This window comes from Punica granatum, chromosome 2 (assembly GCF_007655135.1).
Source record: "Punica granatum isolate Tunisia-2019 chromosome 2, ASM765513v2, whole genome shotgun sequence".
In the NCBI taxonomy this organism is placed as follows: domain Eukaryota; kingdom Viridiplantae; phylum Streptophyta; class Magnoliopsida; order Myrtales; family Lythraceae; genus Punica; species Punica granatum.
Window position 1 is genome coordinate 26566196 of NC_045128.1, and position 141488 is coordinate 26707683.

At 37.2% G+C, this 141488-nt stretch overlaps 14 protein-coding genes across 27 annotated transcripts in view; 9 read left to right on the forward strand and 5 right to left on the reverse strand.

The window, feature by feature from the left end:
• Positions 1–2781: 2781 nt before the first annotated feature.
• Positions 2782–11235, forward strand: LOC116198041 (6,7-dimethyl-8-ribityllumazine synthase, chloroplastic-like). Its single transcript, XM_031528353.1, has 8 exons — positions 2782–3047; positions 3196–3302; positions 3543–3638; positions 9737–9832; positions 9971–10049; positions 10271–10317; positions 10399–10458; positions 10834–11235. The coding sequence occupies exons 1-8, from the start codon at positions 2891–2893 to the stop codon at positions 10870–10872; spliced, it is 681 nt and encodes a 226-aa protein (XP_031384213.1). The 5' UTR covers positions 2782–2890; the 3' UTR covers positions 10873–11235.
• Positions 11236–14751: 3516 nt separating this feature from the next.
• On the forward strand, positions 14752–19912 carry LOC116198038 (RAP domain-containing protein, chloroplastic). 2 transcript variants are annotated; one of them, XM_031528348.1, is made up of 6 exons: positions 14752–15101; positions 16123–16359; positions 16749–16768; positions 16848–18882; positions 19124–19206; positions 19446–19912. In XM_031528348.1, the coding sequence occupies exons 4-6, from the start codon at positions 17028–17030 to the stop codon at positions 19515–19517; spliced, it is 2010 nt and encodes a 669-aa protein (XP_031384208.1). In that variant the 5' UTR covers positions 14752–15101; positions 16123–16359; positions 16749–16768; positions 16848–17027; the 3' UTR covers positions 19518–19912. The 2 variants fall into 2 exon arrangements, with proteins under 2 accessions (XP_031384208.1, XP_031384207.1); XM_031528347.1 differs by lacking the exon at positions 16749–16768 and having other exon boundaries at positions 14754–14907; positions 14987–15101.
• A 1870-nt stretch (positions 19913–21782) lies between these two features.
• LOC116198040 (6,7-dimethyl-8-ribityllumazine synthase, chloroplastic) lies at positions 21783–25576 on the forward strand. 2 transcript variants are annotated; one of them, XM_031528352.1, is made up of 9 exons: positions 21783–22075; positions 22241–22453; positions 22604–22710; positions 22960–23055; positions 23302–23397; positions 23513–23591; positions 24325–24371; positions 24461–24520; positions 25115–25576. In XM_031528352.1, exons 2-9 carry the CDS (start codon positions 22282–22284, stop codon positions 25151–25153), a joined length of 696 nt encoding a protein of 231 aa, XP_031384212.1. In that variant the 5' UTR covers positions 21783–22075; positions 22241–22281; the 3' UTR covers positions 25154–25576. The 2 variants fall into 2 exon arrangements, with proteins under 2 accessions (XP_031384212.1, XP_031384211.1); XM_031528351.1 differs by having other exon boundaries at positions 21784–21949.
• Positions 25577–25947: 371 nt separating this feature from the next.
• On the reverse strand, positions 25948–29224 carry LOC116198039 (50S ribosomal protein L22, chloroplastic-like). Of its 2 annotated transcripts, XM_031528349.1 has the most exons (6): positions 28896–29221; positions 28644–28762; positions 28215–28376; positions 27060–27170; positions 26613–26679; positions 25948–26512 (listed from the first exon to the last, which is right to left on the reverse strand). In XM_031528349.1, the coding sequence occupies exons 1-6, from the start codon at positions 29008–29010 to the stop codon at positions 26229–26231; spliced, it is 858 nt and encodes a 285-aa protein (XP_031384209.1). In that variant the 5' UTR covers positions 29011–29221; the 3' UTR covers positions 25948–26228. The 2 variants fall into 2 exon arrangements, with proteins under 2 accessions (XP_031384209.1, XP_031384210.1); XM_031528350.1 differs by lacking the exon at positions 27060–27170 and having other exon boundaries at positions 28896–29224.
• A 3980-nt stretch (positions 29225–33204) lies between these two features.
• Positions 33205–36247, forward strand: LOC116196555. Its single transcript, XM_031526338.1, has 3 exons — positions 33205–33360; positions 33831–34774; positions 35905–36247. Exons 2-3 carry the CDS (start codon positions 33833–33835, stop codon positions 35908–35910), a joined length of 948 nt encoding a protein of 315 aa, XP_031382198.1. The 5' UTR covers positions 33205–33360; positions 33831–33832; the 3' UTR covers positions 35911–36247.
• Positions 36248–44216: 7969 nt separating this feature from the next.
• LOC116196406 (pentatricopeptide repeat-containing protein At2g26790, mitochondrial-like) lies at positions 44217–50526 on the reverse strand. Of its 9 annotated transcripts, none has more exons than XM_031526106.1 (6): positions 47469–50526; positions 47238–47357; positions 45524–45594; positions 45289–45357; positions 45131–45201; positions 44217–44719 (listed from the first exon to the last, which is right to left on the reverse strand). In XM_031526106.1, the coding sequence occupies exon 1, from the start codon at positions 50253–50255 to the stop codon at positions 47514–47516; it is 2742 nt and encodes a 913-aa protein (XP_031381966.1). In that variant the 5' UTR covers positions 50256–50526; the 3' UTR covers positions 44217–44719; positions 45131–45201; positions 45289–45357; positions 45524–45594; positions 47238–47357; positions 47469–47513. The 9 variants fall into 9 exon arrangements, with proteins under 9 accessions (XP_031381966.1, XP_031381960.1, XP_031381962.1 ...); XM_031526100.1 differs by having other exon boundaries at positions 45524–45718; XM_031526102.1 differs by having other exon boundaries at positions 45524–45743.
• Positions 50527–50662: 136 nt separating this feature from the next.
• On the reverse strand, positions 50663–57173 carry LOC116196405 (chaperone protein ClpD, chloroplastic). Of its 2 annotated transcripts, none has more exons than XR_004154820.1 (12): positions 56019–57173; positions 55487–55623; positions 55151–55380; positions 54789–54897; positions 54567–54697; positions 54347–54448; positions 53972–54253; positions 53792–53880; positions 52851–53145; positions 51755–52038; positions 51305–51538; positions 50663–51119 (listed from the first exon to the last, which is right to left on the reverse strand). XR_004154820.1 is itself a non-coding variant. In XM_031526096.1 (12 exons), the coding sequence occupies exons 1-12, from the start codon at positions 56702–56704 to the stop codon at positions 50808–50810; spliced, it is 2841 nt and encodes a 946-aa protein (XP_031381956.1). In that variant the 5' UTR covers positions 56705–57166; the 3' UTR covers positions 50663–50807. The 2 variants fall into 2 exon arrangements, 1 of the variants encoding a protein (XP_031381956.1); XM_031526096.1 differs by having other exon boundaries at positions 51805–52038; positions 56019–57166.
• Positions 57174–61670: 4497 nt separating this feature from the next.
• Positions 61671–65371, reverse strand: LOC116196407 (MLO-like protein 1). Its single transcript, XM_031526107.1, has 14 exons — positions 65049–65371; positions 64801–64858; positions 64345–64571; positions 64130–64246; positions 63921–63981; positions 63678–63769; positions 63502–63576; positions 63317–63405; positions 63145–63194; positions 62957–62997; positions 62664–62873; positions 62497–62564; positions 62278–62338; positions 61671–62184 (listed from the first exon to the last, which is right to left on the reverse strand). The coding sequence occupies exons 1-14, from the start codon at positions 65166–65168 to the stop codon at positions 61969–61971; spliced, it is 1485 nt and encodes a 494-aa protein (XP_031381967.1). The 5' UTR covers positions 65169–65371; the 3' UTR covers positions 61671–61968.
• A 7091-nt stretch (positions 65372–72462) lies between these two features.
• LOC116194789 (putative F-box protein At1g50870) lies at positions 72463–75003 on the forward strand. The gene is made up of 2 exons (XM_031523678.1): positions 72463–73896; positions 74684–75003. Exons 1-2 carry the CDS (start codon positions 72511–72513, stop codon positions 74720–74722), a joined length of 1425 nt encoding a protein of 474 aa, XP_031379538.1. The 5' UTR covers positions 72463–72510; the 3' UTR covers positions 74723–75003.
• Positions 75004–78308: 3305 nt separating this feature from the next.
• LOC116196718 (cysteine protease ATG4) lies at positions 78309–83723 on the reverse strand. The gene is made up of 8 exons (XM_031526579.1): positions 82980–83723; positions 82783–82868; positions 82571–82621; positions 82049–82431; positions 80965–81103; positions 79205–79260; positions 78822–78892; positions 78309–78741 (listed from the first exon to the last, which is right to left on the reverse strand). The coding sequence occupies exons 1-8, from the start codon at positions 83386–83388 to the stop codon at positions 78530–78532; spliced, it is 1407 nt and encodes a 468-aa protein (XP_031382439.1). The 5' UTR covers positions 83389–83723; the 3' UTR covers positions 78309–78529.
• A 4330-nt stretch (positions 83724–88053) lies between these two features.
• LOC116197956 lies at positions 88054–90956 on the forward strand. The gene is made up of 8 exons (XM_031528241.1): positions 88054–88483; positions 88624–88683; positions 88766–89014; positions 89141–89217; positions 89526–89602; positions 89851–89983; positions 90104–90270; positions 90492–90956. The coding sequence occupies exons 1-7, from the start codon at positions 88054–88056 to the stop codon at positions 90257–90259; spliced, it is 1182 nt and encodes a 393-aa protein (XP_031384101.1). The 3' UTR covers positions 90260–90270; positions 90492–90956.
• A 16164-nt stretch (positions 90957–107120) lies between these two features.
• On the forward strand, positions 107121–111206 carry LOC116195939 (myosin-binding protein 3). 2 transcript variants are annotated; one of them, XM_031525377.1, is made up of 4 exons: positions 107121–108534; positions 108661–108861; positions 108944–110268; positions 110349–111206. In XM_031525377.1, the coding sequence occupies exons 1-3, from the start codon at positions 107313–107315 to the stop codon at positions 110266–110268; spliced, it is 2748 nt and encodes a 915-aa protein (XP_031381237.1). In that variant the 5' UTR covers positions 107121–107312; the 3' UTR covers positions 110349–111206. The 2 variants fall into 2 exon arrangements, with proteins under 2 accessions (XP_031381237.1, XP_031381236.1); XM_031525376.1 differs by having other exon boundaries at positions 107122–108534; positions 110373–111206.
• A 13236-nt stretch (positions 111207–124442) lies between these two features.
• On the forward strand, positions 124443–129208 carry LOC116196860 (putative receptor-like protein kinase At4g00960). Its single transcript, XM_031526773.1, has 6 exons — positions 124443–124876; positions 124990–125129; positions 126430–126640; positions 127535–127769; positions 128173–128323; positions 128517–129208. Exons 1-6 carry the CDS (start codon positions 124813–124815, stop codon positions 128943–128945), a joined length of 1230 nt encoding a protein of 409 aa, XP_031382633.1. The 5' UTR covers positions 124443–124812; the 3' UTR covers positions 128946–129208.
• Positions 129209–139414: 10206 nt separating this feature from the next.
• The window catches only part of LOC116196548 (phosphoglucomutase, cytoplasmic), a 7818-nt gene continuing 5744 nt past the window's right edge, over positions 139415–141488 (forward strand). Inside the window, exons 1-3 of the mRNA XM_031526326.1 lie at positions 139415–139680; positions 140548–140629; positions 141470–141488. The exon at positions 141470–141488 is cut by the window's right edge and continues 37 nt beyond it. Coding sequence (XP_031382186.1) covers positions 139600–139680; positions 140548–140629; positions 141470–141488 — 182 coding nt within the window. The 5' untranslated portion in view covers positions 139415–139599. The remainder of the gene's footprint in view (positions 139681–140547; positions 140630–141469) is intronic.

Consider the following 141488-nt stretch of genomic DNA (forward strand, 5'->3'; position numbering starts at 1 on the left):
TCTTGACCAAGTAATTTCTCAAAGTAAGACAAACTTGATGTAGAAGACAACTCAACTTTTTAACAGTAATCCATTATTACAATACAAATCTTTATCTTACAGTAATTTTTTTTTTGGTAAGTCTTATAGTAATTAATTCACACTGATGGTTTTGTCCCCACCTCTGCTTCAACTCATGTTTTTCAATTCTTGGTCAATTCTTGATCGTTGGAGGCAAAATATTATGATTATGATAGCCAACTAAGAGTGATCCGATTGAAATTGCAGAAGAAAGGGAAAGGGAAGTCCTCCTTTCCCCGTTGATTGACTGCATTAGAGGAATATCCATTGTCCACTAAGCCAGCTCGCCATTTTAAGATTTCCTTCGACCTTCGTATACTGGGGTCCGACGCATATAATGAGAGTAGCAGCCAATCAATATATAGAGTTGGGCATAGAAAATAAATTTTCAGACCGCGTTGATAGAAAATTAAGCGAGCGACCGGTTAAAATCAAGAAATGGATTAAGAGAGAAAGAAAAGGGTTGAGAATTTTCGTTAACTTGCTCATTTAAAACAAAATCCGTGGGCAACATGAACCTCACAAGTTCGTTCAAAGTAGTGCACCGGAGATCAATTGTCGTCACATAATTGTAGATTTTTTTTATTTTTTATTTTTCCTTGGAAGTAAATGTTAATTAAGGTCCCGCGAGTGAATTGACAAAAGAGCCCGTAAGAGATTGGGCTATATTGACTCGTTCAACCTCATGTGGGAGTCCAATAAAGGCCCAACGCGATTTGAATTAGAGGAGAGAACTTATTGTAAAATAAGTAAAAAAAAAAATGAGAGTGAATGAATGTCGGCTTTCAATTGGGTGTTTCACCTCTTTCCCAAGTGGATTCATCCTCAAAAATAGGAGAACGTAGGCAACTTATATATTTTTGTATTTTACTTAATCTCGGTTTTGATTTTTATGAAAATTTTATTATATTTAAGGGAATTATAATTTATTTTTATGGATATTTGATGGTTGTAACTAATTAAGTAAAAGTATGGAATTTTTTTTTAATAAAAAGAATGGGATCGAATCTAAAATCTTATTTTAATTAAGAAGATATTAATCATCTAAACCAAACCAACCCACGATTTTATCAAATTACACTCACTAATTTCACCTATTGATCAAATAGAAAATGTTTATGCTCTTTCCTCTCTCCCAGTCCGCATATTTGTTTCTCCACTTTACTCTCTCTCTCCCCATTTCACTCCCTTTGTCTCCCCCATTTCTTCCTCCGCTCAGCCTCGATTTTGTATTTTCATTTTTATTGTTCATTTCCACTCGCTAACTTTTCAAATATTTATTTGAGTGAACGGAATTTTCTAGTATTTTGCCGCTAAAGGTTCAGCCACACATGCCCATGCGAAATGCTTTCATACTAAAAAAAACGATGTTTCGTATTTGCACTAAAACAAGCTGATGAGACAATCGATTGTATGTACAATGCAGTCAACTGTATACAATGCAATGGACTATACGTACAATGCCACCAAATATATGTACAATGCAGTCGATTGTATGTACAATTTTTCGTACTTGTAAGAAATATTTTTGTATTCGAAAAATAATATTTCATACCTGTATACAATAAAATGACGAGACAATCGACTAATGTATAATACAATTCACTATATTATTTTTCAAGGGCGAAAACATTTCGTATAGTAATGACTAAATCTTTAGTCGCGGGAGGCTAGAAAATCCCAGAATGAACCCATTCATTAATGATTGAGCACTATAACTGAAATTGACTGGTGAGTTTATCCATGTATTGGCTATATTCATGCATTATTCATTAATATTCGCCCAAGTGCGGATAAAGAATCTAGTTCTAGTGTCGCTCCGCACCTAAAGAGTTGACTGACCATAAGGATTGCCTCGATATAAATATAAATATAAATATATTTATTTATTTATTTATTTATTTATTTATTATTATTATTATTATTATTTTCCTAAGAGCAATGCATGCAAAGTGCCTTCTCCGCGCTCCTTTCACCTACCATATGTTTAATTATTTTCTTCAGAGTATGAATTTTGTTCTTTAATCAAAACTAGATTCGGATTATACAGACTCACACACCTGTCCGCATACCTAGTGCCTCTAATTTATTATTTTTCCATATTTATTTTTTCTTTTCTGTAAAAAAAAAAAGGAGGTAGCATGATGTTGAACAAAATAATGTGATTTCATTCCGGATTCGCTTTGAAAAATTTTAGAAACCGGACTCCTTGATCAGCATTGAGTAGGTTGCTTATGTTTTCGCAAAAAACTTTGACGATTATTTCTTTTCTCAAGATTTTGGGATCAGCATTTGGTATCTTAACATCGTTCCAATTTTTTTTTTGTGCACCATGGTATTCGAAGGCTCAATAGGTTCCCAACTAATACAGTCGAACTGGATTGACTCATTAAGAGATAAAATTCTCACAACATGAATTTTCTCCATTCATAAGACTTGAACTCGAGACCTTATTTAAGGGGAATAAGTACCGAACTGCTTGAATCAATCCGGCATTGGTGTTCCAAATATTTTTTTTAATTAAAAAATTGGTTACTATCGTGGCAAAACATGCCCTTTTGGCTAAATAGTTTTGGAACATGCCTTACTAATTAAGATTGCTAAGATTGGTGAGTTCATTTCCTTATTTTAATAGCAAATCAAATTTTATATTCAGACAACAAATGAATTAATTCCATAATTGAAGACTGATGAGGGAAATAAATACACCAAACTCCTATTTGTTCTCAACTCACAGCTTGCCCACGGTTGTTGCCGATCCCAAGCCTTTCTTCGTCTTCTCTTCCTCCTCCTCCTCCAATTGTCGCCGCGCCACAGAACTGGTTTGAAAATGGCGTCTTCGGTTTCATCTGTCCATTCGTGTTCACTCTACCGCCGCCATGCTTCTTCCACCTTTACGCACACTATGCAACAGCGCCGACTTCCATTTTATCAAGTCGCGTCTGTCAGAGTCCAACCAGCCGCCCTCTCATCCTCCTCTGTGCAAGGTCGGGTTTTTTGTCTTCGGAAGTCACGTCGAGCTCTCTTAGTTGCATCATTGTTCTTTTTAGCTTTGCACAGCGCTGAATTACCAGTCAAGCAACTCGACACATCACTCACTTTGGTCCCGTGTGTGCTCTTCCTCAATCTGTTCAGGATTTGGCTCTCCTGTGGCAATCGAGAAGAAGGAGAGCTCGGATTTGTTTGCTGTCCGGCATTTGACGGGTCACGTCACCAAAGCCGAAGGCCTTCGCTTTGCTGTGGTTTGTACTCGTAACATCATAATTTTATCATTTCCGAAGAAACAGCCCTAAAAAATATATCCCGATTTTAACAATAACGAACTTGCAAAATTGCGATATTCCGAATTTAACAGAATTAGTATTCACTGGTGGAAATTTTCATAGCATCATATATATTTATAAGTTTTTCTTATCTTTTTCTGATCGATATTCGGTTTGATTTTCGTTCATTTTACCTTAATGTTTGTCTTTCTCGTAAAGGTTGTGGCGCGATTCAACGAGATCGTGACGAGGCCTCTGCTTGAAGGGGCCCTGGACACTTTCAAGAAATATTCGGTCAAAGAAGAAGACGTCGATGTGAGTAGAACTGAATGAAGTACCTTTCTGTTCTTACATTAGACTGTTCTGCGTTCTTCATTTGCAACTTTCGTTTTGATTTTCAATTCGTTTGCTACGTTTCACCAAAAATATGTAATACTTTATTCATTTGAAAAATTATAGTCAATCACCTTTAAACTTAAATAAAAATAATAACTGGTAAGAAAATAGATATTTTTTCTCGGTTGGAATAAAATAACATAATTGATTTATAAAAACTTAAAGAAAATAGTATAAGAAAAGCTTTTACATCAAGCTTTGATTGCTAATTAGAATATTATAATTTTTTATATTTCATATTTTTAATTTATATAAAAATATTATATGGTATAAAATTTAAGGAAATATTATTTCGACTTTATAAAATTATCATAATTTTATCTATTTATATTGTTACAAGAACGTGAACCGCACTAAGCACAGAATGAAAAAAATGTCATTTTAAAAATTTATAATATTTTTATCTTACCAAAAAAGTGTATTATTGTATGAATTATTCTTTGTTTATTATCCATTATCATATTTTTAAAATATTAATAACTTATATCAATATTGAACCATGTATAGTGAATTTTATATATTTGGATAGGTCATAGGCGTGGAGAGAAGATTTTGTTTTTATTTTTTTAGGTGGAATGGAGGCCGGCCCAGAAAAATTAAATTACACAAGAGTGGGACATAGAGACCCGAAAATATCACGTGTTATGGGAGAGAGAAGAGAGGGAGAAGAGAGGAAAGAGAGAAAGGGAAAGAGGGAGAGAAAATAGGGAGTCAGTGGTTAAAGAATAAATAAAATGACTATATTAGACCAATATATATTAATTTAAATGGTTCGACGCTTCTTCCCCTTAAATCAAGTCTTGAGTCGAGTCTTGGTAATAGAGAAAATCCATACTGTGAGAGTTTTACCCCTTAGTGAGCTGATTAAGCTCGATTTGAATTAGTCGGATCCCGATAAGCTTTCAGATACCATGATACATAAAAAAAAGACTATACTGTCAGCTTTCACATAATCTAATTGTTTCTAATTAATGGAATTATTCTGTTATGAATAAATTTGGAAAGAAAATATTACTCCAAACATTTGTCTAATTTTCCACTTCTATTTTTACTCATATAATTTATATTACAGTATATAACCACCACTAGATTAAGAATATGATTGTAAGTTCGACAGTATAATTATTCACTCCCCCACCTTTCCCTCCCTCCCTGATCTCTTTCTCTCTCTTCCCTCTATCAAATCAACGCGTCTTCTTTCTAATTTATCAAAAATTTAATCAATTTATTATTATTTTAATTACGAAGAATCCCATAAATACGTAATTGAGATTAGGAAATAAATGGGTAAAAATAAACCATAACGATGAGATAACACCGAATGTTAGCAAATGAATGAATTTTGTGTAAATTTATTTTTAAATTGTATGAGTGGTATGTGAGGATCACCCTCTAACCTAATCTATGAAAAGAAAAGCCGGTGGAGTTGGTGTAATAACTAACTTCTGGATGCATTATTGATAGGTCAATAAATTTTTTTGAAAATTTTATTTTCTTTATTTGTCGTAAATATTATATGAGAATAATAAGTGATCATTGGCTCTTTCGCTTGATATTGTAAGAGACCTAAGGATATAATCACGGAAAAAGGGGAAAAAAACATATATATATATATAAGGAAATAACAGATCTTCCTCATGCCTGACCAATCAACATGAACATATGCATAATCTATCATATATCATATGGTTCATCCAAATAAGACAATCATATACATAAACCATTAAGAAAATTTGGCGTATATAAAAGAAATAAAATTTTAAATGGTCCTACCTCTGATGAAGTGTGAGGAAGACTTTGTTAGATTGCTACCACTAAGAATAGTTGTGACAATAATCCAAGTGATTAATACTTATTATCTCATTTATTGCAATCTGATTGATATTTTTCTCATATCACGTGGCGAGATCACTAAAAAAGAAATTTCTAATAGTTTTCCTCTAAAACTCTTCCTATCGAGAAAATTAAATTATTTTTCAAAGCCTTTTATCTACAGTTAAATATAGAAAAGAATACGATTCTAGATATGATGGAACCAATGAACCTAAACGTATGAAGTGACCTAATAAAAAGGCATAAGAAATGGAAAAACAAACTTTTATATGAAGTGAATTGATAAAAAAGGGTAGCGAGAAATAAGAAAATTTTTTTAAAAAAACACGTCGCACAATAATTTTTTTGGTAAAATTGCACAATAATATTAAAAAGAAGAATAAAATGGGAAGTATATGGGTTTTTCTTGGTTAGTGTAAGGTCTATTTTACTGCGTACTTAGTATAGTTAAAATTTTAGAGTAATATCTAAATAGTACGGCGAACCTATTCTTAATCTTCTAATAAAATTAATTAAAATAAGTGGTAAGAGCCAACAAATTGAAACCAAAAAATGTCCTTCAACTTGTAAGTTTTGAAAATTTTATGATGGGATTCTTCAAAATGCGGTATGACTAGTGTTTTACCCGTGATGTTGCACGGGATTTTTACATAAGTTTATTACTAATCAAAATTAGCAAAATTAATTGTACTTTTAATATCTATGCTTGATTATATATCTCAGAATTCAAATTATACCTTTTCTAACATCATTTTCCTTATATATTAGCAATGAAGAGACGTACATGATTTGTTACAAACATTTTTCATATATATCATGTTTATATATTGGTAATAATTTTAATATAATGAAATGTGTCATCTAAATTATGTAATATAAGTGCATTGTTGCTTATTTTTGAAAATTAAGTGAATGTTTTGCACATAGTTTTAATAAGATTGGTATTCTCTTGAGTTTTTTTATAATTTTTTGGACATATTTTCCAATTTCAACTTTTTAACCTCCCAATTTATAAGTAACTTGACTTCATATATAACTATATAAATATAATAATATAGAGAAAAGCTTTTTTCTTAATTATTACAAAATTTTTATTTTTATTTTGGATTTACCTTAGTAATATTATTTATAAACATATAAAAAACTCTTTTATCGTGCTTCACTTGATATAAATATAACATAGCTATATATATTTATATATTGATACGTATTTTACCTCATTAAATTAATTAGCATATTAAATATTTTCAACGTCAAGTGCTTGAGTATTTCTTTTTTAATTTAGTTAGCAACAGTATTTTGCTTCTCCAATAAATTACTTTGTCAAAATTATACTATTAAGGCCATAAATTGCATTTTTTGTGATTTATTGATTTATTTGTTTAAATAGAACCCATTATAAATATTCCATGCATTTTTCAGTTAAGTGCTCTGAATTTTTCAAATTTTAATCATATAAGTGACTATATTAATTTTTCAAAATTAATTATTTTATAAATAATATATTTTTGTTTTTTTTTTGTTTTTCATGATTTATGTAGTGTAGATACTTAAAATAAATAACTAAATATGCATATTATACACATTTTATTTTTTTATTTAATTTAATTAAATAATAAAATAAGGGCTAATTGGCACATCAAATGTGCCAATTCTACTTTACAATATGCATATATATATATATATATATATATATATATGATTCCTTCATCAACTAACTAATAGTTGAATGACACATTCCCATCCTATCCTATCAGAACAATTATAAGTAATTTATTTATAACTCTTATAAATTATTGCAAATCTTCTACATGCTCAATTAATTAAATCTCTTATGAAAATAATTGATTCATTTTAGTTAATATTATTAAAATTCACGAAATTTAATATATGAGATTTGAGTGAGAATAGCATAACAAATAGTGAAATATTATTTTTTTAAAATAAAAAACTATCCTCAAAACCTTTTTTTATAACTCATCGGAAATCTCAATTAAGAGAATATTATAGAGTACAATAAAGAGATCAAGATCTCAAGAAGTTATCCAATACGACAAAAGTTATAATTACTAATTGTTTATCGGATTGAGAAAATGATAATTTTGAAAACGTTACACCAATATTTTTCTTCTACTTCTCCAATATATTTGTAATATATAAAAAGATCAAAATTCCTAAAGATATTTGGATATAATTAGTAGATATTACATACTATAGAAAAAAGGAATTTTTTTAAAATAAAATTTTGAAATTTAATCAAAAAATTAAGTTTGAATTATGTAAATAAAAATATATTTGTCGTAAAAATCTCGCGCACCGCATGGGCGAAAAGCCTATTTTTTTTGTAAACTAATCCAATCTTAGATACAATTACGAAATCAATATGGACCCAATTAAATGAAAACTACCATCGGCCCTTGGGGAGGATGAATTTGTACGATTTAATTACTTACATGTGAAAAATTCTCTTCATCAGCGCTATACCTCGTCGGATAATGGAACGTGAATTCTTTTTTTTTTTTGGGATAAATGTGAATTCTTTTTATATCACCAACGGTGCGAAAATTCGATGAGCTAAGGAAGCAAACTCCTCTTTTGTTCCACATGCAATCAATTGATTTCTAATTCAAATTGATAATAGATCATATCACATTTATCTTTTGTTTAGTTCTGGGAAGTATCATCAATCCACATTCTTAAATAAACAAAAAATTTACGGCGTGACTTTTAAGACTTATTATTTTCGTAAGATGTAAATAAGCACATGTGCTTCTTTAAATATGAAGAACATTTTCTACGAATTTGAAAATTAAGGTTAGACAAACATTTGTCTTCCTGTTCAATATTACATTACAAGAAAGCTGATATTTCCTGAGGATTGGGAGCTCTAATAAAATCAGCGAAACCTTAATGTTGTGTTTGGTTGAGTTGAGTTGAGTTGAGTTTTTGTTTTAATTAGTTTGTAATTATTATGTTGTTGAATTATTAGAAAAGGTGCGAAAAAGTATTGAATAGTCAAAATAAAATAATAATTATGTTTGTAAATTGTGAAAAAAGTAACGAATACTTGAAAGAAAGTAATGATTATGTTGTTGAATTGTTGAAAAAATAATAAATAGTTAAGAGAATTTAGTATTAAAAATTGAACTGAATGATTAAAAAAATTGAAGAAAAAAAGAAAAGTAATAATTGTATTGTTGAATTAAAGATATGTGAAATTAAATGAAGTAGAGTTAAAAAATAATTGTAAAATCAAATGGGGTATAAGCATATCCATCACATTATGACTATAAGTCTTACAAAATATTGTTGCTGCGTTTGATTTGTTAGTGTGATTTTAAAATCATGATTTTGATTTTAACTCAACACACTACACAACAAAAATACACGTTTCCCAAGTCAAATTTATAATACTATCTCATTTTTCTTTTTCCACAATCAAAATCAAAATCAAAATCATGATTTTAAAATCAAACTAACAAATCAAACGCGCCATGTATATCTCGATACACTTGAAATATTAGTACCACAAGTTACGTTCACCAACTATGAAAGAAATAGATGTCTACATTATTTTTAAATTATGATTCATAGGATAATAATAATTCGTTATTTTCACCAACTAAATAGTCCGTAACTTATTATCTATTACCAACGAAGCTGATCCAAGTATAAAATCAACTAAAAGAAAAGCAATAATGTTAACAGAAAAACAATTCAAAGCTACTCAAAGTAATTCAAACCATCATAAAGGCGATCCTCAAATTATTAACCTGATCTAGTTTCTAAAACTTCAGCCGCTTAACTAGCACATAGGGAGGCAATTCCTTGCCATTCATTGTGGATTTGATTGTTCAAAGCAAATTCAATTCCTTACAAATGCAACAAAGCCAAATCTCAGAAAAACTAATCCAAATTTAACAATGTAGCCAAACCATGAAGATCTTCGTTTTCTTACAGTGTTATGAGGGCACAAAAAAAATCATATATATACTTATGTATTGGCATTCTGAACAATTTTTTGTGAATTTAGGATAAGGTAAGCTGAGGAAAATTGCTCCCATTACCCGAATGGTAATGGTGGCCTCATTTGTATACGTTGTAGATTATTGTTGGAAAATGTTTGTGTTTTGAGGTATAATGACTAGTGCACTGACAAAATTGATTGCTTTCATGTTCCTCAGGTCGTTTGGGTTCCTGGATGCTTTGAAATTTCCGTTGTGGCTCAACAACTTGGGAAATCTGGAAAATATAATGCCATCTTATGTATTGGGGCGGTGGTATGTTCTCCAATATCTGTCAATGATTGCTGCCCCACAAATGCTTTTATTTTCTAGCTAGCGTAGTTTTCGTGGATACACGCAATTGTCTTTTGATCTTTTTATCTCTAACTAATGAGCCCTCCTTGTTATCAATAGATAAGGGGCGACACTACCCACTATGATGTTGTTGCAGACTCAGCGTCTTCTGGAGTGCTTTCTGCTGGTCTAAATTCAGGTAGATGAAGGATCTATTTCTAAATTGCTCTCTTTTTAATTTATAGCGTAACGGAAACCTATATCGTAATTTATTTACATCAATCAATACTAAGGAAAATCCTTTCCCAATGAAAAATATATATCTGAATATTAGATGTGGTGTTTATTACACAACTATTTTCTCATGGTTAGCTAGATCTTTCATTAATTGAAATTAATCATATATTGTTGTCTTTGTAGATGTTCCTTGCATCTTTGGTGTCTTAACATGTGATAACATGGAGCAGGTACATATTTCGTCGGGTTTTGTATGTATGCTAAAAGATTTCTTCATGTTAAATCTGATTTATTCTTCCTTCTTCTTGCAGGCATTAGATCGAGCTGGTGGAAAAGCTGGAAACAAGGGATCTGAAACTGCTTTAACCGCTGTGAGTTTGTGCTAATTAACTACTATTGATAACCTTCACCTCCACTTCAATACTATTTACTTATTGTTTCTTTTTGCTGATAATAATATTACTGGGTGTTCAAGTTTAATATTTGTGATCCGCTAGGATACCATTTATTTTAAAATTAGCAAAATGGATCACTTCCATCTTTCCTCATGTTCTTTATCGTGTTCTTTTCTTCCAAATGTGAAAATGTTATTTGGTTTTAACTTCATCACACTTTATCAGCGTCTTATTAATGAATTTGCATGTTGTTGCCTTATTCTCTGGCATGGTTGAATTACGGCTTCCCATTATGTTTTTATGCGGCTTTCCTCTAGAGCTCCATGTAATCAATTATCATATCTACTGCAGATTGAAATGGCATCTTTGGTTGAGCATCATCTGCAGTGATATTGTAATATCTCGAGAAAGAGAGACTCTTAGAAGCGATTTGCACTTGTGGTAGGGTTTGGAACCCATATGTGGGAATTTAATTCCATAGGTGGTTTGCAGGACCCGCGATCAAGAAAGTTGATTTCAAAAAATAATTGTTTATGTTGTAATCATTTGTCGTGTGTTTTGTTCTGTGATCAAGAGGATGAGCATAATTAATAACTTTTTATGCCTCAAGTGATGGCTTCGATCATTTGCGACTTGTTGCTTCCATTAATTTAGGCAATAATAAGTAGGAGGGCGTTGTGTTATTTCTTTTTTTTTTTTTGTTACAAGGAGATTTTGAGTCTAATATAATAAAATATAAATTCAACTAGTTAACATGTAGTCCCACTATAAGTATCGAAACTGAAACCTCTTGATTACGAGACGAAAGCGTGCGATACTACGTTGCACCATTTTTGATGGTGTTGTACTATTTCATTTACTTGACTGGGTGAAAGTTGAGAAGAAAACTTATCAATGTTATTGTATTGTGGTGACTGCTTAAACATCTCCATTTCTCATACTTGCAAGGTTGTGGTCCATTTCTTAATTAACATATTTTAAAAATGAATGGGTAAAGTTATATGCGTTAGTTCCAGTATATTACTCAAATTAAAGACAAATCACATGCTTAAATTTAACGGTTCTTATTACAATAAGAGACTTTTGTATATTTCTTACAAATTCTAAATTGTTTTACCTTTGAATATCCGCTACTCTTTGTAGCTCTTTGATAATAACATCATAACAGCACTCACTTGTGCGTATATACGCGAATTTATTCGAATTCATTGCCCATGCCCCAGCGGGGTAATAACCGAACTCAAGATCAGCTATCGTAATAGAATGTTCCTCATCATTTAGAAAGGCTCAAACATTGAGAATATTAGGATGACAAATGATGACCTTTTTATTCACTAGAAGCTCGTTGAAAATGTACATGGTGATAGCTCAAGAGTTATTACCATATCATTATTTAAATATTTGAAATATAAAAGAAAATAGCATGCATCTGGAATCTCCAAATAATATGTAATTGTTAAACCATGATGACTACTTACAGGATAACTAGCTTGGTAATTTCATGAGGTGAGGCGCACCGAATATTTACTCGTCTACATCACCTTTTAGAGGAGTTGCAGCCTGAATCATCTCAATCTTAACTGTGGCCAAATTACTATATTAACTTTCAAGTAAGGTTGAAACTTGTACATAGAATTGAACAAGCAATCCTGTAGAAGACGACTTTTCCTTTTTCTTTTGGTTATCCACAAGACAATAGTGCCTATAAAGTTGTAATGAAGATTGGTCATTCCCTCCTATAATCTCTATGTTCATAAAGAGGGACGGTTAATGCCAACTAATTCCCACGATTCACGACAACTCATTGCAAGCTCATTGTGCAAGTAAAAGATATAGTAGTTTCCTTCTTCTAATTTTCCTTGGGGGTGCAAGCGAGCTTACTGTGATCACTCGAACAAGTATAATTCGGCTTTCTCGAGATTGATCGTAGCTTTCCATAAGCGAGTCGACCTCTTATAGCTCGCGAGCTTAATTGAGTTATTAAGAGAAAACTATCAAAATGATCATTGAAAGATTTTAAAACTAACAAATTACTAGTTGAAAGATTTTTTGAAACAAAATGATCACTGAAATATCATAATTCATAACATTTTGGTACCACCGTCAAAATTTCTTTAATGCCGTTATGGGAAAATGACATGTATGCTTATGTGGCATCTAGTAGACAAATGGCCCCGATTAACGTTGCACATCATCTCGTACGACGTCGTTTATGGCCTCCCGTTAAAAAAAAAAAGATGAGATCTGGACGAAACGATGCCGTCGTCATCCTTCCTATTCCCTTCCTCCCCCATCTGCAATCAAAATTAGGGCAAGCTATCCTCTACCCAACGTGGCCCCCCCGGAGTCGTCCTTCCTATCCCATGCTTCCATCGAATCTGATGTAGCCCCCAATTAAAAGAGTCGCTGGTGCAGTCGCCCCGAAGGTCGTGGACACACAGACTCGTCGAGCTTGAGTTCGACACCACTAGCAACTCTGTATCCAGTCTCCATCTCTGGTGGTCTCAAGGAGGTGGATTTTATAGTATGAGCTATTAGAGCTAATTAGTAAGTCTCGAAAGTCTCTTTAGACTATAGATTATCCAATTGAAGTCCGGTTGGAGTCCGATTTGCTAGCCCTAAATCCGATTTATGGTTTCCTACAGCCCTAGCTAAAGTTCATTTGCGGCCTCCATTGCAATCCAGACAAGTTCATCTGCAGTCTCTTCAGCCCTCTCGAGGTTAGTCGATTTTCACTTGATTTGGTGATGAATGGTAGGTTTAACTGGTTAGTATTACTCGAAGTTGCGTTCCCTGTTGCATTGTTGTGTTTTGCTTTTACTGTTGATCTGCTCAAAGTTGATAACTTGCCGTAATTTTGATAATTTTGATTGCAGTAACATTTCGATGGGTGAGGGAGGGGTTGATGAGAAGATGGAATGAGCATATGAGTTCCGTGTGTCCACGACCTTCCGCACAACGGCGCCAACGACTCTTCTGATGGGAAGCGATGTCGATTTCGTCTGGTCTGAGTCCACTTGCCCCAATTTTGATCGTTTTCCGCTTGCCCAAACTCGTCTATTCAGTGCTCTGTTTTGTATAGAGGATAGCTTGACCTAATTTTGACTGCAGATGGGGGAGGGAAAGGATGCTGGTGACAACGAGTTTGGGTCTATTTTTATTTTTATTTTTATTTTTATAACTGGTATGACAGAAACGACGTCGTAATGGATGAAGTGTAACGTTAATCGAGGCCGTTTGTCTACTAGATGCCACATAAGCGTTCATGTCATTTTTCCGTAACGACACTAACGGAATTTTGACGGTGGTACCAAAATATTATGGATTCTGGTCTTTCAATAATCATTTTGTTTCAAAAAATCTTTCAAGTAGTAATTTGTTAGTTATAAAATATTTCAATGACCATTTTGATAGTTTTCTCAGTTATTAATCTAGAGTTACATACTATTATTACATATAGTCGAAGCCCGTATTATCAATTTGTGGGTTAGGTTTTCACGTTTCTTCCTTCATGCACAATAATGCTAGCAAAATAAAACGGTTAATAAAAAAAAATTCAAACTTTTCACATTTGGATGATTTTAACACAAACTTTTTTCTTTTATAAAAAAAATCACAAACTATCGAATTGATAACAATGTTAGCATGACATCAATATCTCCTTTAATTTTAATCGAAATTGCTAACGTGTACTTGAGGATGCTAATGACTCACGGTGATTGGCCGATGTGAGCCCCAAATATTTTTCAAATAAAAGCTATTTCAAAATTTTTTAAAAAATTGTAAAGAAAAAAATGGAAGGGAGGAGGTGGGCGGCGGTGGACACCTCACTGTTGGCCGCCGGCGACCCCAACTGGGGGGTTGGTGGCCACCGGCGAGGCCCCTACCGCTGGCTTCCTCCCCCTTCCTCCTTTCAATCTTTTTTTTCCATTTTTGTTTTTTTATATTTTAGATTAATTTTTATTTGAAAAAGTAGATCCACTCTGTCAATGATCGTATGCCATGTGGCGTCCTTAAGTACACTTCAACAATTATGATTAAAATTAACAGAGATACTGTCATCTTGTTAAAATTGTTATCAAATAGATAATTTGTGATATTTTATACAAAAAAAATCGTGTTGAAAACATTAAAATGTGAAAATTTAGGGATTTAGGGATCAATACCAAAATAAAATGTACATAATATCCATTATTAAAAATTGAAATTTGAAACAAAAATATGAAAACCGAAATGATATCCTAACCTTCATTGCTTGCTGGCGATAGTCTCTTCTCCGTTGTCTGGTCCCTTACCTCTGCTTCTGCTTATGGACTTTGCCGCCAATGACCGTCGTCCCCACCGAGCAGCCGCTTGACGTCAGCGGCTCCGTTACTGCTCGAAGCCAGCGGCTGCTGACAAGCTCGTGAACATTGCCTTTCATCGGTGAGTTTGTTCGTCAGTTTGTCGAGCTCAATTCTAGCTCAAGTTCGAGCTTATTCACGAACTCCTTTGAGCTCCATAGAAATTCGAGCCTACAGAGCTTCATCTCCAGCCAAGCAGGGAAGAGAGACTGAGGAGCCCATCCTCCTCACCCCCCAGAAATTCACCTCTAGAACCTTTGGAAACTTCACCGAGAGGTAGTAACTTCTCAATGGTTTTGTCATTTCTGTGAAATTCTTAACTTTGGAGCTTAATTTCGCAATTCTTTTGTTCTCATCGCTAGCTTCCATTGAAATTAACAAGGGTAATTTGCTGTTCTACTGGGATTGAGCTGTTGTGCTACAAAACGCGAATAGTAAGAGTCGGTTTGATATCGACCTGAATCGATGTTTCAGGTTCAAGGCCTTAAAGCAGGGAGGTTTAAGTCAAAAGTCGCCTTTGGAATCCTTAGATGAAGTGTTGTCCAGTTGGGTCTAATTTAAAGATAGCCATTGCACTTGAAAAGTGTCAAGCTTGGCATTTTCATTGAGTTGGTAGACCGGTTCATTAGAATTTGATCCATCAAGAGGAATTCTTAGCCAAAATAGAGATTTCTCGGGACGAAAAAAAATACTAAAAGAAAAGTCGGTTTCTTTTCCTAAATTGAATTTCGCATTAAAAAAATGTGAATCAGGAAAACACAGGCTCTTACAGGGCCATTATTTTCCATGTTCTTGTTGATCAAGAAGTGTCATATAGGTCTTTTCTCATAGCACCTACTAATACATTTGAAAAAGAATTTTCATTTTGCTGTAAATTGTGTTTTTTCATGTCTGTCGTGATCTTTAAGACATGGCTTGTAGAGTTTTACTTAATGAATTAAAATTTGATGGCTGTATCATTCTTAAAAAGTCATTGATCCAATTTGCTTGGGGAGGAATAGGTTTGAAGATTTTTGAGATAGTGAGCGGTTCTTTTTTCTTTCTTTTGGTTCTTTTGAATCTCTTTCTTGTATTGAGGCAAACATGTTATGGTGTTTGTGAGACCCGTATTTATTTTTCCAAATATGCATACATACATATATACATACATGTGTTTATATATATACACACACAAACTCATAAGTTGCTGGAAGGAAAAAAAAAAAAAAAAGAGAGAGGATGTAACTTGTTACCATAGACTTGCCCACACTCTATCATCCTACCCATTGTTTTCTTACCCTCTTTTATCATCTTCCAGGGATTTCTTCTTCTTCCCTTTCGTTCTTTGTTCTGGGGGTTTCGGGGAAAAGAAACAGAGGACGAAAGAGAGAGAAGGAGGGGCGACGGAAGAACAAGAAGGAAGGAAGGATAGGTTCGGGAAGCCTTCTAGTTGGGCTTGAGTTCGGTTTGGGCGAAAAAAAAAAAACAGAGCTGAGGAACGGAGCTGAGGAAGAATCGAAGCAGTGCTGGAGGCTAGGCTTGGAATTCCGGTTAAGTAAGTCGATTTTTCATACTCTAGGCATTCTTTTTGCTGAATATAGAGGTTGATTAGTTCGTATTCTATTCATTTCAGCTTAGGTTAGTGACTTGGGCAACCTTACGCACTGAATTTACATGTAAATTGGGAATTATCTCTGTTCATCTTGGCTCAGCTCAATCTACTTTCGGTTTGTTTTCGAGCTTACTTGATGAAGTGGGCTGTCTGTTAGTCTCTCTAGATTAATGTTACTTGAAAAAGAATTTCCATTTTGCTGTAAATTGTGTGTTTTCATGTCTGTCGTGATCTTTAAGACATGGCTTGTAGAGTTTTACTTAATTAATTAAAATTTGATGGCTGTATCATTCTTAAAATGTCATTGATCCAATTTGCTCGGGGAGGAACAGGTTTGAAGATCTTTGAGATGGTGAGCGGTTCTTTTTGCTTTCTTTTGGTTCTTTTGAATCTCTTTCTTGTATTGAGGCAAACATGTTATGGTGTTACAGGTGGCCATATATCAGGAATCATTCTGCTGGCATAACAGAAGTTTGTTGCTGGATTTGGGTCATTAAAAATCAGTTTTAGCCTCGTCATGAGGACATTCGTTCTTCTCTCAGTTGACTCGTCAAAATTCTTCTTAGTAACCAGCAGCACTCAGTGAGCAATTGTCACAGATACTAGCTAATATGGAAGGTTTATTCTATACATTCCCTCAACACTGGTGTTTGAGACCCTCTCTCTTTGTCCCCACAAAATCATGCCACATTCTTCGGTTTCCTGAACTGAAAAATCGATCTTCCAATCAGCAAAGAAAATTGAGTCTTCTGGGGGGAGCTTGTCTCAGCTCATCTAGAAGTGATGCTATCACCACCTCGAAAGTCATGCGTAACGATGCTGAGGAGGAAGGTGATTCTGACTGGGAGCTGGAATTTCTCGGGGAGCTTGATCCGTTGGCTTTTCAAGCCCCGAAGAAGAGGAAGAAACAACAAAGGTCAAAGTTGCTTGAAGACACTGATGGTATGGACTGGTGCCTTAGGGCTAGAAAAGTTGCCCTCAAAGGTATTGAGGCTCGGGGCCTTTCTCAAACCATGGAAGACTTAGTTTCTGTCAAGAAGAAGAAGAAGAACAGAAAGAAAAAGACCAAGATTAAAGATAAATCCACTAAAATGAATGACACGGATGAGGACAATGACGATGATGATGAATGGAATTTAGATTATGGACCAGATCAGGAAGGTATTGAATCAGAGGATTTGGGGGATGAGGACGCTCAAATTGGTGACATTATTACTGGCGATGGTATGACTGATCTGAGGAAAAAGGTGAGTTTGATGGCCGGTGGGATGTTTGAAGAGAAAAGGGAGAGTATTAGACAAAAATTTGTTCAGAAGCTGTCCCAGTTCTCAGGACCCTCTGATCGTCGCAAAGAAATCAACTTGAACCGGTCAATTGTGGATGCACAGACCGCTGAAGAAGTCCTCGAGGTTGCCTCCGAGACGATTCTTGCTGTTGGAAAAGGTCTGAGCCCATCTCCTCTCTCCCCGTTAAACATTGCCACTGCTCTGCACCGAATCGCTAAAAATATGGAGAAGGTTTCCATGACAAGCTCAAGGAGATTGGCCTTTGCTCGTCAGAGAGAGATGTCAATGCTCGTTGGCCTTGCTATGTTGGCCTTACCCGAGTTCTCGGCTCAAGGAATATCAAACGTCTCATGGGCTCTGTCAAAAATCGGTGGCGAACTCCTTTACATGTCAGAAATGGACCGGGTCGCTGAGGTGGCCTTGACTAAGGTCAGGGAGTTCAATTCTCAGAACGTTGCCAATGTAGCTGGTGCATTTGCCTCGATGAGGCATTCTGCATCTGATCTCTTCTCGGAGTTGTCCAAGAGGGCATCTGACATAGTCCACACGTTCCAGGAACAGGAGCTTGCTCAGCTGCTTTGGGCATTGGCTTCTCTAAATGAGCCCGCTGACACTGTGCTGGAATCCCTTGATAGTATCTTCAAACACTCCAGCCAGTTTCGGTCTCACCTGAGCAAAGGGGAGGTCTCAGCCTCAGACAAAAATGGAGCACTGCTAGACACTTCTCCTGTTCTAAATTTTGACAGGGACCAGCTTGGTAACCTTGCGTGGTCCTATGCAGTGCTAGGACAGTTGGACCGGTCATTCTTTTCACACATTTGGAAAACCCTACAGTGCAGCTTCGAAGAGCAAAGGATCTCTGAACAGTTTCGGGAAGATATAATGTTTGTTTCTCAGGTTCATCTTGTGAACCAGTGCTTGAAGCTCGAGTACCCCCATCTTCTTCACCTATGCCTTGGGAGCGATCTCGAGGAGAAGGTTGCCTGTGCTGGGAAGACCAAAAGGTTTAATCAGAAAGTAACTTCATCCTTGCAAAAAGAAGTTGCTCGATTACTTGTAAGCACGGGGCTTGATTGGGTAAGAGAGTATGTTGTTGATGGGTACACATTGGACGCAGTTTTGGTTGATAAGAAGGTTGCTTTGGAGATCGATGGCCCTACCCATTTCTCACGGAATACTTGTGAGTCGCCCTTACTCATATTGAACTTGTAGCTTTTTCTGAGATTTCATTCGGGAAATTGTGGCAGTAGGTGAGAATACAAAAGGCCAGTCAGATCTTTCTTAAAGGAAAAGGTATTCAGATATATCTTTGCCGTGAATACATTAGCCGGAGATGTTCCTGAAAAAAAACCAAGCATGGAAAGCATGATATATTTGATTCTTCTTGTCTATTGGTTCACTGTCTACCTGTGCCCATGCAGGGGTTCCTCTGGGGCACACCATGCTGAAGCGCCGGTATATTACGGCAGCGGGTTGGAAGGTTGTGCCAGTATCACACCAAGAGGTTGGCTTATTGTTTACTTTGTAGAATGCTATAATTAACTTTCCTTTAGTTGACATCAACACTCGGTATCAAGTAAACTAAGAAGAAACTGATTATATGATAGAACAATAATCTGGCCATGTTGGTATATGCATCAGTGGTCGGTTTTGAAGTAGCTGAAGGAGCTTATGGAGCAACGATATTTGCTCTACTGGTGAGCGTCATCGCTTGATCTGATTTGTTTCTTTTCTTCTTGACAGTGGGAGGAGATTCAAGGTGAGTTCGAACAGCAAGAATACCTGAGAGGAATTCTCCATGATCATCTGCAATAGGGGCTTTTCCCCTGCACGACATGAACAGCGGAGGCGGTTCTCTTACAGTTGCCTCAGCAAGTTCATTGTATAATGGTGATGTTAGGGAACAATATACATATGTTGTTACTACTTGTTAGGGAAATATAAAGGGGGATTAAGATCAACAATTTCACACAAAAGTCTCAGGATTGTTCCTGAAAACAGAGTGGAGCTCGTGCCATGGTTAGTTGCTACCAGCATTTGACGAATTAAAACAGCAAGAAGGTTCACCTACGTCGGGTTCTCTGACATTGACGCTAGCGCCTTTTTCGAGTGCTGCAGAAGAAGAGGAGATAAATCTTTATCTTTACTGTAAACTAAAACTCTTGTTCAAGTGCGACGCATTTCAAGCTACAAATTTTTACCTCTTTTTATTTTTTTAATTAATTAAACCACAAATATAAAAAAGGAAAGTGGCAGGAGATGCCCAGCCTCTCTCCATGGACCATGGGAAGGGGAGAGCCCCTACTACACATTGTGTCCCTCCTCTCCTTTTCATTTTTAACCATCTCTTTTCTGATTTTTAAAATTTACCCATAGACTTCGACTATCTTTTGTTTTTGTCCTTTCTTTTGATTTTTTCTTATATCCTCCAAAAAAGATCAAAATTAATATGCCTTAATTATCTATATAATTAATTAATATGTCATACTGTACAAAAGTCATCCAAAGTATCATTTTGATTCTTACATGCATTTTTTTCTCAAAATGATGCTACCTCTAATTTATGCTTTTATAAATTTTATGGAGAAATAATAATAAAATAAGTGCTAGTTGAGTGCTAAAATATTTCTCCTTTATGATACAAATAAAATATCTTTCATTTTTAACTACAACAAGACCCAACAAAGAAAATTAATTTCGACATTAGTTCATATATATAATTTTGCATATTTTGTGATCATTCTCATTTTTCCTTTACTTAATTTTATTTGTAAATTTCAACTGTTTTTAGAAAGATTAAAGTCCTTATATATTTATATTTCTTAAGTATTTAGAGCATAAATACTAAAACTCTACAAAAATTATAATATCAATAAATAAGAACATAATAAATATGACAAATATGAACACAAATATATTATTTCATAACAGATGATGTATGGTTATTTTCCCCATTATTGTAATTATGTAGAACTCTTATGGAAAAAGGAACAAGTAAATTCAATTGAATTAAGATGATAATTGAGATGATAAATGTATTACTTTAATTAAAATTTAATAAATAAGGTAGTGCTTAATTTCATTGGTGTCAATAATAAGTTTAATAAAATTACCATTAAATAATGTTCAAAACTTTAGTATATTGAAAAGTTATAAACTTCGATGATATTATGTAAAAAATTATATTAAATATAATAGCTTAAGATTTTTCTTAAAAAATGCCATGAAATTTTTAATTGTAATTATTTTCTTATTGCAATACTTTGATTTTTTATTGTTCTTCAAAAAGAAAAAAAAAAGGGAAGGAAAATTCAACACGCAACAAAGTGCGGGTCTCTCATCCTAGTTAGTTTAAAATTTGTTGCTTGCCAATCCTTAGTCTAGCGGTAAGGAGCGTAAGTATCCACCATGTTCCAAGTTCGAATCCCCTTGGGGTAGCCAACACCTCTAAGTTTATCTCGTACTTTGCATTTGCAGGCCTGTGTACGGGATTGTGAGGATTAGCCGGGTGAAACCTAAACCTCTCACGATATCAAAAAAAAAAAGGAAGTAATTAAATTTTTATTTTTATTTTTTTAAAAAAAGCACAACTACCATAGAGAAGGCCGAGAAGACAAGATATTGAGATAGTAAGGGTTGATAAAATGTTCCTCCTCTAATTTGTCTCTCTGGCATGAATTTGAAAAAGTATCAACGCTTTATATAATCTAAATTTGATATTTTTTTATATCACGTGACGAAATAAGATAATTGGAAAAACTTTCATCTCTTTACATTTGAGAGAAGGTGGGCCAATCTAGGCGAAATTAGGGTTCATTTCAGGCGAATTAGGGTCAAATTAGGCAAAATTGGGGTTAGTTAAATAAGAATTTTTCTAAAACTAATTTCAAGTATTTAGCTTTGCAATTGCTCCTAGCCTTGGGCAGTTCATTATTCGGGTCATATCCGAAAACCAAAAGGAACAAAAAGCATCAGTCGGTTCGGCTCGGTTAAATACTTCGGTTCGGTTTCGGTTTTGGGCCCAAACCTTATAGGCCCATCCAACAAAGCCCAAATACCCCCCCTCTCTCTCTCTCTCTCTCTCAAGGTCTTACCTGCCCCCCAACAGTCACTGTTCTTACGACTGCAGCTCTGCTCGAACGCATTGCGCCACTCGCCATCGTTGACCTCCGCAGCTTCGTTGTCGCCGTAGCAGACTCGCGCCGCTCCCCGTCTGTCACTCTCTCCGAGTCTGAACTCGCTCTCAGGTGCCTTAGCCTTCCTTCCTCCTTCCTCGTACTTAACAGATGCTGGAGGTTTTTAAGTGACGGAGTAGGAGGATGAGTGGGTAAGGGTTTGTGATCCTTGTGGGGGGTGCAGGAAGAGTGGTTTAGGTGAGGTTTGAATCTGAGCGAGTCAATGTGATCAGTGGAAGCTCCTCATTGGGTGGCGAATTCAGTCTGCTTTGATTGGAAATTTGCTATTCTGGCTTAAACTGATTCAGAGATTATGGATTTGTGTCCATCTTGTTTGAATTTTTGGTCTTGTGTTCTGCCTAGGTTTCTTAATTGTCGGGGGACCTCAAAACTTCAGTTCGAATATGGCATCTTCCATTTCGTTTATTGGTTCGTCTTTAGTTCACGGACGCTATGCTTCTACCTCTACTGCACACTCAATACCGCTGCAGCAGCTTCACTTTCATCACCATCTTCCAGTTAGTTCTCTTAGACCCCAACAAGCAGCACCTCTCTCCTTCTCCTCCTCTGTGCAAGGTGTGATTTCTTGTTATTGGAACTGATATTTTAGTTCCGACTTACTTCATTCTTCTTTTTGACTCTGTGGGACAGTGAATTACCACTGGCTAAGCAAGTCGATGGCGTTACTCACTTTGTTGTTATGGGTGTGGTTCTGCAATTTTTCAGGACTTAGTTCTCATGCTGTGATTGAGAAGAAGGGATGCCCGCCCTTGCTCGCTGTTCGGCATTTGACAGGTTCCCTCACCCGAAGTGAAGGCCTTCGCTTTGCTGTGGTTTGTAGCAATATAATTTTATAATTTCCCTAGAATTTACTTCTAATGGATCTGAAAAATTTTGTTAGTCTGGAATGAATTGGTGATTGTATGGAGATCGATGTAAGTACGGAATATGTTATAAACTACTCAAACTTTTTTTTGATTGCCACTTAGTAATTGTACATATCTACATTCCTTCAGTGACTTAACTAACTGCGCAGTGTAGTAATCTTCTCTTAGTCTTACCTGTTATTTTGCTTCGTGAAGGTTGTGGCTCGATTCAACGAGATCGTGACTAAGCTGCTGCTTGAAGGGGCCCTGGACACTTTCAAGAAGTATTCAGTTAAAGAAGAAGATATTGATGTGAGTAGAACTGACTTCTCTTACTTCAGTCTGTCAATTAATCAGTTGGAATTTTTGGTTTTATTTCTGTTTGGTAATTGTGCAATATACTCCAGTTATTTCACCTGTTTGTTCCTGCTTTGAGCCCTTTGGATCATTCTCATGGGACTTTCCACTTTGCAATTGTAGAAGATGGAAAGGTTGAGTGTGTAGAAATTAGTACTTGGCCTTTTGTATTGATGGAATTGAATACTTCATTTTTCTCAGGTTGTGTGGGTTCCTGGAAGTTTTGAAATTGGCGTTGTGGCTCAAAAGCTTGGGAAATCTGGAAAATATCACAGTGTCTTATGTATTGGGGCTGTGGTATGTTCTCTAATGTCTGATTTCTGCTATCAGAGAGTACTGTTTGTTTCTGCAAATACAATACTTGTGGTTGCTTTTTTCCTCCCAATTGACAACGTCACCGTACTGTCAGTAGATAAGGGGTGATACTTCCCATTATGACGCTGTTGCCAATTCAGTGGCTTCTGGAGTGCTTTCAGCTGGTCTAGGTTCAGGTAGATCAGAAATTTATGAAATTTCTTGACACTTTCATTTTTTCTAGCACAACAAACTTATCGCTATGCAAATAATATGCCATTGTTGGCACGTTATACAGGAGCCGTATCTGCGCTAGGTGCTGTATTACGTATACGTGCTTTGTGGCTTTTGAAGTATTTGAGAACGTGACAATCCAATTTCAAAAATAATCTTGTTTATTAATAAGGAAATGAACTAACTAGAGACATAGCCATGCTATGGACGGAAAATTTGCAATATAGTTAATATGTCATAATATATGCATTGAAAAAATAAAAAAAGTTCAAGATAGGTTCGATATTTTCTCTGAAGATATTTTTGATTCTATCAGTTTTTCTTATGAAAGTAGATTAGATATTGTGGTAAAAGAATATCAAATTTAAAACAAAGAAAGAGAAAAGAGATTGGCGTTCATATGAGGAGAGCGAGGGAGAAATGGGGATAGAGGAGGGATTGGGAGTGGTGGATAGAAGTTGGGGTAGTTTGTCATGCACAGTTACCATTATAGCCCTAATTTAATGGTGGTTCTTAATTATAAATATTTCATCAAAGGGTTTTTTGGGAAACTAAAGGTTATAGCAAAGAGGGCAGTCTCCCTCTACATTACTATAGATATAGATAAATAATATTTCATTATTGCAAAACCTTGTTCTGATGATCGGCTAGATTTTTATCTGAGGAAGTGAACTAATCTTCTTGTCTTCTTTGTAGGTGTTCCTTGCATATTTGGTGTCTTAACGTGTGATGACATGGAACAGGTGTACAGCAAGTTTTTTATTCTGTGTCATGATGCATACTTGAAGATTCCTTCTTATTAGATCTGATTCATTTTGCTCTGTTATAATAGGCATTAAATCGAGCTGGTGGAAAAGCTGGAAATAAGGGATCCGAGGCAGCTTTAACTGCTGTGAGTTCATTCTAAACTTGAGTTCTCTTTCCCTCCAACCCCCTCTCTGCGACTTCATTTTTGTTTTAGACTGCTAATGATCCTGTTGAGCAAGTCACCTCCATTGTCATTGATTCTCTAGAATATCACTTTTTATCAGTGTGAGCCCATTGGATTGCTTCCATATTACCCTTTGTGCTTAATTGTTTCCCTTTCTTCCCTATGTCTTTTGATCAACGTTTCATTAATGATGTTTAGTGGCTTTTTAACTAAACTTTGTCGTCATTTTAGGATCATTTGTGTGTAATTTTGCCAGTTCTCAAATGTGCACGAAGCTTAACTTTGGTATCTAATGAATCTTGTAATTCAGACCATTGATATATTGTTTGTTAATCCAGCTCTTTCTTGTTAAAATAAGTTTTTACTAGCTTTAGTGAATCACTTAGAGATTTTGGAACTGAATTAGGACATACCGAACTAACGTGTTCAAAGTTTAAAATTTAGATGTTTGTAAGGTTAAGTAACATTGCAAATAAGTAATAAGAAGATGCTAAAAGAGGCGTGTCTTTCATTATATCCTCATACATTATAAATAAATGATTGTGTGCTCTGCAGATTGAGATGGCGTCTTTGTTCGAGCATCATCTTCAATAAATTGCGACATTTCAAGACTTGGATGTGGATTGGCTACTCGTGCACTGATGCATTTTGCAGAAGCAGTTTGTTGTCGTGATAGTTTATATGATCCATGGGGCGGATTTTAGTTTCGGTAGGTGGGCTGCAGAACTGCAATCAATTACTGAAGAATCATCTGTAGAGAACTGATAATTTTGGACAATGATCTGTTTTGTGACCGTGAGGATGGGTGCAGCTAATAAGACCAAATGGTGGGCTCGACTTGTCTGTGATATTCTTCTCCTGCCATTTTAGATTATAATAAGTAGGGGGATGTTGTATTATGTTCTTTAGGTGAGGATGATGTATTACCTTCTATAACGATGCCGAGAAGTTTTGGACGAAAGACTGGGCAATGTTTGTTCTGTTATGGTAGTGGCTTGAGCATTTTAACATTTTAGATGAGGAAGCAGTCCATTTTCGTAAGTTCAAAAGAAATTTGGTGAATTGTTTGCTCTGCTATAAGCGCCACCTGCTGCGGACTTCAAAAGAAAAATGCTTTCACTCCACAAGGATGTTTCTATGGTACCTTGGATATGCATTCCACGCCAAATGTTTCGACTAAATGGATTAAATTGTGCATCTAAAACCAACTTTTGCTCTTTCTTTGGTAGTGTTATATATGCACTTGACTTGGTTAATCGTTGACTTCGCGATAAATGAGGGCCCAAGGTAAAACCCACTAGCCAGATCCAAGCTCTGCAAATCGCACCCTAGGGCAAGCCTCGCCGACGCTCAAAGCTGACTAGGCTACCACCAAATTCGGAATTTTCGTTTAGGAAAGCCGAATAACAAAATCAAGGAAAAATTCCAACATCTAGGAGTACAAGGATGCGTCTGCAAGAATGCTACAATTTTTTAGTACAGAAAGCTAAATCTGAAATTACAGCATTCAAGTGGGTTAACTCTTTGCCTTTTCTTCTTCTCCTCCAAACCATCAAAATCTTATTCTGTCCCTTGGCAAAAAGCAGAAAACAGGACATGATGAACACTACCTAGGCTCTTCCATGCCATCAGACACTCATGCAACTCTAGCAAAAATGGACAAGGGTTACTATGCTGGCACGGCATCTGATTCTCGAATACTGCTGTTTTTGCTTTTCCTGTTCCAGATTGGAGTGGTCTCAATAAGCTTATGAGGAACAAGCCGCCTCTCCCGCTTAGTGAGCTTCTTAAAATTGCTTACTCTCAGCTTCGCGATCTCAGCCTCCTCTTCCGGTGTTATCTCCCTCACAACCACTGTAAGCCTGGACACCGGTCTCATTTTGATTCCGCATCTTCCTTTGCTATGGGGGTTCATTCTCTTCTTGTAGAGCCCCTTCCCGACAAATGCCTCCGCTGCAGATCCCCAAAAAAAAGAAAGGAAATGAGCACAAACTGAGTGAAATGAAGTCTTGTGATACTCAGTTCTATAGCTGTAATCAGTCCAATGATTTACCAACTAGAAGACGGTCGGCATCCAACCCGTGATTGTGGGTTGCATTTGCCCGAGCCGAGTGTATGACCTGCAAGAAGTGGTTACTATTGAGTATCAGTTGCAAAAACTAAAAGTTAAGTCATTGTTAGTTTTTTTACATCCAATGGTTAGACATGCATTCTTCAATACTCAAATTCCAAGTTCAATTTCCTAACTGATTACATTATCAACAAGTGCAATTCCGTCCTCCGCAGAAGCAATTCGAATTTTTAAATGCACAGAGAAACCCAGAACATTCAAGCTCGCCTACAATTCTTCGCTGTACAGAAGGGGAAAAACTAAAAGGTCAGAAGGAAAAGTTTTCTCCTATGATAGCATCTTTTCCCTTCTCTTATTTGATTTTTATTCCCTTTGACTGCCTATTTTGTGAGAGAAGCTGAGGAATCCAAGGAACCAGAGGAGCATCACCTGATAAACAATTTTCGCAGCTCGCTTCACAGTTACTTGCAACTGTAATAATGCATCTTCGACACGCATTCCACGAACCAATGTAGCCACGAGGTTGAGTTTTTTGGGGCTCTAACACCAAGAAAAGAGCTAACTTAGGTGGTATTTGTAAGACGAAATATATCAATTACTAAAAATGTTATCTACAAGTTATCTTATGGAAAAGTAATAAAAGGATTTTTTTTTTCTTTTGGTTATAAAGAAGAATGAATGGAATTGACAGACATTCAAAGAGTGGTTTTGATCACCAATTACAAGAATCGCTTAATTTACTGTGTAGAATTGCCAAACCTAATGACCAAGTGATTTTTGTGACTGAACGGGTCCTATAACAGAACTTTGGACCATTCCTCTTCCATCCTTCCTCTCCTTTTATCTTCTTGATAATTGGTAATTAACCATTCATTAGCTAACTCATATGCACTTAATTGATTAAATTTATTAAACTTAGAAACAGCGGGCATGAGTACAAAATACTAAGAACCTCAAGAAAGAGATAAGTATCAAAAAGTCAACTATTCAGTCAAATTAAACGGAGTTCAAGAACAGAACCTAGAGAAGCCAGTCAAATATACTGATATCTGGTATCACATATATATCTGTGTGTGAGAGTGTGCGTCTATATATATATATATATATATATATATGCAGCATATGTGTGTACATTTTCTCAAATAGAATCAGAAAAACAAAACATTGGACAATAGCTATGAATTGTATCAGGCACCATCCTTTCAGCAATATAGAAATTGCACACTTGGAGATTAAGGGCCCTTTCAAAGTATGTCAAGTTGTTCATACTATAAAATCAGTGTATGTGGTTATTGAACCTGACATTCAAGGGGCCCTAAAACACAATTTTCAGACAAGATGTTCTTTCAGTGACCAATATATCTCAAAGACTAGTTTTAATATGCTTTATGTTATGCTATACTCGGCTGCTTTTGCAAAGGGCATCTGAAGAGGAATACCCTTGAAACTACTGCTTATGCTGCATTTTATGAACCAATGGAGCATCCATCTATCTAAGAAGCATGAGTTCTTGTTTATTGCAGCGAAAATAATTCAACCTCATGTGACCTTAGAAAAAGATTAGAACATGTAATTACAACTAACCTGCTTTATGCCCTTCAGAACCGCTTGAACTTTAGCTGGTTTAGAAACTGATTTCTGAGCCTCAGTTGCTCTGCCACTCGTTATCAGAGAAGGTGTTAGAGGGGATGAAACGGGGGCACCGTCGGATGAACTGGCCAGTAGCTTTCTCGAAGTGGATATCCACTACAAGAACGAATCAAAGATGCAGAACGCAATGAGAATTCGAAGGAAAACAGGAAAAGAATGATAAGGCTGGTGACCGAGAAGGATGTACAGTCCACAAACAGGTTGCCAAATGAATGACAGAGTCGGACATAACCAACTGTTCTAAATTACGCTTTGCCTCGTATTGAACTTACAAAAGTGAAGAAACAACCTTTGCATCACAAGCTTCACACAATCATTAATCTAAGAAAAACCAAGAAATGCCCGGAAGAGACCAAAGCATACATTGAGCTGTTGATGCTGATAGAATGATCTCGGAACCGCTACCGAAGAAGAGGGGCAATGTCTCCAGAGTCTTTGCAAACTTCCAAGCGGGTCACTCCTCACCTCCGCAGCTCCAAACACTACATCGAGGAAAGAAAGAAAGAAAGAAAGAAAGAAAGAAAGAAAGACACATTACCAACCCACTTCACGACGATAGCAGAGCTAAGAAGAATGACCGACCCACAGAGAGAGAGAGAGAGAGGACTGTTTTACAAGATGCAGAGGAACCGGTGAAGCTGCGAAACGCATCAAAGCTGGCAGCAGTTCCCACTCTCCTCCTTCCGACATAGCCGATCACGGACTGCAAATGTCGATGCCACCCCACCATCTCTGAAAATCAAGGACCGAGACTAAAGTGGGCAGCTAATCTATATTCTTCTTTTTTTTTTTTGGGGGGGGGGGGTGTAATTAGCTATCTATATTCTTCAAAAAACAATCCATGCCCAGCTAAATTTCTGAAGCTTTTTCTCCGCTCGCGAAGAGGGCGAAGTCGGGGGGGACACAGAACGAGGAGCAGTAGCAAAGGGTAGACGACGAGCAGAAAAGGGTTTAGGGAGACGGAGAGAAGAGCATATGGCATTGTGAGAGAAATGAGTCAGGCCCCGCCCGGCCCAGTATACAATTATGGGCTTTTCAATGAGTCCTCTTTAAGCCACGTTTGGTCCGTCTCGTGGGATATAGGACATACAATTATTAGGACTCGATTGGACTTAGTGTCCTCCTAATTACGTGTTTCGAGGATTTTATGATGGTAGTCTCTCTTGGTAAGAACATGTCATAAGAGTGAGCAATGTGTACACTTGATAATTTCACTTTACTATCTTGTATTTGAATCGTTTATTAAAGAATGATCTCTTAACTTAATTTTATCAATAAGTATCTGTAAATTAGAATTCTATTAATTTTTATTTGGCGTGAAGTTATTTTCATAATTTTATGTGGAATAGTTAATTTAGTGATAAATCAGTTATCAGTTTTAATCTATTTAGTTAATGCATTGTAATTTAAATACCACTAGGGGTGAGGGTGCGCTTCGTTGCGCCAGCCCTGATTGCAATGCAAGAGTATTATATATTTGTATTATTATTTCTAGAATTATTATATCACATTTTTTTTAGTACGATACTTGAATTTATTGAATAAAACTTCCAATCATTGCATAATGCATGAAATATTAAAGATTTACATATACATATATATATTAACGAAATTTGAGTACTAAAAATATTATAAATTTGTGTTTTTTAGTATTGGGGTAGAGGCCTTTTTAAACAAATTTGATTTCTTAATTATGCTTTACATATGGAGAGGTAGAACCATTTAAATAGAGAAAATAAGTTAGAAAAAGGGAAGAGAGAAGAAAAGGAACTATGTACCTATATGTGGTACAGTTAATACTACAATCTTATCATCTTTATTCTAGTCTCAAATATTTTGAACTAAGTATATTATTTATATTTTTATACCGTTATTTCTTGAATTACGATACTATATTGTAATGTTTTTGCAAAACATTGTAAAAAATAACAAATGTAACATAGAAACCATAATTTACTTCAACAATATTAGTCTAAAACATATAGATGCTTGAGTTAATCAATAAATTTAATAAAATTAAACGATCTTATGATATTATTCTTTTTTTTAATTGATTAGTTGAGATCTTACAAATCTATTACTCATGATGTTATTTAAAAAATATATATGTAGAGAGAAGGATTTAATGATAATAAATTTTGCTTAAGAAGAAAAAAAAAGTAGAAGAAAGAATTGCAAGATTAGTTAGAGCCCAAAACATCAAAATTGAAAAAAAAATATTATAAGATTCTAATAGCACCAAATTCATTGTTTCCTTTTGCACTAAGTAAAAATTACGCATAGTATCAATTTGAGGAAAATAAATATACACATGAATATCAAAATGATATTCTACTCTACTTTTGCAGGATGTAATATTTTTCGTTAAATCTATATGTAGCAAAAATATCTTAAATTTGAAATTTTTTTGGAGGATATAAGAAGAAATCAAAAGAAGGGATAAAGATGAAAAACATTTAAAGTTTATTGGAAAAATGTAAAAATGGGGAAAGAAAAGGGTAAAAATAGAAAAAAAAAAGTGATATGCTGCTAAAATATCTTAAATTTGAAATTTTTTTGGAGGGATGTGAGAAGAATTCAAAAAAAGGGACAACGATGTAAAATATTTAAAGTTTATTGGGAAAATGTTAAACACGGGGAAAGAAAAGGGTAAAAATGGGGGGGGGGGGGGGGGGGGGGGGGGGTGGGTGGGTGGGTTGGGAAGAGGAGGAAACTGGACAGGTGTCCTTATTTCCTTACAAATGAGATAAACAACAATTATAGAATATTTATAAGATACTTATTGTGTGTTTGGTTTTAGAGTTAAGTAGAGTTAAGTTTTGATTTTAATTGGGTTGTAATGATTGTATTGTTGAATTATGAGAAAAAATGTGAAAAAGTAATTAATAGTTGGAAAAATTTAGTATTAAAAATTGAATTAAATGGTTAAAAAAAATAAAAAAATAAAAATTGTATTATTGACTTTTGTTGTATAGTGAATAAAGTTAAAGTTAGAGTTAAAATTTTAAAAATCGATTTTAAAACCAAACGGATCGTTAGCAATTTATTTGGACTTGATTCCCATGACAATGACTGGGAATCTAATAATCAAATAATATTAGTCATGCTAATTAATTAATAGGAGAAAAAAGCCATCTTCTTGTATGTTTGAAATCAATCAATCAAACAATGCATATCGAGTATGTAAAAATAAACCAACTTACAAATCAATGGTGCCTTCGCTTTCCCCATATGTGATAGATATATATAAACAATTGGCTTAATGTAATGCATATTAATTAAGACAATTAATCTTAAATCATTATTGAACTTTTAACTTACTCTAATTAAATATTATTGAGATTATTATTTAAAATTTGAAATTAACAATTGAGAAATATTATCATTTTTATAAGAAAATTGGTGTTTCAAATTGTAAATAATTACGAATAAGAAATGATATCTAGAAATATAAAAACGAATTTGTAAGGCACAAGGAAAACAATCACAAGCTATTAGAACTTATAGTCAAATATGAAAAGAAAACAATATTTGAATAGATGGATATCCTATAACCATTTTTCTAGAAAAAAATTTTGAGTGAATATTCGCGGTAAATTTGCATTAACAATTACATTAATATATATTGCATATTAAATAAGAGAATTAGTTGCGAAACTACTATTGAACCATTTATAAATACCCCTGATTTTATTCAAGATTTTAATTGATCTTAATTTTGAATTTAATTATTTAGAAAATGTTATTATTGTTACTATTATCCTACTACTACTACTACTACTACTACTATTATGGTCTTGTAACTATAAGAAAATGATCATATGTATATATTACACTATGCCGGAACCTTGGGCGATGCCACAAGGTCTAGAATTTTTTAAATTATTTATTATTCACATTTATATCAATTCATGTAATACTGTAGGTAGCATATAGATAAAAAAATAAATGATACAAAAGAATTTCTATGAACAAGATTTGTTAATTTACTCTCAATTGTTCCTAATATGAAGGTTGTTAATTAATCGAATTATTTAGGGTCCTTCACAATTATATTTGAAATTGGTCGAACTTCGTTCTTCCCAATCCTAAATGCCGATCACATGAAAACATACCAACTTTTGATTTTGTATCATGTTTAGTACAAATATCAATTTCGCTTTTAACTTCAGTGATTTGCTAACGTGGCACTTAACTATCCCACATGGTTCACCGAAATTAACCTAAATGGGCTCTAACATAATCTTTTAAATAGGTTGTTCTTGGACCCTACAAAAACTGTGGTGGCCTTCGGCGCCCGACCGCCCAAATAAAATAAGAAATCGTGAAAGTAAAAGGAAAAGGGCGACCAAGAGTTTTTATTATATAAATTTCAAAATTATTATTCAAAATCTCTTATCTTAAGTAAGGTCTCAAGTTTTAATCATGTGAATAAACAAAGTCCAAAAGAATTTATTAAATAGGTGGTTAGTGACTTTACAAAAATAATGGTAGCCTTTAGCGCCCTATCGTCCAAATAAATAAAAAGTCGTGAAAGGAAGAGGAAAATGAAGCCAAGAATTTATTTTAATATAATTTTCAAAAATTAAATTTAATATCTTTTCTTTTTAAGTAAAATATTATATTTTAGTTATGCGAGGGGAGAATATTTATGATTAATAGAGAGTTTTCACGCACCCACTCTCCTCCATATTAGGACCTATTTTCATTATAGGTAAATAAATGGGACACTAATGATGGAGTCGCCAGGGATTTTCTACTCTGAATAGTGAATACAACAATTAAATATTGAACGGCTGGACCTAAAAAATTTTATCATAATTTTTTTCATTGATGTTGGCAGATTGGGCTCCCATCCCCACAACAGACGTGGCTCGGAGTGAATGGAGAGCTAGCTGGGCTCCCCTCCCCTCCCCTCCCCTCCCCTCCCCCACCCACTTTATTAACGTGTAATAGATAAAGACGCTCCCTAGCCTTGGCCTGACGCTCCCGCTATCATCTCTCTTCTGTATTCTTCTCCTTCTCCTTCGCCATCATCTTCTTCTTCTGCAGAGCTTCTTTCTCATCTAAGCACTCACAGGTGAGCTGAGCTCTGTGTTCACTTCGCTCCCATATTACTTCAGGGTCTACTCTCTCTCTCACATTAGATGATGTTCTACTGATCGTGGTGATCCGGGTCCCGATCCGGGTCTGATCGGGGGCTCGGCCGTCCTGCTTATGCCTTTACTCTGGCATTGGATTCGCTAAGACTCATTAGTTTACTGTAAAATGATTGCTCTGCAGTGGAAATGATGACTGATTTGTATGCGTGTGATCCATCACGAGTCTCTCCATTTATCCCTTTTAAGAGCTTGATCTTGTTACTGCATCTCTTATCTTCGTCCTGTTGATTTGGGTTCTCGATCCGAAACCCGCTGATCAGATTTGCGCCGGTTTGAGTGCTTGATAATGTGTTCTAACTTCTGGACCTGTTCTTTCTTTGGGATAGGACTGATTCTTGCATTCTGTGACTGTGTTATTGTTTTTTTGTTTTTGTTTTTTGGAACTAAGGCATGGCATCCTCTGACAAGCCGGAGATTGTCGATCGGGACGTGAAGGACAAGGACAAAGATGGGGAGAAAGAGGAAGGGCAGGGTGGGTTCATCGACAAGGTGAAGGACTTCATCCACGACATTGGCGAGAAGATCGAGGAGGCTATCGGGTTTGGGAAGCCCACTGCAGATGTCACCGGGATCCACCTTCCCTGCATCAATCTCGACAAGGCCGATATAGTCATTGATGTACTCATCAAGAACCCCAACCCTGTCCCCATCCCCCTGATTGATATCAACTACTTGATCGAGAGTGACGGGAGAAAGTTAGTTTCGGGACTGATTCCCGATGCTGGGACGATTCACGCGCGCGGAGAGGAGACGGTGAAAATACCGATGACCCTGATTTATGATGATATCAAGAACACTTATGATGATATCAAGCCTGGGAGTATCGTTCCTTACAGGATCAAGGTCGATCTAATCGTGGATGTTCCCGTGTTTGGGAGGCTAACTTTGCCGCTTGAGAAGACTGGAGAGATCCCGATCCCTTACAAGCCTGATATTGATCTTGAGAGGATCCGTTTCCAGAGGTTCTCGTTTGAGGAGACTGTTGCTATCCTTCACCTGAAGCTGGAGAACAAGAACGACTTCGACTTGGGCCTGAACACACTGGACTATGAGATCTGGTTGGCTGATGTCAGCATTGGCGGGGCAGAGCTCCAGAAATCTGAGAAAATTGAGAAGAACGGAATTGATTACATAGATATCCCAATCACTTTCCGGCCCAAGGATTTTGGGTCTGCTCTTTGGGATATGATTCGAGGGAAGGGGACGGGTTACACAATGAAGGGAAATATTAATGTGGACACGCCCTTTGGAGCGATGAAGTTGCCGATTAGCAAAGAGGGAGGAACTACTCGCCTAAAGAAGGAGGATGATGATGACGACGACGACGACGAGGTATGTTTGCTCCACATCTTCTTTTTGATATGTGAAGGGACTTGTTACTCCGATCTGAAGTCAAATATAATTTTATACAGCAAAAAGTATTTGTCTGCACAAGTTGAAAGGAAATTGTGACAATCATATGAATAGGGCTGGAAAAAAAATCAGTACTGCTCTCTTTATCGGTGAATGTTATACGCTCATCTTTAGGCATGACATTTGCTGCCCTTAAATGTCGTCTATTCATGTGATATCAAAAACTAAAAAAGGTTTCATGTCATAGTGGAAGACATGTTATTTCTACTGTCTCGGTTCCAATCTTTTGGATGTCTTCATTTGATAATGATTTATTAAAAAAGAGGTCATTCTGTGAATGAATGGACTTTGTCGATAAGAAGGCGTTTTTATTGCATATAGTTAAACTTCATTCCTGTACTAGTTTTGCAAACGATGTACTGTCTTCTCGCATGTCCTTCTACTTGTACCTTCTGATCTCAGATATGTGAAATTAAGATGTTATACAGTAGAGTCGTAGGATGAGCAAATCATAGAGGATTCCTGAGTGCAAGAAGAAACTCAGTGGACGGTTCCACTTTGAAATGAACTTGGAATTTCATAGTTGTTCATGATCTCGTATGTTAGAGTTCAGGATCTCGTATTACGCGACTTGAGATGATTTTGGACTAGTGAAAGAGACTGCAAGTTGCTTCTTACAAATTTGTGCCATCACATATTCCAATAAATACTGGTTTGCTGTGCTAGTGTATTTATCGACTGGTTAATTTCCAACTGTTTGGATCTCTCTACTATGTAGGAGCTGCTTGTTTTTTCATAAAGTTCTTTACTCTGTCAATGGTTGGTCAAGTTGGTTCGGGCTGATGTCTTTATGACATCTTGGGCGCAAATTGAGTGGAAACAGATCGGAATGAAAGCAATGTAAAAGAGCAGTCTCGACTCTCGTCTCCTATTATGCTTGTGTTCCATCTCTATTTCCATTCTTCCATACTAAACATGGCATTTTAAGTTCCAGAGGTGGTAAGGCCCTTGATTGGCAATAACTATTATGTTTGGCATCAAGCGTGTGCATGACCGTGCACTCCATCTTCCTGTCACTCATATTTTCTATTTTCTACGTCGCTTTGCAGGAGTAATCAGTGAGCATCGGCCGGAGTTGCTTCAAGACATTCAGTTCCATTTATCTATTTGTAGTCTTTAATGAATAAGAACATACTGGGCGGTTTTTGATCTCTGGCATGTGAACTTTGGAGAATTTGGTGTGTGTGCCAATTATATCTGTGTGATGATCTCCCCTTGTCATAGCGAGCTCGGGTATTCTGGCCATCAAGAGTTGGAATCGCGTATATTTGTCCTAGAACTCTGATGATCCAGCACCGCCGTTGTAGACATCTTCTCCATCATTGGTTTGTTCAATATGTCTATGATATATTTATAAGGGACTCTTTGATAGGCAGATACATATTTATTATCTGTTCGCGTTATAATCCTTCTTTGCAGATGGGAGTTTGGGAGTTGATCCAGAAGCACATTTTTGTGGCCTGTCCAATTTCTCATCCTCATTCCATCGTTCTCTCTCTTTTTCTTTTTTTTTTCTTGGGTTAGGTAACATACCATCGTTCTTATTTGATTCTAATCCCGAAAATTGGGCCCTAATGACACCGCCATAATTCCTTAATCATCCAATTTAAAATCATTTGCCGATCTAATTCCACGATCCAATGGCTACAAACTCGTCCCCGTTGAAACTGATGCGATGGCAGTCTGTTATATTGGCTAGATAGAAAAAGATGGATGGCTGCGAAGTAGTAAAAAAGAGGGACCAAGAGCAACCTGTGGTTGCGGTTTCGAAAAGTGAGTCGGGTCGCTTTTTGATATCAATGCTCAGCCTTTATATAATAATAATAATGATAATAATTGATTGATTGGTTTCAGTTTAAAAATTGAGGCTTGTGAACAATCATATTGTATAACCATATGTATGACTAATAGGCTCACTCTGCGACGTGTAACTAAACTATGGATTATGAATGATGGCTAACTGATGCTTACAAATGAGGATTTGTTTGGGGGAACTGACACAATCGATACGTTTGTAAAGCTTTGTTACACAAATTATAATTTGTCACAACTTTGTACAAGAAGCTTTAAAGTTAAAATAAAATTATACTGACCACCAATTTTGAGATAATTCACTATTTTGATTTTTTGCCATAGGATTTAATCTGTTTATTTATCTTACTTTAGGTGATTATTTATTATTATCAAAAATATTTCTTAAGAAAAAAATTTAATATGAATACTTTCATCTTTTTTTTTTCCTCCTCAAATGATTGAATTAATATTTTTTTCATGAAATATCTTTCTAGTTTTCTTTGTTTCATTATTTTAAATGAAGTATAAAACCATAAAAAAATTATATCTTTTTGGAATTAAATTTTTACTATTGTACAAATGAAATTATGAGTTCGTTCTCACTATCTTGAAATCTAAATGGGATCCATCAAATATCTCAATAAAGTTACCAGCTATTTGATTTACTTTTGATTTCTCTTTATTTGTTCGTACTTTATATATGAGAAAATCTATATGATAACTAGTGTTTTTCTTATTTTTACTACATATTAAGTGCTTTCATATATTTTATTTACAAAATATTAATGATTTTTTATAATATTTATACAGATGAAAATTATGAAATAAAAAGTATATTCTCACAATCGTGAAATCTCAAAAGCAATAACATGTGTTGATATGTTTTACGCTCGATTTTTACATAATTCACTCGAAGACAATTATTTTATTACGTATCACTAAATTTTATACATTTATCAATTACTAAGTGCTTTATTTTTATGCTTTGATTAATTATAAGTGTTTTCTTTTTGTTGCGTTAATTAGACAACATTTATTACCTCTCAAGGTAATTTTACTATTATAGATAGTTGAAACAAATATTGTAGGAATGGATATCTTTATTTTTAGATATTAATTATTGTAACTATCTTTTTTTTTTAACTAGCGGTGCTCTTTATTGAACAAACGACTAAAACACAACTAGCCCATGTGACCAGTACCATTACAAGACTAAAAGCCCATAGTACAATAGATCCGAATACAACAGATCAAAGCATATTATTATATATTACTATTACATATATTAATCGCGGAGCCTGGACACTGCACAAGATAAAATGTGATCTTTTATTTCGCTAATTTTATTATATACCGGTATGTGTTATAAATTATTGAAAATTATAATTTATATTAATAACAATATATTATTAATTATATAAGATTAATACTAATTTAATTTTATGAATAAGATAAGAAAAGGATTACATAAAAGAAGAAAAATATATATATAAAAATATTCCGACCACCGCAAAATGAATTTTTTAATTCAACGTAATCAAGATTCATATGGTGGTTGCATCATGTCCTATATCAATCACATATATAAAATGGATGAACACTAAAATACTACAAAAGTTTATGGTAAGGAAAAAAATGTAGAAACTTGAAGAATACATCTTCGGAAGTCTCATTGCAAACATACTAACATACACTCGCGCAAGCGAAAAATTGAAGAGCTCTAGTGATAGCAATATTATTTAGCGCTTGATTAGTCACAGTTTATGTATAGCACCTCCACTATTTATAACGTATTATATAAAATAATATAGATAATACATCATATCTAAATCTATATAAAAAAAATGATACGATTTGCTTTTTGAAAAGTAAACGTATAACTCATCATATTTATGAAAATATTAATGAATTTATTTTTTGGAAAGTAAAACTATGACCTTATATGATTTGAATATTTTTCAGAGTCGGATCACAATTTATGTGTGATACCTCAGCTATATATAAAATATTTATGAAATATATTACAGAGTTTGTTTAAAGGCCATGATTGCCCCACTGAATCCCCTCCCCCGATCAATCCCTGGTCAAATCCATACCCTCTTTCACTAACAGAGGCAGACTTGAACACTGGTCTGCTTTGTTGTAACATTCAAATTAAACATCTCATTGACCCACAGAGGTGGATAGATCATATGAATTTTATGCTGTGAGATCGCTTGAGTTCGCCTGCAATGGTCAAATTAGCTAAAAAACTTTCAATCACTTGCCACTTTGTCCATGCATTGTTTTTGTTAGGATAAGTTCACTCAGTATTCTTCATAAAATGCTAAATGACACTATTCCATTATTAAGAAGAAATGACACTCCAATTCAATTTCTTAGAAAACTTTGACATGCCATCCATTGACCAAGTTGACCTAAAAAAGAATTTTGTTGAGTCTGAGTATACTGCGACCTCGATTAGGCGGTCGAAGACCACAGAAGACGCCCTCCCTCCCCCAGAAAACCCAAACCAAGCACTTTTTTCTTAATTTTATTTTGTTTTTATTTTTACTTAATTTGTTTAGGTTCCAAAAAAAATTACACTTGTGAAGGGGAGACCAAAACCGAGTCTACGTCAGCTTCTATCACATTTTTTTAACGGAAAGCTGTCATTGTATTATATGATTAAAAAAAAATTCAAACTGTTCATGATGAAATAAAAACAAATTCTGATACCTTGTAAAAAAATGACAACAGCTGTGTTATTTGGTATTGTTTTCTTATTTATCTAGATATCTAGATGTAATTTCCCTTTTCTTTATCTGGCCTTGGGGATTACTTGCCGCCTAAAATTCGCGATTCACTCTCCGACTGTCGCGTGACAATTAGGTTGCTAAGCGTGTCAAGGCACAGTCCCAAAATGAGAGTGGGCGTCCTCACCGGGCTAAAGCATTGCACCACGGTCCCTGGGGTCCGTAGGATTAGCCGGCGACTGGATTTTCGATTGCAAAGGTACAATGATATCGGTCGGAAGGTTGTAGAGGTGTTGCAAACAATGTCACGGTTCCGAGGGTTAAGCCGTTTAAGTTCTCCCAGATGTACGCGTGATAATTAGCCCAATTCTTGTATGAGACTACTCGGAAGCCGATCTTGTGGATAATGGTCACGGTCTAAAGAAAGCTCGTGAAGGGCATGTCTCGGCTAGTAGTAGCCGAAAAGGGACGAGCATTGGCTTGGAAGCCTCGATTTGGGTGATAGGCTCCTAGTCCTCGGAAGATCCGCGTATGGTGTGTCTCGACTAATGCAGTCGAAAATGATGAGTTTTGGCTAAGAAGCCGTAACTCAGGGAACACCTCCTTATAGGTGGGTCTCAGCTAGAGGTAGTCGAAAGGTGGAGTCACGACCTTGAAGCAGATCGTGGAAGGATAAAACCACAATCTCTGGAAGGTCCGTGTTTGGAGGGTCTCGGCTACAAGATAGCCGAAAAGAAAGAGTCTTAAGCCAGGAACCCTTGACTCGATGGAAACAATTCTTCGCTCGGAAGCCTCGAGATGGGTATAAGTGGCAAAGCCGACGAGCGGTGGTGTGCTTCAGAAAACTATTGCATTTTGTAGTAAAAGGTGCATGAAAGATAAGATATGTAAGGTGCTCGAGCAAAAAGGAAAGTGCGGGGAGGATAAGATAAGTAATGTGCGGCGAAAGGAAGGATAGATACGTAAGGTGCGATTGCAAGGAATATAAAGATACGAAAAGGTAAAGACAGATAAATGATACGAGCCGTTTTTGTGTTGTCGTGGGGAGGGGTTACAATGAATCGCCTCGTCTATTCTTATAGGCCGAACCTAGGAGACCTAATCCGAACAACATTTAGCCTTATTCTAATGAAATAAAAATAATGAAGACAATCAATAATTTAAAAGTTACCTAATCAACTAGGTAAAACTAAAAAAGTTATATATAACTAGCTAGAAATAAGGAAATTGCCCAATATTGGAGAATTCTCTTGCCAACCTCTAAGCAAGCCCTAAAGATATGATATATAACCAAGAAAATGTTCCCCGATTGTCCAAATTAAGACACCAGCTATGTTTTCTTGCCTTTACATGCATGTCTAGCCCATCTAAGAAAGAATCTAGTCAATTTCCTTGTGCAAGCTCCTTCCCTTGTGTGCCTGACTATTCTCATGTTTGGCTTGATTTGCTAAGGAAATAATCCCCAGCAGCCACATAGAAACGCCAACTTTCTCACATGTATGTCCAGGTTCGTGCATCGATATTGTCTTGGAAAGAATCAGGATCTTTTCCTTGTGAGAGTTGTTCAGCTAAAACTCTCAGTTAATCCGAATAGATTGGCCCAGCTAAAAGTTGTCATAACCTCCTCCTCGAATACCTAATCCAACAACGGCTTTCCGGATTGGGTAATGCCATGAATCCTCGAGTTGAGTCATCAAGTGCTTGATCATGGGCCGCCTCTTCACACGAGCCCCTTTGTGCATCCAATGGGTCGTGTCGTGAACCTCTAGTTAAGCCCAAATTCGATCAATTAAGCTCGATCTTAAGTCATGTACCTCATGGACTCCATAATTACCGTTAGTTACGAAAAATGGGCGTACACACTTACAATTACAATGTTTGAATAGACAAAATTACAATTGTAAAGAATACTAGCTAAAAATCTATATATATGAATATGCAAATTACAATATTGTAAACCAATATTGTCGTCTTTGTTTTTCGGTTATAAAAGATCGGTTTAATAGGAATAAGAAATAGGGAAATAAAGGGGTACAAAAATTCCATTTATGAGAATTAAATCTCAAAACCTCTTCATTCTATAGCGATGTTACTATAACTAACCTTCTTTTCTTTCTAATTTCTATGGTAAGACGAAACTAGTCTAAGGACATGCATCCATAAACTACTCTTTGTTTGGATTGAGGGAAATGGAGGAAAAAAATTGAAAAGGAGAAAATGTTGTATAGAATTTTTTGAAAATTTTATGAACTTTTCCTTCCCTTCTATCCAGACAAGATCAATGTATATTCTTACCATTAATCTTCTTAAATTTCACTTGATAAAGGATATTAGTTTCTCAAATATATAAACATTTTTTTTTCCTTGAATGTTCTGAGAAGATTCTGAAAAACACCGCCCACCCTTCAAAGTCGCAAAATGCTGGCCTCCTCTGCCAATGGGTAGACATGTTGACTTGGCCACAAAAAGCAATGACAAGGGCCTCAATCAATCAAGACGTATCATCCGGGTCATGCATTATGCTCAATCGAGGCATAGCTAATGGTAGTGGCATCAGAAGATGCATTGAAAAGCCCAGCCATCGAGATATAGTCCGAGGAGGCAGAGGACGCGTGCATCGACACTCGGGAGGCTACGGCAAACAATCGAATTGGGTGGTGGTAAGGGCTTCAAACTAGACAAGGAACATCCGTTCAAAAGTCGCACAAAAAAAAAATCCTGAAGACGCAACACAAAACCAACATGTCATGGGGTCTTGATTATCTCCGGACAATCCGATTATGCTTCCTATCGTAATTTTTTTTTTGGGGATGAATTATGGTAAAATAATTTTGCAAATGGTGCCGACCGGGAAAGGAGTGGATCACACTCGATCCAGATCTTCCTTCAACCTTAATCCTCGGCAAAGGACCCACCCCACCACATCGACTGTCAGGAAGTTACGGTCCAATTCCCCGTAGATGTGAGGCCCACTTGGGTTCCCCAACAAAGGGGGAAGAACCTGATAGAACACAATCCATTAAATTATTAATTCATTTAAACGGCCGTTTTATTTTAGATAGTTCGACTCTTATTTCTTTCAATTAAGATATCGAGTTTGAGTCCTGTAAATGAAAAATATCCACGATTTAGAGATTTTACCGTTTATTTATGGACCTGGCTCAAACCTAATTTGATCGAAATTTATTAAGTTTTCATATATCAAGTGGTACACATCGAGAGAAAAAATATTTATTTTGTCATAGCCGTAAATATTCACGCCCCCCATATTTGAGTGGATTTGGTTCCAAAACAGCCTTCATTCTCTTCAGTTATTGAAAAGTACGATTCATTGACTGTGCAGTGTACAGTGCATGCATGTTACCCCTTTCCCACTTGGGTTTTTTATTTGAATTCACTGAACCAAACCATAGAAAAGAAAAACGTAAACATTACAAATCCAATGAACATTCGCAATCATCAGTCTATGAAACAACAAATTCCAATCCTTCCTCTCCCTCGGCTCCTTAGTTTCTCCTTCTTTCGCTTCAACGGACCAAGCAAAGATTACATCCTCGATGGGCTCCGAGGCCGCCGTGTTGGATCCGAGAGATCCCATTTCCCGCCATAAAGGTATCTGCCTTGCCGATAGTAATTCCCGCAGTCGACCGGTAATGGGGCGACGGACGAGCTACTTCGGGTCGGAGTCGATGGTCGTGCTGATGCTCCTCCTGGCCCTGTCGCTGGCCACGCTTCCCCTGGTGCTTCCGCCATTGCCGCCGCCCCCGCCGACGCTGCTGCTGCTTCCCATTGGCATCCTGGGGCTGCTCATGCTCTTGGCGTTCATGCCGCGTAATGCTAGAGATTTTAGTTACGGCTATACGTAGAACATTGTAGAGTTTTTTTTTTTCCCCCCGACATTTTTCTTTCTTTGTTGAATTTGTAGAGTTAGGATGCAGATGAAAAGGAGAAATTGAAAAGACAGATGAACAAAGAAAGAATTCGTCCATTTCCTTCATGTTCTCATTGTGCAGGCCGTACATACATCTCTCTATTTCTGTTATGAAAGCCACAACTTTTCCATCAATCTCACTTTTTCACTTTTCTTTTTCTTTAATTGGTGGAACAAATAGGGCCACATCCAGGAAAAAAAAAAAAAAGGTTAAATAGAACAGAGTCGGGATATGGAAGCCTCCACGATACCTCCTACCAGCAGACAACTAGGCCGTTCGGTACTAAATTAACAATATGCACACCCGACAGAAGGGAGGTAGCTCGTCTTGCAAGAATCAGTGCGAAGGTTCCCTCTCCTATCCGGTGTGTTGAACGATAATCTACTAGTCTCTCGAAGACCAATCGACCTCGATTTTCAGTTTAGCCTAAGCGAGTTCCAACCCGGAAAGCACTTTGGCTATCATAGACGAAGCATATCCAATAATTTTGCATGAAAGTACTGCTAATCCAATTACCATCTGAATCCCGACTAAAATCACTGCAGTGCAGGTCACAGGTTTTCGCGAGCCGTCCCGTGGGCATTCAGCTTGACCAACCTGCAGCTTGCTTTAACCCAGTGATTATAGTTCCAGCTTTTAATTAGGATTGCAAGACATGTTATCAGCCACCTCCCCAGCCTCTAACAAAAACACCGCAAACCTCGGTAATATGTCGGGCTCAGTCGTGTGTTATTATCAGTCTTAATATGAAACAACATATCCCGAGCCCCAATAGCAAAAGAAAACCAAGAAAATCAAACAAGTTCGATCAAACTAGACCGTTCTCTTTATGCTCATTAAATTTGAGCTTCAAGGTCCATGTTATTACGCCATCAAAAGAAAATGAGCTTCCAGTGAAAATTTTAATTATGATAGTGTCAACGTGATCTTTTATAAAAGGATACAAAAATAGACAATTGTCCTCCAAAAATCTTAAATGACACTGCCCAATAAGCTGCCACAGTTGAAAAAAACGACACAAAAATTGAGTGAATTAATACTCATTCATTCATACTCATTCGGTAATCTAATAGGTACTTTCTCACGTGTATGACGATTTATATAAGGAATTCCTTGTCAAGTCTGATTTAACAGAGCCAGAGAAGATCATTCCGATGACTACACTTGAAGACAGGGCCCTAGCTCCATATGATCAATAGACTTGGATCGAACCACATTGCATTCGGAAGTAGGATTCTCCGAGTGAGATCAAAGCTCCGTTCACCAGCAGAGAATTTGAATTCGGAGGTCCTGGCAAGATGTTTTCTTCCTAAGATGCCTGAGAGGCAGCTCGCAAGGCATTGGAGCCGGCTGCCTTGGGACTTGAAACTCCAACCAATCTAAATCCGCCAGATCAGGTTCATCTGATGATCAGCAACCGTAAAATGAATATTAAGAACTGCTTATGATAAGACGAGAATAGAAGGCCTTTCCAAACACGACCATAATATTGGAGAAATCAAATTACAGAAAAAATATAGCATGTCACTCCAAAGATGTTCTTTTGATGAAAACATCAAAACTTGACCTTGTTTTCTAAGAATTCGAAGATATGTGAGGTTTTAACACATGTTTCACGTCATAAACAGAAAACTGAAATCACTCTCCGAAACTAAACAGATGATCTCTAGTAATCATGTAGTTTAACAAGTCAAAAACTTACAAAGCAGATAAAAATTGACCGCGCGACTCAAATAACCACTGCCTGAGACTCCAGTGCAAAGAGAAGTTATAGGAACAGACTTGAATAGAACTGCTTCAGATTTGGTGGTTACCGCTTGGAGCCATTTGGGTGGCTGTGCTGGAATGCATCGCCTCCTCCCTTTGAACGAATTATCACGAGCCCCTGCTCCACATCGTACACAATGGGTAAGATAAAACATATTGCAATCAAAGGAAAGACATATTCTCTCATAGTTTATTGATTGCTTACATCTTTGCTCGATGTTTCGGTTGTGGTGCTCAACTGCAATGTGTTTGACTGCAGAATCTGTTCAAAAACCTGGCACATGTAGACATGTGGTACTTTTAGCTATTGCTTCTTTGGTCAACATAAGCTTCAGATGTCTAATTAGTAAAGACTTTCTAACAATGTAAGATTTTAGCCGATATGATACTTCTAAGACAATGAATGAATCATCACGTCTCAGTGCAACAAAAATGACTACCTTGTGCTTGGTAGCTATCCCAGGTATCAAAGAATGGCTTTATCGTCCAAGAACAAACATTCACCAATATCCTGCAAGTGTCTCCTAAGATCAGTAGGGGGAACTAGCGAAGGTGGTCTCTGCCGTATGCAAATTAAGTATTGTCCGCCCATAACCATACCAACGATTGTGTGTGTTCCATAAGTGAAGATGAATCTGCCCAACAATTTCCCATTAGCATCTATAAAGTATCAACAAACATAAATATGCTGAGGGTGTTTCCAAGTGAATTTAAAATCAGCTTCTTATATTTTAAAACAGACAAAAAGTTATATTATCCAGAGATTGTTTTTCAAAAGAAATACCAGCTACTCATCACCATCACTGACCAACACTTGAAACCCTTTCAGCTGGCTGCTGACAGCATCTACTAGTTGTCAGTAGTCTGCTGCTACTTGCTGGATTTGGTATGTCAAAAGGTACTTTCAAAAAATTTTGAGAAATAAGTTATTTGAATACAAAAGCAAAATCATCCAAAACAAGAAATAAAATCAATGAGATAATTGGTTCCTACAAAATGTCAAGCTAAATTTGGTTTTCTTTCCCTCAAGATGTCAATGAATTAGACCATAGGATATACCTCAATAATGAGGCTAGGTCCAACAAGGTGGAACAGAATTTTTTAATTCCCTTGCAGTACCAAAGGGGATGAAGTTAGGTGCAAGTAATAAGGAGCAGTAAAGTAGCCTTCAAAGGCGAGATATTTGGCGCCTAGACATCGTGCAACCAATCTCTACTCAACTCAAGCAGTAAAGTAGCCCTCAAAGGCAAGATATTTGATGCCTAGACATCGTGCAACCAATCTCTACTCAACTCGAAAATGGTATTAAGGTATCCTGAAGGAACTTTTCCTTGAACTGAAGCTTTTTGGTCCACCAAATCCGACATCCAGAAGAAAAGGAAAAATGTAGCAAATTTAGCAATAAGTCATAAGAGTTACACTATAGAAGCATCCAAGGAGGCTCGGAGTTTGTTAATGACCAATAGTGAATATCAACACAGTCTATTATTATGCTGTTAACAATCCAATAAGGTCCAAATCATGGAGTTCCTAACATGCTGATATAGCAGAAAGTCCTTAAATTAGATCATCAAATTGCCAGATGCTGACACAAAGATTTTCCAAAAAAAAGACGAAAGAATTGCAGTGGAAAGCAGGCCTTTTCCAAAGTCGAATCACCACATTCCACAACCAACTCAATCCAATGAATAATTGGAAAACCAAAATCATAACATTTGAATCTTTTTCACAGCATAATCATGCAGATGCTAGATTACTTATAGCATTAACACCCACCGACCACTAAATGCCACCATCCACGAGAAATGTATACTAATATCGGCAATTTTTCAAACTGAGTTCTAAGTCTTGAACCGAATACAAATCCTGCAGATAACAATGATGCCACAATATCTACAGTACTAGGAACCAATTTAGGGGCATATAAATAAGATTCATTTTTCTATTAAAAAAATAAGATTTGAACATGATTGTTCAATTTGAATAATCTTTTTCCTGAACAAGATTGTTCAAATTGTTCAATTTGATCAATTTTTTTTTCTATAGAACAAAACATGATTCATTTTGTTAGAACAATTTGAACATATACCTGCACATAAATAACTTCTAAATACCGATTTGCAAGCATCAATTATACTATAGACAAAATAATACCTGGATCTCCAAAAGAAAATGCTTCATCACTTGCTCCATTGCAAGAGGAAATAACTGCACTCCTCAGAATGAGTAGACCATTCTGACCTTGCTCAACTAAGACTCACTCTTCAATCATGCCTTCCAGAATAAAAGTACATATTCAATTGAGCTAATTTGATGATATGACCATCAACCTTCATGGAATCGCCAAAAACAGTAGACCCAGGCAAACTAGTAATCACACTTTACCTCAGAATAGCCCAAGAAGCGAGCAAATATCTCCTGAATTCAAGGCTACTTTTGAGACTTGCAGATCTCAGGCTTTACTTTACTGCACTCTAGAATAGATTTGACCCAATCATCCAGATCTATACCCTTCAAATCCATCTCTTTAGCAATTTGCATTGCCCTTTCTACTTTTTTAAAATGACAGCATCCCAAGATAAGGGCAGTGTACGTAACTGCATTGGGTTGCACTCCCATTTCTTTCATGTCACTTAACAAATTTCCAGCTTCCTCAAGCTTACCCAACTTACAGAGTATGTCGATCATAACAGTATAGTAGAAAACATCAGGTTCTATCCCTTTATTTGTCATCTCAACTAAAACACCTCTAAAGATGTCATGGATCTTAGCATCTATTGCTTCTCTCTTTCTTCTGCTGGTAGAGGACCTTGCTCTTGTTAACTCCGCTTTTGAGTAACCATCAAGCAACACCGTGTATGTTACAGCATTGGGTTGCAGTTCCATTTCCATCATGTCACTCAACAAATCTTTAGCTTCCTCAAGCTTACCCAACTTACAAAGTATGTCGATCATAACATTATAGTAGAAAACATCAGGCTCTGTCCCTTCATTTTTCATCTCAACTAAAAATCTTGTGAAGATGTCACAAATCCCAGCATCTATGTCTTCTTTCTTAGTGAAGGACCTTGCTCTTGTTAACTCTGCTTTGAAGTAACCATCAAGCAACACTGTGTATGCTCTTACATCAGGCTCTATCCCTTTAATTTTCATACTGATGAAAAGATCAAATGCTTGTCGGAAGTAATTTTCGCTAAGGTAACCTCTAATCATTGATGTAAACATGATGACATCGGGAATCAAACCCCTCTTTGCAGTAGCATCAAAGAGCGACCGGGCTTTTCTCAAATGCCCAGCCCGACATAACCCAGCTATCAGATCGGTGTACAGTGCTTTGGTTGGCTCCATGTTGAATGCTGACATCGTCTCAAGCACAAAAAGAGCTCTATCCGCATAATCTCCAATACAAAGATTCCGCAGCAACTTGAAGCAACAATTCTTTTTTACCAGAATTCCTTCTTTAGCAAGCTCGAGAAAAAGATCAAAGGCTTCTGTCATATAGTTTGCTGTGCAATAACCACTAACCATGGCAATACGGTTTTGCACACTTTTATCCTCTAATTTTTCAAAGAATGCTTCAGCTTCCTTCACTTTACCTCCGATGCAAAGACCCTCAATGATCATATTATGTGTCACAGTGTTCGGTTTTAGGCCCTGGTCCTCCATGTCAACCAACAGATTAAGCACCTCAGATACAAGGCCCGCCCGAGAAAACCCACTGGCAAGCACATTATAAGTTACCATATCAGGCTCGAGCCCAGTTGTCTTCATCTCCTCGAGCACGTCCAAGGCGTCCAACATGTTTCCTTGGAGACAGTAACCATTGATCAAAGTCGTGTAGTGCACTCTATCAAGAATCATTTTCTTCCTTTTCATCTCTTCAAGCAGTTTCGTGGCTTCTTCAACTTTCTCCAACTTACACAATGCATTGAGGATGATATTATAAGTCACCTCATCAACGAAAATTCCCGACTGCTCAAATTTAATAAATTGTTCCACCGCTTCTAAGAACATGCCCATTTCACATAAGCAATGAAGGATATAACTGACGATAACACAGTTTGTTTTGATGCCTTTCGACATCATATCCTCGTGAAGATCCATAGCTTGAAGCAAATTTGATGACTTCAACGACTTGCAATGTCCACGAATCAAGGAACCATAACATAGGGCATCGGGGACCATCCCTTGCTCTACCATCTCGTCCAAGACCTGCTTTGCTCGTTCCAGTTTCTCCTCATCACATAGACCCTGAATCACAGCTGCATAGGCATAAACATTGAGTGGAACCTTCGCCCCTTTCCATGCTTGAAGTTTCTGATAGGCCAAATCCGATTTCCTATTCCCGCAAAGGCCTTCAATATAGGTTGTGTAAGCAAAGGTGTTAGGGCTAACTCCTGCCTCCGCCATGTTATGAAAGGCGTTGTCAGCTTCTTCCAAGTCGCCCATCTTGCAGTGCGCCTTAATGACAATAGCATACATGTAATCATTAGGGTGCACGCCTAGCATCTTGAGCTGCTTGTACAGGGAAACTGACACCTGGGGCATCCCATGCTCGATCAACCGGTTCATCAGGAAGTTACACGTGAAGACATGGGGAATGAATCCCCGCCTGTTCGTTTGGAACAGGGCATCAATCGCTTCATCGAACATCCCCTTTGTGACATAAACCTTAACCACTGCATCGAAGACACGGACCACCACTTCGTCCCTAACCTCATGCGACAGGTATTCCAACAAATCGAAGACATCGAAGCCCTTCGACTCCGAAGAAATCAGCTGCCACAATACGCAATCAAGCTTCCTCCGCAAACCCGAAGAGCAGGAGAGAATCGCAACTAGAGCAGAGTAAGTGCAAATATCATGAGAGAAGCCGCGCTGCGTGAGCTGGTGGAAGAAGGACAAGGCGGCGTCGGGGTCCCTCCTGAAGCGGCGCAGCATACAGCTGATCTTTACTGAATCAAGCTCTTGCCTTTGCGGCTGAAACCGATAGAAATGCTGCTGCTGCTGCTCGTCGTCTTCATCGGAGGATGAGCGGTGGGGACAGGGTTCCGACAAGAGGGCAGCCGACCCGGGACTGAAGAAGGCGGCGCGGGCGGAGAGGGGTTTGGATTTGAGTAGGGCGGGAGCCGAGAGAAGCTTTCCGGTTCTGAGAGAAGAAAGAAGCCACATCTACAGAAGTCAGGCCCTCCCAATTCACACGATTGGAGCAGGGCCGGCTTCCATGGAAACAAAGATGGAAGAGCTCAGTGTTCTTCCTTCCGGTCGGAAAGACAAAATCAGGGTTTTAGCTCTTTCAGAGAAATGGGTTTTAGCTCGTTCTCGCTGCCGGCTGAAGTTGGTTGGTCGGACTCTGTCGGGAGGTTAATTTATATTTTAGTCCCTGTAGTTTAGGAAAATCGCAGAAAGTCTCCACTTTGATTTCAGATGTTTCAGAAGGGCCCCCAAGGATGAACAAGGCTTTATTATGACTGATCTGAACAAATTCCCAAGAAGAACTGCAGCTTCAGGTCGTTGCATTTTCTGATCATCGATATCTCAAGAGAGAGGCATCGCTCGCTTCCCGACCTTGTCATGTGTAAATGAATCATTCTAATGTTATTAAAGAATGCCTCAGCAAGATTGTTGCTGTAACCAATATACAATTGAATAATTGATCATATAGAAGGCAAAAAGATTTCATCCTAATGAATCACAACTGATGAATTATGTGCCTAAATATAATTACAAGACCGACGAGCTGTCTGATAGATGGATGCTCTTATCGGCTTTGTTAGTGACAAATGGGTTCCCTGAGGAGTCGACATCAACGACGGCCGTATCACCGGGCTTGCAATTGCCCGAAAGGAGAGCTTCGCTCAATAGGTCTTCGATCAGCTGGGTCACTGCCCTCCGCATTGGCCTTGCACCGTAGATTTGGTCGTACCCTTGCTTGCACACCAGATCCATTAACGACTCTGAGACCTCTAGCCCGATACCCATTGAAATGAGCCGTTTCTTCACATCCGCTAGCATCAAGTTCAGGATTTCGAGCATCTGCAATAAAACAAGCCCAGTTTATTAGACCCCGAGTAACGGTTTCATACTGGATCAATCTATGCGGGTTCAACAGTCAACAATTGTGGTTATTCGGTTATAAGAAAATTTTAGAATACATGAAAATGATGTTTTCTTTCTTGAACAAAAAGATTATATCAGCTAAAGTAGATGAAAAATGAAACCTGAGACTTCTCGAGAGGACGGAAGACGACCACTTCATCAATCCGGTTGAGCAGCTCGGGCCGGAAATAACCCTTCAGCTCTTCCATCACCAGCGCTTTCAACCCAGAATACGAACTTGATTCGTCATCTGCAGTTAGAAAACCAATGGAGCTGCGTCCACCTTTTGCAATGGTACTTGATGCCACATTGGATGTCATCACAATCAAAGCATTCTTGAATGAGACTTTCCGACCCTGTGGAACAAAATCTTCCCAAATAAGCACCAAGAAAGAAAGCTACACTTATGGGCCCATTTCTACCATTCCATTTCTCTCATATTTAAACATACATATCCGATTTTCACTTCAAAAGAATTATTCCAATCGGATCCATCTTCAAACTTAGGTCACTGGACTAATTGTCTAATATCTCGCACATTTTCTGCAAATGAAAAACAGAAAACTGCTCACAATATTCCGAGAACATTCTTCTTAGATAGGTGGCCACAAGAAGAATGAACCTGAGAATCTGTGAGATGCCCGTCTTCAAACAACTGCAGGAGGATGTTGAAAATATCAGGGTGTGCTTTTTCGATTTCATCGAACAACACAACGGTGAAAGGCTGTCTCCTGATGGCCTCAGTGAGTATACCTCCCTCCCCAAAGCCAACATAACCCGGGGGTGCGCCAATTAATTTGCTCACTGTATGTCGCTCCATGTATTCGCTCATATCCAGCCTTAGCATTGCTGATTCCTGTGTTCATATGATAGAATTTGAGGGCACATAAGGACTAGTCAGCAATTAATGAAATAACTGGAAAATTTACACGATCTTGAGAAAGATACTTAGAACAGTAATATCGCGTTACCACATAGCAAGTGACGAAGTGAGTCAAGCTACATGTGATTTACAGCCACTCGGCTAACAACAGTGTGAATTTGACTCATTTTTCTTAAGCTCAAGCAAACAGTTTTTGGTCAACTGTGCCAAGTTCTCGCTTGAGCGAAAAAATTCTGGGATTTGGGCACTTGCTGGTTGGATTGAGACTCTTTCTAGTTCTTAAACCCAAAGTTGATTATAATCTTCCACTTTTGAGTTTTCTGGATCTTGAGTTTGTCACAAGCTCGAGCTCATGTCTAGACTCTAGTTGAACCAAGTCGCACTCGAGGTTGATGAGGCCTCATTTGGTTGTCTTGAAAGGAAAGTGAATTGAGTTCAAGCATGTAAAGTGTGAGTACAAGCAAAGCTCAAGTATGAACTCTGACGCACAATCAAGGTCAACCCAAATGCAAGTCAATTCGAGCTAGAACAGTTGAACCTAGCCCATATCGCTCAGTTATGCTCCTAGACCCCATTTTACATCTACACTCTGTTTTCACTTCTTTCCCCAAGACCACCTTTCCTCCATTTAGATACATCGTTTTTGTCACAATTGGCAGGGAAATTTTTTTTTTCTTTTAAAAAGTGATGTTGCTAATGAAAGGAATTAATGAGCCACTCATATATGAGTTAGAAAGTCGAACGACAGGAAATTAAGTAAATAGAGAACAGGAGCTTCAACTCACCGATCCAAAGTAGCAGGCAGCCAAAGCCTTTGTAAGCTCGGTTTTGCCGACGCCAGTCGGCCCACAAAACAGCATTGCAGCTATAGGCCTGTCAGGGTCGTTTAACCCAACTCGAGACCTCTTGATGGCACGGGAGATTGCTGAGACAGCCTCTTCTTGACCAACAACTCGTTTTTTAAGCTGTTCATCGAGACCCACGAGAAGCAACCTTTCATCGGCATTGAGTTTTTGGACCGGGATGCCAGACCAGACTGAAGCAACTGCTGCTATTTCATCAGGTCCAACCATCACAGGCCTGGCAATAATCAGATGAGATTGATCAACTAAAGAAGACTGGATCACATCCCAAAGGTTGTACCTCCATTTAAATGGAAAATCAAGGAAAAAATTATCCTTTTCTTTTTCCAAATATGATGGTAAAATATAATGTTGGATCAAATTTTACAGAACGCCATGAGGTATAAGTGGGCGTGTGGTTTCAGACTCCATCAAATGGAAACAATAGTTGGGAGAATTTACTATCATCAAATTGATTGTAATAATGGTTAAGAAAAACTATATGAGAAAATTTATTATAGAATTAGATAAAAACGCAAAAAAGTAATAAATAGTTGGGAGAATTTAGTATTAAAAGATTAGTTGTAATACTAATAATGGTTAAGAAATAGTATGAGAGACAATTTATTATTAAATTGGAAAAAAAAAAGATAAATAAGTAATGATTGTGTTATTGAATTGAGGAAAGAATAGATAAGAGTAGAGTGGAGTAGAATTATTATTCTTGAACCAAACAAAGCCTCCATCATGTTGAGTGCAATCGGTAATTATTTCCTATATCTAATAAGCAGAGGAAAATGGGAAATTCAATAAAAAGTTTCCCAGTTTCCAGAGCAAAACAGAGCCTTTTGGTTATTCAATTTTGACATAAATTTAGAGCATACTCATCATCTTCCAGTGCTGCTGCCAAAGGGGAGTCCAAATCTTCTATCGTTGATGCATCGCTACCATCCTTTAGCCTGCTCGCCGTTACCTGGTGATTTTCAATAAATCAAAATGGCGCCAAAATGATAGAATAATGTGAGTATACTAGTTCACTCATCACGGAAAGAAAACCTCCTTACCACTTCATGCATGACCTGCACAGTTCTAATTTCTTCCCAATAATCTTCAGGAGACTTTGAGAGTATGCAAGTCTGTCGTTCTTTCTTCTTCTTAAAGGCTTCAATGTGGGCCCTGCTTCCAGCCTCGTCGATGAGATCAATAGCTTTGTCGGGCAAGTAACGATCAGAGATGTACCGGGCTGAAAGTTGCACTGCAGCATTAATAGCTTTGAGCGTGTAAATGCACTTGTGGTGGGCTTCATACTTCTCGCGCAGGCCCAACAGTATTCTAACTGCATCCTCCTATGAAATTTTATTCACGAAGCAAAGTAAGAATTAAGAAGGAAAAAACAACTGCTTCCCCATAAGTAATACAGGACCAATGATTCAAGAAACCTGGGTTGGCTCATTAACAAGTACAGGTTGGAATCTCCGGGCCAATGCTTTGTCCTTTTCAAAATGTGTCCTGAATTCATCCATTGTTGTTGATGCTATGCACTGCAGGGAATTAATGCCAATGACCAATGCACGGAATTAATAATCCGAAGGTTTGGTCTTTCCTAAGACAAGTTGCAGGTAAAAAAGAGATAAGTGAGTCTGCAATATAATTATATACCTGCAAATCACCTCTTCCAAGGGGAGGTTTTAACAGGTTAGCAATGTCAAGACCTGATCCCTTGCTTCCTCTCCCAACAGTACCTGACCCAATAATCGTATGGACTTCATCGATAAAAAGTATGATATTCCCTGCAGACAATGGACATATTAAAATTGAGATACAAAGAGAAATGACATTGCCCATATTTGGCTTTCAAAAAAAGCTCGGAAGTGTTCTCACCTGATTTCATTATCTCCTTGAGCAAATCAGTGACACGTGCCTCTAGCTCTCCTCTCTCCTTTGCGCCTGCAATTAGTAAGCCAATGTCCAAGGATAGTATCCGCTTTGTCTGCACATACATATAATATGCTGAATTCAGAAATCTGTCAGAAGTAGAGACACTCTTACTAGACCAAGTTTATAAAGATTCTATAGAGCAAGCCTGTCAAAACCATTGATTATCACTAGTCCCATAACAATCAACCACGTTGCAACTAGCGCAACCTAAAAACTCTCTTCAGATGAGAGTCTGTTATAATTTCTTCTTGAAGCAACTCTCCATCAAAAGATGCGAGGCCACGTTGATATTTTTGAAGACTCACCAAAAGAAAACTCGGAACTTCAGCCTGGGCTATTCTAATAGCTATTCCCTCTGCGATGGCAGTTTTTCCCACCCCAGCTTCACCTAGAAGGATCGGGTTATTCTTTGTCCGGCGACATAATATCTGGATGATTCTTTTAATTTCCGAATCTCGCCCAATCACTGGATCAATCAGACCTTCACTGGCACGGACTGTAAGGTCCACACAGAATTGGGATAGGGCACTCTTCTCTGGTCAGAAAAAGAGCAGTCAGTTACATTCACAACAGATGTGTCTTTAGAGCCAGCTCTTGATTTCAGAAGCTAAGCAAGCAAGAAACAGTAAAAAGTGCCGGACCTTGGGATTTTTCCATGGCCCCGCCGGTAAAGGACTTGTCCTCTTTGGACGGCATAGGCTCTCTCCCGTCCTTGGCGAGCTCTCCTTGAAGCCTCGTGACTGCCACAGCAGCCAAATGATTAACATTCGCCCCCAATCTGTATACAAACGTAAGAACAACAAATCTCTATAAATAGCAAACTTGCAAATTTTCTTCTTCCTGTCAAACGCTATCGGTATATCGCATTTAGCATGTCATAAGTATAAATAAATTAAAGCACATACCATTACTTCAATGGCCAAACTACAAAAGCTTACGCACTAGAATCAAAAGTTAGGCCAAATTCGGACCAATTTACCTACAATCCGATTTAACTCGACACATAACACATCGGCATCAAATTTTACTTGATCATATTCAGGTTAAGACATACTTATTAATCCATGAAGACAATTCCAAACAAGTATCTCCATTTGCAAATGAATCCATTTCTTGCAAGAAATGATCCTAAGAGCAAGGGCTACGGGTACAAGAGAAGGGTTCAAAAGGAACCTCTCGAAGACACGGGCAGCGCTTCCATCGTCGACCGTGAATAGACCAATAGCGATATGCTCAGGGGCTATGAAGTTGTGGCCCATCGTCTGGGAGTACTCCACCGCGGCTTCGAACACCCGCTTCGTGCTAATTGAGAACGGAATGCGAGTTGATGCCGAGTACGACGTCCCTGTCCCTGCAGTCTCATCGGCTACTTCATCGTCCTTCTTCTCCTTCTGATTTTGCCATATCGAGTTAACGGCCTCCCGGGCCTTCTCGAGTGTGATCCCCGAGCCGAGGAACCCGTTCGGGTTGGAGCTGGACTGGGACTGGGCCTCAGCGACGAGGCCAAGCAGCAGGTGCTGAGTGAACACCATGTCCTTGCCCAGAGCCCGGGCCTCCCGCTGGGAGAAGATGATGGCCTTGATCGCCCTCTCCGTGAACCGCTCGAACACCGCCCTTATCGGCGCCGACCGCAGCGTCGGCCTCTTCCGCGCGGCGGCGACACGCGACTGGCGCCTGATTGGGGCGCCCCAGAAGGAAGACGGAGAAGAACAAGACGACGAAGGGGGCGGGATCGAAGGCGCTGAGGAGGGCGAGAAGTAGACGGATCGAGGGGGGAAGCGGCGGCGGCAGGGGCGGGTGAAGGGGGAATGGATTGAAAGAGGGGAGGAGGAGGAGGAGGAAGAGGTGGAGACCTCCATGATCAAAGATCAGCTCAGAGATGAGAAGCCCCCAACTGCCCAAGTCTTCAAGAGTCAAAAAGGGTTCAACTTCAATTGGGTTTGCAGCTTTTCTGCTGCTGGCTGCTTCTTCCCCGTTGATGATGGAAGCAGTGATGAATATGAGTTCAATGAATGCCCCCAAAATTCGCCGAACTTGAAACCCAAATGGGAAGTCTTGTTTTTTTTCTATGGGGGAAAGAATCGCAATAACATTAAAGAATGGAATGGAGGAGAGGTAGGTGGGTGAGGGAAGCAAAGGATGGACAGAGGATGAAGAGCAAGCAAAGAATTCAACTTGAAGAAGAAGAAGAAGAAGAAGAAGAAGAAGGTGGAAGGAGAGGAGGAAGGAGGACGAGTAGGACACGTCAACCCAACACGACAGCAAAATCCCCCTACGTTTCCGGTTCCTTCCTTTCTTCCAAAAACGAACACTGTCGTCTTCTAGTTCTTCTTCTTCTTCTTCATCTTCGTCCACCTCTAATAAAATGTCAAAACTGCCGATGTAACAACCTCTTTAGCTTGGAAAGTGAAAGGTATGATCGAAAGTTCAGAACGATACTTGGGTCCATTGGGTCGGTAATTTTGAAGGTGTCGGCAAACCGATACTCGAGGGTCGATTTAATCTTTAGTGTAATGTAATTCGCAGGATTACCGGTATGGTATGGATAGGCAACTGATGATTGTGCCACACAAGAAACATACAATCGCAGCAATTAAACCACATTTCAAACACAGAGAACCTTCTTTCACTTCTCGTGGTCGAGAAACAAATCAAATCATGCCGAGCGGTTGTGAGAAGGAATTTTGATGAATACAACCGATTGTCCGGTGACATATTCCGGAAAAATCATACTCTGCAACCAAAAAGCAGCGATTTGCAAACTTTGGCCGGTCGTAAATATGCAGAAAGATATTTTGACTATTTTGGTATCTTTAGCCATCTATGTCATTAGAAGCATGCCAGTTTGGTTCTTCTCTTCGGGAACAATGAATGGATCCGAGACAAAACCCGGCGGCGGCGGGCGGCGGTGGCTCGGCATGGACACAGACTTATCGGAATGTTTCCAACTCCAAGGGCTCGTGGAAAATGAAAAAAAAAAAAAGGAGGGGTCAAAGATAGCCAACTGCCTACCCCGCGTCCCATTCCGTTGAAATATGTGTGAGATTTTTGGGCTCATTCGGAAGCTCCTCCGCACATGATTGATGAACAAGCCCCCCAATTGGACATCTGAAGCTGCCTGGCTTTTTTACCCGCTATCAGTATATATTGAGATGTTTCCTTTTCCCATTAAAAGTCAGCAACTCTTTTCCGAACTTTCATGGTATCTCCACAATGAGCGGAATCCATTTCAATAATTGGATGCTGTGGAATTTGCGGACATGGACATGTTTGGTAGACCGAATAAGTAGTACCATGGGATTTCCTAGGCTTATATTTGGTACAATAATCAGGGTAAAGATTGAAATTGGGACACATCATGATACAGTTATTTAAGTAGCTAATCTTTGTCAGGAGGTGGATTTGACCTGAATAAGAATTTTTCTTTTTATGGGCAATTATCCTAATGCTCCTGACATTATATCATATTTACGAAATTTTCCGTTTATACTACTTTACCAGCTGAGGAACAGAGAAGGGGGTGGGCGGCTCTATAGTGGTCACCACCGTCCACTCGAGGTCATGACGCACCAAAAACAAGTCTCCTCTCTGCTCACCTCGAAGAGAGAGAGACAGAGAGAGAGAGCGAGGAGGGTGGGTGGTGGTTGAATTTGAGACACCACTGCCCCTCTCCGTCCTCCCTTTCTTTGAGGTGAGGAGAGGGGAGACTCAATTCTGAGGCAGTGGTGGCTCAAGACCGGCCATCACCGCCTACTTGAGATCGCTCCCACCTAGGGGTGGCAATTCGTGTCGTGTCGTGTTTATACGTGTCGTGTCTAAACGGGTTCGTGTCATCAAAGTTATAACCCGTACACGACACGATTATTAAATGGGTCAGGTTTTGCATACACGAACACGACACGATTATATTCGTGTCAACCCGTACACGACACGTTTATACCCGTTTATTAAATCGTGTCATAACAGGTACACGTATACACGACACGATTATAACCGGTACCTGGACACGTTAACACGACCCGTTTATCCGTTCAATCCGGTTACCCGGACACGTTAACACGACCCGTTTATCCATTTAACCCGGTTACCCGGACACAGGACACGTTAACCCGAGAAGAAAAGGAATGAGAACAATAACCCGTTTATCCATTTATAACCCGTTTATTGAAACAACGATACACCTAAAAAATTGGAAAGTGACTAGAACAAAATCATTTCCATACTAATCTAATCATACAAAATTGAAGCTCCACAAAGTAATGAAAAAGGCACATAGTATTTCACAGTAATATCCAAAACATTTCTCCTGAAAACTCTGAAAATCCTCCAATCTCTGAAAACTATTCTACTCCATGTTCATAATTATCCATACATAATAAAACTTAAGAAACTCCCAATCTGCCACTAGTAGGCAACAACTTCAAATATACCACTGAAAAACATATCAAACATTATGTCAGCATTGAAAATGGAAATCTTTCATTAGATCAGCTGACAATAAAAGTTCTTGTCATCTTGTGTTGCTCAGTATAATTCCACTAACCAAACCCAAAAACAAGGAGACCACATCTTTTCTCATAAAGGAGGTTGGTGTGAAGGCATTCCCTTGGAACCTATTACCTGCAAATATGAACTCAAAGTATGTCAGCATGATATCTAGAAAGCTCTGTGCTGTAAATAGGTCCATCAACATATCAATTGCATTAGTGTTTTTTTCCTTCCATGACACCAGTGGCTGATGTTAAGCTTCTTCTGCTGATGAAGGAGAAGGACTGAAAGATGCCAAGGCATCTTTGCTGATATATATATATTGCTGCAGAGTCTACTTTGTTGTATAGAGCTAGTAGCAGTTGGATTTAGTTGAAATTTTCCATTAACTATCCCAAAAATTGTCAAGGTATAGTGCTCATTGGATTTCTTGTGTATCGGGTTTAAAGGAGATATAACTATTTGACCTTCCCATGGATGAAAAAGTTACAGTACAAAGCTAAGCTGCCAACTTACTGAACCATCAGATGGATGAGAAAATAAAATTGCCCATCACAATGGATAGTTATCTCCAAAGAAGTTGAATACAAGCATCAATGTTCTAATCATACGCTTATATATCGAGCTAGGATGTTTTCGACTTGATTCTCGGCTTTTGGCATAGATGGTCTCACCTTTTGAGAAGCAAAAACAATGTAAAGAACCAGCTCTAGTAGTGACTGATATAACTCTTAGCTATGCTTCTCCTTTTCCAGAAGTAGAGGAAGTGAAGAGTGCCTTTGAGCTAGTATCCCCTTCGTGCTCTCAAGGACTCCGAAGAATATCAAACCCCCATTGCCTATCCACAGTACCCTCGGCCCAATTCCCTGCAGCGGCAACCCATCCAAGTAAGAGGAAAGGCAACAAAAGCACATCCAAAAATTTGAATTTCCATTTAGTTTCCTTGGAAACTATGAGAAAATATTAATGACATGGCAAATTTTGCCTCATTCAAAACCCATCAGGTATAAACTATGTTGGGAGTGTAGTGTTGTCGCCAGAGCAGAAGTACGAAACATGATAATGGAATCTAGCTTCAGGATGATAAAAAGCACAAAGTATGGAACATGATAATGGAATCTAGCTTCAGGGTGATAAAAAGCACGGCTGGCTACCTTGAGAAGAGCAGAACGCCCTTCTTCTCGCACAATCGTTTGTACTCAATCAAATAAAATTTGTCATTTAGAGCCAACACTTCTTTAAGGAACAATAGGAAACCAAAGGGGAAGAGGCCAGAGGGTCGGGGTCGGGGTCGGGGTCGTGGTCGAGGTCGCGCGGACTGCGGAAGGGAAGAGGCCAGAGGGTCGGGGTCGGGGTCGAGGTCGCGCGGACGGAGGAAGGGAAGAGGCCAGAGGGTCGGGGTCGGGACCGTCGGGGTCGAGGTCGAATGAAATTAGGGTTTGGACTCTGGAGGATCTGGAAGCAACGAAGGCCCAAAGGAAATGAAATTAGGTTTGCGAATTGGGAATCGGATGTTAGGGTTACATAAAGGATATTTTGGTCAATTCATATACATAAACGTGTCTAAACGGGTTACACGATTATAGTAACATGATTAAACACGTTTATTTAAACGTGTTTAATAGTGTATAATCGGGTTACACGGGTTCAACCCGGTAAGACACGCTTATTAATCGTGTCTAAACGGGTTGGACCCGTTTAACCCGAATATCAAAAATACCCAACCCGAACCCGTTTAACTTCGTGTCGTGTCCGTGTCGTGTAATCGTGTCGTATCAAATATTGCCGGCCCTACTCCCACCACCCCCTTTATTAGGAGAGCCTTTAGTTTTTTTTTTTTTCAAATTTTCATTTTATATGGTTGAATCAAACAGTATATTTACCTAACAGATATATTGATAATTTCTTCTTCATATCTCAATTCTAAACTTAAATAAGTAACAAACATGTTATAAGAATATTATATAATTCTTGGGAATATTAGTTCCCATCCCATCCATGTCTAATGTCATGTCTTATCTCGTCCTCTAGATGAATCGTACGTGAATAATATGTGATGCCCTTTACATCAAGTTCGGACAAAGAATTAAACCTGGATCAGTTAAGTTAGTTTGATGATACTACTGCATCCGTGTGTAATGATCTGAAATCGTGCTTGACCTTGAGGGATGCTTTGTCCATGTAAAAGGCCATTGGGCTAGAAAATATTGGACCATTTGGATTAGGGTACAGTTCTCTCTCTGAATAACTATCGATGATTATAGAATCCTTTTTTTTTATTCTTTTTGAAGAGGAAAAGCGATATTTCATTTTATAGAGGAAATAATGGAGCATTTGTTTTGTACATGTGATCTATAAATCCTTTTGAACCTCTACATGAAATGTCCATTTATTTCCTGTTTTCCAGGAAGAAGGGAAAAAAAGAAAGAAAGAAGAAAGACAAAAAGCTGTTGCCAAAAATTGAGGAAACATATGTAGTGACAGCTCTATTACAAACTATGTAATCATCATCTTGCAACAACTTGTCTAAATTTTACATTATACTCACGAACTAAAATTACAAGGAATTACCAAAACGTTTGAACCTCTAGCAACGGTTTTTGCGCAAGTCGGGGATCTCTGCAAGTCTAAGCACTTAATTTCTCGTCTGGGAACCCTCGGCCTCCTCTTTATCTTTATCGACGAGCACCATCTCGGCTTCCTTGGTACCCGCTTGACTGTTGTTATTGGTATGACTAGAGGCATTAGCTGCTTTCTTCAACATTTGGTTCTTCCTTGCATGCTGAGCCCACACTGTGATCCCCTCTTGTATGTGCTCGTCGAATATTGCCTTCTTAAATGAGCTCCCCATCTTCGAAAATTTCCAAAGAGCTTTCATCAGTTATTTGAGCTTAAATTATATGGAGAATATAACCCGAAGGCAATTAGTTAATGCAAGACTCACCTGCGTGACAATCGCATAGAGGGGAAGAGTGCTGTAGCTGCAAAGGAACTGAACAAACGCCCTGAAAATGCATAGGGACATTTATAAAATAAGAAAACCACGAGTTGATTTAATCATAGTTCTCAAAATTGGTCGAACATGCCTCTTCTTAGAATCGTGTATGCAATGACATAGTTGAACAAAGAAAAAAAGCAATGATAAATCTGGAAAAGAATTTACCCAATAACTAGCCTCGGAATAATGTATCCGATTGGTCCCATTATGCAGGATTTGAATTTGTACTGGACCTGATATGTATCAGAGAAAGACAGATGATCACAATAGGTTCTACCTTCCAGTCACTCTCAGGATAACACTACCAATGGGGTAAATCGTATTCATGTTACCAGTATAAAGAAGAAGAAGGCCAGTTCGAATGCGTTCTGGAAGAGAATGATATGAATGAGGTAGAGGACGATCTTCGGCCTGTGGAACCAGAAATGATTGTCCGAAGGTTGAACAACTAAGTCTCCTTCAATGGCCACATGCTTCTCAGCGACCTCGTGGGCCAACTGGTTTATTACGTGCTCGAGTTTCGTTCCTACTGCCAGTAAGAGCTGCCAAGAAACCCATTATGAGTTTTCTTCTGATGAATGAATTCATTTGAAATTCAATAGGAGGATTAATAGTCCGAAATTACCACGCACGGAATGAAAGCTATGTAAAAATATGCATGCCAACCTGCAAACAGAGTGATACTGCAAGTGAATTGCAGGTTCTTGAATAAAACACTGGTAATTTTAGCTGTCTTGCTTGTCGGAAATGAACACCAAAAACTTAAGTGCCAAAGGAACTTTTCGTTATGTAGATGTTCAATTATCTAATTACCAGCAACATTGAGCGACAGAAACACGACCACGAAGATCCATAGGTACCAACTGCAAGATTTGAACAGATAATGAGCAATGTACTGACTATTTTCAGTTTGCATTTAGGAACAAGGCAAAGACAACATAAAAATTCATATGCTGGAACAAGAAGAAAGGGAAAGAATTCTTACCTTATTCCTACAACTCTCTTGAAATCTGCCTCGAGGGCTCGTATCATGTACTTGTGGAAATTGAACTTTGGGTTTCCCCTGCAGTGAGTCTTAAGTGATGATATTCCAGATCAGTCACAAGAATAACTAGCAAATAAGCGAGGACTGATGCGAAGCGTAAATGACCGTGAAAACAAATAGCTTACCTTGATGAAACCCAGGCGTAGGGTAATATAATCGGACCTGGTGACGGAAGCGTAAAATTGCTTGAAGAATGAGTGCTGTAAAACACAGGAAAAGTTATGGGAAGTTGTCAGGATGTAAAATGATCCTCCTCCATATCTTTGGTCTTGATCGAGTTGGAAAGGATTCATTTCCATACCACCCAACCGAGTAAGGCCAAGTCCTTCCCAATGCCCAGGAAACGATTTCTGATGAAGGCATGATCTTGGACATGAGTGAACTTCTTCAACTCTGCATAAGCAACACCATTGAATGAAAGATGTCATAAATTTTCTCGGTTGACCGGAAAACTATTTCAAAGCCAATAAAAGAGGGATGATGTAATTGAAAGATTTCAATACCGAAATATAAGAAGAGTTATTGGTACTACAATACTAATTACCATCTTCAGGATTGGATTCACTCTTCTGTATCGCATCCTCCCAGATTCTCCACTGGCGTATCTGCAGCAAGGCCGGCAAATATCAGCAAACTCTTCACTGAAAAGAAATATCAGCAAACCAAACAAATTGTTTGGCAGGACATGTGCGAAATGTTGTAAATGGAATTGACGATTGTCTTCTAAAAAAAGACAAGCACAACAGATGTTACCTTTGCTCCTCCGAACAGAATGGTGAGGACACAGATGATGACATGTGTGACAGCGAGCACGAAGATAAAAATATGAAGATGATGGAGCGCAGTCGCAGATAACAATGGAACCATCCCCTGGAAAAATAAAAGAAAGAATTGATAGTGAGAACAATCTTGGAAATTCCGATTAGTTAACTCAAGATTTCGACCGTATGGTCCGATTAACAACTTGCCTTCGTAGCACAGTAAGAGGTGGTACTAGAAGAAGCTTCCGCAAGGAGCCGACGAGATGTCCCAGGAGAAGAAAAGAAGGCCTGAAAATGGGAAGTGGTGGAAGCAGCGTCTTCTTCGAGCTTGCAAGGAAGCCATTCTTTGGATGCTTTCTCAGAGATGCAAATGGTGGCGATTCTGTCTTGGAAAACCGTCAACAGCAGTGATATAAATCCAAGGAGCATCAGCTCTGCAAAAAAATTCCCACATCCCCATCATCATCATCATACTATCTCGAAGCTTCTTCTCTATTCGATAATATGCAGAAAAGGAAATGGGGTATAATGAAATCGCTGGACAATATTGGAGCCTTCCATGTTCGAGTTTCATTTCAACCGGTTTCCATTCGTTCGTGCAGAGCACGACCTTTTAGACCGTGTCATCATTAATTCCTCGAAGTAAAGCTAAGCTATGGTCACCTTCTTTGATCTTCAGTAAGGCTTCGAACAGAGGCTTCTGGCCCTTCTTCTTGAGATACTGCAAGAACCAAAAAACGGAGGCATATCCATGATTCAGTCAACAGGTGCCACGCGAAACAGAAACCGAAATACAGAATGGAAGGATTCCCATCCGTAAAATCTCCATTTATTCATACCAAACACGACACGAAGACAGCACATATATACAAGGAATAGGGAGAAGAGTAGGGAGGGGAGAAATGGATTGCCTTGCCGGTATAGTGGAGGAGCCGCTCGACGCCGAGAGAGATGGCCACTATGACGCTGCAGACGGCTGCCACCACCCACGTGGGCGTGTGCTCTAACGTCGTCTCCCCTGCGACCGCCATCGATATAGTCCCCTCTCTTCCCCTGCTTCTTCTCCTATGTTATGCTTGTGATACAGCAAAGCAGGTAACGCCTGTCTGTGTTATTCACAGGAGGATTAGAGCAGAAGAGGAGGGAGTCAACCTCCCGACTACTATTCTAAGTCGAGGAGGAATTAGAAAAAACAAATACACATCAAATTAACCCCACCACTCCCCAAAGTCTAGATTTATGAATATATATATGTGCGTGTATGTATTCCTTTTTTTTTTTTTTTTTGGGAGAATTATGTATGTATTTCTTTGTATGTGTTCATATATATGGTCAGAGCGCAAATCATGACGGGATCATCACCCCGGAACCGCGTTCCAAATTTTCTTCATTCATTTATTTATTTTATTTGTCCTCTTTCTTCTTTTTATATTTCAAAATCACGGTATACTTAGACTTTGGAAGCTTCTTGCTTTCGTTTTCCTATCTCATCTGATGCCCTACGGCAACGGGTGGAGTTGTGCTATTCACCAGTATCAACCCGATTATTGGGACCAGTCGCGCTCCACAAGACTGACGGCAATAAATCATGCCGAGTGCCACAAGACCTAATATTGATGAATCTCTGCCTTAATTATGATTATTCAAAACTAGTATTTCGTCTCATTTATCATATCAATTATGATCTAAAATTATTCGATAATTATTGAATGCAACCGGCCGCCTCTCTCGAGGAGGAAAATACAAACCTGAGAATATTATCTCGTACGGAGGATCAATCAATTAATATGAGAAAATATTAGATGAGTAATATTAAGTGAGTAATACACAATCAAGTGATTGGGTAAAACTGCATCTACGAATTATATGAGTCCAATAAGGAAGAAAGAGTTGTGTAGTGAAACATTTGTTAATTTGGGAATGCAATTTTATCCAACCATTTGGTTGTGTATTTCACCTAATATTTTCTTCAATCAACATATATGATTAAGGACCAAACTATTTGAAGTTGGTGGGGCGGCTGTATAATGGCATTGTTCTTTCTTGTTTATAATTGGATGACAATTGGACAGCTTTTTTTCTTTAATAAAGTTCTTTTTTATTTTATTGTTGAAATATACCCTCTCAATAATAAACAACTTTCGCGCGAGTGTCACATAAATTTTGAATTTATGTAACCATCTCTTTTTGAAAAAAATATAAAAGAAAATAGTTTTCAAATCATAAATAAATTTAATATTTTACCATATTTTGGTGTGTTGCATAGATTTGAAATCTATACATGTAAAAAATTTTCCCCAATAATATAGTTAAATTCTTAATTTTTAATAATGATTATAATAATAATAATAATAATAATAATAATATAGTTTAATCTAATCAATAGTGAAGTTGGAATCTGATTCAACAGCATATTTTCTCTTTAGATATATATAGTATGGTATGTGGTATCCTATTCTTTTTTTTTTTTTTGCTGAATATCTGATATCCTATTGATAATATAATAAGTTTTCATAGCAGTTATAAACAAATTTTTTTGGTGAAACAATAATAAACAATTTGATGAGAATGACAATGTACCATAAGGCGTGCATGCCATAACGGGATTCGTTATGAGATTATTTTCCTTTTCTCTTATATTTTCTTTTTTTTGAGTGAATTATTTATTCAATTTTCGGTTCTCCGGAATTGTTGTGAGTGGGTTCCCATTCACACCCTAATGGACCAATTTGCATTTTCTCTCACACATGTCTAAACAAATTAAATCATTGAAACGTTTATGAAAAGAGAATGTAACGCAATGATGCACGCACTCACTTATTGATTTAGAGGTCACATGTTTGATGCCTTGTGAGACTACCATCGTCCATTTATTAGTTATTTAGGATTTATCTTTAATTATTCTAGGCCTTGAACATCCTTTGTGACCCAAAAAAAATCACCGAAATGTTTTTTTCTTTCTTTTCTTTTTTTAAATTTCTGGTTTAGTTTTCTAAGGATCGACTTACCCAATTATTAGATATAATTTAAGTTAAGGAAATTAAGCAAAAATTCAATTGTAGCAGGTGAGGCATTTAGCAACACGGTTCAACCCGAGCAAACTCGTTTTCTAGATCGTTCTTCAATTTTTCTAATAATAGTATGGTATGATAATGACAGAGCCCCCCCCAACAAGCCTCCCTGGAAAGGGGACTACATGCCATTCTTTTAATTTTTTGCTTTTGGTCGCACGATTAGGTGATATCAGGCAGGAATTGGGTGAATCAAAGATAAATTATCAATGCTTAATTTTCTATAAGGTTTTCTTGACCCATACAACCTCGTTTCAATAGGATTTGATTCTGAATAAACACGCCAATATTCTTCAGGTCGGGTCTACTTGCTAAATTGATCATATGTGCAAAAGTCTCGAAAACGTGTATTAGTAATGACTAGTAAAGTTATCGCTAAAACCTGACTTATCTACTTTTATTGGTTAATTAATCTTCTTTTAATCAAAATTGACTGCAGAAGCCACGCAAATCCGTTGAAGTTACATCAAATGATGAAGAATTGATTATTTCACTCGCATATGTAACTTCAAATAGAATATCCAAAAGTATCGAGCAGATAAAATAAAATTATTATTTAGTTGAAGATGATCGATTTGCCTATTATGATAGACGACACCGTTCACATTATCTTTGAATCTCAGACCTATGAATACCGTTCTTTTGGTGACTTGCAAAGGTAAATAAAGAAAAAACTAATACATGACAAAAAAAGAAATATGCAGTAGGGCAGAGTAGGTTCTTTTTTTGGCTAGCAATGCAAATTAGTTATGCGAAGACAGATAATGGTAATTTTATCTTCATTAGAAAACCTAACCAAAGAACAAAAGAATAGTCATGAGATTCGATCATCACAACTATAATTTCTTCTAATATAATGACAAAAAGGTTGCAAATGATAATTGAAACCTATATTTTAATTAGTACTTGCACCCAATACATCATTTTGAAAATAAAAACAATATATATATATATATGTTAGGGGCCGGGTTTTGGGGCCGACTCCTCATGGGCCGTTTAGGCCCACGAAGCTCACGAAGAGGCGAAGCCTGGTTTGATCTAACTAAGCCCAGTCCGGCCCAGCAAAGCATGAATATATAGAAAATCCCACTGAATAAAGTAATCGCTTTTAGATGATTTGCTAAGAACAATGTAATATTCTTAAAGAAAGAAAATGGATTCTTACAGTAGGTACCTCAACTCACTGGCCAATCATCTTATTAAAAACACAAGAATAACTAGAAATGAAATAAAATAATGGCATTAATCGAATTGTAGAATCAAAAGAAAATCAATATATAATATATAATACTTGGAATTGTTGATCAGGTTGCGGCACATGTAATTCTTAACCTTTCCAACTTTCGCCATGTATCGTCATGTGGGCAAGTTCCCATATAGGTCCCCCCAACAACGTGTTGCCATGTGTTAAAGTACCTCCTCAATTACAAGATTAAAAATTATTTAATCGAATCTATATATAAGATAAATGAAAAAAAAATAATTTCAATCAAATTTAACTCTTGAATCGGTAGAATTGTAGTAACTTTAATACGAAAAAATACACTTGGTATTTTAACATTTTGGTAAAAAATAACAATTTGGTACGTAACTTATTTGTATTATAATAATCAGTTGTAAACTGACTATCAACTTTTGGACTGACGCCGTAATGTTTTGATGACGTAAATCCTGCATGACTATTGACATGATGACATAGCATTTTTAATAATTAACAAATCATTTTTCGGAAATTTTAGAATAAAATAAAATGTAAAAAAATAAATAAAAGCAGTGATAAGAGAAAGGGGAGGGGACCTTACCACCGACCATGACCTCCCGATCAGGGTCATTGGTAGGGCTTGAGTCAATAGTGACAACGTCGGGACTGGGATGTCTCGCTAGGATACCCTGACTTCCAATTCAAGTCCTGGTAAAAATAGAGAAGCTTAACTTACTTTATAATCAAACTTAATTTACGCCCATTTAATTGAGAAGGAAAGAATTTGTATCGTCCCCTGGCGTAATTTCTGGTTTCATACTTGCGTGCGTTACACTATTTTTAGCAAGTTTATTTATTGAAATAGCTATTATTGGTGAGTGAAACTTCTCATAGATAGTTACATTGTACATCCGCGAGATAGTTACATATATTCTTCTAGCTAGCAAGATTAATGAACTAACATGGTTTATCCGCATATCAGATAGTTACATGCACTTGGATCTGAAGGTAAGCAAATAAGGAATACATACATATGCACTTACATTAAACATGTATATCAATGGAGTCAAACGAAAACTATTATCTGCATATAAGTTGTGCACCGTATTCTGACCTAATTATCACTGTCTACTTTGCCTTTGATTATACACTTCCAGTTATCAACTTAACGGTGTAGACGGTACGTCATCATTTTCATACATGCAAGACCTCAACAGTCAATTTATCAATATGTTCACATTCAAGTTCAACAACTTGTTCTTTTCCTCTAATATAAACTAGTCGATAATACGTGCATGCATGGGGTAATTTCTTTTTTAAATATTAAGGAAGCAAATTGAACAAAATTATATTGACATCAGGAAAACCACATAGTTAGTTCAAAATATTTTATTAGAGTAATATTTTGGTGTTTGGTAAAAAAAAAAAAACGTAACACTTTCGGCATAAAACTAAAATTATAACAAATTTTATACAGAGCTTTTCAGCTATGTAAAATATTAGACAAACAATTAATTATGATTTTACGTCATCAAGTTTTATTGACATGATTTTGCCCGACTGTTGATATGTCAAGTTTTGAAAACGTGACTCATACAGAGATCGTTGTTGGCAGAGTTGTCCCACCTCCTTCTCCGATCACTTTTGTCCTCTCTCACTTTAATTTTATTTTAATATTTAAAATAATTTCTAATTTCAATTGGTTTTATTTTTAATTAATTTTATTTCAATTTCAAAATAATTTTTATTTTTATTTTATTTACGATATTTTAAATCATCACCATCATCTATTGCACAGCGTCAAGTCTTTTTGGAATAGATATGTAGATAGGTATAGATATAGATATGGTGGCCTATCTATTAATACCATCTAGAGTCAAGTCTTGTGGAGTCTGTTTATCTTGGAAAATAGTTTGATTATGCGAGGGGTTTGGTTTATGCGTTCATCTTGAGATCTGATTAATTTAGTTGTCATAATCTCCTTTATTTGGGTGAATTAGTTGTCATAATCTGCTTTGTCATTGACCATATGCTCCAAATCCATTTGACGTGTCGAAATGTAACATTTCCATGTTCGACCGTCTATTGGTATTTTGTGGTAGCTGTATATGTTGAATATGTAACCCTCTTCTGGACCCATTTGATGTTAGCTATAGTATTTTTGTAATTTTTGGCAGTTCTATATATCTCATCGAATATTTTTTGTATGTATCCTGACTTTTATATTGACTGCCCATATTAAAGCCGATTCCGATTAAAAGTTGTAAGTCTCTTCATCCAAAAAAAAAAAATAGTTTTGAGTATGGATTTTGTGGATTGAGGGTTAAGTTGAGTTAAGTTTTGGTTTTAATTGGTTTGTAATGATTATATTGTTGAATTATGAGAAAAAATGTGAAAAAATAATAAATAATTGAGAGAAAATAATGATTAAGTAATGATTATATTGTTGAATTGTGAAAAAGTAATGAATAGTTGAGATAATTTAATATTAAAAATTGAATTGAATAGTTTAAATTTTTTTTTAAAAAAAAGTAATGATTGTGATATTGAATTGAAGATAAGTGGAGTTGAACATTGTTGGGAAAATAAATACACCTTATATGTGGTAGAGGAAAGAGGTTATCTTAAGATGAGCATAATCAAACAAAGAAGACTGGAGGCGACTTGTGCCATGCGCGCGATTCAGTTATATTCGTCTCCAATGAGATATTGCTAAATTGTATTTCGTCAACCCGACGTAAGGTATATGGAATAGTAAATTAGAACTTGCATATTTATCATGAATTAAATTCTAACTAGAATTTTGATCATTGTCGATCACAGGATTTTTGCCAACATTTAGCTGCCACTGATTAGCAGTTGATCCTCTTTCCACCGGCATTTACCACCAAAGCGACCAACTGTCCCTTCAGCTTGAACATAGTCTTTGTTGAGGTATCAATACCCTTTGGGCCACTTGAATTTTAGTGAATGGTGAACTCGGTGTCGGTGTTGCATTCGGGGATCGATTGGACTCAGCATTAGCACGTTCAACGTCGAGCCCTCATATCCGTAATGTGGGGGCATTGGGACGGAGTATGTGTAATTCGGTGGATAATACAAATTATGATAATTTGGATGAGTTAAATTGGGGAATCGAAAATTAGGATTAGGATTTGGATTTTGAGAGTTTGGAATTTGCGGATTTTTGAGAGTTTGGAATTAGGATTTGGATTCATGCCCGGAGCTCCTCCCGCAGCTGACTTGCATGCGCATCTCTCTTCCTGCCACCTGGCAAAGACGCGCTGGAGATAGTCTTAGTCATTCGTCTCTGACTGTCTCCACGTGGACAAATATTTACATATCGCCGTACACTCTATTAGTGATGGCTTAAAATATAATAGTTATGAAAATATCACGTTTCAAAAGATTGAGTTTCGAATCTAGAAAGATAAAAATAAAACCAAATCAAAATTCAAGACACAACTCAACGATGCTGATATCACGCCTGTACGCGTCCAATCAAGAGTAGATAGTGAATATATATATATATATATATATATGTAGGGCATAAATAGTTTATATACAGAGCTGATCGGGTTGATCGATGAAATGAAGCCTGTGTTTCGATTATTAATTGTGATTTCATTACGTACCGTGATGGTATATTTTGACGCACCATAATCTACATATGAATTTCATGGGGAGTATCGAGCTTTCCGGAATTGCAATTCTGGAGGGAGATTAGTCATGGTAATCTTAGCCATTGTAACGTAATCTTTTATCTGGCTTTTTTTTTCTTTTCCGCTGCGAATTCCATAAGCTCATTTAGGTCCCGACTAATCTAGTCGAGTCGAGTCGGGCCATTAAGGAGTATTTTATCTAGAATTTTTAAATCAAAGTTTGGTTGTGTCCAACTATGTCATTGTATATATCTCTTCCTGGGGGCGATCAGATTCTTCTGTATGTAAATTTGAAATTTACCCATCAAAAGGAAAATTTTGAAATTTGAATATAACAGACTAAAACAAAATAAGAGATAAACCCGCATAGTTTGCTTGACACAAAAAGATGTAGACGTGATTCAATTGAAATCTTGGCAAAATATATAAATATATACATATGGATATATCCAATTCAAATCTATCTCGAATATCGATCATATATTATTTGAGGCCATATATCTTCTTCTGTTCATTCAGAGGTCGTGCTTGCGGAAGGAGAATGGCGGAGAGCAGCCGGACCGACATTGAGCTCCCTCTGGATCTGCAGCGCGAGATACTGGTGAGGCTCCCCGTGAAATCCTTATGCAGATTCCGGTGCGTGTCAAAGCTGTGGCATTCTATTATAGCCGATCCTCGATTTGTTGAAGCCCACGATGCCTACTCCGAGTATCGTCCGAAGCTGCTAATCTTTCGGGCCCCTAACTGTGAAATCCGCAAAGATTTGACCTGGAGCGTCGATGGCGCTAGTTCAAGCAAGGAGTTATATTATTCCGTAGATTATCCACAACAATCCAATGGCCTGACTCAAACCCTGACCTATGATGTCAATATTTGCGACCAAGTGGACGTCTATATGTCTGAAACAGTGGGCAGGCTTTACTTCCTCGGCTTCCGTGATTTTGTCAGAATCCGGAATCCTACTACTCGTGAGGTATTCGAGCTTAAAACTATGGACACTGAGGCTGGTCTGGATGCCAAGTTGGTAGACATCACCAACCAGTTTGGGTTCGATCCGGTTGAGAAGAAGCACAAGGTCTTTAGCACATGGAAGCTGGAACGCTCCACTGAGAAGATAATCGAGAGCCGTGTGTTCGTTCTCGGGGAGAGCGGCTGGAGGAGGCCACTATATGACTATCCTCCTAATCTAAGAGAAACGTATGTCCAACGCGGTACTTGCATCAACGGGGTCATATTCTCCACTGCATATACTGCCCAAGACGAACACTTGGTGGCACTTCATGTCAGGTCGGAAAAATTTCAAATGATTCCGCTCCCTAGAGGGGCTGTGGACACAGTTTTGATCGAATTATCGAGGCATGCTACCTTGGCTCAAGATGATGGCGTTGATCTTCCTTGGAACGAAGTCACTCTGTGGGTATTGGAGGACCTAGACAATCAGGTTTGGAAGCAAAAAACATGCGTGATCCCATGGCGGGAGGCTGATCCTGAATGGCATATCACTCTTCATGGCGGCACGCCGACGGGTGAGTTGATGCTCACACCAATGGACTTCAGCGAGCCGTTTTTCTTGTTCTTATACAATGTGGAGAACAACGTCCTTAGGAGAATCGAGCTTCAAGGCCCGCACAATCGTTTAGGTGAACAGAACCATCCATATACTACTTCCGCAGGCGCACAGGTCCGTTTTCATGTGGAAAGTCTCCGGTCACCTCGAGGCCTATCAGCTCCATTTGAACATCAGCATGAATCAGGAGGACCTATATGTGATCGACAGTCGAGGGATTCGAGAACCCGGCAGCAAAGAGGAACAAGAAAGAAATCAGTACGCTCTGCATTGTTCTTTATTTATTTACTTATTTATCCTTGGTATAGAATCCTTAATGACAATTGAGCCATTAATCAGTTTGGTTTTGAAATCCTTATCCTAGTCGGTTAAGCTTCTGTCTGCATCATGCAGACGCTTTTCTCTCTCTCTCTCTGTCCCTGTCCCAAAACTGAATGGGATTGATTTGTAAACTAAATAAAAGTTGAGCAGCATCTTTGCAAATATGATAAAAAGGGCGCCGAGCTGAGTGATTCAGCTAATAAAGTTTTCATGATGTAACAATTTGATACAAAATATTCATTTGTAAAAATTTGGTACAAAACATATTTGGATCGGTTACAATCAAGTGCATCCCGTCGTATCCTCCTTGACGCCGTTAACTTTTGCTGACGTGGCGTATCCTACGTGTCACTTTTGTCATGTGGAACCAATCATAACTCGCCATGTCATTAATAGAGATGTAAAATCTGAAAAATTCAAATAAAACTAAATAAAAAAACCACCTAAGAAACATAGTATGATATTAGATGCAAAATAGGAAAGATATTTTATATCAAATGTAAGTAATTTTATTGCTAGACGGAAAATGCACATGATATGAATATACAAATATATATATATATATATACACACAATTAAATATAACGCGCATCAATTTAGCTTGTGATATTAACTTGCTTAGACGAAATATATTAGAAATTCCGATCATGTTAAATTGACACGAAACAATGTAAGATTTCTTCTTTGTGGACTAATATATGTTGGAAGGATTTTGTTTCGACAGGATGCTAAATGGCAGATTTGGGGAGAAGGAAATAAATAAAGACGCAACCATAAAACAGTAGCATCCCCGCCCAGGCGGATGACATGTGTCCAAACTCTTTCTTTCGGCAAAATTCTCGGCACAATGAATAGGAGGAATAACAACTAGACCTATAATCTGCGCATTGTGTTAGAATATTATATATATATATATATATATATTTCAAAAATTTAGTTAATATTTCGTCTGAGTTGGAGAATAGGTTTAATAACTCGAGTGTATACTTGTTATTGGTCGTTAGTGTATATTATATGTATATATGTTTTTATTATATAAGGTACTCGATACTCGAAAGGTTGATAAAGTCATGAGTTGAGGTATTGCTCAAAATGATTACTTGGAGGGTCCTTATTGAGGATCTCTTTAATCGTATTTTGATGTCTTATAAATAAATTGAAGGTACTAAGACAAATATCAAAACTTTTTGTTTTTGTAACACCTCTTCCGAATATATTTTTTTCGGTGTGAATCCTAATATCCGAAAGTCCAATTGGACTCCGACTAATCCAGTTGAATCAAGTCGGCCCATTAAGAGATAAAACTCTCGCAGCGTAGGTTTACTGCAATCATAAGAACTCGAACTCAAGACCTTATTTAAGCAGAACAAGTGCCGAACTGATTGAACCAACCTACGTTGGTATCTCTTCCAAATATAACTTGTTCACATTCCATGTTTCCAAAAATTGTGAAATAGAGAAAAGAAAAAGTTCAAAACAATATAACATAGAAATTTCAATCATATTTGTTCTAGACTTATTCGTATATATTCATTTTAACCAAGCAGCTGCTACGACCCATTATAGCAATACCTTAAATATCTCAATAATGTTGGATGCTACATGAACAAATCAGACCTGTACGAACCACAAAAGACCACCCAAGCCATGTGTGACATGGGGGAGAGAAAGACTTGACAGGAACTGTCATTTCATGACTGTAATAACTTGAATCAATCTAGTATTTCTCCATAGAGGATGCAGCTTTCAATTCTCCCATTAGCCTATTTATAGTAGGAATAAGAGGGCAGCTGAATGGTCAATAATTTCTTTAGTTATAATTATAATTAATTACTAATAGTTTAGATTTTTGTACTTATCATTAAGAGCTAGACATACATGAACTATTCCCGCCCACAAAAGAAGTCAACAACTAATACATGCATTACATTAATTATAGGATATTTACCTAAAATGTCTCATGGTTTGCCCGTTTTGTCAAATCTATCATATACTTTTTTTTGTCAAATCTATCCAATTGTTTACTTTTTGCATCAAATCTATCCCTGCATTATCTTTTCCATCAACATCTAACGTGCCACGTGGCCGTCAGATGTGGACGGAAAAGATAACACCGGGATAAATTTGATGCAAAAAGTAAACCATGTGATAGATTTGACAAAAAAAATATATGATAAATTTGACAAAATGGATAAATTATAGGTCATTTTAGATAAAAACCCCTTAATTATATGTGTTAACTTTTGAGAAGATTTCAATGGTACGGGAGCTCTTGGAAACTGTAACTTTTGCCCACAATTTAAAGCCCTTTGAATTCTCCATGTTAGTATTATACCCAGCTGAAAGTCTAATTCTTATATCAAATATTGGGTCATTTTTTGTTATCGCGTCTATAGATACAATTCTAGATATAGACTCGTGATTCTCCCATTTTTTAATACAAATTAACCTGCACATCCTGTTTTATACCACCACCTCAACTTTGATATTGTGAGGGTCCACGGACAACACCTTACAATGATTAAATTTAAATTAGGTCTAAGTTTGATTGCATGAGCGTATGTGATATCGAGAAATTATTTAATTTATTGAGAACCTATTTCTTTTTTAAGATTACTGTTCATTTAACGTATCAATGGAATTTCTTAAATTTGAGTAAATTATTTAATATTTAATTGTTATTTTCAATGTAATAATTAAATACCCTAATTGCATTAAAAATATAAGGAATAAAGAAAATTTAGAGAACTAAGTGTTAGGTAAATGAAACTCCTACATTTCGTATTTTAACTTTTATATATCATGATATACATATATATATGCCCTTAGCAAGCAATTCCGGTTAATTTCAACCAAAGATGAATCGCAACTAAAATTTGAAAATTGTATATCACAAACAGGTATACAACATCAAAATCTACATGCAAAATCAAAAGGACTTATATTTTCTATGTTTTACAAAGAGAAAAAGGACCCCAAGAACCCTTTAAATACATACATACATACGCATATCGCAATAGTTTCGTCGGTCAATAATTTCCTTTTAAAAAACCAAAGGTCTACTAAGTCGAGAGGACACACAAAAAAAGACGCATAAATAAATCAAGTTGAATGAGCAACTCAAGAGACGCATTATCAAGAGTTAAGAATTTTCGATATTTCACTAGGAGCGGAGGGCTCACAAATAAAACTTTCACTATTTCGCTATTCCGTTTTTATATATTATATATAGCTATATTGATTGATTGGGAGATTTTGAGCAAAATAAAGATAAATTAATATGTGAAAACATTACGTAAAGTGAAGAATAATATTGTCCCTAAATTATCATTTTCTATTTTAAAATGTATTATATGATATTTAAACTGAGAAAAAGAATACTTCCGACTTTTTAACCACATTCTATAAATAAGACAATAGTCACCAAACTGGAATTTTTTCTTAAATAATAATATAAGGTAGGATAATAAAATCAATCAAGGCTTCTTTTATTTTGATTACATCTAGTTGTTTCGAAATATTCCTTATGGCAAGTCTTCCTTGGTTCCCCTCTCCTATTTTACTTTTCTTTGACATGAGCTTCTGGCTTTGAGCATAGCCGAAAGCAAATACACAAGATCAGATACAAGCATCCTTACTTTTCGAATAGCCGGCTCCGGCGATTGCACTTTCTCCATCCCAATCAGACTTGCAGAAAGACTAGTCGAACAAGACGCGGCTTCACTTTAAAGTATAGGGGAAGATCAAAACTATCTTTAGTGATTCGTAAGTGCCTTCTTTGATCTAGTCAGGACTGCCACTCAATCTTCCTAATAACTAACTCATAACTAACCTTGACTAATTGCATACCAGAGCTTCAAGCAAAATGAAACTCAACACTTTCACGTCAGACTGTACATACAACCCAACTTGCACCAAAAGGCTGAGAAAGGAATAAGTCGGTTCATAGATATAACTTAGAAGGCAAGTTTATTGTCCCTTAACTATCAACAATATCATTCTTGAGTCGGTCAATGTTATTTAACCAACAAGTATATCATTTCCTGTCGTGTCAAGTATATCGATGTAGGATATTGAGTTGTGTCAGGCTGTTCTAGTGCTATTAACCAAATTCTGCAATCAGGTCCCAGTGCCATGGATCCGTTTGATAAACAACCCATGATCAAGTTAGTAGCCGTGCTCTATGCAGGACTATTCAACGTAACGTGCCGCGTTCACTCTGCACTATTAGACTTTATGTAAGGATAACTCTCAACCCCGAATCAGCAGGGCACTTAACGCTCTACTGCACCCCTGGCACGGGGCTTACAACGCCAAACCACCATCAAGTTTCAGTACACAATGGAGAAGGGGAGAAAAGGAAAAAGCATGTCTTTCTGTGCAATCTACTGTTATGAACAAGCCACAAAAAATAATCAACAGAACCCAAGAAATACACAAATCAACTACTATGTTCTTGTACAGTGGTAATTAATGAGAAGGCAAACCAATATCCACACCATGACCATTTGGGCCGACATAAATAGGAACCACAAGGAGAAAGAGGATAACTTACTCGATCCTAATCTGATCAGAGGAATTGCCAATCATCCTCGCCCTCGGTGGGACCTGTGGGCTCATCTCTACAATAATCCCCTTCATCTGGGTCGCCATGACTAACTCCCCTTGATGCGCAATTACTGTTACTATTACTACTGGGCGTTTCAGCGACTGTGAATAGTGGAGCCCCATTCGATTCCTTTGCGAGCTCCGATGCACGTGAACAGAAATTATCGAAATCATCTGCAAGGCAGAAGTAGAATTATCAATAAGAAGGATAAGTTGCAAGTTCCAAAACTTGGACATGGGAAGCTAGACCAAACCTTTGTCGCGACAGTAAAAACCAATAGCCAGTGATGGGTCAAGAGAGTCCAGGGTAATGTGCCGAATGACACTGAAAAGAGGAACCAAGAGTCAGGAACAAAAACCCAACTGAGAAAACGACAGTCATAAACAAGAAAATCCCAGCTAGAAACCAGTTCCAAACGAGTCCCTCTTTTTTTGTGAAGAGAAAAGGGATAAAGTCTATTGACATGATCAATCACCAAAATTGATTGTTCTAAATCCCATTTTGGTAGCCCTGAGATCCACAATCAAGAATGGTTGAGATTGATCCGGTCCAATGGCTTATTTTTCTTTTTTTTTGGGTCCTTGAACATGATCTACATTATAAATCTGACCAAAAGAGCAGCTATAAAAGCAATACCTGCAGTGGTATGAAGAAGTGTCAGCCTCCAAGTTATCTCGGTTGATGGTCACTGCCTGGTAAAACCAACCGTCATAAGAATCTCCACCAAGTACTCACAGTCGAGTGTACAAATAACAAAGCATAAACAAAAGTTGTTTCTTTGAATGGTAGTTTTCACCCATTCCTTTCCTTAACAAAACCAAAATCTAACGAAAAGTCAATCCCTGTTTGCCAATATTAGATTCTTTGTCCAGCTTCCAACGTTTAACTGGGGATACGGCTAAACCACCCATAACTCTGGCAACCAGACACCAGGTAACGGAAGTTGTTCAAAGATCATGACCAACAGCAGGGCCCCTCGGACCTATCCTGAGGGCGTCGAACCAGTTATGTGTGGGCTAGGGAACTAACACTTCAAATATTAGTTAGAAGCTATAAAAGCCTCCAATATTAAATTGTTAATAGAGATCATGTGTTCTAGAAGCATTTTGGACCTATACTAGGTTCACTACCAACCAACATACATACTCTCCCTCTTCATTCTTGCTCTTCTACTTTTCCTCCATACAGGACTCCAGAGCAATTCTTATGATAGGCACCTACTTGGAACCTGAACTGAGGCAAGTCGTAATGATTTTTGTTGCTACCATACTCCTAATAAAAAACTGGTTCAAAATAGAACAGTTTTTGGTTCTGAAATCTTCATTCTGACTATTTGCATGAGTCTCAAAGACCAAATGGATGAGTAAAGACATTTAACAGAACAAAAGAATGGAGGGAGCAGCACCAAGTTTGACCAAATTAGCCCCGACAGGTTACCAGTTACATTGACCTATATCCATATTTACATTATCTGACCATAAAGCAAACTCATCGCTATGTACCCAGATTTTTGGTTTGAAGATTAAAGGATAGGAAGAATACTAGAGTCCTCTTAAAGGAACAAGAGTAAGAGATCACTTTTTCGTTAAGCTTAAGAAAACTAACTTGACATATTAAGGTAATTAACTTCTTTCTCCTTTCATCACATTCATTTTTCCCTCAATGAACGAACTTATAACGAAAAGCAGTGAATAATAAGTTTTAACAAACAAAACCTACCCAACGCAAAATAAATAAACAAATAGATAGACAAATCCACTAACAGAGAAACTGCCTACCAGAGGACCAAGACTAACCTTTAGAGTTAGTTTGTTAAGTCACTCAAGCCATGACTCAAGACCAGCCTTATAAACTTTGTACATGTCAATGACCAAATAAAAGGAAAAAGAATATTATTATAAAGGTATCTGAAGTTTTGCACCCAAAAAGCTTTATCTTCTTCAAGTCACTAACTTAGAATCAGGGGAAAACACCAACTTTATAGCAATATCCTACTCTAAAGGCAGTATAACAGCCTTATCTTACCAATTCCGCTCGTGGACTACCCTAGCTGTAGATGAAGGCCAGATTGCCTATTGACAAAAAGGGTGTAGGGAAGAGTTATGAGCTTACTACCATAAGTTTTTGAAGCGCGAGTGGGCATCTTTATAGCTTAAATAATTGCTCACGTAATACCTCAACTGTAATTATGGTTATGTCACAATAACTTTTGATTTCAACCTTCTGATACAAAATGGCACAACCCTGTAGGAAATTTAGCTACAAGATATTCATGCAAATTAGCCTTCTAATTTGTCCTTGTGCTGTTACTAATTAGGTGCTATTTGAAATTCTAATGCAGCAGTCTCAATAACCAAACCATGTATTAGCACAATAATCAGAAATTAAGGAAGTACCGGCTGAACTTCATGGGGATCCAGGTAGAAGACTTCTTCATCTTGTACGCCTATCATATAAGTTGAAGCACCAGGTTTCCCACCCAACACACCAAGGCTTTGAGGAAAGGAAAAGATCGCCCGCAGTGATGGAACATACCTGTCATACATTTGGCGATTTTAATGTAGTCCATGGGAGCACATATTCAGAAGCTGAATTTAAGTATCAGTGGCAAAATATTCTGCACTGTGAACACAGGTTAGGAGCAAATCTTTCAGTTACAGGGATCAAGGCACCTCAATCACCGGTAACACCCTCCCAGACCATGTCACCAGAAAGCTAAGCTTCAGAGTTCCGCTGCTTCCAATGACCTGGTCTCTGGCGGAGGTGGTCAGAATCGCGCTTCCTCAAAGCAGATCTAACTCAAGGTCAGTTTACTCTGATATCAGGTTGAGCTGGCTCATCCTAGCCACCTCCCCAGAGACAAGATCACTGCAGTCTTCTGCTGCCTCCATTGACCTGGTCTGTAGAGGAGTTGGCCAGAGATCGAGCCACCTGACAAAGATCTTTGGGTGCAACAGAAGGGGTTTCTTTCAGACTTTCAGAATGGTCCAGAGGTGTTTCCAAAGTTCATATACATATTTGGAATGAAAAAGGGAGATTATATGTGGATCAAATAGCAACTTGTACAATGCTATGGAAGCTTTTATTTCGTAGTTCATGACTCTAGGCCATTTCTCTAGCATCCACTTGAAGCAGATCGGTTTCTTGAAGGCTATATTGTAGTGAGCTATCAATTTTGAAGAGCTTTGACTATCTAAACAAAGAATACAGTACCTTTAGCTATCCTTTGAGCACTTTTTTATTTGTGCAGATTTCTATTTCTAAATTATGCCTATTTAGCATCTAAATGTATGGGGTGCAGCAAAATAGAAGATCATCAGTGAGGGGGAAAAAGAAAAGATCAACCCCATATCTTACACAAGGCTGAATAGTTAGTGTAAGCCATGACACTTTCAAAAACTATGAGACAAATGAAGAGCATCTGAAACCAATAGCTAGTATCATCAAAATGGAAAAGATAAGATCTGCAAGATCACAAACCTGGGATTGACCTTTCCAAGTCCGAGAACAAGAGGAACCAGCAAAAGAATAGGAGCCCATTCTGATTGACCTCGAGAAAACTCGGAACAGTGTCTTTTTGCATCTTCAATGCACAGGACTGGGGCTCCACCACGCTCTCCATCTTCATCACCAGAAACAACATAAATTGCCATAGGAAGTGCGGGTTCCCCATGATTTATCAGCTCTTCCCTCTTGGAGCGGACAAGAATTTCCCATGAGCGGCACATAGCATACGGGCCCACCCATGACCCAGCTGCAAGGCCATAGGCCTTTCCTGATTGAATAAGACTGTGAATAGAGAATGGGCAGGCCTCGGTATCACCGAAGTGGTGCAAGATGTCAATATATTCTTGAGTAAGCAGCTGCAAAGATTACATAGGCAAATGAGCAAATTCTTCTGCTATATAATCTAAGAGAATATCATCATGGAAATTCAGGGTATGCATAGAAGACATGAATCGAACATGCAAATTAAGCAAGCACATCCCACAATCCTTGTACCTTGTCTGATGGTTTTCTCCACGATCTGCCCAATCGGTGGAACAACAATGCCTACACAAAGACAGGCCTCGTCAGACAGATATAAGAGAAGTGTGTTATCTAGCAAGAAGGAAACTTTCCACATGAATATGTCAAACCGAATATCTATTTGCTGAATTGATATGATAAGAAACTAAAAATTCGGAAACGAACACGAGGAGAGCTATAAAAACCTGAGCTACGAGCATCTGACTGCTTCGAAGCATGCAGCCCCAATTTACATCACTTGTATAACTTGAATCTCCAATAGCATCAAATCCTACCCAAAAGAAAGACAAGCTACAGCACATTCAGCACTCGTTGGACAGGGACATGACAGGAACCTCAACATCTGCCGAGAAAAATCCACGTCCCGATAACCCGAACATACCTTTGCGATAGGTCATGATGACCCTTGATGAGAAATCCTGCTCAAACGCAGCCAACCCGACAGCCTCGTCGTCCGAGGACACATTGTAGCGGACGCCAAGGAGCCAAATATCGCTCGTCGAGTTGGACAGGCCGGTTCGAGCAGACCCGAGCACGAAACTCTCGTGAATCCGCCTCATCGGCCCGCCGCTCACAATTCTCTTCACTGCTGATGCCCAGGCATGGTGTCTGTGCTTGCACGAGGACTGCGAGTGTCTGTAGGGATCAAAGATTGAGAAGGCGGACGAGAACAGAGTAGACCATGAAGAGGCGGCGGCGGCGGAGGAGGACGAGGACGAGGAAGACGAGGAGGAGGGAGGCTTCCGGTTGTCAGTAGCTTCGTCCCTCTCACGAAAGCCGAAACCTTTCATGAGCTAGGCAGTCACGGAACTCGAGCCCAGTTCGCTCAGGGAAGCTGAGCCGCTGACCCTCCAACAAGAACCGCCAATCGGGTTCGAATCGATCGGGGAATCCAATCCCCGATCATATAGGAAGTAGTGGCCTGACGAAATCACTGATTGCAGAACTTGAAGCTCCCGCAGATGAACTGTCGGACGACCGGGAAGACGGAAATTGGGTCGGAATCGGCGGTGAGGTAATCGAAGAGGAAGAGGAGAGGAGGCCTTCGTGGCGTTGAAGAGGAGGAGACGGGTGAATACCACCAGTACAAGGTAGCTGCCCCAGCACAGCAAGCCCCACGTCAAATCATTGTATGTTCTGTATATGCCGTGAACTTGTTGGGTAAATATTTGATATTCGCCCCCCAAAGATTTGTTATATCTTAGAATAGGCCTTTGTAGATATCTTAGAATAGGCCTTTGTAGATATTGACTTATTTGGTTGGCAAATGTGATTTTAAAATCACAATTTTAACATAATTATATCCACAACAAAATAAAATAATTTATACAAAATCAAAAGATGGGCCCATTTATACCACTTTTTTTCAAAATCAAAATCTGATTTTAAAATCATATTTTGAAACCAAACGCAGTAATAGTTTTTCAAAATTGCATTTTCTAGATTTCATTTTGTATTTCATCAAAATTGAATTGAATGATGTCGTTTCGAATCCATACGATATACCTGAGTTGATTTAGAACCATAAGATTTTGAATGCGATTGAAATCTTGCAAAAATCAATTAGATTTATCCAGAATTTAATTCAATTAGAAGTAGAAATAATAATTTTTCTGGGGTAAAAAGACGAAGTTCATTAAGTAAAATCGTTCATGCACTACGCGCTTACAGTACAAGGGAAATAATGTCCCATAGCATCCCGAAACAACAATGTCATAATAGAAAGGGACAGAGAAAGCAAAATTGTAGAACTACTAGATAAAACAGCTCTTAGTGTGGCCAGGTGGTCCGCATCTCTATTCACTTCCCTAAAGATATGCCTGAGGATGATGTCTTCAAATTCATAGCAGAGGTTCCTGCAATAATCGATCAAGTTCATTAGAGCTATATTAAAGGTGTTTCCTCGTATCCAATCAATGATGAGTTTGGCTTTAAGCTCAATAACAAGTTTTCAAATATTGCAGTCTCGAGCGAGGAGAAGTCCCTGGTGGAGGGCTTTGCACACAGCTACGGGGCTCGTTGTGATTCTCAATTTTAAAGAAAAGCCAGCAATCCAGCCATCTTAGGGGTCTCAAATGACGCCTCCCACACCCGCCAAGCCTGGATTAACCCTCAATAAGCCATCAGAGTTGAGCTTGTGGTATCCCTCTAGTAGGGGATCCTATTAAACATGGATGTGGCTTTGGCCGAGCTATAGATGCATAGTACTTAGCCACCGCATGTATGGCGTGTTTGATGAGACTACTGTGTAGCAGCTTAGAAGAGAATATCAGCAAATTTCGACTCTTCCAGAGTTTCCATATGGCAAAAGCAAATGTCACCCCCCAAGGGGATGTTGAGGTTTGATTAATGCATGGAGGAGATATTGGAAATGATCCAGCTCCCAAAAGGGATCGAGAATTGTTGTCAAAAGATGCGGGCATCATGATAGCTTCGGAGAATGTGCTCGACTAATTCTATGGATACAGAGCAAATATAGCAAAGGGGAGAGACAGGGAGGCCATGCCTTGCAAGAAGGTTGGTTGTGGCAAGTTCATCCTTTATACAAAGCTATATGAAGAATTTGATTCAAGGTAGAGTAGGGCTCGACCAAATCCAATTCCAATTGCTTGCAAGTGAATCAGTGCAAGAGATAAGTTGATTTGGAAGAGAATTTGACATTATGTGTGTGTCCCCAAAAGACGGAGTTGGGTTGGTCGTGCAGGGAACCAATGGGCAGATCGCAAATAGAATTTGCAATCATAGGAGGCAGATCAAAAGGAAGGTAGCTGAGGTCCCAAGCCCTTGAGGATGGCAGGACTGAACTGACTAAACAGTTGGATTTAGATGGTGGCAGGGGCTCTTTAATGCAATTTCGAAGAGGTTTCATGCCAACCCAATGATTAGACCAAAATTTAGAAGAAGATCCATCACCGATCTGACATTTAACTACTTTTTCCCATACATTTGTTCCCACTCTAGTTGCTTGAGCCTTTTTAGCATTGGATTGACTTTGGGAATTGAACCTATGTTGGAGGAAACGGGCCCAAGGGGCATTAGAGGAAACAGCCCGAAAGACAAGGCTACCTAGGAGAGCTATATTATAGAACCCCAATCCGATGATATTGAGACCACCCATATTCTTAGGCTTAGCAACTTCGTCCTAAGATATAAGGTGGAGTCTCCTTTTGTTGAGGGTGGAACCCCATAGAAAGTCACGGTTGATTCGTTCCAAGGTGGAAATAGTGGAGCGAGGAAAGAGGGAGCACTACATAGAGTATGAGGGTATAGCTGATTCAATAAGGATAATTCTACCCCCATGGAAAGAAGCTTGATTTTCATCCTGCTAGCTTGGCTCTTACTTTTTCCACCACAAAGGAGAAGTGTGTTTCCTTTCGGGAGGATAAGTCTATCGAGAAACCAAGATATTTCCCCGGATCATTGGTTTCTTAAACGTTAAAAGCATAGCAGGTTTGGGCATGGCTAGCAACGGACTTTTTTTGGCAAAGAGTAGCTTTGATTTCTCGAGATTGATCCTCAAGCCTGATTCAACACAGAAGTGATCAAGGGTTGTACGAATAGCTTGAATTGTAGATTCATTAGTGTTTCCCATGAGGAGGATGTCATTAGCAAATCATAAAATGGGACAGAGGGAGGCTTCCTTGTACATGCTCAATTCCCTTCCATAATTTAGAGTCTATATCATCCTTAATCAAGTTGACCAGATATTTCATACAAAGGATGAATATGTATAGTGATAGGGGGTCGCCTTGCCAGAAACCACTTGAAGGAAAGAACTGATCAAGGCCCGCACCATTGAAGAGTACCGAGATTGTAGTAGTAGAGGTACAGGATATAATCAAATTGATCTAGGTGCTCGAAAAAGCAAAATGACTAATGATTTTACAAATGAAGGGCCATTCAAGCCGATGAAAGGCTTTCTCAAGATCTAACTTGAGAACGAAGCCACCTGAAGCTAAATTGTATGTTCTGAAGAATTGTATTACCTCACGGAGAAGGATAACGTTATCAATTGGTCTCCTCCCTGAGATAAAGTTGCATTGGAAGGGAGAGATCAGGTCATTGAGGCAAGGACGAAGCTGCCGAACCATGATTTTTTAGATGACCTTGTAAATTGTATTACATAGGCTTATGGGACGGAATTGTGTGATAGTATCTGGGGCATCGCACTTTGGAATTAAAGAAATAAGGGTGTGGTTCAATCCTTCAAGCAGAACTAAGGTAGCAAAGAAGCTTTGGACGACCTGTTCAGTTGAGGTCCCGACAATGTCCCAACATCTTTGATAGATACATATCATCAGTCATTCTTCCTAGTAAGGACGTGACGTGCCTTCTAACATGATCATGGGGGTCTAACTTCCCATCATACGCAGCTATCTGGGGGTGAAGGAGAAACTAGGCAGCAACTAGGTAGCATAAATCTCCATAGACAGAGGCAGAGTGACATTTGAATTGAAGACGAGGACCCCTATCCTCTTCCTTTCAATCTCAGCAAAGCGTTCCTCAATTATCTTGTTAACTTCCTCAGGTGTCAGCAAAGTTGGAAGCGGGGTCACGGCCAAGAGTCTCTACAAGCTGCGAAGCATTCTTGGCCTCCAAGGCTTTCTTTTGCTTCTTAGGGGACTCTGAGTACTCCGACTGGACAGAGTTCGCGGGGTTATTCTAGGCATCGCCCTTGGACCCCCTCATCTTGCTCATTATCATCATAGGGAAAGCATTCTCACGACCTTCTTCATGGCCTGAACTTTCGCCATGAGAGCCTCAGAGAGGTTGTTGATCAAATGTTCGTCTAGATTTGGGCCTTGAGGAGGGGGAACAACATCCACTACATCGGGAACATCCCTAGGGAGATATGTGTCATCTGATAGGTGATTTGAATGCTGACCAGCCTTGCTGTTTGCGGGATTTGCGTTCGATTTTGCCTGGCTTTTTGTCATAACCATCTTTAAATCTTCCGACGAACTACAACACAAATGATAATTGGCAGAAACCTAAACCTTTCGCACGATTTCTACTGACAGCGCCAATGCTACGGACCTGTGAATCAAGTTGAATCAACGTGCAATCCTCATGCTCTCGATCAACCCGCACAAAGGGAAATCAGGCTCGATTTCCCTCTCCTACGCTCAAGTCAACTAAGAATTCACGAGAATAAATAGTATCTAATCTCTTCCGCAATGGACGTACCTCGATATTTATAAACGATCATAAGAATATCCATTACCTTAACTCGCGGGATTCTCTATATATTCAGCAAATACCGTATCAAGATAAATTAGGAAGTTACCAATAAACTCTCACATCCATGTTGAGCCAACCACCCGCTTCGTTGGAAGGACCAAGGCCTACCCAAGTGAACCCAACTCAACAAGCTACGCGGGCCTGCTCGGCCCATAGGATATTCGGCCCAGAACCCGGTCCCTAACAGAACTTGAGCAGTATTTTAGCTTCGTTTCATGTTTGCTTCGTTCATGGCGCTTTATTTGGCTACGCTTCACCTGAAGCCTCCTCCCCCCTTTCTCAGTTCGCATTCCTTTTCTGGCCACTTTTCCTTCACCTTTCACCCGGAATTCCTGAAGAAGCCGCATACTCGTACAGTACGAGCATTACGAGAATGGCAAGAGTACGAAGAGGCCTTGAAGGCCAAGGATCTTGGAAGGGCTCTGAGGTTCTTGAAGTCTACAGAGAGCTCGTCGATTCAGCCCTTGGATGATTCTTCCCAGTCTCCATTTGAGGACTTGGGTCTGTACAGCGGTAAGGATGTGAGGGATTGGGAGGTCTTGGATGCATGTTTGAATGCAGATGACATGAAACTCGTCGCAAGTGCCTACTCTTTTCTCAAAGAGAAGGGTTTCCTTCCCAATTTCGGCAGATTCAGAAACATAGGTGATTAATCTCTTTCGGCTACCTTGCTTTTCTGCCATTTATTCGATTAGGTGACTGATTGGGGTAAAAGCATAAGCATAGATGAATGTGTTGAATTTCTCACTGGATTCATCTCTTGATCACTGCCATAATTCTTGCAGTTCTCGAGGGACCTAGAGAGGTTACACCAACAGTGTTAAAATCGTCCACTGGGTTAGACGGTACTCTCTGAAAGACTCATTATGTCCTTAAGTCACCTGAAATGAGTTCAATCATTGGGATGTTCCTCACTTTTCCGTGTAGTTTCTAGGTTTTCTCCAAAAAAGTGGGGCCTCTCTGGGAGCTCTGCTGCGGTCTTGGCTGCATTTCTCGGCGGAGTATCATTTCTTCTATCTCAAGGGATCGACATCAGACCAAACCTCGCTGCCGTACTAGGTCTAGCCTTCCTGGATTCGGTCTTCCTCGGTGGTTGTTGTTTTGCCCAGATATCTAGTTATTGGCCCCCACTTAGGCGACGAATCTTGGTTCATGAAGCAGGGCATCTTGTAGCAGGCACGCTACTACCATTCTGATTGTGAAATGCATTGAAAGGCCCCTTTTGCTGCTGTTCATTTCTCTGTTACCTGGGATACTGCTTCCTCGCCTTGGTGTGTTTATTAAACCTATTTCATGATGCAGCATACCTCATGGGTTGCCCTATTCGTGGTGTAATTCTAGATCCAATAGTCGCAATGCAAATGGGCATCCAGGGGCAGGTTTCATTTTATCCTTGTGCTCGATATTATGAATATGAAACTTGGTTGTAGAAAACCACTCAAATCTTCTAAATTCTTTCTTTGGAAACACCAAACAAGGTGGTAAAACTGGGATTGCAATTGGGAAGATCTCTTTAATCTTTTTCAAATTGAAAGCAATAAGAGTTTTTTTCTTTTTTATTAACGTGCAAGAGATATAAAGAAATCAGGATCGTTTCTCATGAAAAATGTTGTGCTTGTTCTGTTTATTTGTTATCGACATTGTATGATGGCTCTGACGGGCCTTAAATTCTCGAATTGACTTGCAGGCAGGAACACAGTTTTGGGATGAGAAAATGGATAAAGAGCTCGCCGAAGGACGGCTCAGTGGCACGGCCTTCGATAGGTGAGTATTGCCTCCATTAGTGAAAAAGGTCCTGTTAACAATTCAAATGTGACTTCTCTTATACTTTGACAAAAAGAAAAGCTCTGACACGGACTGTCTGCAGTGGTTTCTTGTATGTCGAATAAACTGCAACTGAGAATTGATACGGAACCACCATTCAATCCTATCGAGCGTCATCCGTGTTTGCACCTTTTCGCGAATTATGTTAATGAGGTTTCAAGTTCTTGGGATTTGGTTACTTGGATCAGGTACTGCATGGTGTTATTTGCTGGCATTGCAGCTGAAGCCCTCATTTACGGTGAGGCCGAGGGTGGAGAGAACGATGAGAACCTGTTCCGGAGCATATGTGTTCTGTTGGATCCCCCTCTCTCAATAGCACAGGTCGCCTTCTAAACTTAATGCAATCCCCCCTCCTTGGCCAGCTATTCTGGATTTATTAAGTGACATGAGTGAGAGCTTATATGGTCAGTTTGTTATTATCTTCCCTCTTTGCTGCAATAGATGTCGAATCAGGCGAGGTGGTCAGTTCTACAGTCGTATAACCTGCTCAAGTGGCACAAGCTTGCTCATCAGGCTGCTGTGAAAGCTCTTGAGAGTGGGAGTAGTCTCAGCACAGTTATCCAGCAAATTGAGGAATCCATGTCTTCCCAAAGATGAAACTAAATAAGGTAATCTGGGACCATGATTGTTGCCTAGGCTTCCCCAAGTGAGATTCTTTTGGACCGGGTGTTTGTTTAAATGCTGATCACCATGTGGTTCATGTACAAGCAATGAGGGACACATAGTATTGGCCCTTGTGTTTGATCCGGTCTGAAAGAAACTTTTAATTGATTCGAATTACCCCTTTTTCTTAACTAACATGTCGACTTTTTTGCTATGGACATTGCAGTTCGCGGGCGTCTTCTTGTTCATAACTCTTGGTATGTCCGATAGTCACGAGGAATCAATTTTACAGTTGAAGCGCTTATCAGATAATGCTTGGGACAACCAATAGGGCACTGCTCAAAGGATTCAAGGTTTAAATCAAGTCCCCGTCATGTGAGCCATCTTCATATAGGGCAGGGGTTGCGACCACATGAATTAGTTGCACATATGTAGTTACCGATTTCTTCCCGCCCAAACCCGGGCAAGGTAACGTAGCTTGGCCTCGACGGGAATCGAACCTTCTATTTCTTTTCTTGTCCTACATATATGGGGACAACTGTTGGAGCTGTGGGCCGACTGCCCAGGCCCAGAAAGGAGATCTTGGTTTGCTGTCCATTGTTAAAAATTATTGTGTTCTTGAAACACTTCAAGCTGTATTTAAAAGTAATATTGATAATTAATTTATATATACTAGTAAATTACGGGCATATTATGTTGCTGAAATTTGTTATTTTATTAAATAAAGGAATATTAAGCGAAAATACCGGTCCAACTAGCACGATCGTCTAGACCGAGCTCTCGGATATGTTCCAACTCAAAACCAACGTAACATACTACGCCATTGTTCAATTACTCACAAGAAAAGAAAAACGACAAAATTGCCAAATTGGTTCTTGAGCGAGCAGTTTTGTCTCAAATGCGTCCTGAAGGAAAATCTGAGCCAATTTAACCCTTGACCGATTAATGGTTCATTAGATCAACCATTCCATCAAAACGTGAGATGAAATGTTCGACATGGCATTTTAATGCTCTGTTTGGTTTTGCAATAATATTTTTAAAATTTTAACTCTAACTTTAACTGTACTTACTACATAACAAAAATCAATAACACAATTATTATTTTTTCATTTTTCTTCAATTTTTTAACCATTTAATTCAATTTTTAATATTAAATTCTCTCAACTATCCATTACCTTTTTTATAATTCAACAATACAATCAATATTTTTTTCAACTATTTATTACTTTTTCTAACTATTTCTCATAATTCAACAACACAATCATTATAACTCAATTAAAATCAAAACTCAACTCTACTCAATTCTAAAACCAAACACACCATAAATTGTTTCCCCTCATGAATTGGCGTTTTATTATTGTTTCATGCAACTCTCTCTCTTCCTTTCACTTATTTAATTGAAATTGAACTTTTAAAAAATCTCTGTCTCCTCTCTCTCCTCTCTTATTTCTACCGTTCCAAAAACATTCGAATCCTCAACTCCCAAATTGAAAGCATTAGCTGCGTAAATCCGTAACCCGAACCCCCAAGTGTGGACTTGGGATTACTTGCAATTGCTTTCAATGGTCAAGATGGGATGTGGTGAATGTACTAGTGCATTGATTTCAACAGCCATCGACGGCATATGCACAGTGAATATGTCGATTTCAGTTGGAGTGAACTTTGATTGCGTGCCAAGATGAGCAATATCAGATTTGTTCTTAAAAAATACAAAATGTTGCGTCAACAATCCATTACTGTCCTAGAAGAGGCAGTTGGTTCGGGTTAAAATATGCAGAGAACCTCTCAGTTGTCTGGCGACCAGTAGCTTGCATAGTTTATGATGATATTGCAGCTCGTTGTCCACTCCTGGTGAAATGAGTACTTGGCAGGTTAAAGACAGTAGCTGTGATCTAAATGGAGTGGCCTTGAATTGGTTCCCTTTGCCTTGTCCATCTAGATTGTTCCATATGCCCTGTACACCTAGATTGTTCCCTCCACATTGTCAAAACCTCCACTATATATAACATATTTTAAATCAATACACTAAATAGCAATTGTTTATTCATTCATACAAAGTGTGCGGACCCGAATTTCGTCTCGTCGGGGCCCGCATGTGCGCGACCGATCGCACGGCTCGGGAGTGTCCACCTTCCTGGAGGACGTGTGACTGACACACGTGAGAATGAGTCGCTACTACATGTTTACGACCCGAACGTCGAGGGCCAGTAAGTTGCCCGAGTCTAGGGGTATGGGATACACCTAATTTACTAAGGTAATGGTCATGAAAAATCGGATATTTCGGATTCAAGGGTTCTATTACGTGCGGACTTATATCCCGCACGCTTTATCGGTACTCTGTTTGCCTAGGGCTTGCCAATATTATTCATTTACTGTATGATTAGGTTGCGCTATCATCGTCCATTTTGACACCGCAAATTTGAAGAACCGATTGATTTGGGCTAAGACCCAAGAAGGGATTAGGCCTGCGCATCGAGGGTTCGGTCTGCTATCCTCGCTACGATTCACCTGACTATGATGATCGATTCCCCGCGCAGACCAAAACTGCGAAGCATTGGCTTACTCATCTCTGGGGAAGTAGACCAGTTCGATCGAGTCGTCACTCAGATCCTCCACTCACTAACCAGGGTCCTTACAATGAATGAATAAATGTACATGATGTGCCCAAGAATACAGTCTAGGTCGAGGTCAGATCTAGTTCAGGTCCTATCATGCGTTCCAAGGCCAAGAAACTTGCTGCAACTTGTCCGAGCCAATTACCATACTTAAGTGGAAGGAAATATGACGAAGAGCCCAGCCCAAAGTGACGACCCATATTCTAAAAGACTCTAGCTGCTACGAAAAGAGAATATTGCTATTATATAGTTTCTCTTAATTAGATATTATTTCCTATATTAGCTTGAGTAAGGAGTCTTATATTTCATAATTCATAATATTTCTTTATTTCATTTTATGAACGTTATTTAGAGGAAAATATATGTCACTTTCCTATTCTAGAGTCAAGAGAGGTGTCTTCCTTCTATATATATATTATTCACCTCATTGTAAGGGGATCTCAGAAACACCTATTGATAAATATTTTGGATAAAATTGTCTAGAGCATTTCCTCTCTTTTTTTTATCTGAACTAGTTCTTTGTTTAGTGGCGAAAACCCCGATTCTTATTGTTCATCCTTGAGCGTGGCGAGTTATCTTATCAAGTGAGTTTAGTTGGTTATACCCTTTACCCTTCTTTCTTATCAGGTTCTGGTTTGTGAGCCCATCATGACATCCTTACAATGTGCTCTCAAATGAATACTAAATTACAATACATGGACTCGGGTCGGCTCGCGTTCGGCCAAATATTTTGCTATGGCTCACCGTGAGATTTGAATAACCGAGAAGTAAATTAAGACGACGCGGGCTTAGAGAGTCAGGGGTCAGGTCCGATCGGACCTACGGATAGCAAGAGATCAGTTGACCCTTGAGATGACCGCGGGATCGATCAAGCTCTCGGGCGATTGTCTAACCACGATTCACGCACTCAATTCGAGCCGTCCTCCACTTGGACACTACTCGAAGTAAAGCGGTGACTTGGAGCTAGAACCCATGCCGCACTCGAGTCGCACGCGCTAGATGTGTATGGGGCATTGGATCCCGTGATCAATGGTTCGGAGCGTTAGACCCCGTGCAAGACGTATCCTATGGGCTAGGGCTTGAACCGTGAAAAAACAATAGAAAATAGACAAAAACAGATAAATACAGACAAATGGTGTATTAGACGTCTTGTGTACGTGATTAGCCAAATATGGACCGGGGTTGCTTAGCAGATAATTTCCTAACCTAAATTGACAAGAAGGCGTGCTTGCGTGCAATGCTAATTCGGCTAAGGATGTGTGGGTTTATTTTAAATTGTTCTGTCATTGTGACAATACAGGCTTTACAGATCATGACAAGAATATGTTTTCTCCCAAAAACCCAAAATCTATCTCTTTTCGCCTAATTGTCCATGCTTGATTATGCCAATTGCATGATTAGTCAAATTTCGTATTTTATGTCAGAGATGCTAGATCTAATTACCTGAATCTATGTTAGAATGATAGAGACACTTTGATCGGGTGAAGAGGGCCACACAGATGAAACCTGCGTCTAAATAGACTGCCCGTCTTCACCCGTGACTCGAAGTGTTTCGATCATCCTACCGCCTAGGGTGTCGGCGGATCACGAACCAACGATCATGCCCTTAAATCGGAAAAATGTGTAATGTGCATGTTAAAAATCGAGATCACGTAACGCGGACTATTGAAAGTCGATAGCCAGTGTCGACTGATTTCTTGGGTCTATCGGGGCATGATGACCCCAAAAGAACTGAGAAAACAATCGCTCCGCTCGAAAGTGGTCTAAGAAAAACTCGTACACCTCGACTTGCGCCGCCTCAAATTGGGCCCAAACTCAAGTCAAAATGCACGAGTGCTCCCTAAATGTCCATGCTTCGCGTATCACGTGTCGCAGTGCTCTTGAGATTGTGATTTTGAAAAGGGCATGTCCGACAGTTCATGAACCATCGACGCGATTACAAGTTAGTGGCCGGTTCATATAATTTATTTAAAGGTCAAGTGGGTTAATTAGTTGAGTGGAACGTCCCGATTACCCAGTATGTGGAATTATTAAATGTGATTATTATCGTATGCTTTAAATGCATGGGCTCGTGGGAATGATTTGTGACTTGAGGACCAAGACCGGTCCCCGAAAGCCATGAACACCCGGTCAATGATGGCTGACATGCTCTTGGACCCTCGTGGGCTTGAGATAGTCACCAATACCAAAATCCATGCGGATAGTTTCTCATTAATGCTCCTTGTATATCATGGATTGACAACATCTTCAGGATTAAAGTTATTATAGTTGATGCAAGTAACAACATGCATGCAGGGAATCCCTGTGATGTCCCATTCCATGCATGAACGTGTATGCAGCTGTAGATCCACTGCACACTTTGAATACGGAGGACAAGTAACCTCAAATCTTGTCATATGTGAAACTCATGTCCAGTATGGAGTTCAATTAGTTGATCTCTGTTTAGTCATTTCCAATTTTGATTGAACTATAGGGCATAATGGACCTTCCTTCATTGCCATTAGCTTTGCATTTCTTCCTATCTTACTCATTATATACATTCTCACACCCTCAAGTATGGTTATAATGGGCTTGTTCCTAATTTTAACTATTATAGCATTGAACTGCTCAATCATGTTGTTTGTGACAGATGGGTTCTTTGGATATGTATCAAAGGATGTTCTACACCATCTGTCAACATCTATGCCCTTTAGCCATTCCCATGCAACTAGATTCAGTTATTTCATCAACTCCATACTTTGCTTTTGCTCTATTGTTGATTTTACACATGCCTATAAAGTACCCTTTGAAGCCTTTCCACTTGAATTGGTGGTCAAATTGGCCCATCTATGGCACACTGCTTCCAATGCAGCATATAGGCTCTATTAAGAAAAAGTTGTATTAACAATCAAGCATTTAAGAAAGAAAATAAATAATCATAGTTAGAGGCATGGAAAGTGCCTTTAAACTGTCAGAGATGAAGCTATAGCCATTCAATAGTGGATCTCCTATGTCATTCACAAGGTTCCTTAAAAACCAACCCCAATTATTCGTATTTTCAACATCAACTACTGCATATGCAATCACATAAAATCCATTATTTCTATCTTGTGGAATAACAGAAAGAAATTGTCCACCAAATACCCTTTGCAAAAACAACCATCTAGTCCAATTGATAGCCTACATGTGGCAGTGAAACCAGCCTTGCAAGCCTCTATACACACATACAAACTCTCAAACTCATGATTGACAGTTGCTACATTCAAATCTATAGTAAACCCTGAATTGCTTTTGAGGAGATCATGACATTAATCTCTTAACTTCATATATTACTCTTTCTCTAATCCTTCACATATCATTTGTGCAGCATAGAAGGCTCTATAAAGAGTAGCATCTGCCACTTTCACTCTATAGGTACGCATCATGAAGTTATAAGCATCCTAACCAGTCATTTTTGGATGGGTCCTAACTTGTGGCACAAGCTTAGCTGCCACCCACTCCTTATTAACCAACTTGTTTTTCAAAACTTTAGCATATTCTCGAGCATTTTTATAACTCTTCACTTAGTAAGAATTCAACTTTTTATTCAATGAGCACAACACTACCCAATCCCACCCTTTACCATGACAGATGGCTCTCACTCTCTCTGCATTAAATCGTTTAAATCAAACATCCCTTCCTAAACTGATATTGTAGTCCCTTATGGCATTCTTGAAGACCTCTAAGGATGGAAATTTCATCCCTAGTTCTATGTTCACAGAACCAAACTGAGCTCCGTCATTGAACACATGATACTTCACACCTTTCTTGACATTGCCCTCTTCATATTCATCTCCATTAAGAGACATTAAATCTTCACTATGATAACCATCAAATTCCTCTATTTTCTCCCACTCAACATGTATATCTTCCTCTACAAACATTCTTTCCCTTTCTTTAGCTGCTCTTTCTTTAAACTTGGTTTTTGTCTTCTTCCTCTTTCTTTTACGTTTTTCCTCATGTTGCACTCCAGAACTTGCAAGATTGCTTTCTTGCAGAGTAGAAGATCCAGGCACTGAACCTGCACATGCATTGTGCATTTCATATGCTTCAAAATGAGGCTCAGTTGCTTCAACAAACTCATTATCATCTTCATCCCAATTATAATATTGTTTTGCCCCATGGTTAAGCATTGTCATCACCACTTCATGTCCATGTTCATTACTTTCTTGAGCTACTCCTTCCATTGCTTCTCTTTCAATCGGTTCTCTTTATGTTGCTTCGCTCTCTTATTTCTCTTTCTCTTACTTCTATTTCTATTGCTTTTCTTTCTCTTGTTACTCTTTCTCTTGCTTCTCTTTCTACTCTTGCCAAGAATTCTCTTACTTCCTCACCAACAATCTCCTTAGGGTTATCTATTGGATGCTCAAAGTAAACGTGCACCTCATTAAATCCTTATACAGTAGACATCATGAGTCTAGCATCATATTCATCCTTTTAACTCTTCAAGCCCGATCTCCAACATCATCCTAGGAATCACACACCAACAACCTATGGGTCTGCTCTAGTAATGATCCTTCAACATACCCTTTATCATCTACAGACAAAGTATCTACATTTGCGTGTTCCCATACATCTATCTCACCATCAACATACTCTTGCTGGTCATTAACGAACCATCCACCGTGATGGAAAACCATATCCACATACGTCCAAGCCATTCCGAAGAAAACCCAAAAAAAAAATCTTTAACTTCCCAATCTCGTAGAGATTAAAAAAAATCAAGAAAAAGACTAATCTTTATGGGTTTCTAGCACAGAGTAAGCACGACAGAGCGAAGCAAAGGACCACATTGAGCAAAGCATGAACGAGACAAGTAGGGGACCACGAAATCAAATGTGCGAGTAGTAAATAACCCTTACCTACTTGAGTGAAAGTTTACGAAGCCTCCACGACCACCAAAGCTCCATGCAACCACCACGGGATCACCTCGATATTGCCCAAAACCCACAATAAACTTCAATAAACTGAGAAAATGAATATCAATTGGGTTTAAATGCTCTCTCACTAAGCTAATCCCACCTAAGTCATCCCCATTTCCGGCCCTCAATTGTGAGATTTGAGTAAGAAGAAATAAGAGAGAGGAGAGAGGAGATAGAGATTTAAAAAAATCAATTTCAGTTAAATAAGTAAAGAGAGAAAGAGAGTTGCATGAAACAATAAAAAACTGTCACGTTTTGAGGGGAAACAATTTAATGGTGCGTTTGGATTCAGAGTTAAAGTAATTTTGATTTTAATTTTGATTTTGATTGTGGAAAAGGACAAATGAGATGTGATTATAAATTTGACTTGGGAAACGTGTGTTTTTGTTGTGTAGTGTGTTGAGTTAAAATTAAAGTTAAAATTTTTGAATTGGGAAATGTGTGTTTTTGTTATGTAGTGTGTTGAGTTAAAGTTAAAGTTAAAGTTAAAATCAATTGTTTGAGAATCCAAACAGGTTATGTTTTGACGGAAGATTGACGGAAGGGTTAATTTGATAAACGGTTAATCGGTCAAGGATTAAATTGCTCAAATTTTCACTCAGGACGTATTTGAGACGAAACCACTCGCTCGATGACCAATTTGGCAGTTTCCTCAAAGAAAAACCTTATTGAGAAGGAAAAGGAAAATGTACGGCAATGGAATATGCGAGTCTATTAGTTATATGATATGTTTCACATTAAACTTAAATAAAATAGTTATTATAGCATCCACAGTATACAGCAATGATGATTAATATTGAAATTTTCTAATAATTTAGGCTAATTTGGTTTGGCAGGTGACTTAAAAGCAAAGGGACCCCGCCCCCGCCACTCAATTTAGACTCGAAAATTTGGGGTCAGTCGGCAATTTTGAATTTGTCATTATGAAAAATTCGAGAGAATACACGTGTCCAATAATGAGAGGGCTATTCTAAATAATTGTGGGCCTTGGCCCGTGATGCAGCAATTGTGACATATTAATTAGAGGGAGATGATGAATTTTCCATTCATATAATTTAGATTTTATTATTTGAATTTTTTATTAATAAAAATTATTTTTTTCGATTATAAGACGATCATGAACTTATTAAGAGATACAGAAAATGAAATAAAGTTTCACAAGAATTATCAGAATCAAAAAATGAAATCGTTATTGATTCCAAGCGAGGACATTTTTGATCATGAACGTATGTTTCACATATTACATTCAATTTCTGTTAGATAATAGCTATTTTTGAAAGAAAAAGCTCATTTTTCCCTCCCGATGATCCTGCTTTATGCTTGATTAGCAGCCTGTGAACTCCTATTAATTTGGTCCAAAAAGGAAAAGTCGAAAGGAATTAAAGGGGAACAAATGGGGGATACATGTAAGCTGTCCCAATCTTTTCAAAAAAGTAAATTATGATTATGTGAATTGCTTCAAGCCTTCAACATAATCAAAGATTTACAATCTAGCTTACTTCATCCTTTTTATACTTCCTGACCAGCCTACCATCTGCCAGATCTAATAATCATACAACTTTTCAAAATTGGAAGGATAGTCGTTTCCAACGATTAATTAATTGATTTGAAAAGTAATATATATACATGCATGAATCACTGTTATTCAGTGATATCGTTAGGGTTTTCATACACCGCCATTATAATTTTTAATTTATTTTTTTTCTCTTTTGCTTTAGGCTAAGGTCTCGTTCTTACAAAAAAAAATAAAAGAAAAACTACAAATAATATCTGCATAGATTAACCCTAAATACGCGTGTATCATGTTTAGAAACTTTCATAGGAGTTGTTGTGATCCATAGTACAGTAATTGGTCCAAATGGATTCAGTCGTAGAATATTTGCCAAGTAAAAGCACAACATGGAACATATTGGATACACATTAAAGTTTATATTGCTAGAAAAAAGCAAAAGCAATTTGGAAGGGCAAATTAAAGCTCATAGAAAAGTGATGATCATCACCAAAGGATCCTCACACATATGGAAAAACTTATTGCTAGTCGAATCTTATTGTTTGATCGTCAGTTCATTGTACGTCATGTTTTATGGTAAATTCTAAGGAGTATATGAGTAAATATCTATATAGGATTATTGACACGATAACTACTACATGGATACGATATGAAGTTAAGCTAATGTGAGTTAACACTAGTAAATTTTCATGTTTAGATGAGCTAAACTCATAATTTAGACACGACAAACAGCCGTGTCTCATAACTAGGTTCAGCCTACACAACTTATTTAGACTCCATTAAACATGATTATTAAATTAATAAATTGATTTTATTAAGTCACTATACACATTTATTTATTTCATATACATCTCACTATTAAATAATTATCATGATTCACACCCTTATTTTTTAAGTATAAAATTTTATATATGGCCTCGGTTGGTTTCTCTAATCTGCCCGTCTCCGCTATTTAGAATTTGATAGGATTGATTAGATGATACTATAAGACGTCGTCTCCCAAAGGAAATGTCAGCTATGAAATATTTGGTCATCACACACCACATGAAAAATATATTCACATGCATCCGCACTCAAATACGAATTAGAATATCCATGTTGTACCTGGAAGAAGGATCCAGAATCTGGATCGAGGGTCGAAACTTATTTTCGATTGGGCTGGCATAAGTATATAGAGGTTACGATCGAAAATTTGGAGGGTGATTGCTCCCGTCAGCTTCTCTATATATGGTGCAGTATCAGACGTCCTAAACTATATGCGTAGACGAATTGACATTCAAAACTCTACACAAGGAAGATATCTTATTGCTATTGTTGCTTGCACTATATAAATCTTTAAAAAAAAAAGCCATTTTTAGTTAGGATCGCCCAAGGTATGTTGGTCCATAATTTTTGTATTTTGCTGAAACAATATATATCAATAATTCTGTCCTTGAAAATTTTCCAGGAAATATAAAGGTCGGTGAGGGCGGTGCAGCCCCTAGCCAACTATCATGTACCAATTCAAAACCAAACAAAAGAAAATCTTTTGCATGCTCTTATCCTCATGCCTTTCCTCTCTTTGTTATTTTTTTAATTAATTAAGACTCTTAATTAATCGTGTTTATTAGAAGAAAAGTTTTGTCCAAAACAAACTTACTACATTATGTCATAACTTTGGTTTATGTCCTACAGTTGCGAAGGTCGGATGGATGATACCTCTTAAAAGGAGAAATGTTTCAATAATCTTACATAGTTATTTTAACTTAAATTCAGCTTTACTTTTTAGGTTATAGACTTAAGTTCGGCTATGAAAAATTATTTCTCACTGCTGCCAATAATAAGGAGGGTGAATCGTAAAAACTAGCATAAGCATGCACCGGTTTATTTTATTTTATTTTATTTTTGATGAATAATTATGCGCCAGTTAGATGTTTATTCGTTACTCTATTGCACCGTGATATTTGGAGACTTGAGACACATTGTTTTGCTAGAGATAGCTCTGGTATTCCGATTAGGATAACTGATGTATATACATATATCCATATACATATATATATATATATATGTATTTTACAATAAGAGGTAATGATTAATTTCTTTAATTTTTTTTTAAAATAAAAAGGAGAGCGCAGAAATTAATAGATTTTCCGTTTTTGTCAAAGGAAGATGAGCCAATAACATCACCTTTTCTTTATTTGAGGTTGACGGCTTGCAGGGAAGCGGATAAGTATACTGCGGGCCAACCGACTTAATATGATGATGAAATATACAAGGAAGTTATGAAATTATAATAATACATCCTAACCGCTTAATAATAGTATTATTAAAGTTTTCATAGCATTATTACTAATATTTTTATTTTTATTTTCAATTACAAGAGAGGTGCATGAACTTAATATAATGATATATATAAATCTTTAATAACTAATAAAGGGAACATGTAGTCCCACCATAAGAATCGAACCTGCAATCTTTTAGTTGACGAACGAGGGCATGCGCCAATCTTTTTGTGACGCTCAAAATTTAAATTAAAAAATTCTGGATGTTTTACTAAAATACAAAAAATCTTTCAACATTATCCAACAAACTAAAGCACGCTTTAATTGGCATTAGTAAATTTTAAATTTTAAATTTTAATTTAACCAATAAAAAGATGCAGGGGACGTTTTTTCGCAGTGAGGTGAGAAAGGATGACATGTAATTTTTGTTTAGGTTTGTTTTTCTAAGATTTTCAAATTTATAAAAAATCGCAATCAATAAATTTTCTAGTGACCCCAATAACATAAACGTCGATTGAAATATTGTGCTTGATAAGAAAAAAATTCTTTTATCATATATATTGTTCATAACTCTTATTGTACTTTACATAGAGATCCAACTCGTGCAAATTCAACTAATTATTGTTAAAGAATCGATCTCATCTGTTTCTAGATAAGCAATGCCGTACGTATAATATCCGAATGTACAATAAAATAAATTGTAATTTTTCGAAAATTGTAATCACATCTTGACATTATTGAAAAATTGTGACTTAAAGCTTTTTATTGTACAGTTAAAATTTCTAATTGTATTATACATTATTTCTTTTGTGCAATCCAAATTCTTTTTATGACTCTTTAATTTAAAATTACTACCTGCCTCACAAATTTTCTATAGATATATGTGCAATATATATATTTATATAAAAATTTATATTCCATATACGTATTAAATTAGATTATGCCAAAGAAGAAATGCATCCAATTTTGCCCAGTTATGTATTTTAATCTACAATCATAAACACTGAAATTTTAATAGAAGGAAATTCAGGTTACAATAGAAACTTAAAACCCCCGCTGAGGAGTTCTGATTACGATTAACTTGAGTTGGGTTGTAAATCATGATGTATTGGAGTAATATATTGACTTATCGGCTTATCGCTGGTAAATGAACATATAGCAAAAATTTCATTATTTGATTTTTTTGGTAAAATACGCGACCGAAGCCGAGAAATTTTATAGTTTGATTAGTCCACGCATGCTTACGTTTTTTGCTTAAAAAGGAGTAACTCAACATTCTATAGCAAATTCTCGAATGAAGAGGAGAACCGGGGGAAGAAAGGGGGGTAAGTTAAGAATTAAAAATAATTTACCAACGTGGATTGGTTTAAGCGGCTCGACACTTGTTTTGCTTAAACAAGGTCTTGAATTCGAATCCTTGTGAATGCAGAAAATCCACGCTTTGAGAGCTTTATCCCTTAGTGGGCCGACTTAGTTCAACTGGATTAGTCGAGACTCAACTGGACTTCCGGATATCATGGTTCATACAGAAAAAAAAAATTAAATGGAGGTTTTTCCACTTTGCATCGTCAAATATGATAAGGATTTGTGAGTGAAATCTTGCACCAAAAGCATTGGATAAAATCTCTCAATCCTAAACTTATATCATGATTATGTGTATCGATTTGAACATGAAACAAATAATATATAATGTAAGTGATAAAAATTTAATAAATATAATTACAATTTAGAAGGATTACTTTAAATAAATCTTATCTTGTGCCCTTAGGGCATAATTAAAGAAATTCATATTATATATATATATATGTACATTTTATGTATGTATGAATATATTACCTCTCCCATGCGCGAAGCGTGTGCGAGATTGCTCTCGAGTTTTGCGGCATTGTGCAAACTCAAGGATTCTTAGTTGCGTTTGATTTCAAAGTAGGATTTTAAAATCAGATTTTGATTTTGAAAAAGAGTGGTATAAATGAGGCCCACCATTTGAATTTGTATTAGTTATTTTATTTTGTTGTAAAAAAAAGTGGTATAAATGGGACCCACTCTTTGACTTTGTATGAGTTGTTTTGTTTTGTCGTGGGTAAAATTAGGTTGAAGTTGTGATTTTAAAATACATTTGCAAACTAAACAAGCCAATTAATATTTTCCAAAATTGTTTCGATTTTTCAATCCTTATAAAATTAGCTAATTTTTAAAAATAGATACTATAATATTTAGAAATCCAATGAGTCAAGTTTAATTCAGTTTCAAACTCGTTTGACTAAATGAGGGGTAAACCTCTTCTAATATAACTTTTATAATTCACAAATTCGAACCCGATACCTTATTTAGGGGAGTAAGCGCATAATCACTTGAGCCAATGTACGTTGGTAGTGGAAAAGATTTTTTAGGTAATATAGTAGTGGATTTTTTAAATTTTTTAAATATATTTCTTGAAAATAAGAGAGATGTTCAATAGATTGTGTATATAATCAAGTTTAATTTTGGTAAAACGGTGGCTATTCTAAAATGAACTTTTTTCTAGAACTAAATATAATAGCAAAATATATAGGATATATGATACTAGTTGCACCCAAAGAGAAAAGGCAAGGAAGGCGAGATGAAAAAGCTTTCATGCGAAATATGAGCTGCATCATGAGCTCAAGCATCGGGGCGTCGGTATCGGGCCCCACAATTTACTTTGAATCTGGTCCACCAACTCGGAGGCATGGGCTTGTGGGTCACCCTGTTGCATATTTATTTCTGCGTGCGTGTATATATATTAGCACGGTTGCCGTGCAATTTAGAAAATTAATAAATAAAATCATGCATAATAAATATATATATATATATATATATATATATATATATGATGAAAAACATATATTATTTGTTTCATAATTTAATTCTATTTCAATTTAATGCAATCATTATAAAGTATCTGAAAATTATGATAATTTAATATCCTTATTAAAAATAGATGATTCATTCTTTGACCGACCATTATTATGCTATTATATTGATACATCTTATTCATAATATTGTTGATTTATTCAAATTTCATAAGGAACAATACATATTTAAATACTTTATAAATCGACCTATAAGATAAGATTCAATTAAGAACAATTACATTACATTATATTATATTATGTTACTATTTTATATTATATTATTATTACTTATTTCGTACTTAAGTAATGTCTATATTTACATTAATTTATTCGTAATTTTTTAAAAATAAAAAAGAAATTCCAGAATATGAAAAACGAACGTACTCTTCGCAAGAACTTTCGAAATACTTCCGGTTTATATATGTGTGTGTATATATATATATATATTATATAGATATAGATAGAATAAAGATATAGATATGTCGTCTTCTTTTTTTTGTAAATGCTATTCTCAGACTCAGTTCCATATTTTTGTCACATAGTACTATTAATTTCAACGTAATTCGAATCTACATCTTTTTACTTGCTGAAAAAACTTTATTATGCATATATATTGCTATAATAAAGACAAATATTAATACGAAATTAACGAAAATACTCTGAAAATAATTTCAAGAAAAATGCATTACTTTCACTTTTTTTTAATCAAGAGGGCACTCACTATTATTTACTCGATATTTTTGCGCGAAGTTGTAGACCGAAGGCAAAATGTTTGCAGTCTTCTTTTTGTATACAATCTAAATTGGAACCTTCTTGGGGTCAATTAGATACATACATAAATATCAATTGCATGTTGCCAACAATATAATGGAAGATCTTATATTTGATATTTCAATTTCTCTCTATAGTAATTGTGTATATGTTGGTTCGTTTCAAACTATTTCCTATAGTCTAATTGTCCTCCGAATACATTTGTATTTATATGATTATCTCCTCTTCTAATATAGTCCGCATGTAGTACGGGCACATAGTTTGCTAGTATCTACAATTGACTCAATTTGGTTAAGACACATACATCCATACTGGCATACTTGGAAATAATAAATATCGAAACGGCTCTTAAATCGACTAAACTGTAATTATGTCGTGTTAACTTATTCATCCATTGTCTATTACGTGTTTAACATGTCTAAAAGATTCTCATATATATATATATATATATATTGGCAATGGAATTGCGAAAGGAAACAAAGTTTTGTCTTGTTGATTGGAAAAAGCAGGAAGAAAAAAAAGTAGGATCCAAGGGATTCGCTCCTGGCAGGTTTTTCTACATCCTCATTTATTATGTAAAGTGAAAATCTGATATTTCCCGGCAAGAAAACCTGATAAAAGAAATGTGTTTTTTTTTGGAATACTGCGTAAGCAATCTGAATTATAATTAAGTAAAATAAATAAATAAATGTAGTCCTATCTATTTTTCTTGTCTCGTCACTGGCCAGCTTGTCCTTCGTTATAAAATGCTTTCAGTAGATCTCAAATCATTAAACCGAAAGTAAGTCCACCAATGTAGACGAGCTGCAAACTCTAACGACGTAATGTCGTTACAGTATTTGGCAATGGAAAACTTATTGCATAAATTCAATCCACCACATTAGGACTACATGTAAATTAACTGTCTTGCATGTTATACAAAGCGTTTCTTATATTAGGGCAGCTTACGGTTTACAATGCCAAAGGGGCGGAAGTTTGCTTAAGTCGAGATATGCAATTTTATCTCAGTAGGAGACCAAATGAAGAACATCAGAGGAAGGTCCCATAGTAACCCAATATAGTATGTCTTTCATCCTTGAGGTTCGAATACGTTAGATTTGGATGCGACGTGGTTTATTCGTTGTTCGTTAAGAAATCAATCTGGACAAGCTTTCAACCGCTTAAGATGTTTGATTAGATTCGTGAACAAAAAAGCAACGATCAAAACTAATAGCCCTTGGATCCCTTCTTCTAGGAGAAAATTTAACCGGCATATTGTTCGTTTCATGCATTCATGTCCATATGCCCTCGGAAGTTAATAGTTACATGACACAAAGTTATGAATGGATCCGCGCTCAAGTGTCTTCGAGGCTCGCATCTCCATGATAGGTGCCGATCTAGTAGTGAAACTTTGGAACTACGACCCTCGAATGCTAATACGATCAACTAGATGAGTAGTTATAACAAACATAGGCAATTAAAGTGAATATTGAAAATGAAAGCCGAGTGTCCTTTTAAATTTGACATTATATTTTCAGAATTTTTCACGCAATCACTTTATGATACAGTCTTTTTTTCTAAATCGTTAGAATGCGATTATTAAATAAAATAATTAATTAATTAATGACTTAGGGATTCAAAAAGTGATTGCATCGAATAATGAAAGTATCATAGAATTTTCGAATATTTTTACGTAAATGCAATAAATACATACTTACTTCCCACTAATTAATACCGCCAAATGACTGTCTCTCATCTTTGATATCCATAAAATTTTTTCTTTTTTCTAATTATTCATCAAAGAAAAGAATAATAATTTGATTTCCTTTTTTATTTTATTTTATTTTCTTTTCTTGCCCTTTTCCCATCCGCGGCCGAACTCAAAAGGCCACTCCCATCCCAGCGGTCTTTGGCTGTCATTCTGTTCATAATTTCACACTTCAATCCCATCCCCCATACTCTCTCTCTACTGATTCCATTTTCTCTCTCTAACAACCATCTCTCCCTTCTCTCTCTCTCTCTTCTTTCTCTCTCTACTGTGCTGTACATAGCAAGCAAGCAGAGGAAGGAAGGAAGCAAGGAGGGACCATCGGCCATGGCGGCGAACAAGTTCGCGACGATGCTGCACCGGAACACCAACAAGATCACCCTCATCCTCATCTACGCCGTCCTCGAGTGGGCCCTCATCGTCCTCCTCCTCCTCAACTCCCTCTTCTCCTACCTCATCCTCCGCTTCGCCGACTGCTTCGGCCTCGACCGCCCCTGCCCCTGGTGCTCCCGTCTCGACCACCTCTTCGACTCCCGCCGGACGACCCCCCTCCGCGACCTCTTCTGCCACCGCCACGCCTCCGAGATTTCCCGGCTCGGCTTCTGCTCCAGCCACCGGAGGCTCGCCGAGCTCCCCGATTTGTGCGAGGACTGCTTGTCCTCTCTGAGTCCGGACAAAAATGGCGGAGACCCTGTTCCCTGTGAGAATGGCGAGCTGGATTCTCTGAAGTGCTCTTGCTGCGGTTCGAGTGTGGAGAGGGAGCTGCTCCGCTGCACCCCGCAGGAGGATCATCGTCTCAGCTGTACCAAAGAGGAGGATATCATCGCCGATCAGTGCAGATCAGATGCTCCGGTGGGAGATCATCAGGACGATAATCAGGGAGAAGAAGAATTCGGGGAATTTAAGGCTGCCGAGCCCTGTGTCGTCAGGGAATATCCAGTTGCTGCTGAAGAAGACGAAAAAGTGGTCCTGGTCATGGAGAAAAAGGAAGAAGAGGGAGAGGATTACAATGTTTTCGAGGTTGGGAAGGATTCCTCTTCTTCTTCTTCTTCTGATCATCAGACCGTTCTTCTCCTCCTCCAGGATGACAGCAGGAAAGAAGGATCTGTGGAAGCTTCATTGGGGCGTCATCTCGAGTTTTTCATCGGGGGCAATGACTGCGAGCTGATTCCTGTTGAGTGGACTGACTCGCCTGTTAACTCCAAGAGCTATCCGAGACTCAGCACGATCATGGAGGAAGATCAGGGTGATTGCAGCGGCTACGAGGATGTGATCATGGACTTCTGCCCAACTTCCGTGCAAGAACCTAATCCGGGCGTCCAGAAAAACTCGAGTTCAGGAAATGAGTTTGAGGTTTTGGATGCAGTGGAACAGACTGAGGTTCAGGCCGAGAAAGAACAGACTGAGATTCTTGAGAATGTGTCGGAAGAAGTACGAGGAAGTTCCAGCGAGGAAGGAGATGCACAACTTGCTGCTGCTCCAAATGCTGATACGACGGAGGAAACTTCATTGGTAGAAGGCGAAAGAGGAACCCCTGAAGACAATGAAGGTTATTTCTCAGTATAATGAGCAACAACTCTCAAATTTATCGAGTTTAATTAGTAAAGGGGCTCAATTTATGGTTCATAACGTTATTGAGTGCAAGATTTTGAAGTTTGTTTGTCGATAAATGCAGGAGTTCAGGAGGAATGTGCCTCACAAAATGATGAGGTTGAGCCCGAAGTTTCTATAGGGACGGAAATTCCTGATCAGGAGCAAATCAATGTCGATGAGATTCACGACGAAGAGACTCTCTCTTGGGACCTCTGCAGAGAAGGTGATGAAGCTCCTTCCACGAGTAACGATTTTCTGCACACTGCAGACTTTGATAATCATGGTGAGCTTCATATTGTAACTCTGCCTGCTTTCATGAATTTTCGGAACTTTTGGTTAACATTAGCCTTTTGCCTGAGCTGCAGATGGAGATGTTGTTCGGAGCGAGGGGGAAACCTTGGAATTCAGGTCCATCTCGATTGAAATGAGCTCAGAAGCTTCAAATCATAAATTGGATGCGGAGCTTACTAATGAGAATGAAGATGAAAGAATCCCTGATACACCCAACTCCATGGACAGCCTTCATCAGCTCCACGAAAGATTACTTCTACTTGAGAAACGAGAATCCGACTCGATCGAAGAGTCATTGGATGGAAGCGTGATGAGTGACATAGAGGGTGATGAAGGGACACTTACAGTTGAGAAGCTGAAGTCGTCTCTGAAAGCTGATAGGAAGGCTTTGCATGCGCTGTACACGGAACTCGAAGAGGAGAGAAGCGCCTCTGCAGTCGCAGCGAGCCAAACGATGGCGATGATCAATCGTCTCCAGGAGGAGAAGGCTGCAATGCAGATGGAAGCTCTGCAGTACCAGAGAATGATGGAGGAACAGGCCGAGTATGACCAGGAGGCTCTGCAGTTGCTGAATGATCTAATGGTAAAGAGGGAAAGAGAAAATCAGGAGCTCGAAAAAGAGCTCGAGGTGTACCGAAGGAAGGTTGAGGAGTACGAGGCTAAGGAGAAGAAGAAGGCGATGATGGTGGTCCCGAGAAATAGTAAGGATTCTTCAGATTCGTGCAGCAATGAGGAGGAAAGTGATGGGTTATCAATTGATCTCAACGAGGAGATTAAGGGAGGAGAGGATGCTATCAATGGCCATGAGAATACTCCGAGTGAGGCGATTTGGTACTTGGAGGACTCATTAGTAAACTTTGAAGAGGAGAGAGCATCGATTCTCAAGCAACTAAAGAGTTTGGAAGAGAAGATTTTGAGTGTAAATGGGGAGGAAGAGGAAGAACGTCACTATAAAGAAAACGGGAATGGACATGTCAAGACTTGTGATTCGAATGGTGAAGTTAACGGCCCCGGGAATGGGCATTGCAAGATGAACGGCGATAAGCATTCTCACCTTCATGCGAGGTTCACATGCCCTAAGGCAAAGAGGCTTCTTCCCCTCTTTGACGCGATCGGGGATGAAACGCATGAAGATTGGTTGCAGAAAACTCCTGCAGATCATTTCGAAGTAGAGGATGGGAAGATTGCAGTTATTGAAGAAGAAGTGGATCATATCTATGAGAGGCTACAAGTTCTCGAAGCTGACAGAGAATTCCTGAAGCATTGCATTGCCTCGTTGAGGAAGGGCGATAAGGGGTTGGAACTCCTCGGGGAGATCTTGCAGCACCTTCGTGATTTGAGATGCGCTGAGCTCCATGGACGGAACATAATGATCGGAGACGGCATTATGCACTACTAGGTAATTCTTACACGCCTTTTGTTTCATTGCAAATATCGTGCTTCAACCTAAATAAACATGCAGTATTTCTGATTATTTAGTCCAATTCCATGATGATATTGCAGATTGATCATTGGAGTCTATCATCGAAAACCAGCAATTCAGCATATCATGGTGAATCAGAGTATTGGGCTCGGTCGGGGCCGAGCAAATGACCCGATTCCAGAATTCGTAACAAATTCAAGTCCCTTCAGGGGAAAAGGGATGTCCCCCTGAACCTCCTGGTCTGTTTGGTCATCTTGGTCAATGTCATGTAGAAAAAAATCTGCCATTTTAGGCTCTTTTTTTAGTTTTATCTTCCCTTTTTTTCAAAATTTTCCTTTTCAGATATATTGTCAAAAAAAAGCCTTTTTTTTTTTTGTGGGGTTGTGTCCATCATCAAAACTTTAAGGCTGAAAAGGGTGAAGGTGGGTGTGATGTGCATGTTAGGGATATATAAGAGAGTTAGAGACTGAGACACCCTGTCCTCCATCCAACAAAGATTCCATCGCCAGGTTGGTCAGTAGTGGTAGTTTGTTCCGGCAGAGTCACCGAGCTAAAACCCGTTCGCCCTCTCTTCACATCGGATAGTCGCAGTGACACGAGAAGACTGGGTTCGGGTTCGGAGTAAATTTTCCGGGGGTAAAAAAAAGTAGTACACTCGGGCTTTTCATTTCTGGGTATTTGGGGGGAAGTGGGGGTAAGTAACTTCCTATTTTCCTTTGTCTCATCCCTTTGTATGATAAATCAAAGTCCCATGTCATGAGGTTTTGTTTAATTATTCATGAGGAGCTATAAGTTGTCTTTCTTGTACTGTAACATTACAAAAAGGTCTTCCATCCCATGATCTGTAAGTATTTATATAAATTTGAGTCAGTGGGCGTGTATTTATTTTGCTCTCTGCCTTGGAATTTATCTCATTGTTTCTATTCTCTGTTTTGTATGTTTATGGTTGGGATTAATTATCCTACTTGCGAAATCGACAAAAAAAAAAAGACCACCAATAAATTATATTTTATCCAAAAAAACCAATATATTATTCATCAGAAGAAGACGAAGAAGAAGAGAGAAGCAAGTATTGCTGTCGGAAATGGATTTTTCTTTAAGCACAAACAACTATTGGTAGGTAGATAAAAAAAACAAAAAGGACATCATTAACCGAAGTTGCAGTTGCAGAATCTCTTGAGGAAGCAGTACGATGTTGTTACATAACACCGAAATTTAACACCATTCCGGACGATCATATCTCGTCGTGTGATGTAATAAAAGCACTGATAGGATTGCAGTATCCGTCATAGCTATATGGAATATACGAGCGTTTTAACTCATAAGAGTAACTGACAAAGCAATAGCAACGATAAAAAAATTAATTATCTGTGCCGCTAGTGCTTCCGCGATCTGTGTGATCGAGGTCCTCACCTATGGACACCAACTTATTTCCAAAAGGCTGGGTCTCAAAGCAATTGGCGATGCTTGTTCAATGGATTGAAACAGAGGGGTACTCGAGAGTATATTTACTAGGATTCAAATTGAAACCATGGGAGTAGAGGCATTACTGAGGCTCTAGAAGTCCAGACTACGGTTCTGATACTGTAGGACCACATTTTGTTCCAGATCGCAACAAACAACCTTATTTGGGGGCAATGGGGCTGGCATTGAGCCCCATCGCCCTAGAGTTTGTCTCTCCCCTCCTCTTTTGAATAGAGAGAGAGAGATGAGGGAGGGAGATCTGAGCAACGATGGACCGAGGTCGGCCACTGCAGTTCCAATGGAGGCCGTCGAGGGTGGTGACCTGGATTGGGGCTGTAGTGGCCGACTTCGCGCCACCACAGTCCCAATGTCCTTGCCCTGGAGAGGAGGGAAGGGACTAATTTTAAATTGTTTTAGGTGAGGTCGCTGGCTATCTCCGTAGCCATTGTTGACCTCGCCACAGGTGGTCGGGGTGAGGCCACGGCACCTTCCTTCATTTGCTTCTTCTATGTGGGTTTTCTTCTCTTTTCTTTTTGTTTTAATAATTTTGAAATTAATTTTGTTTTTCTGAAATTAAAAAAAAAGCTTATTTATTTCCATAGACATGTTGATCATTCTACGTTAATATCCTAATCTTTAATTTTGGTCCAAACGAAATACATATTTACCTTGTTTGACATTAGAGTTGAGTTAAACTCAATTCTATTTTAACTTTGTATATATATATATATATATATTTATTTATTTATTTAATTATATTGTAATGATTGTGTTGTTAAATTATGAGAAAAATAGAAAAGTAATAATTGTGTTGTTGAAGTGGAGTTAAGTGGAATAGAGTTAAAAATAAACTATAAAACCAAACAAAATATTCTTAAAATTTGAATTGCTGTCCAGCCCTCCTTCTATATCCCAGACGGTTAAACATAGCCCATGAGATTAAGATAATGCTTTATAAGCTATTTTAGATGAAGTTTCTAATCCTATTGTTGTAGTTAATTAATTTATGGGTATTATTTTAAGGTGAGATTCGGCGTAGGCATGGTGGTGCAATTATTACCGAGAACGCATAAACAAATTTTATTGACACGTTCCTCCACGTGTGTTAATAATCCACAGACCAACAAAAGTTCCTCATTGGATCTCTCAAAATTCTAAGGGCAGCCTTTTGTTTCTGTTTCTGCTTTTTGTTTTTCTTTTAATTCATTTTTTATCCTATTTTTATGTTTATTTTTATAATTAATCTATAAGTTCCCATCGAATTCTCCCTTTATGGTACGAGAGGGGAGAGATGCATTAGCTGGACGTTAATGATTCCATCACCATCCTCAGTGGCTTTCGGCGATGCTCTTGAAAGGGGTTGTTAGTTCTTAATTTGTGGTTAGGTAGGTTTTATGATTTTATCCCATCCCCTATCCTTTTTCCTTTTTATTTTTAATTAACAAAGAGAAAGAATGGGTGTTTGGTACTTTACATCAACATTATTCAATGAGAATTAGTGTCTTTCTTAAAAATTTTACTTTGAGGTGGACCTGCACCGCAGAGAAAATGGGATGGGCTTGGGCTGCTTGGCTAGGCTTGTACCATGTTTGGGCTGGCAGTGGCAGCACATTGTAGAATCGGGTGACTCGCACCGATTCCACGATTTACCGATTCAACTCCCGATTCCACTCCGATTCTACTTCTCCGATCCACCAGGTGCAATCGGAATCGGTTGGCCTCCCTTGAATCGTAGAATCGTACGATTCTACGACTCGAATCATGATTCTAACAACCATTGCGAAGATTATACTGTAGTATGCTAGAGTCGTGTTTCGCCGCGAAACAATTTGCTACGTAATGCGCTTTTTAGCTCCCCATGTCAACTTAGAAAATAGAAGTTATATGAATGAATTTCCATATCTAATATGTTAACGGATGTATTGTATGTACATGGGTTGCACTTGTGATCAGAATTATTTTTTTTTTAAAGTTGATATGTAGAAGAGATTGGAGAACAGTAAAAATATCGAACAAATTAGGTCTACATTGAATAAAATGAAAAGTTCATGGCAAAATTAAGGAAATGGGGAAAGGTAGGGGACCAAATCAAACTTTCTCTGCTTTTAAGTTGCCGCGCGTTTGATTTTAAAGGAAATGGGAAGAGAGAAAACGGTCAGTGAGCCGATGGGAATTTGCGCATCCAAAATTAATAATTTGGTCCTTCAAAGTTTTCTCTCTCTAAAACTTAATCTCTAAAGAATTTTTTCTCTACAATTTAGTTCCACCGTTTAAAAACATAGCACAATTTAGTCCTTTCGTCCAAGTTTTGAGCAAATACCTGACGAAAAACGTTGATGTGGTTTGTCGCCTATTTGGCACGCTAAGGGTCATGCTAACCATATAAGACCCAAAAACGGCATCGTTTTTAATCTTATTTAATATATCTTAAAAGATTTTTTTTATATAGAATAAGGCTAAAGGGACGATCTTGCCCCACCCCTATCCCTCTTCTGAACCATAAAAGAGAGAGGGGATCCCCCCTCCCCCCAAGCAACCTCCCATTCGGGCGAGGTAGCTAAAGTGTTTGGGGGCTCCAAGGACTTCACTTGTGGGGGAGGTTGCCGAGGAGGGGGCCCTCCTCCTGTCTTTTAAGTTTCATATGAGAGAGAGGGCAGGTTTGCGCCCCCCCTGGCGACCTCCTGATCAAGCAAGGTCGTTGAAGTCCCCAAACGGCTCTGGCGACCTCGACCGACGAGGGGGGGAAGAGAGAGAGAGAGAGAGAGAGAGAGAGATCATGCCCCTCTCTCGACGACCTCCCCCTTCATCTCTCTTCTATAGGTCTCTGGAGCCCCCAAATGACTGCAATAACCATGCTCGAGTAGGAGGTTGGCAAGGGCGGCTCTCTCTCGTCTAGTTTAGGAGAATGGGGGCATTTTGCCCCTAGCCTATTCCAAAAAAGATTAATTCTTCAAAAAATGTTTTAAAAAATGATATTATTTTTTGAGTCCTGCATCGTTAGTATGGCATTTAACGTGCCAAATAAGTAGATAATGGGCTACATTAGCATTTTCCATCAAGGACTTGCTCAAAATTTGGACGGAAGGACTAAATAGTGCCAACATTTTTAAACAATCAGACTAAATTGTAGAGAAAAAAAATTTTAGATACCAAGTTTTAGAGAAAGAAAACTTTTGGGGACGAAATTGTTAATTTTGTCTTAAATTTACCATATTTATAAACAATATATAAAAGTTGAGATAATGCTTCTCATTTTGTTTTTTTGAATTTTATATTAGAAACTTTTTGTTACAAAACTATTGCACGATAATAGGCTTCTTTCAATATTAAGATATCAAATATCAATCATAACAGTTTGGATATAGCCAAGACCATTGGTGTTCTTTTTTGTTTTTAATTTTTAATCCTTTCAAATATTGCATATCAATAGATTTATCGAAAATTCACATAGCAAGACTAAGGTGGACAAACTGATGGGACATTGAGAGTAAGATAAATTGAAAAATAATCTTAGATAAAAGTCAAATGTATTTGAAGGTTATGGACGAAAAGCGTTATATATATATATATAATATTATAAAGGTAGTATATTAGTCAATTTTACAATTTATTCACCTAACGCTAAATTATAGTTACCGCATGTAGCGCGGGTTCTAAGTTTATAGTATGCATATATAATATAAATAAGTCAATATAGTTAATGGGATGTAGTATCATTTTCCTTAAGGATGAGATGGAGTGTCAATTAGAAAAATTTCAAGAGAGGTGAGCATATTTTACCATATATACTACGTGATAACCCACGCGTTGCGCATGAAAGATTTTTAATTTTTTAATAATAAGTAATATTAAAATTAAGTACATCATGAATTTTTATTTAAGAAAAATATATTGTGGATAAAAATTATTTTACTTAAAAATTAAATGAGTTTAGTAGAAAACTATATTTCATCAAGAGCGGAATTCTAAACTGCATGTTTTTTCAATATCAGAAAATTCAAATCTTAAATAATTGTTCTAGGAAAGAAAATAATTGGAAAATATACCTATTCAAAAAATGTAATTTTTTTTCTCTACAACAATGATCATAATTATAAATTAAAATATAATTATTTTTTACTGTTAATATTCTATTCAGCTCAATTTTTGATAGCTCACACAATCTTAATTACCATCTTAACAAAGTCAACATCTTTCATGGCAATCACAACTTTTCAATAAAATAGAAAATTTTTCAAACCAATAATACAATAAAAGTAAGATAACTATCTAAATGCTTAATAAATAGGCAACGCCAACTCATAAAAATTGGAGAAACCGCAATAGTATAAAATAAGAACTAAATCCAAATATCGTGTAATAACTCTATAACTAAATTTATGAAAATAAAGGAAAACCTAATGAATGTGAAAAAAAATAACGATCAATGGAAGAAATCGTATTATAGTTCCAGTCAATGAAATCATCCATGAAATAATGAATATGTCTTGAACCTCGTTGAAAACGAAGAAAAAACCTACTTTCAGGTCTGCATGAACAAAAAAAATGTATCTTCTAGTATGATTCTTAGTGCTAGACAATCAAATATATATATATATATATAATTATTTCCTTAATAGCTATTTAAAATTTTTTCCATCTATTAAAATATTGGTCTATAATTATAGCTAGGTAATATTATGTTATATCTAAATGATGGACTATATTTCACTACATATCTCAGTCGTCCATATTAGACTATATTCCACTAATATGCCTCTATGGAAAATATATTCCGTTGTATACTCCACTTTCCTTAATTGTGAAGGTAATCTATGTATTATACTATATAGATTAAATAAGAGATACTACTATAAATAAGATTTCCTCACTATATGGATGATGAGAGAGCTTTATTTTTTATTTTTAATAATAATGGCGTTGTGAGAATTCAATTTGGGACTTCATTTATATATATATATATATACACATATAGATTATTAATATCTTTACATTGCCCTAGTTGTGCATATGCCCGATTAGTTAAAGGTAGATACCATAGTTTCTTATTTGATAAGATATAGTATGAGATATTTAATCAATTTGCATGCGAAGAGCTGGACTATCATTATCTTATGTTTTTTATATTACGCATAAGTGATAGTCTTCATTATCCGCCACGAAGAAAACTTCGTTTCTGGACTGGGATATATGGACTTTTTCTTTGTCAATTAATTTAATTTGGTGATGTTAACTGGTCTGAATATATACAAATTGCATGGATTGTTCTTACTTCCAGCTGGAGAATGGAGAGGTCAATGGCATTTGTAAGACTTTTTAATTGGTCAATACTTCAGTTTCCGACGAAGACCCCAATCCATACTTCCCAGCTCGATAATATTTTTATAACCTAAGCTTTCCTGTTTTCATATCTCGACCCTTTTTTCTTTACCTTAGTTCTTACATAATAATCCAGCAAAAAGATAAATTTTTGACCTATTATTAATGATGCCCATGTTTTTCCTAAATCTAGCGTGTATTTCAAGAAATCAATCAATTCAATAAATATATGAAAATCGAAAAGGGCAAACGAATACATTTTAGGTGAAACCTCAGCTTCTAAAACGCACACCTAAAATATTTGAGGTGAATGGAGAAAATTCACGTACGTTGAGAGAGTTATACCCCTTAGTAGGTTGACCGAACTCAACTGAATTAATTGGGATCTAATTAAGCTTTCGAATATTAGAATTCACACCGAAAAAACTTTTATGCAACTATTCAATTCATATAATTTATATATCTCTTTAAATGATAAACTCATATTGAAAAGATAATCCAAAAAGTCGTCAGTTTTTTTGACATGACTTTCTTTTGTAAGATTTTTTATTTTATATCATAACGCTTATGCGTATGAAATATTTTGTATAAACTTTTTTCCTTTACAAGGAATGCCCATACACCTAATGGCCATACATCAATAATCTCAAGCTCCTATAAATTCTTCTCATCATCTTTCATTTTAATTTTAATGAAATTATAATAATTAACTATTATATTAGAAATTGAGAATAAAGATTAAGTTTTCTAAAGAAACTCAATTCTTGAATAAATTTCAAATTTTTTTTTAGAAAAATACAAAATATACTCGAGAAACTAAGCGAATTTTCAAAAAATGTCGAATACTTTAGTTAGTTAATTTTTGTACGCCTCACATGAATTATCTAGTTATAAAAGCATTACATTAGGCTTTTTGTTTTTTCGGTAGGAATAAAATTGGTATTTTAATTCCGCCAACCATATCAAAGTTCCATCCACTTCTTCGTTCCTCGTAGACTTGAGGGAACCGGCCCAGCCCCTGGCCGATGATGGCAACGGGTGGCTGCTAACTCCCATTAATGTTGCCTGAGCAGGGCATGGTGGCTGGAAAATTCGAGATTAGAGGCCCGATCTCCGCTCCCCGAGACCTAGCTAAGCCTAAACAGAGGCTGGGCTGACCACAATTGAGCCCATAATACATTCTCTTCAGGGATAAGGGGGCACGGTGAGTCCAGCCGGCGACCATGTCTGGTCCTGATTGCAGTGCCCTGCAGCAGACCACCTCCATTGGCGCACAGTGGTCTGGCCTCGACCGATCCTATCATTCCCAGTTGCCCCCGCCCACGTTACGGCAGTATATGGATTCGTTATCCAGCAGCTGGGCAACATCCGGAGAGCGGGTTCATGGAAAGTGACAGGGAAAAAGAAGGGCAATTTAAATGCTAGTTCTTAAAACATGTGTCGTTGTCCGTGGGGACGAATTCAAGAGATCAAGCGCGTTTCACTTTTGGTTTTTGTTTTGGGCGTCAGACGACCTATAGATATTTATACCCGTTTGAATTCAAAGACAATTAATTTTAACTTTAACTTTAACTTTAACTCAACACACTACACAACAAAATACACATTTTCCAATTTAAAAATTTTAACTTTAACTTTAACTCAACATATTATACAACAAAAACACACGTTTCCGAAGTCAAATTTATAACCACATCTCATTTGTCATTTTGCACAATCAAAATTAAAATTAAAATCAAAATCAAACCAAATTTTAATAATCAACACAACATGGAGTGGGATATGATATGCTGACAGGATCTGGTGATGACTATTCCAGATGTTGAGTTGAATGCTCAGATATGATGTGGTTGATCATCAATGTTAACAAGTATATAACGATGGGACTGTGGTACATCAACAACAGCTTTATCTGAAATAAAGATGTTTCCGCGTAATCTAAAATTAATTGACAAACATTTTTTTCTGGTTATAAGAGCGCGTATGAATTTAATATAATGATATAAAAATTCTAATAACTAATAAAAAAATACAGATAATTTTAAAACGAATATCGAACTCCAAAATCCCTTAGTTATCATACGAAAGCATGCATTACTGTGTTATACCATTTTTTTGATAATTGACGAGCATTTGTTTTACAGCATTTGAAACATAATTACACCATACAGCAGCATGAAAAATGAGATCTTCCTGGAAGTAACAATTTCGTAGGTTCAATATATCCCTGATAAGGTAATAAAATATTCACAAATTTTAGAGTAGGTGGACACATGTTGCTCGGTGACAATCAAAACCTTTTTGGGTTTTTGACAATGTCAAACCCAAAATGTTGCTCCCGTGGCGTGAGTGGACTTGTTCTTCCTTTTTGGCTTTCCATTGAGTGGTTAGTTCCTGGAAACTACCTGTGCGGGATTGATTTAGCTCAAAAGAGTCCTCTTAGCCGAGGAGCCTACTCGATGAGGTTTAAGGTTGCTTCCCGTAACTTTTCCACCAACAATGGATGATTGAAATGGTTTGATTTTTTTTTTAATTTGTAAGTAATGTTTCGAATTTAAGTTTTGTGAATGAAGAAAATTCATAATTGAAAGTTTTATCCCTTAGTGGTCGACCCGGCTCGAATTGAAATAGCCTGGACTGTTGGACTTCCATTTATTAGGGTACACACGGAAAGAAAAGGAAGAATTTTTCAGTCATGCTTCTTTCTCTTATCCTAAGATGGAGAATGGCCTGAGGTACGCATGTATAGTATGCACTCCAAAAAAAAAGGGCAATAGCTACGCAATCCTAGAGAAGCAGCGACCATGCATCACCTTAAATCCAGCGAAAAAGATTATGAACACGCTTATTTAATGACGTCGCGAAAGGTTCTACTTTGGCGACGCGTTAATGAGGAATCACTATTGAGCCAAGGTTATGGTGTCGAAAGGGAATGGTGTGTCCCCTTAGACGTAACAAAAGAGACCTGCGTGATTTTAATGTCGTCCTATAGTTTGTCTGTAGGAGATAGAGTAGGAGATATGTCGCCTAAAACAAAGGTTATGGAGACGAAAGTTCCTTTTGATCACCTGAGATTTTTTTGTTGGTTTTTTTTTGTTAATCTTTTTTATTTGCTAATATCAATTTTTTTTCCCAAATATTACATCATATGTAAATATCTCTCTTTCTTTTTCTTTTTTTTTTTTTGATATGTAAGTGACACAAGTACATGTTAGTTTTTCTCATAAAAAAGTGCGCACGACAAATGCGCCAATTATTGGTCAATTTATTAAGTTGCTCATACTTAGTTGTGATATTGAGTATAAATGAGATCGCGTATAGTTAGGTCTAAAAAACATAAATTTTCAAAAAAATAAAAAAATGTCAAAAGTGTGTCAAAAATTATATGAATGAAAGAAATGACTAATTATTTATATTAAAATTTTGTAGAAGATATACATTGTACAAGTGAAATAAATAGTTTTAGAAAAAAATAGTATAAATAATAAATATAATTTAAAAATTTGTTGTAAAGAAAAAAGTTGGATAATAATTTAGAAATTAAACACTTTATTTTCCCAAAAAAATTAAAACATTTCAGATTATATAATAAATATAACTAATTGTACAAAGAAGACAAAGGTAATAGATATAGCATGGTGGCAAGAAGGGGAAATGCCATTCGAGAGATCCTAGATCGAGCTCCATCAGGTGCGGAAGGGGTGCGAGTGCATGGTAGGCCCTTGTAATGGGTGAGCCTAGGCTTGGACCTTGCCCTTGGTCAGGACAGGATATATCTAATGTTTTAATATTTAATCTACAAAAACAATAAAAAAAAAAAGAATTAAAAACGTGTCATAATTTAGGTACATCTTTTAGTGACGTGCATATATTGTCACCACTAATGATATCTATGGAGATGATAGGCAAGCGTCGCCAATGTCAATCTATGATATGTCTATCTAGTGTCGCATTTCACAAGGTCTATGGTGATGCGTACCTTGAGCGTCACCATTGATGAGCTAATGGTGGCGCTTTATTTTTCGCATCGCCTAGTTTAAGACTACACTATTACTTGTTACGCTTGTCTTAGTGTCACCAATTGCATCCCCAAAGAGTGGCAACAATACCAATGACTATCACTTAGGTCCTCCATTGTGTTATCTTATCATTGATTCTTTTTGTTGTAATGACGTGATATTAGATAAAGGTAGGCCTACCTTGTATGCTTAGAGATAAATTGACAATGTTATGTATGAGCATATATTTACTTTTAGTCTTTTACGGTCACTTGATGCTTTCCTTGAATACTACTATTACTGAAATAACACCTATGTGGCTCCCTCTGCTTCAACATATTGGATCGGGTGTACTTGAGTATCATGTCTGACACATTTGTCTTACCCAAAAATTCGAATTGATATGTTATTAGGTGGGGTCTGACCCCGCAGGCAAACTTGGTTTGTGGTGAGGTCCCCAAAGGGGGTAGCCCAACCCCGATTCCGACAAAATAAAAAAGAAAAAAGAGGAGGGCAAGGGAGAAGAAGGTGGAAAGACAATGTTGCGCCGACCATGACCTTTCGATGAGCTACTGCAAAACACCAACGACAAGAGAGAGAGAGGGAGGAGGGGGGGATGTGGGCGTCTTGGCAGAGGCGAGGGTTTTTAATTTAATTTAGTTTATATATATGTTTTTAATTTTTTTTATTTTACATTTTTATTTAAAAATGTCACGTCAACCACCATGTAGGAGCCATGTCTTCAAACTTGGCACGTAAGCAATCCACATACGAAGTTACGTCAGTAAGGGTTAATGCAGTAAGTAAAAAAAATTAACAAATTGCATAACATTATTATGGCTTTAGAATAATTTTGCATTATTTTTAATTTTTGTACGAAAGTGTTTCGCAACCTAGTTTAGTTTAGAAATAATACCATACAGTACACAGTATATATAAAATGTTCATGTATATATACACCTCTTTTTTTTCCTATAGATATGTATATATTAAAGCTAAACCTACACTATTTGTGGTGTTACTAAATATTTTTTATGGTAAATTACACTGGTGGTCTAAAAAGTTTTAATAATGTATCAGGTTGGTTCAAAAAGTTTTTTTTGCTACTTGATGGTCCAAAATGTTTCAAAATTGTAACTTGATAGTACAAACCGTCATCTTGTCATTGACGCCGTCAAGCCGACGCTGATGGTGCAAAATCGATTTTTGTGGGACGTTATATGATTGTACAAAATGTTTTGAAGTTGTAACTTAATAGTACAAAATGTTTTACGTAAGTTACATGATGGTGTAAAATTTACAGTCTTGTAAAGGACGGCTTGACGGCGTCAATGGCGATATGACGGTTTGTACTATCATGTTACAACTTTAAAACATTTTGTACCATCAACTAGCAAAAAAAACTTTTTGAACCAACCTGATATATTATTAAATATTTTTGGACCACCAGTGTAATTAACCCTATTTTTTATGATCTTTATTAAGTATCTAATAAAGTAGAATTCATTTTTCAAATGGAATGATATATCCTCAACTCATTTCATATTGTAACGAAATGTTGGACATATTTATTGATGAGGAGCTGAAATAATAAGAGAGAGAGAGGGAGGAGGGGGGGGATGTGGGCGTCTTGGCAGAGGCGAGGGTTTTTAATTTAATTTAGTTTATATATATGTTTTTAATTTTTTTTTATTTTACATTTTTATTTAAAAATGTCACGTCAACCACCATGTAGGAGCCATGTCTTCAAACTTGGCACGTAAGCAATCCACATACGAAGTTACGTCAGTAAGGGTTAATGCAGTAAGCAAAAAAAATTAACAAATTGCATAACATTATTATGGCTTTAGAATAATTTTGCATTATTTTTAATTTTTGTACGAAAGTGTTTCGCAACCTAGTTTAGTTTAGAAATAATACCATACAGTACACAGTATATATAAAATGTTCATGTATATATACACCTCTTTTTTTTCCTATAGATATGTATATATTAAAGCTAAACCTACACTATTTGTGGTGTTACTAAATATTTTTTATGGTAAATTACACTGGTGGTCTAAAAAGTTTTAATAATGTATCAGGTTAGTTCAAAAAGTTTTTTTTGCTACTTGATGGTCCAAAATGTTTCAAAATTGTAACTTGATAGTACAAACCGTCATCTTGTCATTGACGCCGTCAAGCCGACGCTGATGGTGCAAAATCGATTTTTGTGGGACGTTATATGATTGTACAAAATGTTTTGAAGTTGTAACTTAATAGTACAAAATGTTTTACGTAAGTTACATGATGGTGTAAAATTTACAGTCTTGTAAAGGACGGCTTGACGGCGTCAATGGCGAGATGACGGTTTGTACTATCATGTTACAACTTTAAAATATTTTGTACCATCAACTAGCAAAAAAAACTTTTTGAACCAACCTGATATATTATTAAATATTTTTAGACCACCAGTGTAATTAACCTTATTTTTTATGATCTTTATTAAGTATCTAATAAAGTAGAATTCATTTTTCAAATGGAATGATATATCCTCAACTCATTTCATATTGTAACGAAATGTTGGACATATTTATTGATGAGGAGCTGAAATAATAGTATAAATATAACATTTCGATTGATAAAGTCAATAAAAAAAATTAGAAGAGGATTTATTAGTTGGGGGAAAGGGAATGGAGAAAAATGGATAACACGAGACAAAGCGAAAATTTTAGATGATTATATCTCAAATGACGTGGTGATGAAGAGCAAAAAAAATTCTTTAATGAAGAATGATTATGGCAATTATTCGAGTAATTATCATTAAGTCTCTAATTTCATACATTTTGATTGGTGTTTTCTCAAATCATGTAGTGAAATAGGATTGCCAATAACTTCTCTCACATAAAGGAGAAGAGATGGGGGGTATGAGAACTTGGGGAGGAGTGGAGAAGGTGGTAAATAGAAGTTACTAATTCAATTCTTTCTTCTTAATGTAGAGGTTATTAATTCTTCTTCCTTATTTATAATGGACACTGTTGTGAGACGGAAAGTTAGTCAAAACTATTTTTTTTTTCATATAGTAATAACAGATAGATGTAATAGATATATGCAGGTATGCATTATTGCTCTGGTAATGAATACAGGGTTCCTAATAATCAACGATGGTTGATTCAAGCGATTTGACGCTTTTTATTCGTAACACCGAAAGAGCTTTACCTCTTAGTGAATCGATCAAACTTGATTGAATTAATCGAAATCTATTGAACTTTTGGATATATGGATTTGCACGAAAAAAATAAAAATAAAAATACCTGACTTGAATTTTCTTTGGCCACACACAAAATTCTTCAATGCAACGCATCCCTCCTGCTGGGCTCATCCCAAGTCAACACGCTCTATCATAGTCGGACCTTCGCCATTACTCCTTCGTACCTCAGCCCGTTCCTTCCTTTCCTTCCGTCTCGGTTTCCCATACGACAAAAGCACAATCTTCCTAGCTAGGAAACATTATTCTAATCTGATCTCATATCAAAGGAAACAAAAGGGAACGAAGAAGAGAAGAGAATTATCAGTTGCTTTCTTCACCGCTGTGCCTTTTTTGGCATCTTGGCTCAACAAAAGTTCAGCTCGGAAGCGTCAGTCAAGCTCCTCCTAATTCCTGCAATTCCGTGGAGAGACTGTTCTCTTTCTCGGGGTTGTTGGGGTTCTAGTGTTCTTTTCTTTGATGGGTAGCTGCGAATTTGCTGCTGCTTGAGCTATGTCCAGATCGAAGAAGTTCATGCATAATCTACTCAAGCCTTTCAAGTTCAGCTCCGGGAAAGGTGAATTTCGAGACCCCATTATCGTTTCTCGCATGAATTTCGCTCGCTTTTGTGCTTTGTCTGATCAAGAACTCTTCTGGGGTTTATTGGGCTTCTTGGTTTGAACCCGTCAGAGGGACAGAACGAGGAGGACTGGGAGAAGATCGCCGCCCGGGAGCAGAAGCATTTCTCGTACGAAGCATTGGCTGCTGCGACCAGAGATTTTCACCCTTCTCACAAGCTCGGTCAAGGTGGCTTCGGGCCAGTCTACAGGGTAACATCTCTCTGTGTGTGTGTATACATATACGTGTATATTTCGATGGTGGGTTTGGGATTCTGAATGGTAGGGCAAGTTTTATACGAGCAGAATTTGGGAGGTACGTTTGAAATTTAGAGGCATATGAAAGAAGAATCAAGTAAGCTTGGAGAAATGACAAATTTCTACATTAGATATTATTGTGAGAAGATAGATCGGAGTGGCAACGTTCGGAAGCTAATGGTTTCGTGAGTCTTGTGAAGCACATTAGGTGCTTTCCTCCGCATTATTTGCTTCTCTGGGTGCGTAGTTCAATTGATTTTAGTTTAAAATGCATTTTACTTTCTGAACGGAACAAATAAATTACATATAAATATTTTCTGGAGATCGTGGTATAAGGACAGCAATGTTCGTCAAGGTGACATGCTTGGATCAGTAATTATTTTCTGGAGATCGTGGTATAAGGACCTGCTGGTTTTGGTGATGTGCTTAGGTGTGCATTGAAAATCCACAAAATATGTGAAAGAGACTTTTGCTTAAATGAAGGCAGGGGATGACACTTTGTGTTGGCCTGACCTAATTCGTTTCAACCTCGGGTCAGTGCTGAAGTATTTTGATTAGTCATTGACATATAAATTACTAAATGGAAAACATTGGTCAAACCGCGTCAAATTTCGAAATTTATGTGTTTGTATCCTGTTTGGGGATGTCTCAGTTACATGATAGCGAATCCCACTAGTCATTCTGACCAATAAGGTTGGTGTGGCTTGAGTTTTGCCGTCCTGCTCCTCTTTGATGGTCATATGATCTATTGCCATTAATGAGCTTGATAGTCAATTTAGGCTGAATTTTCAAGCTACACTTGCCAAATTGAAACAACTGATACTGTAAGGGCAAACTGAGAGAGGACCTTATTTAAGAGGTTGGTTGACATTTGCATCTGAAACACGTTGGAGCAATGTTTCAGGCCACTGCTCTAAGAGGCCGAGGCAGCTTTTATCATCAGTTTTATGATGAAATCAGGTTAATAATGATTGTTTGAATCAGCTATCAAATAGAAGAAAGAAAAGAACATAAATCAGTGAACATGTTCTTCTGCTTGGATATCAGTTCTTCCATGTCCACTTTACTAATATATAATAGCAAGTACTGAATAGTTTCTTATGATATGACTTCTTACATGTCCACTGCACCAAGATAAATAGATGTATACTTATCAAAAAAAGATTTATAAATGCATATTTCTCTTCTTGGACAGAATTTTAATGTCATGTATAATGGGTCATTAATACTTCCACATAATTATAATTCTCTACAGGGAAAGTTGAATGATGGAAGGGATATTGCTGTGAAGAAGCTATCTCATACTTCAAATCAGGGGAAGAAGGAGTTTGTGAATGAGGCCAGGTTATTAGCACGTGTACAGCACAGGAATGTTGTGAATTTATTAGGATATTGTGCGCATGGAGAAGAAAAGTTACTTGTTTATGAGTACATCACCAATGAGAGCCTTGATAAATTTCTCTTCAGTAAGTACTGCAAATTAAGGGATTACTTTTTTCTTTTTTTCCTTTCATTTTTATCTCAATCTTCTCTTTTTTTTTTCTTTTTTTTTATTGGCTTTGTTGACAGACAATTGTCCATAATGTCAATTTCGTTTCTATTTCTTCGTCCAAATTTATTTCTGTTGTGATATTCATTAGTGAATTAAGTATCATGAATTCAAGTTTTGTGAGTGCGATTTCCCCGCACTTGGATGGTCCATGGAAAACTAGTGATCATCCATTTCTTCATCCAAGTTTTGTGAATTCAAGTGCTGGAAAGTTATCTCCGGAATTAGCTAGTGATTGTCTCATGGAAAACTAATAGCTTAAGATGTTAAAGTGTATGGATTAGTCGCTATTGACCCCATAGGAAGCAGTATCAAAATTACCTTTCAGAAACCCTTGAAAGTGGAATTCCCTTTCTTTGACCATCTTTTCCAATTTAGTCAACATGCTTAGAACTAAAGGAGAGTTGAATTTTCTGATGTCAATGCTATTGTTCTGCCTTCCAGCAATTGTCTGTATTTTTCCATCAGTACTGAATACCTTCTAGTTTCTGATTATGCTCTACATTGAGTCTTCTCCTAATGCTAACATTACGAGTTTGTGGTGCTAAGAGTGTGCACTGCTGATTGTTCTCTTTAATGAGAGAAGACTACTTTTAAGTTTGCAAGAATGACAAGTTCATGATTAACGTATATTTGTGTGGCGTGTATCAATCTCATTTTTAATTGTTATATAATAATTTTGGATCTTCATGTCGCAATTTTTTTGTGGAGTTAGTTGTACTTGCAATCATATGTCTTGTATTGCGTGATGAACAGTGGTTCTGATTATTGGTGCTGAGTTTCGAGAACTGACTGATCTAAATATGAACAGAGTCTAATAAGAAGCAGGAACTTGACTGGAAAAGGAGGTACGAAATAATCAATGGCATTGCCCGGGGAATACTATACTTGCACGAGGACTCACACAACTGTATCATCCACCGTGACATCAAGGCCAGCAACATACTTCTTGATGACAAGTGGATCCCCAAAATTGCTGATTTCGGGATGGCCCGCCTCTTCCCTGAAAATGAGACTCACGTCAATACTCGTGTAGCTGGCACCAAGTAAGGAATTGATTTTTACTTTTTCCGTTTTTGGTGAATAGTAAGGAGTTGATTGGGTTCTCGTGTTTTCATTCAAAGTAGCCAGTTGAGTTGCAAACAGTTTGTAGAAGTGGACATGAATGCTTGGGCATTGAGTTTGCAGCTTTACATATAGAGTTCAAGATATATAAAAAAGATATATTATATGTGTGTGTATATGACATCATTTGAAAATAATTGTTTAACAAATTTTGAGGGAACGGGCAAATGCATCAAAGCAAGAAGGCTTGGTTCACTGAGTTAACGAGTGAGTTCTATATATATGAGTTTTTGAAATGAGTCTGTTTCCTAGTCAGAACGATGAGTTTGTGTTAAAGTATGGGTTTGGATCTATTTTTATGTTTCATTTGTTTGTTGAGAGCAGTGGGTATATGGCACCAGAATACGTGATGCATGGGTATTTGTCAAAGGCAGCGGATGTGTTCAGCTTCGGGGTTGTGGTATTGGAGTTGATCAGTGGGCATAGGAACAACTCACTCGACTTGGACGTTGATGCACAGAATCTGCTCGATTGGGTAAGATCACAATCTTTGACAATTTTTCCATTTCTGTATGCATGTCATCCCTCTGAAAAAGGGGGAAGAATGGCCTTAAGGTGATCGGGATTCTCCTTACCGCAAACATGGCATCCAATTGGCTGGATTTATACGAAACTCGATGGAAGAAACTTTGAGTTTTGGAGTTATTCACTTTTGCAAATCAGTGCAGGCATACAAGCAATACAAGAAAGGGAGGAGTCTTGAGATTGTGGACCCATCATTAGCTGCATCAGCGGACGCTGATCAGATAGCAAAGTGCATTCAAATTGGTCTCCTCTGTACACAGGGCGACCCCAAGCTCAGGCCAGACATGGGACGGGTAGTGGTGATGCTCTCGAAGAAGCCTGGGACCTTCGATGACCAACAGATCAGCAGGCCCGGTGTGCCAGGGTCCCGCTACAAGAGGTCATCACGCCCCCCAGGATCCTCCACCTGGAGCAGCGGGTCACCGTCTCAGACTCGCTCAACCTCGCATACCTTCGGTTCGAGCTCGGGCATGAGTTCGACCACCACCGCAACAACGAGCACCGCCCCAACTCCTACTGTTGCTGTTCCACCATATGATCCTCGGGGAAAGCGTCCGATGAGTAGTGGGTAAGGGGGGCCCATTCCAATTATATCAAAGGTAGTTGTTTTTTCTTTCAAAATAAGCCGATCATATTCTTTTGTGAATTGTAGGTTATAGATTAATGTGCATTTTAGTGGGACAAGGAATCGATGGAAGTGTGATATTCTTAGGGTAGCATAGTACGAGAATTAGATTATATATCTGCGAAGGGAAAGCTGGAAAGGAATGTTCATAGTGAAAGAGATGTATTGCCATTGTTATGTTTTTATGAAGAAGTCGGTTTATCGGAATTAGCACAGGCCCCATCCCATGTGACACGGAACATCTGATCGAGCAACTGGAAGCAACTTCCAACTGATGCGGCTTCTTTTTTCTATGTTGGTGGAACAGAAGAGATATCGGGATATTGTGTAACTGAACAGGATTGAGTCACGCAGGACCGTGCACCACTCCCCGCCGTCAGCCACCACAGCCCCCAAGGTTGCTGGCTGTCACGGTGCCCGCAGGTACCTAACAAAAAATGTTAGACCATCGATCCCATCCCTCCCCAGCTGTACCACCAACACGGACAGATCCATTCATATCGTCCCATTACTGCGCGTCGTTCCTTGCTTTCCTCTCTGCTGAGAAAAAAAGCTTTCAAAATTAAAAAAGAAAAGCAGCAATAGTAAATCACGAGATATGTAGTAATTCTCAACTATCGTAATGAAACATGATACATGAGCGATTCTCAACTATCGTAATCAAACATGATACACGAGCAGGAATTAGACCAACCATTTTCTTGTGGAGGTCGATTAGAAGCAAGTTGTCAGTCTGCGCTTGTCCCAGCGGAATGACTGGTACCTGCCAGTAATGCCTTTTTTCGGTGGGCAAATCATCACACGCGATTCTAGGCTTTATCTTATCCATTTCTTCGGGTTTAAGCAATTCGAAATATTCTTGGAGACATACTTTAGGAGACAATTCGAGGATTATCAATCGTTTTTCACTTTGTATTTTTATGGGAAAAAAATGAGGGGTTTGGTATAGTGACCGGTTACAATCCCGGATCTGACGTTATTGGTCAATAACAGCAACCCTCACAGGACGCAACCCCCCCACTGAGGTGCTAGTGGTTAGTAGGGTGGAGCTTACTTGAACTCTCAGGGCCAGCTGACCCTCCAACAGACATTTTTGGCAACTTACGAGACTCTTGCCTTGGGAGAACCGTAGTTGCACTGGGATTGAATCGAACTCAGTGACGTCAAAGCACTCATTAATGCCATGATTGCTGATGAGGTGCTTTAGCAGTGGAGAACTTTTGATGTGACGGGCTACTCACATCCGATGGCGGGAAAGATCGTTGACGTGGAGGTCACGGCACTTTTGCTCAAGAAAAGAGTTGAAGTCTCTCGAGCTATGGGGGAATTAGTCTGGCCCGCACCTATTATCGGAGCCACGAAGCGTTATCTTAATTCTCTGTTTGCTTATTATGTTGCAAACGAGCATGATGAGATTTCTAGTGGACAGCTACAATAAGCCTGTTCCACCGATCTCGGAGATTCCCCCGAAAGCATCACCCTTATGATCTCTTCCACGGCTCGGTGCTTTCTCGAGTGAAGTATCTCATCTGCTGCAACCGTGGCACCCCGAAGTCATTGCAACTGCATGCTCCCAAGTCGATAGTTGTCATTTATGTACATATGTTCACACGTTCCTTCGGTGGTTGAAATATACAGTTCTTCGCATATCATTTCTTACTCTTGTGTGTCCGTTGTTATCGTGCTTGCTTGAGGACTAAACTGGAAGAAGAACTTCAACGAATCTTCTCCATGAACTGGCCAGTGGAAAGTATCTATTCTATTATTGATTATAATATATAAAAAGTCAGAGCAACGATATTGTGAGAGCTTCATTAGTAAACTCTTAGCTCTTAGCTCATAGTTGATCGTCCTTCGGTGTGAGAGCTCCATTAGTAAACCATCAGCTCATGGTTGACCGTCATTTCGGCTGCTCGAATATATATATATATATATATATATATATATAAAATTGACCACAATGTAATAAACAATGGTGTAATTTATACGATTAGGATTAAATGTGATTAAATTAGTAAATGCATATAAATGATGAATTTTGTAAATAAAGATATTTAATAATTTTAATGTATATGAATAAATATATTTGGATGCGAAATATATATTATTTTTAATATATTCACAAACCTTATGATAATCTATATTTATATAGATATAAACTTGATTACAACCAAATAAATAAGTTCGAATTGGTAAATTTATACGTGTAAATAGGGGTTTAATGGGAATTAAATATACAATCAATTCATATAAACATCATTTTATATATTATTTAAAATAATAAATAAGTTCGTTTATAATTTCAATGATTTAATACAATTAAAACTAAAAAGTATAAAATAAATAAATGCATATAAATTAAGATTTTATAAACAAAAAAACTTAATAATTTAATATATATGCATAAATATATTGGGAAATTATAATTTTGAAGCTACACCACTACTCCTTCTCTAATATAATTGCATATATTAATTAATCATAATGTCTTGAGATATTTGGATATAACTATTTAATGTTATATATACCATATAAAAAGGAAATAATTCTTTGTGAAATTTTTGAAAATTAACTAAAAAAATTAAAATTTGAACAAAGTAAGTACAATTTATATTTGTAGTAAAAGTCCCGTGCATTTCTAGTTTAATTGTAAATCAGAGATTCGTGGTATTTGTCTGTTTTTACATCAATATTTTGCAAGTACATTATCTCTTATTTACATACGTTGAATACTGAGAAGATATTTTCTACATTCAATGTATGTAGGATATCAAGGACTTTTCTCGATTATTGAATAGAATCTCTTGAGATATGTGATTTTTTTCCAAATTCAATGTTTCAACATCCTATAAATAGAAGATTTGGAAATTCATTCTATGCATCATTTTTTGATTCAGTATTGTTTTAGCAGCACCCTAATCTTACACAATATCTATCACTTTTTGTATGTATATATATATATATATATATATACACTACATGTTTATTATCTATTAATATATATGTTATTCGCATTTTCATAAGAGTAGAGTAAATATCTCCTTATTAATATGATTTTCTCTTTTTTAACTCTCGCTCACAATTTGTAATTTTTTGTAATGTTTGTAATGTCTGTTTTTTCAATCAAAATTAAACGAACTTTTAAATAGTGCTTTTGTAATTATGTCTTAAAAAGTAATTTGTATCAATATCGAATGGCCCGCACGCCGAAACCAATGAATTGTAAGATAATAATAACCTCTGGGGTGCAATAATACTTGTGCGATACCGCGAGTTGGAAAATTTTTCCATCGATTTTTTAGTTTATAATAATAGTTTTGTAATAATCAATATAAAGTAAAATAAAGTTAATAATAAAACTATCTATATGTAAAAATTATGAAATTTTTATTTATAGTAAATTATCTAGATTTTTCAAAAGATCGAACTAATTAATATTTCACATGGCATAAAAGCTAATATTTCTTCTTGCTAATCTCAATTTCAATTTTCAATAATTCTAATTAGAAAATCATAATTACAATATAATAAGTCTTAAATGGCAAGCTAATTTAAGTGCATGAACTTTAATTATAGGAGGGGTTCCATATACTCATAAAAAAGGTAGGGGTGTGATATTCATTAAAAGCAGCTCCTCCATCAACACTGAGTCAAATCCCTATCGATATTTAGTCCCAATCAACAAGGTGCCATAATCTCTTACATCTCACCTAAAAATGGGGATATTTATATTGTCACATTTAAAACGAGAGTACTTACAATTAGGGGTGATTGGTTCCAGGTATTATGTACTCTTCCCGATATCCGAACCCTACCCAGTAAGGGACATGTTCCAAGATTTTGGAATCGGACCCTACCGTGTTGAATCTTGGAACCGGAACCTACCAGGAACCTGTATTATACTACAGGTTCCGGGTACCCTGTTGGAACTTGAAAATTTTTTTCTTTTGCTAAATAAAAATGTCACATACAACAATTAGTAATCACGCCAAATAGAATATCAACAAAATTTAGATTAATTCACAACAACAAAAAAATAATATGTCTTATCAATCCAATGACAAAATTAAACATCCATAATATGATCTCACACAGCAAAGTGCATCTATTCTGATTTATTAGAGGAGGCAGTAACTTTACTCTTTCCTCTCTATTTTTTTAAATAAATAATCGATTTCGGGTACCCTGTAGGCAGGAACCGAAACCGGTTTTCAACGGTTCCTAATTTTAATACCCGGAACCTACCATATTTTCAATACGAACTACCCGGACCCTACCCTAACAGGTAGGTTCCGACCAGTTCCGGGTATACCCGGTACTCATGCACAACCCTACTTAAAATTGTGATGAATTAAAATAAGTTTTTTTTTTACCAAAATGGGTGATGGGGCATGATACACAAGAGCTTGGAAGTCGGACATGTGAAGATAAAGCTGATGCATAAGATCTTGGAGACTTGCATTTGCCGAGCGGACTAATCACATGAGCGAGGGCAAGGCGAATCCAACAAGTTATGGAGAGCTTGATGAAGGACTTTTCAGGCCTAGAGGTGTCGAATTCAGTCGGGTCTCCAAAGGGCTTTAATCTATTGACTTGTCAAGAGTTAATTGACAACCAATGCAAAATTGGAGTAAACGCATATTGAAGGCAAGAGAGAGAGCTAAAGTTGGATAACAATTAATGCCAATTATCCTAGATGGCATGATATTGATTTCCTTTTATGCTATTTAGTTTTTGATAAACTAAGATTAGCTTATTTCTCAAATTTATTTCCTTCCAATTTCATCTAGGCCTTATTATAAGCACTCGGACAAGCTTTTTGAGGTTAGAATATTTTGGGTAAGGTTTTCTCCTTTATTTTTCATTGAAGTCCTCTGAACGATCAAGTGTAATAACTTGTAAGGTTCGGCACAATTTGATATTATTGGTTTTTATTTCTTTATAAAAACAATTCAATAATCATTTTATTGATATTATTGGTTTTTGTTTCTTTATAAATAACAAGTCAATAATCCTTTATCTAAAAATGAATTTGGCGATCGGATTGATGGGTTGCACAATTTTTCGTGAGATCTGCATCATTGGATTCATTTTAGGAGAGATTCAGCGCTTTTACTTGGGAAAAATTCACGATCAAGAGAGTTTGATCTCTTAATGGGCCAATTATGCTCAAACCAATATAAAGAGGAGCCATTGTACTTTCGGAAGATTAGGTGGAGAACTCCAAAAAAAAAAAGGTTTGTATATTTAAATTAGATAAAAAAATTGAAATTAAAAAAAGAGCAGGGTGGGTCCTCGAGAGTGCGGAAATCCATCATACTCATTTTATGAGCTCTACATAAATTAGTGTTAAATTGAAATGAGTTATTTTACCAAGTAGTTTCATTTTAGGTGATTTAGCGTGTCGCTTGTGCTTGGTAAAAATTTACGATAGGAAGTGTTTGATCCGGCTCCATTTGCTTTTAACTAATACCCAACTTTACCTAACTCAACTCTATTCATCCCTATATTCAAAAATATAATCATTACTATTTTGTTTTTTTTCTTTCATTTAATAATAATTTCTCACTCGTACTTTTTCCTGACTATTTTTATGATTTATTTTTAATAACAAATTTTCTATCGACTTTCGCATCTATACACACACACACATATATTATCACATCTTAATATATTTTGTTAACACATACAATCATTATACAAAATCAAGTTGAGTTGGATCACTAATCCAACTGGAAAACCAAACGCAAGCTAGTGAGCCTATCTTACTTGAACCTAGATAAATTGGACCCATTGAACTTTCAAATATTAGGTGATGGAGAAAAGAATATAATATGTATATTTAAAATGGGAAAATATTTTAAAACATGAAAAAAAGAAAGCATGATGAAATGAAATACAAAGAGAGAGAGAGAGAGAGAGAGAGAGGGGGAGAGAGAGAGATGGTAGGGTGGATCCTTGAGGAATGGAAAACCCACCCTACCCGCTTGCTTGGCCCAATGGACCCATTTTAAATATATATATATATTAAATAAACTAGATGCACGGTCCCGTGCATGCGCATACTAGATTTGTTATGATAATTAATAAAATTAGTGTTATATATTCTTGCATTATAAATTTTATAGAAAAATGATTTTTGTTTATATTTACATATACATAGCAGTTTACACGTGCATACCGACTACCTTGAGGTGTTGAGTGATCCCAGTACTCAACTCATTGTAAGAACAACAAGATATATCAATTCTCCCTATTTCAAAAATCCCTCAATGAATGTATTTCTTTTCAATCATACAATAAAAAATAACAATATATAATATTTATATTTTCTCTAAACTAATAGTGAGTTCATCAGCTATCCAAACAAAAAACTTGATTTGTACTTAATATCGGATCATCTTTCTCTAATATATATAAAATATAATCTACTTACTTTAAAATGATGGCCGGCCTTATGAATCCAAAACCATACCTTTGTAATTTCCATTCAAGGTAGTTGATGAAGAACTTTTATATTCAAATTTTCTTCATGTTTGATACCATAGAGCCAAAAAGAATTGGGTTCTTTCTAGTTTCTGCATTATGCTATATTAAGCCCTCATTAATAAAATTCTATTTATTATAAATGTAATCATAAATATATGATTTATGATTTCTCATAAATTCAATTATTTGCGGCTTCTAAATTGAGGTGGCAATACAACAATGCACCAAGTGATAAGTGTTTATTGGTTGTGACTTGAAAGGTCTTGCAACGAAAGACATGTTTTGTCTTACATGGCATATCATGAGATATCGTCCTGGCTTTTATTATTTTATATAGATTGGGAAAAAAATTGAAAATATGATATAAGAAAGAGAGCAAGATGATTAAAAAAAAAGAAAGCACGGTGGATCCTCCAGGACTCGCTTGCTGTGCCCGAATGATCCATGTAATGAAATTATTGTCGTCATTTATACTAAAGGGGAACATAATTGATGTATATTTTCATTTTTTTAAAAAAATGCTAGAAAAGTGATATGAGAAATTCTAAATTTAACATTAATTTTTTTCCGTGATCAAATTTAATATTAGTTAGTAATTTCAATTTCTTTCTAATATATTTATATATATATATATATATATATTCTGAGTAATCTAATGGAAATTTCCTATTCGTGCAATGAAGTTTCCACCAAGGACAGCCTACAACTCGTGATCGATGTTCTCTTCATATGTCCTAAATTAAATCCATTTCATTTTATGAAACATTGAAAAAATAGAAAATCTTCTTTCATCTCTCATAATTGTCCTTGCTCGATAAAAATGACTAGTCATCTAGGGAATTTTAGAAACAATATTATCAACTCATTTATAATACTTATCTGTGATGTCCAGAGAGTGATTCGATCTGCAATATTTTTTTTCCTTTTCTCTTTTTTTGGTGCTTGACTCAATATTTTTATTTTCTGTATACACCGTAGTATCCGAAAGTCTAATGAATCTTGACTTGACTCAATTTTTTTGTTTGTAAGTTATTGAATTGTCTAAAGTTGTAGGACTTATTAATGTTAAGTTTGTGGAATATTATTGCAACACGGGTCCACAAATAGAGAAATCCTGCTACATATTTATATATACTCTTTTAGGCTCATGATAAAGGAAACAAGACACTAGAGCAATCCTTGCATCATATACTTTTCGGAAATATTGGTTTAGTTACTCCTATAGGCTCATGATATAAGAAAATTATTATGGGAAAATACGAAAATCCGCCAATATACGGGCTTGAAGACTAGTTGCTTAATTATTTTCTCCCGCTCTTCTTTCTCGTCTCACGTTCATGTCTTCCTCTTGTTAATTACTTTCTCCATTCATCCTCCATAATACTTATTTTTACTTTTTTAATTTCATTTTTTGATATTTGATAACAAATATTTCATTTTTTAAAAAATAAGAATAAAACTATAAGTAAAACAAGAAGAGAAAACCGAGTGATCGAAGGAAAAATTGCAGACATTTGGAAATGTAATGTGCAAAATGACCAATCAAATGGGAATAATAAGTAGGTTAGTCTAGTGGTTAAGGGACGCAATTTCCTTCATAAAAATTCAAGTTCCAGTCACCTTATAAAAATTATGTAGGAGAATGCTATGAATTGACATGTCACAAGCTTGTAGGGTGTTTACGTGAATTGTAAGGGTTAATCAGTTAGAATTTGAATATCTCTCATTATACAGATAAAAAAAAACATAGTATGCAAAAACTGTCATCTAATCACCAAAAACAAACAATGACAAGGAACAACCACAGAAGTTTAACTTGCAAATTTACGAATCACCTCGATTGTTCTAGATTTACTGTTCTAGCATTTCCAATAGGAGCAAATTCGTACTCTATTTCTTTGTCTTGCCTCGACGAATTGTAGACAGAGAGCACGTAAAAGAAAATTGAATAAATTTTTATCAAAGTAAATAGATGAATGAATATATATATATATATATATATATAATTAAATAAATAAAAGGCATCTATCTCGAGGGAGAAATAAAGAGAAAGAAGACGCGGATGGGATAGCAAAGCGGATATTCCATTCCATATGGACCAATCTGGGGAGAAGCATTTTGGAATCAAAGCCAAGGTAGAATAGCTCCTCCTTTATTCATACCTTCATCTTTTGCCACTTTTTCCTTTCGTTTTTCTATATATATCCTTTCACAATTACTCCTTTTTTATTGAAAAAAATTATAAGACGATGTTAGTCCACCAATCAAATTTATTTCATCATTACTTTTTTTTCCCCTTACATGAACAAAGAAGTGTTGTTTACATTAGATGAATTGATTATTAGATAGTATTAAACTTGCTTATTATGCGAAAGTTCATGACACCGTGTTTGGTAATGCAATTTAGAGCAGGGACGTAAATAGAAAATGTATGCTGCGGTGTTCTTTCGTGGAGTTATTTGCTTTTTTGAAAATTATTAACAACGTATTGAATATCTTGGGTTTTCTAATTGTATATCTATATTTATATGTATACAAATCATTCGCAAAAATAATATGTAAGGAAAAAGAACGATATAAAAAGGTTATCAAACAGAAGAAAGAATATCCACCAAAAGTGAAAGAAAAGGTATACGACAAATATATGTCTCACCGGACAAAGAACAATTTGAGATTTACATGATAAATACGCTTCATCCAAACAATAATTTAGTAAAATCAGTAATGATAACTTTTTCTTACTTATACATATGACTGAGACCTTCCTAGTTTGTGATTATTTAAACTGAATAATCACAAACTAGGAAATGATTCAATAGTCATACGAGATCCAAGAAGAGAGATGGATAAGAGAACGAAAAATATAAAAATACAAAGTCCCACTGATGAGATTTTAATTCCATGCCGAGGTTGATGTCAATATAACAAAGCTTCTTTCTCCAAATCAAGAATTTTGTGTTTGATTTAAAATTATTCTTTTCATTTGCAATTCAAGGCCAGAAAAAAGAAAAAAAGAAAAGAAAAGTTAAAGAAAGGTAGGACATCTTCCCGTCTAACCAATGGAAGTATATCCGAAGAAATGCTCTTTCCCTGGTCCCTTTTCATTTATTTTTCTCGAAATCCCACCTTCCAAATGCATTCTTGTAAGAATATATATATATATATATTTGATAAATAATATATAAGAGACATGTGCAACACCCTGTCATATATAAGAAAGAAAAAAGAAAAAAGACGATTAGTTGGTGCAATTTTATTTCTCTTCAGACAACCATCCAATCATCCAATCAATACAAGAAGTCTCATAGACTTAATGTGATGAATTGAGAATTTTAATAGCTAATCGAAAGACATGGATAGTTTCACCACGAGAATTAAATTTGTAAAACTGTAATATTTCTCGCTACTGTACTGCACTTCCTTTTATCAAATTTAGATATTAATTTAACTATAAACCCCCAACCCCTTCTATAATATTTTCTCCCACTCTCAACCATTCTCTCTTAAAAAAAAAAAACCAACGGCAATTCCCCATGTATTTCTTAATTGGATTTCTTTAATTGGAGTTTTCAACTAACAATAGTATTTTAAAATTTTATAATAAATTAGATTATCTCCTTTTAAAATTATAAAAATTAGTTCAAGACCTTGCTAAGTACGAAAAAAGAACAAAAATGAAGTATTACGTAACACGGCGCATGCAAAGCACGGTTACGACTCTTCTGAAGATAATGTACAAGAGTTAACAATACTCCGATCGGCGAACTTCATACGAAAGTTTACCTGCAAATATTTTCTTGAGCTTGTTCGAGTTTTTTTCTTTTCTTTTTCTTTTGGTTTCTAATTTTTTTGATATAATTTTTTTTTGAATAATGGTAAGGGGTGAGGTGTCAAATTTTTAATTGGTTTAGCTCCCTCGTATATATAAAGACCAAACAAAAACTAAACTCTCTCCTCTCCAGTCGCTGCAGCTTCGCTTCCCTTCCCTTCCCTTCCCTTCCCCTGTCTATACAAATCTCTCTCTCAATCTTTTCATATATTATATATATTCCATTCCATCAGCACTCCCTCCGATCAACTTTCTCTCCGTTTTACGTGTGCCTGTCGCAGAAATGGTGACGTTCGCCGTATCCAAGGTCGAGAGCACCCCCTTCGATGGCCAGAAGCCCGGCACTTCCGGCCTCCGCAAGAAGGTTGGTTCGGTTCCACCCCACCTCTCCCTCTTCTCGCGAGCCGTTGTTTCGATCCATTCCATTGCGAATCTCATGAACCCACTGGATAGGATGGAGATTATTCGTTCAGATACAGTCTCTCTGATTTCGGTGCTCTTATGGGATCTTCCCATTCGTTAGCTGCTCAGATCTAATTCTCCGTTCGCAGAATCAGTGGTAGAAGCCATTTCAGATCGGATCGTTGGAGTTTTCAATTAGAAGAAAAATATATGATTTTTTTATATAGATAAAGTTAGCTGCGTGTTGAGTGACTCGAATCTGAGGCTCAAGTTCGATCAACACAGGAATAGGATCCAATGCACAATTCAGCTGAGCTTTTGGATATTTGTGCGCATATACATAGACATGAGAAATCTATTCACTTCAAAATCCAGACTTGTTTATAATTTGGAATTGTCACGTAAGCTGGCGAATCAGCTAGTTCGGATCCAGTCCTCTGATTTTCCATTTCCTGCTGGAATTATCATTCCAGGAGATTTTTGTTCCATTTTCATGATCAAATGCAGGATCTTTTTTTTTTTTTTTCATTCCTCTACTAATTTTTGGAGTATTTAATTAAATTTAATCATACTTTGTTGTTTTGCCGGCGTTTTGCCTTGATTGCGTTAAGAGTTATGGTGAACGTGGGTGAAGTAGTGCTTTGTCATATGCGGGGGTTGAATTTTTCTTTTGTTGATTCCATTTATTTGTAAGAGAACTGCTTCTCTGTTGATATAAAACTAGTGTATATTAGCTTGGAGATAACGTATTGAATATGGAAGTATGTTATGTGCATCACTATTTCTTAGATTTCTAAATCTTAGCTTCATTGTGGGTGCTATTTTTCAGGTCAAGGTATTCGCGCAACCTCACTACTTACACAATTTCGTCCAGTCGACATTCAATGCTCTTTCAGCGGAGAAAGTTACAGGTGCGGGACTGTGCTTTTTGTGGAATGAATTATCTCTAAAGTACAAATTGGATTCAGTATAACTTATCTATGTTGATCTCGTTCAGCCATGTTGAGCGTAATACTATAGTTGATATAAAAACCTCTAGAGGATGGGCTGAGGGAAAGAAACGGAAAGGAATGAGCTCTGGAGTTTTCTCACTATTTTATTCAGCAGTGATATTAACTCTACAAGATGTGTTGGAGTTTTCTTTATGAAGAAATCTAGGCTTCTATAGACCTTTCCTTATCCACTTTTTTATTTTTATTTTTAGCTTCAATTATCGGTTGATCTTTTCTGTGAATTAGCATTATTCCTACTCTGAAACTTGTAGTATTTAATTTCTGTGGCATGGTTTTGGTTCTTCTTCATTTTTGTTTTGGTCCATGGAGAAGGGTTTAAGGGCAGATATATGTGACCTTCTGGTCGGCTGAGGCCCATTTTGTTTGGGGTGCCTAAGTTTTGGCCATGTTGAGGGCCTTATAGTTGGGTATATGTATGTGTATACTTTTTTCTGCAATAATGGTCTCCTTTTGATAGAATTGTAATTCTCTTAGACAATCGAATCATGCCACATTGAATTTTTTTTTTGGTATTGACCGTGCAATTAGACTTTCTGACACTCCATCTGCAAAGTAAGATTTTGCAATTAAATTATTTAGTGTTTTGAAAAAAACAAGTTACTTTTCTCCGTTTAATTTTTTACTTACTACTGGCTGCCATGTTCTCCTGCCAATTAGTTCTACCTCTCCTTGCTGCTGTTTTGTGCTTCTCTTGTTTGAAAAGAGAAGATTGAATACTTATAAATTGCATGCATGTAGGTGCTACACTTGTTGTTTC

Excerpts from the sequence above, each read along its gene's own strand:
- LOC116198041 (XM_031528353.1), top strand. The coding sequence starts at position 2,891 with ATGGCGTCTTCGGTTTCATCTGTCCATTCGTGTTCACTCTACCGCCGC. Across the intron at positions 3,303-3,542 it reads AAGGCCTTCGCTTTGCTGTG|GTTGTGGCGCGATTCAACGA; the intron begins GTTTGTACTCGT and ends TTTCTCGTAAAG. Across the intron at positions 3,639-9,736 it reads TCAAAGAAGAAGACGTCGAT|GTCGTTTGGGTTCCTGGATG; the intron begins GTGAGTAGAACT and ends CATGTTCCTCAG.
- LOC116198038 (XM_031528348.1), top strand. The coding sequence starts at position 17,028 with ATGGAAGGTTTATTCTATACATTCCCTCAACACTGGTGTTTGAGACCC. Across the intron at positions 18,883-19,123 it reads CCATTTCTCACGGAATACTT|GGGTTCCTCTGGGGCACACC; the intron begins GTGAGTCGCCCT and ends GTGCCCATGCAG. Across the intron at positions 19,207-19,445 it reads TGCCAGTATCACACCAAGAG|TGGGAGGAGATTCAAGGTGA; the intron begins GTTGGCTTATTG and ends TCTTCTTGACAG.
- LOC116198040 (XM_031528352.1), top strand. The coding sequence starts at position 22,282 with ATGGCATCTTCCATTTCGTTTATTGGTTCGTCTTTAGTTCACGGACGC. Across the intron at positions 23,592-24,324 it reads TTCAGCTGGTCTAGGTTCAG|GTGTTCCTTGCATATTTGGT; the intron begins GTAGATCAGAAA and ends TCTTCTTTGTAG. Across the intron at positions 24,521-25,114 it reads CCGAGGCAGCTTTAACTGCT|ATTGAGATGGCGTCTTTGTT; the intron begins GTGAGTTCATTC and ends TGTGCTCTGCAG.
- LOC116198039 (XM_031528349.1), bottom strand. The coding sequence starts at position 29,010 with ATGGTGGGGTGGCATCGACATTTGCAGTCCGTGATCGGCTATGTCGGA. Across the intron at positions 28,763-28,895 it reads CACCGGTTCCTCTGCATCTT|TGTTTGGAGCTGCGGAGGTG; the intron begins GTAAAACAGTCC and ends TCCTCGATGTAG. Across the intron at positions 27,171-28,214 it reads TTCTGAAGGGCATAAAGCAG|AGCCCCAAAAAACTCAACCT; the intron begins GTTAGTTGTAAT and ends TCTTGGTGTTAG.
- LOC116196555 (XM_031526338.1), top strand. The coding sequence starts at position 33,833 with ATGGCATCCTCTGACAAGCCGGAGATTGTCGATCGGGACGTGAAGGAC.
- LOC116196406 (XM_031526106.1), bottom strand. The coding sequence starts at position 50,255 with ATGTGGCTTCTTTCTTCTCTCAGAACCGGAAAGCTTCTCTCGGCTCCC.
- LOC116196405 (XM_031526096.1), bottom strand. The coding sequence starts at position 56,704 with ATGGAGGTCTCCACCTCTTCCTCCTCCTCCTCCTCCCCTCTTTCAATC. Across the intron at positions 55,624-56,018 it reads GCTGCCCGTGTCTTCGAGAG|ATTGGGGGCGAATGTTAATC; the intron begins GTTCCTTTTGAA and ends GTTTGTATACAG. Across the intron at positions 53,881-53,971 it reads TGCAGGTCATGCATGAAGTG|GTAACGGCGAGCAGGCTAAA; the intron begins GTAAGGAGGTTT and ends GAAAATCACCAG.
- LOC116196407 (XM_031526107.1), bottom strand. The coding sequence starts at position 65,168 with ATGGCGGTCGCAGGGGAGACGACGTTAGAGCACACGCCCACGTGGGTG. Across the intron at positions 63,770-63,920 it reads TGAATCCAATCCTGAAGATG|AGTTGAAGAAGTTCACTCAT; the intron begins GTAATTAGTATT and ends TTGCTTATGCAG. Across the intron at positions 62,874-62,956 it reads TAGCTTTCATTCCGTGCGTG|CTCTTACTGGCAGTAGGAAC; the intron begins GTAATTTCGGAC and ends GTTTCTTGGCAG.
- LOC116194789 (XM_031523678.1), top strand. The coding sequence starts at position 72,511 with ATGGATATATCCAATTCAAATCTATCTCGAATATCGATCATATATTAT. Across the intron at positions 73,897-74,683 it reads GAGGAACAAGAAAGAAATCA|GATGCTAAATGGCAGATTTG; the intron begins GTACGCTCTGCA and ends TTGTTTCGACAG.
- LOC116196718 (XM_031526579.1), bottom strand. The coding sequence starts at position 83,388 with ATGAAAGGTTTCGGCTTTCGTGAGAGGGACGAAGCTACTGACAACCGG. Across the intron at positions 82,622-82,782 it reads GTCAGATGCTCGTAGCTCAG|GCATTGTTGTTCCACCGATT; the intron begins GTTTTTATAGCT and ends GTCTTTGTGTAG. Across the intron at positions 78,742-78,821 it reads TTTTTACTGTCGCGACAAAG|ATGATTTCGATAATTTCTGT; the intron begins GTTTGGTCTAGC and ends TCTGCCTTGCAG.
- LOC116197956 (XM_031528241.1), top strand. The coding sequence starts at position 88,054 with ATGTTTGCTTCGTTCATGGCGCTTTATTTGGCTACGCTTCACCTGAAG. Across the intron at positions 89,015-89,140 it reads AGCAGGGCATCTTGTAGCAG|CATACCTCATGGGTTGCCCT; the intron begins GCACGCTACTAC and ends TTCATGATGCAG. Across the intron at positions 89,984-90,103 it reads CCCCTCTCTCAATAGCACAG|ATGTCGAATCAGGCGAGGTG; the intron begins GTCGCCTTCTAA and ends TTGCTGCAATAG.
- LOC116195939 (XM_031525377.1), top strand. The coding sequence starts at position 107,313 with ATGGCGGCGAACAAGTTCGCGACGATGCTGCACCGGAACACCAACAAG. Across the intron at positions 108,535-108,660 it reads AACCCCTGAAGACAATGAAG|GAGTTCAGGAGGAATGTGCC; the intron begins GTTATTTCTCAG and ends CGATAAATGCAG. Across the intron at positions 108,862-108,943 it reads TGCAGACTTTGATAATCATG|ATGGAGATGTTGTTCGGAGC; the intron begins GTGAGCTTCATA and ends CCTGAGCTGCAG.
- LOC116196860 (XM_031526773.1), top strand. The coding sequence starts at position 124,813 with ATGTCCAGATCGAAGAAGTTCATGCATAATCTACTCAAGCCTTTCAAG. Across the intron at positions 126,641-127,534 it reads CCTTGATAAATTTCTCTTCA|AGTCTAATAAGAAGCAGGAA; the intron begins GTAAGTACTGCA and ends AAATATGAACAG. Across the intron at positions 128,324-128,516 it reads CACAGAATCTGCTCGATTGG|GCATACAAGCAATACAAGAA; the intron begins GTAAGATCACAA and ends AAATCAGTGCAG.